Source organism: Anolis carolinensis, chromosome 1, assembly GCF_035594765.1.
Source record: "Anolis carolinensis isolate JA03-04 chromosome 1, rAnoCar3.1.pri, whole genome shotgun sequence".
NCBI classification, from domain to species: domain Eukaryota; kingdom Metazoa; phylum Chordata; class Lepidosauria; order Squamata; family Dactyloidae; genus Anolis; species Anolis carolinensis.
In genome coordinates this window covers 110020267-110123058 of record NC_085841.1, presented here as the reverse complement: position 1 = coordinate 110123058, position 102792 = coordinate 110020267, and the positions used below count along the sequence as shown (strand labels likewise).

The 102792-nt window shown below is 40.0% G+C and overlaps 1 protein-coding gene across 14 annotated transcripts; it reads left to right on the top strand.

Moving 5' to 3' along the window:
* Positions 1 to 37141: 37141 nt before the first annotated feature.
* manea (mannosidase endo-alpha) lies at positions 37142 to 96912 on the top strand. 14 transcript variants are annotated; one of them, XM_062980593.1, is made up of 7 exons: positions 37176 to 37413; positions 46473 to 47043; positions 48148 to 48257; positions 50052 to 50128; positions 54541 to 54584; positions 68937 to 69025; positions 96480 to 96912. In XM_062980593.1, exons 2-6 carry the CDS (start codon positions 46506 to 46508, stop codon positions 68978 to 68980), a joined length of 813 nt encoding a protein of 270 aa, XP_062836663.1. In that variant the 5' UTR covers positions 37176 to 37413; positions 46473 to 46505; the 3' UTR covers positions 68981 to 69025; positions 96480 to 96912. The 14 variants fall into 14 exon arrangements, 12 of the variants coding, with proteins under 12 accessions (XP_062836646.1, XP_062836626.1, XP_062836655.1 ...); XM_062980597.1 differs by lacking the exon at positions 96480 to 96912 and adding an exon at positions 83719 to 84370; XR_010006074.1 differs by lacking the exon at positions 68937 to 69025 and adding an exon at positions 56259 to 56316 and having other exon boundaries at positions 37180 to 37413.
* Positions 96913 to 102792: the final 5880 nt, after the last annotated feature.

Sequence of the window (102792 nt, the reverse complement as noted above, 5' to 3'; positions counted from 1 at the left end):
ATTACACAGCCCAACAAAAAAATTGGTGTCTTGGTTTTTAGGCCTGTTCCTGGGGTTATTTGTCAAACTGATTTTAAAAATCGCATTGGATAGACCACATCAGCTCCCGTTTCTTAGGTATGGTTAACGTGATTTTCTATGGGCGAGCAGATGGATACTGGTAGATGGCATATGTTCAGGGCTCACATTTGAGGCACCAAAATGTGTGTTGGGCAGTGTTATGGATAGTACAATGATGTTATCCCATGTCTGAGGCCCCTTCTACACAGCTGAATAAAATCCACATTATCTGCCTTGATATTGTGGATTATATGGCAGTGTAGAAGGGCCCTAAGCAATCCCTACATTGCTCATAATTTGTACTGAGAATTTGCACAACTACGTTTTTGTGAACACAGAAACAAAAATAAGAGACTGGAAAATCTTGAAGCCCCTTAATCAAGCACATTTTTACTGCTTCAGCATTTTCATGATAATGACTTTCCAGTTCTTCTCATGACTTTCTTACCCTTTGTTCATTTTAAATTACTTTGCCTCTCATTACTCAATTAGCTCTTTTATGGCAGGGATGTTTTTTGATGGCTTGAAGCCAGTAGAGCTGCATATTTGCATGCTATTTTACCTACAGCTGTCTAAGGCCCTTTCTACAGAGTCATACAAAATGCAGATTATCTGATTTGAACTGGATTATATGGCAGTGTACACTCATAGAATCCATATTATCTGCTTTGATAATCTGGATTATATGGTAGTGTAGATGGGGCCTAACCAACTAGGGCTAGCCCTAGGTAATTTTCAAGTGTAAGCAAACAGTATTTTGGTGCCCCCCTCCCAAACCAATCAGGTCCTAAGATGTATATATCAACCCTCAGTTACCAAGAGTAAAATAAATACAAATTAAACCTTTGGAAAACAAGAGTCAATACAAAGAAACACTAATGGGGGGGGGGGCAATTAATATTTTGAGAAAGCAGTGAATTTTTTGGATTGCTGTAGGTTTTTCGGGCTGTAGATTCTTCACCAGTCTCCAATAGACCTCAACCTCTGAGGATGCCTGCCATAGATGCGGGCGAAACGTCAGGAGAGAATGCCTCTGGAACATGGCTATACAGCCCGAAAAACCTACAGCAATCAGCCGCATACAGCCAGGAATCAAGGTTAGTTGATCAATGCAAACGGGGAGAATCGGGACCCCTCTATCTTGATTGCATGGAGGAGAGATCAAGTGCCCTTCCCTCCTCCCAATCTATGCTGATCCTTTACATGCAGCTTCCTACAAACTCCTGAGAATTCCAGCAAACTCCTTAATGCGGAAAAAAGGTTCTGATATTGGTCCAATTCCCTCCCCTTCCAGGCTACCAATTTGTTCCAGGATAGTTTGAAACTGGTTTGAAATTGCATAGAAATGTCAGTGTGGCTAGATTATTATGCCTTTAATCCTCCTGTATTAAGAGCCCCACTTTCCATCTGAACTTGCTCTAAACAGGGTGTCCCAAAAAAAGGTATACACACTTAAAAACAGATACCTTGAGGTCTGTTTTTCCCCATGTTAAACCCATTGGAATTAATAGTGGAAATCAGGCCCCTTCTATGCTGCCTTATGTCCCAGGATCTGTCCCAGGATCTCCACTGCCATATAATCTGGGATAAGATCCTGGGATATAGGGACAGTGTGGAAGGAGCTTCAGGCTGGAACTACACTGCCCTATATCCCAGCATCTGATCCCAGATTATTTTATCCTGGATTATCTGGCAGTATAGATTTATATAATCCAGTTTAAATCAGATAATCTGGAATCAGATCCTGTGATATAGCAGCAGTGTGGAAAGGGCCTCCAGCTGAATCTATACCCTAATTCCCAGGATCTGATCCTAGATTATCTTTTTATCTCAGATTATCTAGCAGTGTAGGCTCATATAATCCAGTTCAGAGCAGATAATCTCAGATCAGATCTTTGGGATATAGCAGCAATGTGGAAGGAGACTCAGGCTGGATCTAAATTGCCCTTATTCCCAGGATCTGATCCCAGATTATCTTCTTATCCCAGATAATCTGGCAGTTTGGACTCATATATTACAGTTCAAAGTAGATAATCTGGATCAGATTCTGGGATATAGGAGCAGTGTGGAAGAGGAATCAGGCTGAATTTACACTGCCCTATATCCCAGGATCTGATTCCAGATTATCTTTTTATCACAGATTATCTGGCAGTGTAGGGAATCAAACCCTGGGATAAAGGGGCGGTATGGAAGGGGCCTCATGATGAATCTACACTGCCCTATATTCCAGGATCTGATTCCAAATTATCTGATTTAAACAGCAAGGGTGTCCCTCTGGGCAGCTAAACCAGGAAATCCCAACTGGATGGCCCCCCATGAGGGACTGCCTCCAGGGGCAAACCAAGAATGGGCAACTTGGAAGTCCCTAAACAGACTGAGAAGCGGAGTGGGCAGATCAAAAGACAACCTGGCAAGGTGGCACTACCTGGAGGAATCTTCCACCTTGTGTGACTGTGGAGCAGAACAAACAATGCCCTGCCTCATGCACGGAGGAGGAGTTGTTTAAAGCTATGGACAATGCGATTGCTGTTGCCCGCTTTTGGTCCAAAACTATTTAGCTGTTTGTGATTCCTTTATTTTATCACTTTTAAACTTATTTATTATGCAATGCTTTTGACACAAAATAAATAAATTTAAACTGGATTATATAAGTCCCCAATGCCATATTATCTGGGATAAGAAGAAAATATGGGATTAGATCCTGGGATATAGGGCAGTGTAGATCCAGCCTCAGATTTAAGTTTTAAACAAAGGAAATTAATTTTAAAATGTGACTGGAAGTGTGAAAAGGTAGTTAAAGTCCAAAGAGAGTTGCTGAGGGAGTTTCAAGGAGACTTGCCATGAGTTCAATGATAATGTCCGGCCCTCCAAGGTCTGAGGGACAGTGAACTGGCCCCCTGTTGAAAAAGTTTGGGGACCCCTGGTGTATACAGACGGGGTTTGGGGGTGATTGCCCTGGGAATCTGGGAATTGTAATTCACTCTTATCCAGAGAACATTGAACTCAGCTGATAACGTATCTAGACCAAACTTCACATACAGACCCAACATGGCCAACTGTGCATACAGGCAGGGTTTGGGGGAGTGATTGCCCTGGAAATCTGGGAGTTGTAGTTCACTCTTATCCAGAGAACACTGAACCCAGATGACAATGTATCTGGACCAAACTTGGCACACAGACCCAACATGGCCAACTGTGTATACTGGCAGGCTTTGTGAGTGATTGACCTTGGCATCAGAGAATTATAGTTCCCCCGTATTTGAGAACACTGAACCCAGCAAGTGATGGATCTGGACCAAGCTTGGCACACAGACACAACTTGGCCAACTGTGAATCCTGGGGTAGTTTTGGGATGGTTGACACAAGATTTTTGGGAAATGTAGCTCACCCGCATCCTTATACATTTTCTCATGGGAGCATTCATAAAAAACAAAAGACTGTTTTTTTTTCTTCCCTAAGACATTGTGTAACATATATTACCTACCCTAACTTCCAAAAAACAAACAATACCCCTTTCAAATAACCCAAGAATTGCCAGTTTTTAACAAAATGGGAATAAGATGAGCTGGTGGGTGTTAGGACCCTGCTGACCTTGGCCAGGAAAGAGGGAGACACGCAGACACACTCCAAGGAACGAGGGAGTCAAAGGAGGGAAACTGGAGGAATTGCCTTTGCCGCAGAAGCAAAGGCGGGAGCAGCAAGGGACCCACAAGAGTCCTGCCTCTCTCTCTCTCGCCTGCCTTGCCTGCTCTGTGTATGTGAGAGGGCGTGTACTGGTTTTGCTCGCTCACCTCTCTTTCTCCCAGCACCGCCTCTCTCTCTCACCTGCCTTGCCTGCTGTGTGTGTGAGAGAGGGAGTGCATGCACCGGTTTTGCTGGCTCGCCTCTCTCTCTCTCTCTCTCTCTCTCTCTCTCTCTCTCTCTCTCTCTCTCAGCACTGCCTCTTTCTCGCCTGCCTTGCTTACCTTGTGTGTTGGAGAGGAAGTGCATATACCAATTTTGCTGGCTTGCCTCTCTCTCTCTCTCTCTCTCTCTCTCTCTCTCTCTCTCTCTCTCAGTACTGCCTCTCTCTCTCGCCTGCCATGCCTGTTGTGTGTGTGAGAGAGGGACTGCATGCACTGGTTTTGCTGGCTCGTGCCTCTCTCTCTCACCTGCCTTTGTGTGTGTGCGGGGGCGCCTCAAGAGTGCCCCTTGGGGATTCGTGTTATAAGCAAATGCATATCTTGCCTATTGCTTCAGCCACCCCTGGGCGTAACACTAAACAAAAGAAACTTTTCTACAATGCTAGATGTGTCTGTTGATGTGAGAGCTTCACTGTGAAATCTTTTGTCATTGACCAACACATGGAGCTTACCTTTAGGAGAAGGAAGGGTGTCTGGCCGTAGAGCAGCTATGAAGTTTGCAAGTAGTCTCAACTCAGTTGTCATAACTAGTCAGAATTCATTCCCTTCATATCATATGGGGGAAGTTAAAAGGCTTCAATTAATAAGACCTTGTTTCATAATGTGAATAGCATAATTCAAAAAAAAGTATTGCATTCTCTTGGCAATCTCTAACTACCAGGTGTCCAAAGCATGGACATTTTCAGAATCTCACCATTTCCTATTACTGATTCTGTATCAGTGACTGGACACTTAACTGGTATACCATTTGTTCAGAGATTGCATTCAGTTTCAGCTAAGTGGCTGTGGTTTCTAAAATGGTTGTATGAGAGTCAATACACACATGATGCCAGCTTACTATTACTACTATTATTACACCTCAGAATCCAAGTAGGGTTTAATGACTAATTATACCCTGACAACAAAGTCCACCTGTCAAGAACAGCAATTCCAGTGATTCCCTGATATAATAATTTACATTATTCAGGGAGCTCTTTCACCAAGAAGCAATGAAACATGCCATCCTCTACCTGCTTTCTGTAGTGCTAAGTTTGTAGGAAATTCTATTTCCTTTTCAAGGCTTTAATGCATGGATGAACTATGCCATGTATTTTTACTCAATGCATAAATAAAATGTTGTGGTTGCTGCTGTCACATGCTTTCAAGTCAACTCATGTCAGCCCTGCTGGAAGGGGGAGTACTCGGCCACATTTCTTCAGAGATTTGCCATTGCTTTCCTCTGAGAGTGTGTGACCTGATAAAGGTCACGCAGCAGGTTTCCATGACAGAGCAGGGATTCAATTCCAAGTCTCACAGAGTCCTAGTTAAATACTTAAATCGCTACACTAGATTGGCTCCGGAAACAGGACATTATTTATTTATTTACTGCATTTTTACCCCACTATCTCCACGCCAAAGAGGACCCAGAGTGGCTTCCAGTTTGGCATTAATTCAATGCCACATTGCGACATAGAAGCATAAAAAATACACAATACATTTATGTGTTTTGTTTTATGATTTTAATGCTCAATGTATTGTGTATTTTGTATGCCTTTATTTAAATTGTCACAGGATGAGCCATAATTTGGAGACTGAGTTGATCATCTTTATCCCAGCTACCTTGGAGAATAGTCAGTGATAATGGGAATTTTAATCCAAGATAGATGAGGAGCCTCAAGTTGGGGTGGGCACAGTTCATTGTAATCCGTTCTGGAGACCAGGGTTCAGTTCTCCACTTGGCCATAGAAACTCACTGGGTGAGCCCAGAAAACCCTGTAATAACTTTGCCTTAGAGTCACCATAGGTCAGAAACAATTTGAAAGCACACAATAACAACTTCCCATTAAAACATCCATCCTATAGAGGCTCTTATCAAATACTGGGAGAGAGCTATTTCCTGGCACTGACATGGCAACAGGTCAGCTGGTGGCATGGACAGTTGAAGGTTTAGATCCACCTGTGTATACCTCAAAGCTGTGGGATCACTCTGGCACTTTCAAGAAGCTCTGGAGTAAATCTCATACTTCACTGTCACATCTTAGCACCAGGATTCAGCAATTCCACTGTGAATCCAACCCTGTGATGTATGGACTCCTGCAACAGCTGACTGGTGAGCCCACATTATATTTTCTGTATAGGTATGGCCCCTAAAGAAGTTCATCATCATCATCATCATTTAATTACTTATTAATCGCCCTCCATCCACGATGCTCTAGGCAATTTACAAGATAAAATTGTAAAGGATAAAATACATACATACAAATATTGATAAAATTAACATAGATTAAAAGCTCTAGTAAAGAGCCAGGTCTTGAGTGTTGGGTAAAAGGCCCTAACTCATGCATGGCTCTCATATAGGGCGGCAAGGCATTCCATAAGGCAGGGGCAGAAATAGAAAAAGCTCTGCGTCTGGTCCTTTCCAAGTGCACTTCTCTAGGACCCGGTACATAAAGTAAGTCTCATTGGGATGGTCGTTGTGACCTCCGATGATGGGAGAAGGAGAGACGGTCCCTAAGGTATGATGGGCCCTGGCCGTAAAGAGTTTTAAAGGTCAGAACTAGCATCTTATATAGACCACGGTAATCAGTTGGAAGCCAATGCAGATGCTGCAGCACTGGTGTTATGTGGCATTTCATGGGTGTTCTTGTGAGTAGCCTGGCTGCCGCATTCTGAACAATACGGAGCTTTCGGGTCGTGGACATCGGAAGGCCAACATACAGGGCGTTGCAATAGTCCAGCCTAGACGTGACCGTGGCATGGATGACTGTTGCCAGAGCCTCATCAGATAGATAGGGTGCCAGTTGCCTCGCTTGTCATAGGTGGAAAAAGGCCTGTTTGCTGGCAGCAGAGACTTGAGCTTCCATTGTCAGCTGCGAATCTAAAACGACACTCAAGCTCTTTAACGGTAGGCGAAGGAGATAGGGCGGCACCATCGAAGGTGGGTAGCAAGTGGGTCAGATCAATTGAGCGGCCATGCCAGAGAATCTCAGTCTTCGCCAGGTTCACCTTCAGTCTACTAGCACATAGCCAGTTCGACAGAGCCTCCAGACATAAGGTGAAATTGTCTGGTATTGACGTTGCTCCAGGCTCCAAGCGCAGAAGGAGTTGGGTGTCGTCCGCATATTGATAGCAGTCTAGGCCGAAACTCCGAGCCAAACTAGCAAGGGGTCTAACGTAGATGTTGAAGAGAAGAGGGGAGAGAATTGCACCTTGGGGTACCCCACAAAGAAGGGGAGATCTGTCAGAGACTTGATCCATATACTCCACGCAGTGGCTCCGGTTTCGCAGAAATGAGTTGAACCAATTGAGGGCCTGGCCGCGAACTCCGGACATGGCGAGACGGTGAATCATTAGATCGTAGTCAACGGTGTCAAACGCTACAGTAAGGTCAAGAAGTACCAGTAGCGCTGATCCGCCGTTATCAGACTGGCGAAGAAGTTCATCTGTAATGGCAACCAGGACTGTCTCCGTCCCATGGACAGGGCGGAAGCCTGACTGGAAAGGGTCCAGGCTGGCTGTATCATCCAGAAATTGTTGCAATTGTCCCAGTACAGCCCGCTCTATCATCTTATCCAAGAATGGGAGGTTGGAGACAGGACGATAGTTGGCAAGGGTCATGGGATCCAAGCTAGGCTTCTTTAGTAAGGGACGAACCCTTGCCTCCTTTAGGTTGTCCGGGAAGACCCCCTGTTCAATAGAGCCATTGATTATATTACTCAACAGATCGAGTAGACCTTCCAGGCAGCTCTTCACCAGCCAGGAGGGACACGGATCAAGGGAACAGGTGGTTGGTTTTGCAACAGCCAGGATTCTAGCGACATCTTCCTTGTCAAGCGGAGTAAATCGGTCAAAGATAGGCCCACTAAGCGGCCACAAAGTCTCAAGCTCACTTAAGGTATCAACTGTAGGGGGCAGTTCCTGCCGAAGCACGGCGATTTTATCAGTGAAAAACTTCTGGAATGCCTCTGCTGTAAGAGCCGTGGTTGCTGGGTTTTGGACTAAGGGAGCCGGACTGGTCAAAGCACGAACGATTTTGAATACTTGAGCTGGGCGCGATCTAGCAGAGGCTATTAAGGAGGAATTGTAAGATTTTTTAGCATCCTTGACGGCTGATTCGTAGGACCTGCGAAAAGCCTTGAAAGCGGACAGGGACACCTCGTCGGGTTTCCGTCGCCACCAGAAATGTTGAAATGTATATAGTTAGAATGAACTCAATATGTGAGAAAATTCATATGTCGAGCAGGCCCAGCAGTGCCAGAAGGCATAGTGAAGCAAACCCCTTATACCAGAGATTTTGGGTTCTTTAATTTGTTGTTGATAATTTTATGTGCCATTATAACATTGCAAATTCTGGGTACTAGGAATGTTGACCTGAGCAAGTGAAGGATAGCATTTATCACTCTGATTCAAGCAACAAAAATGTCTTTGACATTTTGTTGTTTAGATTTCCAAGGACTTGACAACCATCGAGCACATAAAGCTGGAGGGGATACAAATAGCTCACATTGTGAAAGAGGCATTTTTAAGTTGTTTTCAATTTACAGCTTATATTTTTAAAATCTTCTCTGTCTATTTTCTCCTGCACAGCTCCCTTCCAGCCCTTTCAGAAAATTACTTACAGATAATATGAGAAGATCAATAAAGGATGGTGATCAGTGTTTGGCTCCTCCACTGCATGTGATAACAGATGATTCTTCAGATTTCAAAATAAACAAAACTCTCACTTGCTATTGTGTACATATGGCATTGCTGAGTTCTGAACGTTGGCCTGCCTGTTTGCCAATGAGATACACAATGGGCTCTCACACAATAATCAAGAGGTGCAAAGAGATGACTTTCAAGAATGGTGATTACATGAATAGATGGACATAGGTAATAACCACTGTATTTATCAATCCCACACTAACAGGATTTTTTGAACCTTAGAAGATGCAAGATTTTTCCTTGCATTTATTACTTTAATTAAAACAATACATCCTGTCCTGCATTCAAGGATCATGCTTCACCATACAATAAAATCAATTCAAGACAATAACAATAACTTAAAATAATTCTGCAGGTTGGATGAAATAAATGTTCAAGCTGGATAAAATACATCAGTCCCCAAAGACTTTAATAAAAAGCCATGTTTTGACTTGGTTTCCAATAATTGTGCCAACTGGGCCTTTGAGGAGAGTATATACCATAATTGCTACAACATGTCATGCTATATGAGACGAGAACCAACAGCACTACATTTGGAGACTGCAGGATGATGACCATATGGTAGGCCAAAGAAAAGATGGGTGGACATCATCAATAAAGACATTGTGCTGCCAACCTGATACCCGAGGATGCCCAAAACAAAGTCCTGTGAAAATGACAACCACAGTGCTAACCCCTCCATTTGAAAAATAGCTTAGAAAAAAGAAGGGATGCTACAACACAAAGTATTGGCTCAACCAGTAATAAACAGAGGACTTATCCAGAAGAGTTCAGTTCTCATATGGCCACAGGAGAGAGCGGCGTTCCCTCATGTATTGAAGTCCAAGCCATTTAATTTGCATATCTGTTAAACCTGTATACCTTCAACTTTGGAATTGTTCCTGTTTTAGTAGCATGAGTCATATCTGTACTTTGTGAAAGCTGTGTATTTGAAATGAAAACACACCCCCATTGTGACCAAGTGGACTTCTACCTATTGCTATGAAGCTCATATATATTGTTAATGCTGAATTAGGACTTTATCAGACAGTTTTCCTCCTCCATTATCACACACTTCAAAGACAGCTCAAAGATGGACTCCCACAAAGCCCATCAAATGGCATAGGACTACTTCCAGTGGTTGCTCATCTCCCCAGTTTGGGACATAATCTCTGCAGTGTGTAGAAATGGGAGGATTTCTAAGCCAGTAACAAATCGACTCCACTCCATTGCATGCTTGTAGAAACACCTAAACACAGGAATCTGCCTGTCGAATAGGACACTCCATTTTAAATCAAAAACCTTTATTACATTCATAGATCAGTATAAGGAGAGTGTGGAATAGTCTCATAAAACATTGTACATTAGAATCTAAAAGGCTAGAAAACAGAGGTATGTTGAAGGCTAACACACAAAAACTATTTAGAGACAGGAAAGGACTAGAAAAGGATGGAGGGAGAGGGAGTTGATGCCTCTCCATGATCCTTTTGTGCATTAGACACTGAAAGAAGTGTTTCAAAAAGGGTGCTTGTCTCCTCTAGAGTAAGAGGCTTGAGAGGCAAATGACCCATAGAAATGGTGTCTTAAGAACAATGCCTTGTATCTCCTCGAAGATGATGGTTGATTTAGAAGTGGGAGAAAGCAATCCTGTTTAATGGGTTTAAGTAAATTCTCCATCTTCTTTAAAGATGGTACCTCATGAAATGCCATGTAAAGATGATGATTCCAAATATAATAAAGACTATTCCAACTGCTTTCCTCTCTTTGTGAGATCATAGAATCATAGAGTTGGAAGTGACTTCACGGGACATCCAGTCCAACCCCCTGCCAAGAAGCAGGAAAATGACATTCAAAACACCCCCGACAGATGGCCATCCAGCCTCTGCTTAAAAGCCTTCAAAGTAGGAGCCTCAATCACACTCCGGGGCAGAGAAGTTCTTCCTAATGTTCAGGTGGAATCTCCTTTCCTGTAGTTTGAAGTCATTGTTCCGCGTCGTAGTCTCCAGAGCAGCAGAAAACAAGTCCTTATTACTAGTTGAGGCAATACTTTTTTTCGAAACTGGAAGTCTCTGCCCCGGAGTGTGGTTGAGGCTCCTTCTTTGAAGATGAAGTCCTTAGAGAGTTTCTTGGCTTTTCAGATTGTGAGCCATCTCTTAGGTAGCATAATGTCTGGGGTTTCTGGGGTTTGACATAAGTAAGGTGCATGAGGGTTGAAGAAATCATATCATATCAAATGGAAGGCACTTGCATAGGCTCTGTACTATGCTCTTAAAATAGTTTTGAAGAACTTTTTTCACATTAGATTTTCCCCACCCCCTACACACATATTTAGGGACACAGAGTCCCAAGAGCGTCCTTGTTTGCAAGTTGGCAACTTCACTCTGGCTGTATGAGATTCTAGACTATTTAGTAAGCCAAATCTACTTTTTCAAAGTCTAACAACAGAATGCCTATCTTTATGGCTGTGGATAGCATTCATAGGTAAGGTGACAAGTGGCGATGAGGACATAGTTCAGTACAGAAGTGCTTGCATTTTTATGATTCAGATTTTTCTCTATCATTGTTGGAATCACAGAAGCCTTAAAGGACCAGACTTAAAAGTGTCTTCAAAACAGAGTTTATTGAAACAAAAGGAAAAGGACGCAGGGATACTTAAATGCAGTTCCACTGGTCGAAAACTCAAAAAACCAAACCAGACCTGGTTCAAAAGGGTAAACAGAAATGTAATCCAGATCAACTGGATGCAAAAAGCAGCAAGTCAAACAAAGTGCTCTAAGGCAAAACAAAAGGCACAGTACACAAATGGTTAACAGAGGGAGTTGCAAGAAGAGAAGCGTCCAAGGTCAAAGCACGAGGAATCCAAAGCAGCATTGCTCCAATGTCTGCAGAAGCAGCATCTCCAACCAAACCAGTTCAGGTCCAAACTGCAGATCCAAACATGAAACAGGCAGCAGCAAGACCACAAGAAACTTTCCCAATACCCAGCACACGAACGCACATCAACACCTTGCCTTCTGCAAAGACCCCTTACCTCTGAACCCACTTTTATCTACAAACCATCATCAGGGGATGAACTGACCATCTTCCACAGCTGCTCCCAGCTCTTCACGTGAATTCCTTTGACTCTCCCTCCAATTCCTCCATCTCCTGTCAAGACTTAGATCCCCCCAAGAATCAGTTGGATCCCCTGATTGCCAGTCTTATCTCCCAGAGAACCCCATAAAGGTACTACTAGTTGTGGTAGCTTGCACTTCTCTTATCTTAGTCCAATCCTTCTTCTCCTTCAGTCATTGACCCATCATCCCCAGAGAATCCCTCAAACAACTCCTCATCTGTAGGTGCTGTAAGTATGTCCCGGATCCTCTTTCTCTGCTGCTCTTCATCAGATTCCTGCTCCCGAGTAACCCTTTTCCCCCTTCTGACACCCATACTACTGTTTGTAACGTTACTCACTGGCTCTACTACAACAATCATAGTGTGGCTTTGAACAGGTATGGGGAGAGGGAATACTAAACTGGCTTAAAACTACTTTTGTCAATTAAAATAGACAAACAGTCCTGACCTTTCCAGCAGACACTGTTTTTCTAGAGTGGAAATCAGAAGTGGCTGATGCCCACTGTATGGTGCAATTGAGAGAAGGATCTGCGGACAGAGCCTTGGGTCACCAGAGCTGAATGTTTGCCATTCTTCCTGCCATTTGGGAAGGGGGTTGGGAGTTAGGTGTGCAATGGCCTAGCTGCTCAAACAATACAACTCACCTTGGGAGCAAGAATGTGAATTTCACAGAATATTGCAAAACAGGACTTAAGACCAGCCAAATGAGGTAAACTGTGGAGATGCTGGTGAAGGAGAAAGAAGAAAGAAGAAAGGCAGGAGCAAGGAAAATGAGACAAAAATAATTTTGAGTGCTTTTGTTTGTTTTTGAAACAGAAACCATTGTTTTGTGTATTACATTATTCATACCACCCCAGTAAATTATACTAAGCATTGTGGAATGTACCAGTTCTGATAGCTTCGTGATGCCCTCATGACTTTCAGGTACTGATTTATTACCAGATTTTTTTTATAATTCAAGGACTTGATTTGGTTTTTTCTTCTTCTCTCCACTATTTAGTGGTGTAAAGTTTTTAGATATTTCTTATACTTTGTTTTGTGTCATCAATTTATTTACATCGCTGATGGAATGATGAACCCAGAAAGAGTTTATGCAGATGAGTCAATTTAAATGAATGTTGAAGCCACTTAGCCCAAATTGCATGGGCATCTGAGACCCATTTTCAATCATATTACATGGGGCTAGATGGGCTGAGGAACTCCTGCACATATTTAAGGTGGAATATGATTTTCTTGTGACATTCTGTCTCATTCATGCCCTTCTCTATGTAGCTGCTCAGCCGGGGTTCCCAGAGCAATAAAAAGGCTTAGATGAGGTCAGTGTTTCCTTGACACCACAGAAAGAAAGAGGAAAATGTGCCATTAAACATTTCCTGAACTGCCTGGTAAGATGTAAGCAGGTCTGATGATCAGCAAGGAGGTGGTAAATAACAAAGCCCATAGCCTGGAGAGATACTCAACTGGGGAGATGTTGCTGGGTTATCAAATTATGATGCTTAAATTCCAGAGCCTTCTAAGCGTCTCCACACCGGAGGGAAGGTCACAAGCCTGACAGCTGAGAGTGTGAAGGAAAAGCAGGTGATGGGGACCATTTGACAGGAGCATAGACAGGCTGCCACTGCCAGAGACTGCCAGTGGCATCTGTCTGATGAATGCCATTACAATATGTGGCACAAGATTCTTTGTATAGAGGCCACCAAAGGCTGATTAGAGAAATAACATTTACATACACTGGATTTTATAGCCTCATGACCTTTCACAAATGTGACTGCTTTACACCCAGGCTGCCTGTGTGGCTTGATACTCATTATTTATTGTTTGAACAGCAGGCAGATAGATAAATACATAGATATTTCTAGATGCATTTTAACAAAAGGGACTATCATTTTCTAGCAGAATCACATGGTATCATCAAGGACTTTGTGTGATAAAAAATGTATGCTTATTAAACATCAATATTAAGGACTGGGAGCATTCAAGGCTTTTAACCTTTAAAATCATTTTTTTGTAAAGAGAATTTGTTATGTTTCTTAACACCCATGAAATTTCATACCTTGGCACAAAACAAGTGTTGTCCTTGTCCCCCTCCAAAATGTCTGTTATACCATTTTTGTTTTGTGAAACAATTATATGCACAACCACAGAACAACTGGTGGATAGACTAAAATGTTATACAAAACCAACCTGATTTTCTAAACATGAAATGAGGTGGTAGCTATCATATATTAGCTAAGCAATTTTTACACAGAGTTTGCCATTTGTAGAAAGGTTTCTTGCAGCTTTGGAATCTCTCATGAACCTGACTGAAAATGGGTTGCTGTGACTCTTTTGGGCTGTATAGCTATGTTCCAGAAGCTTTCTCTCCTGACGTTTTACCCACATCCGTGGCAGGTATCCTCAGCAACCCTGTGATTCTGGCCATGAAAGCCTTCGACAATACACTAACTAAGAATGTCTTATAGGTGACAGGGTTCTTCATCCTTGCATGAGAGAATGAAGCAAGTGACAATTTACATCCCTAACTGCAACATATCCAATCATCCCCTCTGCTCCCTTCAAGGTCAGTGGATCCAGATTTTTGCTAGAACTCCCCTAAAGAACCACCTGGGACCACCGAATGATTTGGAGAGAGCTAAAGAATTCTCTTCATCCTCTCCCTGGTACTATGTACTTCAAAACTACCAAGGAGAGTTGTACATGCCAGGCGCTGAATACAGAATACAGAACAGGTAATGTTTTAAACACTTAATTTATTTATTTATCTATCTATCTATTTATTTATTTTATATACTACTCTTCTCCCCTAGGGGGACCCAGAGCGGTCTTACACAATGCCACATAGAATACAAAATATAGTAATTTTGTTTAACAATTTTTTCTATGACTGGTCAATATTCCAAGCAAGCAATTATCTGATAAATGGCAATAAAAAGGTTATAAAAGAATAGCATTATAATTATGCTCTCATTAAAATCCTCTTCTAACCCATTCCATGGCACAAGGTCAATAAATCATTCCATGTTAGACTCTCCTGCCCTTCCATTAATTCAATAGATGAACATTTTGGGATCAAAGACAAGTGGGATTCTAGACTCCCTGTGCCACTCATTTTGCTGCAAAAGAGACAGGACTGTTTCTCCTGAAAGTCTCTAGGCATGGTGTTTCAGGTTGCCCCATATACTGTTTGATATTGTTAAACATCCTATTCATCAAAATCAGAATTGAATTTCTTCACATTTCTAGTTTTACGTAGCTTTTTTCATAGGAGTGGTTTGGCAGTCTTTGAAGTCCCTGGAAATTTCCTAGGCAGAAATTTGGTCTTTAGACTTATACAATTGCCTATCCCTCCAGTAAAAAAAAAGTTTGGATTTTCAAATATTTATGAAATGAGTCTTAGGCTGGATCTACACTGCCATTTAATCTAGTATTTGATCCCAGAATATCTGCTTTGAATTGGATGGGTCTACACTGCCATATAATTACAATATATAATATCTGATTTGAACTGAATTACATGGCCATGTAGACTTATATAATCCAATTATCTGATTTGTTAATCTGGATTATATGGCAGTGTAGATCCAGCCTTAGTGTACCTTTAAGGCTGCTGCTCTCAGGGCCTTTAGACACAGATCCTAAAATCCATGATAGGTCACAGGTTTACCTGATGCATCCAAACGACACCTCGGGTAAACCCAGATTAATCATGAGTAAACTGGGATTTCCAGTTTGACCTGGGAGGGCATGTAGTCACACACACACACACACAGAGAGAGAGAGAGAGAGAGAGAGGGGGAGAGCGAGCTTGGGGTTTGGGGTGTGTGTGTGAATTAAATTCTGGGTGGGTTTGATGTGGGTGTGTGGATTAAATCCCAGTTCCTTCCATGTTTGGAAGGGCCCTCTCTTACATTCTAATGTCACCTGGATATGTGCCTTATTTTATTCTCTCTTTTGCAGAAACTTATGTATGCATATTGCTTGAGCAGTAATTGAAAATCCTTGATGACTCATGGTAATGTGAAGAAATAGTACTCAATTAGTTTTCTTGGATGTTAATTCAGAATCAGGAAATGATGATTATGCAGTATCAAAATGTCATAAAACTAAATTGATAAGCCATTAAAGCACATAGGTATATACAGTAATTGAATTTAGACAAGTTCTATCAATTATTTTTCTTATTTTTCAAGATCTACTTTTTGTCAGCAATGCTTATTTCATCGGCTCTTCAGCATGCACATCACAGAAGAAACAAGAACTCCCCCAAGCTAAACAGAGGCGGCCCTAGGTAATTTCGCCTTGTAGGTGAACCTACTGGCTGCCCCCCCCCGAAATTGCGCCCCCCAAGGCCCCGCACATACCTTCATCAGCGCGGGTACGGGGACCATTGGCTCCCTCCTCGCCGACATGGAAGGCCTCAACTGAGGCCTAGCTCTTCTCACGAGGTCTCACGAGGACTCGCGAGACCTCGCAAGAATAGCTAGGCCTCAGTTGAGGCCTTCCGCATTCGGTAAGGAGGGAGCCAATGGTCCCCGCCGCTGCCGCCACTGCAGGGCGCCTCGAAAGCGCCCCCAGGGACAATGCGCCACATGCGGGTACTTACATTGGCCTCTATGTTGGGCCTGCTCTGAAGCTAACTGACCAATAGCTTTGAGGGAAAATGGTCAAAAAAATTTGAAAAACAAAATTAAAATTATCATTAAACCTCAACAAGTAACGTTCTACACTGATAGTGCCTATAGACAGTGTATAAAACTACAGCTTTCCTCTTCAGTGTGATGACTTATGGGCCATGTAGTCCCGTTCCTAGTACTGTTGTGACAGATGAAGAGGAAAACTTGGGTTTCCCACCATTTCTGCCAGATTTGGAGCCCTTGCAGCTGCAGGATGTTTGTCCACAAGAAGTCAGCCAAACAAGCCTTGTGGAAAAATCTCCCCCATTTTCTCGCCGCCTTTATTATAATCAAGATAGGCACGCTCGGGAGGCGACTCGCCGAAGCGCCCGGATAGCTGCCAGACAATTAGATGATTAAGTCTATTTCCCTTGGGAAAGTTTAAGGAGTCTCGCATCTGGACAGTATAGGTTTCGGTTCTTGTTCCCCAGAGAAAGTGTGCTTTGGCGGGAAAACAAGATCCTATATAGATGTTGGCCACAAAGGATTCCTTGCGGAGTCAATTCGTCAGCTTCGGGAGTAGATTGTGTGTGGACTACGCTACTCCAGCTTCCAGGACCTTGCTCTCGTTCCAGCCCTGCCTTGTTCCCCGGACCTCGCCACGGATTTCGCCACGGACCCTGTTCTTGCTCCTCGCTTCTTGTTGCCTTGAATCAAGCCTTGTTTGCCAAGAATCTAGTTTGCTCCCCAGCCTTGCATCAAGCTCCGTGGACTAAAGGACCTTGTCATTTCCCCTCACTTTGCTTGGCAAAGTGTGTGTTTCGGTTATTGGATTACAACTTTGGACTTTAATATCTCATATTGGACATTCTTTTCCTGGACTATATTTGACCTTTCCTGAAAGGTCTTCTTCTGAACTATATTCTACACTTGGTTTTATTAACTTTACATATTCCCTCAATAAAGATATTAGATAGATTCTGGCCTCTGTGTATGGTTATTGGTGCTCTGCAGCCTGGGTCCTGACATTCAGGTACAAATATCTCTCACTACTGAATGGGATGAACAAAGCTAATGAACATCCAAGCCTTGCACAAGTGCTTATGCAGAAAAAGGAAATCCTTTACATTCTCCAAAAATGTCCAATAAGAACAAAGTATACTTAAAATCAAAAAGCCAAAATTCTAATCAATGGAAGAGATACTGAAGAAATAGAAATTAATAAGGGAACAAGACAAGGCTGTCCCTTGTCCCCCCTGATAGGGACAAGGTGCGAACACCTACAAGGTGCGAACATCCAAGGCGGAAGTTACAAAGTGAGAGCTTACGCAGATATCATCCGCATTATGGAAGAACCAACCAAAAAAGGGGGGAAATGGATGGAGGTCATTACAGAATACGGTGAATTGGCAGGACTAAAAATCTATACAAATAAAATGAAAGCCCTTACCAAAAACATTTCAAAGAAAAAACAACAACAAATAGAAAAATGCTTAGGAATCCAAATAACGACGAAAATCAGATATTTAGTAATAGTCATCTCAGCAAAGAACTCTTAATTGTTAAAGAACAATTATGAAAAAACATGGAAAGAAATTAAAAAGGATCTGGAGATATGGAAAACTCAAAAGTTATCATTATGGTGAAGAATATCATCTATCAAAATGTGCATCCTACCAAGGATGCTGTTTTTGTTCCAATGTATACCAATTCTAAGAACCCAAAGAAGCTTTAACGAATGGAACAAGGATCTAAGCAAATTCATATGGTTAGGGAAAAAACCCCCAATAAAAATGAAGAATCTAATTGATGATAAAAGAAGGGGAGGATTTGCGCTGCCAGATTTAAGAATATACTACGAGGCTGCCAACCTATCTTGGATAAAAGATTGGATCCAATTGAAAAATAAAGAAGTCTTGAATTTAGAAGGCTTTGATTTGCATGTAGGTTGGCATACATATCTATAGTATGAAAAAACAAGAAGCAAAAAAAATTTTGGCAACCACTTTCTTAGGTTCACACTCATAAAGACATGGAACAAATCCAAAAACAGAATGTATGATAAAACTCCGAGATGGCTCTCCCCATTAGAGGCAACACAAAGAAGACTGCTGGGATGGAAAATACGAAGAAATAATTAGGAAAAGAGAACAAAACTACGAAATTATAGACCTTATATGGTAATATGACCTGGCTACGATAAAGGCAACTTAAAGAACAATTTAATAAAGATAGAGAGTTAGGATTTATGGAAAAAGATAACTGATGGCATCGAATATTTTCTTTAGAAAAAAATTAGTCACTAAAATATACAAAATCCTTTTGGAATGGAACACAGAAACTGAATTAGTTAAAAAATAGTATGGTCAAATGGGCCAAATCCATTGGAATTATGTTGGAAGAGTGGAAAGCCTGCTGGAACAGAAAAATTAAATTTACATACCCATATGAATTAAAGGAAAATTGGATGAAGATGCTATATGCCCTGTTTCCCCGAAAATAAGACAGGGTCTTATATTAATTTTTGCTCCCAAGATGCACTAGGTCTTATTTTCAGGGGATGTCTTATTTTTCCATGAAGAAGAGCTCACATTTATTGTTGAACAACAAAATGAACATTTATTATATACTGTAAAGTAGTTGTCATCACAAACCAGCATAACCAGACAAACTATCAAGAATTTCTTGTTACTACCATTATTTACATGTACAACAATCTATGGTACCTCTTGTAGTTTAGGTTTCACAAAGTTTCCACGCTGATTTCTCTCTATTCTATTTCAATGTAGTCATGAATGATGAATAATATAATATACTATAATAATAATATAATAATAATATAATGATATACAATATATTAATGAGATAATATAATAATAGGATATAATAATAACAGAATATGATAATAATATGGTATGAATAGGATAATATAACAATGGGATATAATAACAGAATAGCATAATAATATAATAATAATAGGATAATAGAATAGAATAATAGAATGGAATAGAATGATATAAAATATATTAATAGGATAATATAAAATGGAATATAATAATAACAATAGACTATGCTAATAATAATAAAATAATAATATAATAATATAATAGAATAATAGTATAGAATATAATGATATAAAATATATTAATAGGATAATATAAAATGGAATATAATAATAACAGAATAATAATATAATATGAAAATATAATAGAATAATAATATAATGATATAATAATAATAGAAAAATATAATATAATGATATAAAATACATTAATAGGATAATATAATAATGGGATATAATAATAGTAACAGAATATGATGATAATAATAAGCTAATAGAATAATAGTACTTTCATGGCATAGGATAGGAATAAGGATGAGAGGAGAATCCCTATGCGTCCTGTACCTTTAAGAAGCTGAAGGAGCAGGACGAGTGGAAAGCCCTCTTCCTTCCCTCCCACCCTCCCTTGCCCTGGCTCCAGGAGCCAATCAGAAGCTTTGGGGGCGAAGGGAGCATGGCCAGGACGGAGACGAAGGAAGAAACGGCAGCGCATGTCACGCCCGGGGCAACGGAGCACTAAGAACCAAACACGGAGACCAAAAACAATCTAATATCTTTATTAAGGAAATATTAAAGTAGAATAAAAACAAGTAGAAAATGTAGTCCAGCAATAGACCTTTCAGGGAAGGTCAAATATAGTCCAGAAATATATTGTCCAATATATAATATTAGAGTTCAAAGTTGTAATCCCAAAACCGAAACACACTCTAACTTCCAAGCAGTAGAGTGGGGAAACTTCCAAAGCAATTACAAGTTCAAAATAAGTCCAAAGCAAGAACTGGAAACAAGGCTAGATACTTGAGACAAAATCCAAGGCTGGAAATGAGACTAGATAGTTCTTGAAAACTTGACAAGGCAAATCAAGGCACGGCAAGGCAAGGTAACTGGATTTGCAGACTTAACGCAGTCCACACTGGAAATGGAGCCGAAGTTACTCCTGAAGTTGATCAGTTGACTCCGCACGGATTTCCCTGTGTGGGTAACTTTTAAGAGCTTCAATCTTCCTGCAAAGCAGGTGTCCAAAGCTTCCTTTCCCAAGGGAAAGAGAAGCGAAACACATCTTCCTGCAGCTGCATTCCTCCCTGAAATTTCCCAAGAGAAACTTAGCTAATTAACGTCTTGTTTGGCTGCTAATCTGAGGCTTCTCCTTGTTATTTCTTTCTGGCCCCGACTCGCCGCAAAGGAATCTTTTTTCGAAAAGGGAGGAGAGTCACTGGGAGAAACCTGTTCAAGGTCCTTTTTAATTAAGTCCTGGGTAGATTCGTCAACAACAGGCATCTGGAAGAAATCCGTCTCCTGCTGAGACGGCAGAAAACCCATGTTTTTGTCATCATTATCCATGATGGCGCTAGGATCAGAACTCTGAGACCCATGAGACATCTCAGCGCAGCAGCAGCCATGGAAGGTTCTTCAAGCCACGGCTGGGGGACAGGCAAGGCAAGGCCAGCCAGGGAGGAAGGCACAGAAAGCAAGCACTTTCTCTCCCTCCCTCCGGTGTGTATGAGGAGTGCTGCTTTAGCCCTGCAGCCATGCTTCCCAATGGAACTCTGCTGCAGCCTTAGTTGCTAGGTCTTACTTTCAGGGGAGGCCTTATATTTGGCAATCCCCCCAAACCCCTACTAGGTCTTATTCTTTGGGGAGGTCTTATTTTAGGGGAAACATGGTAGATGACATACGAGCCCCCAAAATTAGGGATTATAAACAAATCTATGAACACTAAATGCTGGAAATGCACAGAAGAAGAAGGGACTTATCACCATATGTGGTGGTTATGTAAGAAAACAAGGGAATTCTGGAATTCGATATACGAGAATACTCAAAATTAGAAACCAAACTCACAAAATCACCAGAAATATACCTATTAGGAATCTCCAAAATACCCCCCGGCACTAATGAGGAAAAAATACTAACATATCTTACAAATGCTGCAAAAATAACATATGCAAGATAGTGGAAACAAGACAAAATCCCCTTACTAGAAGAATAGCTAATTAAGTTAACAGAAATAAAAAATATGGATAGACTGACCTATTTAATTGCAAAACAGCAGGGAAAACCAAGGAAAGAAACCGATTATAGCAAATTAGAAAAATACTTAAAACTAAGGAAAATTGGAGCGTAAGTTAAAGAGAAGAAGAAACATAGGTGATTGGAGAAGAATTAGTTATATTATTACTAAATTAAGAAGAAGTTAATGTATAGGACCCTGAAAAGAAATAAAGGATGTCAATGAGAAAGACTTTACGCAACAGTACAACACCCACAGAAGTTGACCCGGAAGCACACCCCTCCCCCCTTTTTTTCCTGCACACTCGTTACCCCAGTCTGTTTTCCCATCCCATACTCCCATCCCCTTCCCTATACCTCCCCTATCCCCAGCCCTACTCTTCCTGATGTTTTTAACACATGTATATATTAAAATGCAAAATAAACATTTTTTTAAAAAAAGAACAAAGTATACTCAGCAATAACTGGCCTAAATACACAAAAGGTATCATATCTCATCTGATATTGGAAGCTAAGAAGGATCAGCCTTGCTTAGCACTTAGATGGGAGATCACCAATGAATACCTGTTGCTGCAAGCCAAATTTTAGAGGAAACTGGCAAACACATATTTTACCCAAGAAAATCATATGAATTCCAAGGGTCCACTGTAAGTCAGCTTGAAGACACACATGCATTCACACAAAACAGGGAGACCAGGGTTCAAATACCTGCTTGGCCATGGAAACTCATTGGGTGACATTGGGGAAGTCATACTCTCAGTCTCAGAGGAAGGCAAAGGCAATCTTGTGAAGAAAAGTCTGTAATAGGTTTGCCTTAGGTCACCATATGTCAAAAATGACCTGAAGACACACCATAACACTCAAGAGGCAACCAGAGATCCCATGGTTCCAGCTGTCATTAGGAAGAGCTCCTACCGTTGACATTAAGTTTAGAAACATCACACATGAAAACAAAGAAAAGTTTTGCTTCTTTTGTATTAGCCACAAGCAGCAGGTAACCTGCTACTTATCTGCAGTTATTCATTTTAAAAAATATAAACAAAATAAAAATATTAAAATGGCTCAAAATGGTAACATTGATATTGCTTTCTATTAAAAGGTACAATGTTGTCCTTTTGTCGCTCAAATATTATGAACAATGTTCTTATTTTTCATATATTACTTTTGCACTCTATTTTGTCCTGTTTATTTTAAGCCAACTGTGATGCCTAGGGCACCTTTGGCCCCTGACCCTGTGGCCATTACTGTCCAGGACGAAGAAGACTTTGGTTTTCTCCCACGTCAGCAAGAATCAACTCCTTTCCAGATGCCTTCTGTTGACATCTCCGAGCCAGAGCCAATTAAGGATGCCCTTGAAACAGCGCTGGCTCTCCCAGATTCTCCTGAAGGTTTAGTGCAGGGGTCCACAAACTAAGGCCGTGGGCCAGATGCGGCCCTCCAAGGTCCCCTGTCCTAAACTTTAGACTTAGGGTCTCTTTGATTTAGACTTAGGGTCTCTTTGCTTACCTATGGTCTTATGAGATCATATAGATGGTCTTTGAAGGTCTCTTTGCTTAGGTACAGACTATGGGACCGTCTAGATGGCCTTTGAAGGTCCCTTTCCTTACCTATGGTTTTATGGGATTGTCTAGATGACCTTTGGGACCCCTTTCCTTAGCTATGGTCTTATGAAACCACCTAGATGGTGTTTGAGGGTCCCTTTCCTTACCTATGGTCTTATGAGACCATCTAGCCATCTAGCCTCTTTGGAGGTCTCTTTGCTTAGCTACAGCCTATGAGACCATCTAGATGGTTTTTGGAGGTCACTTTCCTTACCTATGATCCTATGGGACCGTCTAGATGGCCTTTGAAGGTCCCTTTCCTTACTTATGATTTTATGGGATTGTCTAGGTGACCTTTGGGGGCCCTTTCCTTACCTATGGTCTTATGAGACCATCTAGATGGCCTTTGAGGGTCCCTTTCCTTACCAATGGTCTTATGAGACCATCTAGATGGTCTTTGGAGGTCTCTTGGCTTACCTATGGTCATGTGAGATCATCTAGATCAGGGGTCCCCAAACTAAGGCTCATGGACCCTCCAAGGTCATTTACCTGGCCTCTGACCTAAGTCTGAAATGACTTGAAGGCACACAACAACAATCCTAATTTTGGACTATTTCATCATAATCCGGCCCCCCAACAGCCTGAGGGACTGTGAATCGGCCCTCGACTTAAAAAGTTTGAGGACCCCTGGTTTAGTGTTTGATCGTAGGGCCTTACTGAAAACAGACAGATCGCAGAGACAAAGTTTGAGGAGAAGCGCCAGATTAGCGGAGTGTGGTGACTATGGCTAAGCCCAGTTCTCTTGGGAAGAATTTGGGAGTCAGATACCTGGCATGGTGACATGACAAACTTAGTTCTCCTGGGAAGTGTTAGGGAGTCAGGCACCTGGTCTGGGGGAGCTTGTGAACTTCAATAAAAGTATTGCACTGGGAACTTTCCTGCGCGGTGTCAACTTTACTTCTGACTGAGAAGCATCATCGTCTCTAGCTCTTGGAATCCAAGTGGCCTAAAAGTGTGCTTACTCTTGAGTAGACCGGGCACCGGTCTACCTCCTTGCCCAAGTTTGGACTGCGTTTCAGCTCCTTGCACATCTAGTTCATGCCTTGCCCTGAAATCCTGCTTTTGGACATTTACTCCAGAGAACTCTTTCATGACACTTAGCTCTTTTTCCCCACTCAATACTCAAGCCGAGTTTGAGTGTGTTTCGGTTTCTGGACTTTGGACTTTAATATTGGACATAAGACTTTCACCTATTGGACTAATTTTTATCTTTCCTGAAAGGTCAATTGCTTATTCAACTTTGCTGCTTATTTCCTTTTGGAACTTTATTTGCTTCAATAAAGATATTATATTGTTATTGGCCTCTGTGTTGGTTTTCAGTGCTCTCACTGCCTAGGGGAGTAACACCAACTTTGGACAATAAAGAGCCATACACTTCTGCAAGCAATTTGATTCATCCTAGGCTCTAGCAAGCCAAACCAGAAGAAGCATTAACCCCAGGGTGATCTATACCAGCGTTTCTCAAGCTGGAGGTCGGGACTCCTGGGGGAGGGGTCATGAGGGGGTGTCCGAGGGGTCACCAAAGACCATCAGTAAGCACATATTTCTGATGGTCTTAGGAACCCCTTTGACAGAGAAGGCTATCACTTTGCCTGTCCCACTCTTCATTTTTGGAAACAGATGGCGAATCCTCCCATCGAAAGCCCAATTTGCCCAATTCTATCATTGGTGGGATTCAAGGGGCTCTTTGATTGCAGGTGAACTATAAATCCTAGCAATTACAACTCCCAAATGTCAAGGTCTATTTTCCCCAAATCCCACCAGTGTTCATATTTGTGCATATTGAATATTGGTGCCAAGTTTGGTCCAGATCTATCATTGTTTGAGTCCACAGTGCTCTCTGGATGTAGGTGAACTAAAGCTCCAAAACTCAAGGTCAATGCCCACCAAACCCTTCCAGTATTTTCTGTTGGTCATGGGAGTTCTTTGTGCCAAGTTTGGTTCAATTCTATCGTTGGTGGAGTTCAGAATGCTCTTTGATATTAGGTTAACTATAACTCCCAAATGACAAAATCAATCCCCCCCAACCCCATCAGTATTCAAATTTGGGTGTATTGGATATTTGTGCCGAATTTGGCCCAGTCAATGAAAATACATCCTGCCTATAAGATATTTTGTGTTATATCTTTTGTGTTAGCCACAAGCAGCAGGTAACCTGCTACTTATCTGCAGTTCTTGCTTTTTAAAAATATAAACAAAGTAATAAAATATTAACATGGCCCAAAATGGTAACATTGATATTGCTTTCTATTAAAAGGCACAATGTTGTTGATTAAATATTATGAACAATGTTTTTTATTTTTCATATCATATATTACTTTTGCACCCTACTTTTCCCATTTATTTAAAGCCAATTTTGCACAAATAAAGAGCCCTACACTTCTGCAAGAACTCTGATTCATCCTAGGCTCTAGCAAGCCAAACCATAAGGAATACTAACACCAGGGTGATCTATACTGTAACATTAATGCAGTTTGGCACAACTTTAACTGCCATGACTCAATGCTATGGAATCCTATAAGTTATAGTTTGGTAAGGCACCAGCAGTCTTTGGCAGAGAAGGCTAAAAACCCTGTAAACCTACAGCTCCAAGGATTCTATAGCATTGAGCCATATCAGTTAAAGTGGTACCAGACTACATTCATTCAACTTGTGATGATTTTAAATAATGGTTTTAATATGAAGATAACTGATTTTAGTGTTTATGTATATTTATGGTTTATTTTATGTTCCGGCATTGAATGGTGCCATATATACGTTACTAGCTGTGCCCGGCCATGCGTTGCTGTGGCTTAGTCTGGTGGTGTTGGTCAGTCTACATTAGGTTGTATTTATGCTGTGACCTCCACCCTTCTTTATACTCACATTAGTAGTAGTATTTGAAGTCTGTTACCTTCTTCAATTTTTGTGTTGATTGGTAATTGCTTGAGATCCCTGTTGTCTTTGGTTTGTTGTTAATCGTGATGTCTGATTCTGCTGAGTGCGGTTTACATCTTATTGTGGTACAATAGTCTTTTTTTTGTTTTGCCTGTGTAGGTGTTTATTATTGTTGTTGTTGTAGTGCTCATGAAGGCTGGATAAGTTAGATGCTACTGTATTGTTTTTTGGAGGCCCAGTGTAGCACTGACTGGCCTCTTAGCCTCAGTGCCTGGCTGCTGCTTGCCTGTGATGGTGTAGATTCTTATTGTTGTTGTTGTCATTGTTATTATTGTAATTGTTTTTTTGGAGGCCAAGTGTGAATGTAGGGATTGGAGAGGTGGATGAGCACTGAATGGTCTTGTAGACTCAGTGCATGGCTGATTCTTGCCTGTGTAGGTGTTTATTATTAGTGGGCGAGTGGATGGATAGATGAATGGATGGATGGATAGAGTGGGTGCTCTCCTTGTTTCCTTTATTCCTATGCTGTTCCCATTTTTCTGCTCCAATCCTGAGCTCGCTGATAAGAACACACTGGTCAGAAAGGACGGTAAATATAACCGGATCATTGGTCTTTCTCTCCCTTTTGCTCTTGGCCTTCCGGGCAGAAAGGGAGGGCTCTTGTCCTTGGCGTTCCTTCGCTTCCCTTCCCGCCCTCCTTCCTTCGTTCTATCCATCCCAGCTTTTCCTGCCTGCGGAGCCATGGAACTGGGTCAGTGGGTTGGATGGTGGGGAAAGGGAGAAGGAAGAGGCCTCTCAATGAAATGCATGGACTCCATGCCATGGGGTGCTGGGATTTGTAGTTTGCATCCAGTCCAACCCCTTTCTTTCTTTTTGTCATGGAGGAAGAACCCACCCAAACCTCTCAGACAGATGGCCATCCGGTTTAGTTGTGTTGTTATAGTCACAATGTGTTGTTGTGAGTTTTTTGAGTCCAGATTGTGGTTTTGTGGTGTGGTTGTGTTGTTACAACCGGGAAGGAAGGCTTTTGTGTTGTATTGTCAAGTTTCATATTTCTGGGGCGTTTAGTTGTGTTGTTATAGTCACAAAGCGTTGTTGTGAGTTTTCTGGGTCCGGATTGTGGTTTTGTGGTGTGGTTGTGTTCTTACAACCGGGAGGCAAGGCTTTTGCGTTGTGTTGTCAAATTTTGTATTTCTGGGGCATTTAGTTGTGTTGTTATAGTCACGATGCGTTGTTGTGAGTTTTGTGGGTCTGGATTGTGGTTTTGTGGTGTGATTGTGTTGTTACAACCAGGAGGCAAGGCTTTTGCGTTGTGTTGTCAAGTTTTGTATTTCTGGGTTATTTAGTTGTGTGCCAAGTTTCGTATTTCTGGGGCGTTTAGTTGTGTTGTTATAGTCCCAATGCATTGTTGTGAGTTTTATGGGTCCGGATTGTGGTTTTGTGGTGTGGTTGTGTTGTTACAACTGGGAGGGAAGGCTTTTGCATTGTGTCGCCAAGTTTCGGATTTCTGGGGTGTTTAGTTGTGTTGTTATAGTCATGATGCGTTGTTGTGAGTTTTGTTGGTCCAGTGTGGTTTTATGGTGTGATTGTGTTGTTACAACCGGGAGGCAAGGCTTTTGCGTTGTGCTGCCAAGTTTTGTATTTCTAGGGCGTTTAGTTGTGTTGCTATAGTCATGATGTGTTGTTGTGAGTTTTGTGGGTCCGGATTGTGGTTTTGTGGTGTGGTTGTGTTGTTGTAACCGGGAGGCAAGGCTTTTGCATTGTGTTGCCAAGTTTCGTATTTCTGGGATGTTTAGTTTTGTTGTTATAGTCACTGCGCCCGCAACTTTATCCTTTTATATATATAGACTAGCTGTGCCCGGCCACGCGTTGCTGTGGCTTAGTCTGGTGGTGTTGGTCAGTCTACATTAGGTTGTATTTATGCTGTGACCTCCACCCTTCTTTATACTCACATTAGTAGTAGTATTTGAAGTCTGTTACCGTCTTCAATTTTTGTGTTGATTGATAATTGCTTGAGATCCCTGTTGTCTTTGGTTTGTTGTTAATTGTAATGTCTGATTCTGCTGAGTGCGGTTTATATTTTTATTGTAGTACAATAGTCTTTTTTTTGTTTCGCCTGTGTAGGTGTTTATTATTGTTGTTGTTGTAGTGGTCATGAAGGTTGGATAAGTTAGAGGCTACTGTATTGTTTTTTGGAGGCCCAGTGTAGCACTGACTGGCCTCTCAGCCTCAGTGCCTGGCTGTTTCTTGCCTGTGATGGTGTTGATTCTTATTGTAGTTGTTGTTGTCATTGTTATTATTGTAATTGTTTTTTTTGGAGGCCAAGTGTGAATGTAGGGATTGGGGAGGAGGATGAGTTGTGTTGTCAAATTTTGTATTTGTTATAGTCACAATGCGTTGTTGTGAGTTTTGTGGGTCTGGATTGTGTTTTTGTGGTGTGGTTGTGTTGTTACAACTGAGAGGCAAGGCTTTTGTGTTGTGTTGCGAAGTTTTGTATTTCTGGGGCGTTTAATTGTGTTGTTATAGTAACGATGCATTGTTGTGAGTTTTGTGGGTCCGGATTGTGGTTTTGTGGTGTGGTTGTGTTGTTACAATTGGGAGGGAATGCTTTTGTGTTGTGTTGCCAAGTTTCGTATTTCTGGGGCGTTTAGTTGTGTTGTTATAGTCATGATGCGTTGTTGTGAGTTTTGTGGGTCCGGATTGTGGTTTTGTGTTGTGGTTGTGTTCTTACAACTGGGAGGCAAGGCTTTTGCGTTGTGTTGTCAAATTTTGTATTTCTGGGGCATTTAATTGTGTTATAGTCACGTTGTGACTATATTGTTGTGAGTTTTGTGGGTCCGGATTGTGGTTTTGTGGTGTAGTTGTGTTGTTACAACCTGGAGGGAAGGCTTTTGCATTGTGTTGCCAAGTTTCGTATTTCTGGGGCGTTTAGTTGTGTTGTTATAGTCACGATGCGTTGTTGTGAGTTTTGTGGGTCCTGTGTGGTTTTGTGGTGTGGTTGTGTTGTTACAACTGGGAGGCAAGGCTTTTGCATTGTGTTGCCAAGTTTTGTATTTCTGGGGCGTTTAGTTGTGTTGTTATCGCATGATGCGTTGTTGTGAGTTTTGTGGGTCTGGATTGTGGTTTTGTGGTGTGGTTGTGTTGTTGTAACCTGGAGGCAAGCCTTTTGCATTGTGTTGCCAAATTTCGTATTTCTGGGATGTTTAGTTTTGTTGTTATAGTCACTGCGCAAACAACTTTATCATTTTATATATATAGATACTAGCTTTGCCCGGCCACGCGTTGCTGTGGCTTTTCGTAATCTTTTGTTCGCCAGGTGGAATAGCACTGAATAGCCTTGCAGGCTGAAAGCCTGGCCGTTTTCTTTATATGGGAATCCTTGTTTGGTGAGCTGGAATACAATGAGTAGTCTTGTTGCAGCAAGTATGAATGCTGTTATTAGTCACCTTGATTAGATTTTAATGCCTTGTAATCTGAAAGGAGGTCTGCTTCCTGAGTGGGGTAATCATTTTTTGGGAGGTGTTAGCTGGCCCTAATTGTTTCCTGCCTTGTAGGTTCAAACCCTGGCTGATTCCTGCCTGGTGGAATCCTTTGTTGGCAGGTATTAGCTGGCCCTGATTGTTTCCTGCCTTGTAGCTTCAAGCCCTGGCTGATTCCTGCCTGGTGGAATCCTTTGTTGGGAGGTATTAGCTGGCCCTGATTGTTTCCTGCCTTGTAGCTTCAAGCCCTGGCTGATTCCTGCCTGGTGGAATCCTTTGTTGGGAGGTATTAGCTGGCCCTGATTGTTTCCTGCCTTGTAGCTTCAAACCATGGCTGATTCCTGCCTGGTGGAATCCTTTGTTGGGAGGTATTAGCTGGCCCTGATTGTTTCCTGCCTTGTAGCTTCAAGCCCTGGCTGATTCCTGCCTGGTGGAATCCTTTGTTGGGAAGCATTAACTGACCCTGATTGTTTCCTGCCTTGTAGCTTCAAGCCCTGGCTGATTCCTGCCTGGGGGAATCCTTTGTTGGGAGGTATTAGCTGGTCCTGATTGTTTCCTGCCTTGTAGCTTCAAACCATGGCTGATTCCTGCCTGGTGGAATCCTTTGTTGGGAGGTATTAGCTGGCCCTGATTGTTTCCTGCCTTGTAGCTTCAAGCCCTGGCTGATTCCTGCCTGGTGGAATCCTTTGTTGGGAGGTATTAGCTGGTCCTGATTGTTTCCTGCCTTGTAGCTTCAAACCATGGCTGATTCCTGCCTGGTGGAATCCTTTGTTGGGAGGTATTAGCTGACCCTGATTGTTTCCTGCCTTGTAGCTTCAAGCCCTGGCTGATTCCTGCCTGGTGGAATCCTTTGTTGGGAGGTATTAGCTGGTCCTGATTGTTTCCTGCCTTGTAGCTTCAAACCATGGCTGATTCCTGCCTGGTGGAATCCTTTGTTGGGAGGTATTAGCTGACCCTGATTGTTTCCTGCCTTGTAGCTTCAAGCCCTGGCTGATTCCTGCCTGGTGGAATCCTTTGTTGGGAGGTATTATCTGGTCCTGATTGTTTCCTGCCTTGTAGCTTCAAACCATGGCTGATTCCTGCCTGGTGGAATCCTTTGTTGGGTGGTATTAGCTGGCCCTGATTGTTTCCTGCCTTGTAGCTTCAAACCCTGGCTGATTCCTGCCTGGTGGAATCCTTTGTTGGGAGGTATTAGCTGACCCTGATTGTTTCCTGCCTTGTAGGTTTGAAGCCTGGGTGATTCCTGGCTGGGCTAATGCTGTGTTGGGAAGTGTGAGCGAGGCGGTGTGTGTCCTTTTTGCCCCCTCCCATCAAAAGGGCCAGGAGGCCCACAGTTTGGGTGGGCAGTTTGGTCTCCATCCGACTCCCCCTCTCCCCAGGGTGGTGAGGGGCGGCGCAGGAAGAGGGGTGCGAACTGCCGCTCTTTTCAGCACTGTGTTTTCTGAGGCCTCAGGCGGCCACCTGGCCCTTTTTCACTCCCCCCCCCCCCCCGGTCACTTGGGAGGCCACTTGGGTTTGTGGAGTAGTGTGGAGATTGCGGGAATAGCGACTCACCGGTGTGCCTGTGGGCTCTTAATCTCCGGGTGGTGTGGGGCATGCGCCTTCTCGGGGTTTGGAGGACGGGTGATGGCGGCGGTGAGGGAAGAAGTGACCGAGGAGCCCCGCGGCCTCCCCCCCTTGCATCCAGAGGGCCGGGAGGCCCAGAGTTTGACTATCCAGTTTGGTCTCCAGTCGGCTTCCCCCTCCCCCAGGGTGGTGAGGGGTGAGCCAGGAGAGGCAACTGGGAGGCTTGAGCCCATGTTGGGCCGGCACAGCGCCCTGCAGGCCTGTTGCCGCCGGCAGTGCGAGGGCTACCCCGGCGTCGAGGTCCAGGACCTCACCACCGGCTCGACTTGCTGTGAGTAGACCCACCCCTTTAGGCCTAAATGGAATTCCCAGGCTCGCCTAGGCAGAGCGGCCAGCCGTGGGGGCTGCCTTTTTCCTACTCCTGGCACGTGGTGGCTCGGGGCTGTTCGGCAAGATGGCAGCAGCAGCGTCGGGGGCAGGTGCGGCCGTTGAGAGGTGGGGTGGGGGTTGTTCTGTCCGCGCGCAGGTTCGCTTTTGGCGCAGGCGCAGATGGTTTGTTGCCTTTTTTTTTGGGTTTTTTAACTTCTTTTTAGGTTCCTGTTGTGTTTTTTTGTTGTATGAACCTGGAGGCAAGGCTTTTCCGTCGTGTTGTCAAGTTTGGTGGTTCTGGGGCGTATAGTTGTGTTGTTATAGTCACGGTGCCCACAACTTTATCCTTTTATATATATAGATATATAGATGAGTCCCCTTCGGGGTGAGAAGGGCAGAATATAAATGTTTTAAATAAATAAATAGATGCACCCCCAGTGACAAGCTGGCAGGTGTTGTTGTACATCCTTATGTCTCCCATTCCCTTCTCACATACCACATTTCATTCCAGTGCCTCCAATGTATGCATTCTGATATGCATGTAAAGATTAATGGCACAAGTTCAGACTTTATAAAGATCAGCATTAACAAAAATAACCCTCAAATCGAAAACCAGAATCATTCTACAAACGAATATCATGATCTCTCTGCTCCACAATAGCGCACCTGTTTTTTCCAATGTCACATGATAAGGAGCTTTTAAAGAAAAAGACTAAAAACAGATTCTTACACTCTAAAGATAGTATAGGAAATGCTGCCAATGTGCAATTCCAGATCAAGGAAATTAGCACACTTGAAGATTATTGTTGCTAGTAGAGCTGTGTTTTTTTTCCCCCTTTTAAGAAGGAATGGTCTTTTTTAAAAATTTGAATTTCACTAAAACAGAACAGAAGAGTCAATGTATGAACACAACCATACAACCTGGAAACCACACAACACCCCAATAATTTCGACCATGAAAGCCTTTGACAACACATAGTCATTGTATACTTTGGTGTTTTTTTTAAAGCCACGTTGCAAAATAATTTAACGAAAATCAGCTTAAAATTAACATGTGGTTAAAAAAAATGTTTTTTGTGCCTTCCAGTCTTGCATGCGTTTGGGGACTTGGGAGAAAAAAAGAGCATCTCTTTCTCTTTGCTCCTGTGGTGTGCTTTTCTTTAGAAATATTTGGGTGGCTTTGAGAGCCTTGAGTCACCCTTTAGCTTCTTCCCCCCTCCTCTCCTCCAGAAAATACTTCTAAAAGATAACGATAATAATTAAAACAAAAAGAAACCCTCATTCTCAGAAAACAACTACCTAGTAACCTACCACCTTCCTTTGCAAACTAGTTCTCTCTTTATATCTTTCTGTTCTGCTCATCTCTGCCACCTAAATTTTCTAATAAAATATAGTGTTAATAACTACCGTAAGTATTGGCTGACAGTTGCCACTTGCCAGTAGTACAAAGAACAACTACAACACTTAGTTGGGCTCAGTCTATGGAGAAACTTTGCCAGAGCCCATCGTCTCCCTTCCTCTCCCTCAGAAAACATTGCAATAATAATAATAATAATAATAATAATAATAATAATAATAATAATAATAATAATAATTAATACCAGCAGGCAAAAAGAAAACACTTATTCTAAAAAACTACTATGTAAAGTTACCTACTTACCTATAATTTCATTTCTTTGTAAACTAGTTCTCACTTTATATTTCTCTCTGTGCTGCTTGTCTCTGCCTTCTTAATTTCAAGCAATAATAATAATAATAGTAAGTATTCATAATAATCCTTTGGCTGTTGCTAGCAGACAGTGTATAGTTTTTTCCCACCCATGGGAAAAAAGGGGATAGAAATGAATAAACAACAACAACAATAAATAAATAAATAAATAATGTGGAAGTAAATATAGAACATTTGGCAGGAAGGAATGGTGCCCTCCTACTGCTCTTGGAGAAGTTACAGGGTGGGGCCAGTGGAGGGTGGGATATCTTTTGGGGAATTTTTTTAATGAGATTTTATTTCTAAAAAGAAAAGAATTCCTAAAAATCATGAGATGACCCAAACGTTATGAAATTTGGAGGGCTAACATTGGTTGATGTGTCCTCCAAGTGTGGCCATTTTCATCCTGATAGCCTTAAAATGATGGGAAGGGAAGCCCGTGACCCCCCCCCCCCTTCTACCATTGCTGCCAATGGGCTGGATCTAGTTGCATTTTTCAGCTGCGGACCAAATGGCTTTTGAAATGGTTCCCCTTTTTCAGGAGGTGTGCAAAAACAGATCTGCGGGTCCCCCAGAAATAGAAACAGGTCACGGTTTAACCAAAATGCACATGCCTAATACCTATACATAGATTATAGATGGTGTTTTAGTATCATATTATGGTGTAATCAGTATTTTATAATTATCATGCTTATATTATGTATGTGTTAATATTGCAATGGCTACTGATTTGACAGAGAACAGTGTGGATTGACTTTGTAAGAACAGAGTTCAAATCCTTGGTCAGCCATGGAAACCCAATGCATTATCTCAGGCAAGTCACACTGTCTCAGCTTCAGAGGAAGACAAAACCCCACTCTGAACAACTATTGCCCCCTCCGAAAAAACATGATTGTGTCATAAAGATTTGAAGACACACAACAACAGCAACAAACAATAAAGGGGGTTCCTTTTAATGATACAAATATTTTCCAGAACAAGTACATTTGGGTGGAAGTGTTCCTGATTTGCTATGCTTGAGCTACTCACAGGGCCGGCCCCACCATAGAGGCCAGTGACGCTGCCGCCTCGGGTGCAGGTCCCGGGGGGCGCCGTCAGGCTGGGTGGGAGGCGGGGCACCTCTCTGACGGTGCCCCGCCGCCCGACCAGTGCGCCCTGGCCTTGTGGCTCCCTCTTTCGCCGCCCGGGAAGGGGAGGAGGGATCCCCTCCTCCCATCCCCGGGCGGCGAAGCCTCCTTCTTTCGCCGCCCGGGAAGGGGAGGAGGGATCCCCTCCTCCCATCCCCGGGTGGCGAAGCCTCCTTCTTTTGCCGCCCGGGGAGGGGAGGAGGGATCCCCTCCTCTCCTCCCCGGGTGGCGAAGCCTCCTTCTTTCGCCGCCCGGGAAGGGGAGGAGGGATCCCCTCCTCTCCTCCCCGGGTGGCGGAGCCTCCTTCTTTCGCCGCCTGGGAAGGGGAGGAGGATCCCCTCCTCCCCTCCCCGGGCGGCGAAGCCTCCCTCTTTCCAACCCTGGCCGCGCCTCCCACGCTGCATAGGAGGCGGGGCCAGGGCAAATAGCATGGGAGGCGGGGCCAACCCTGGCCCCGCCTCCCACCCAGCGTGCCCTGGCCCCGCCTTCCACGCAGCGTGGGGGGCGGGGCCAGGGCACGCTGGATGGGAGGCGGGGCCAGGGCGCAGGAGGCAGGGCCGGCGGGGGGCGCTTTTCAGCACCCCCGCTTAATATTTAAATTTATCTCCGACCGGCCCTGGCTACTCTCAGAATTTGGTTTTCAGACCATTTCATTCTTTATCAGGTGACTTGCAGCTCTAAAGTGTTTATAAAAGCACATTTTGATGTAGTTCCATTATTGTCTTATTCAGTTCATTCAGTTCAATTGAAAATAAGTGACTCCTATTGGGATAATAAGATGATCTGTTAGGATCATAATCTATTGCGTAGCAGAGTTTCAGAGATGTTCCTTTAAATATCTTGTTTCTATTTGATGCTCTCAGCAGACAAAAATTCAGGTGGACCTCTTTTAAAATAACGTGTTTGATTTACTCATAACTTCATGTATTTAAAAATTCGTATACATTTCTTGTCAGGTTAAGCTTTAAAACGTTTCAGCTTGTATCTTTCACTTATAATCTTTAACAGTCTCTTCAAAAACTATATTGCTTTGCACAACTCTCTTTCATAACCGTCTACTTCCAAGGGACTCAAGCCTCAACTAACATCTAACACTGACTTCTACACTCTAACAGACTCAAGCCTCAACTGTCTTCTTCCTTTCAAAACTGAACATTCTCTAAACAGTCATTGAACCAGTCACATGGTCTGCAGCCCCTCCCACTGCTTTAAGTACATGGAGCTAAAAAAACCTGCAAACCAAAGAAGACATACACTTCAGGAAATAAAATGACACATTATAAGCAGGCAAACATGAACTAGAGAAGGCTTGAGAAGATTGCTATCTCCAACAACTCCTTACTGCTTTCTTATCCTGAAATACATTGCACAAGTAGACAAGAAGAAAGGGGAATATGGATTTGATTTTAAAGGTTTTCAATTTAAGCTTTTAAACTCTAATTTTAAAAATCTGTTAAATATGAAATGGTTATAATGTGAATTTCTTGGTATGTATTCAATTGTCTGTCTTTGTTATTTGTGTAAATGTAAAGTGGGTTTTATTTTTTTATGTTATTTTGTATTTTTACTACAGCATTGACATAAACCAAAAAATAAAACCCACTTTACATTTACACAAGTAACAAAGACAATCAGACAATTGAACACAGACCAACAAATTCACATTACAGTAGAGTCTCACTTATCCAACATAAAGGGGCGGCACAACGTTGGATAAGTGAATATGTTGGATAATAAGGAGAGATTAAGGAAAAGCCTATTAAACATCAAATTAATTATGATTTTGCAAATTAAGCACTAAAACATCATGATTTACAACAAATTTAACAGAAAAAGCAGTTCAATACACAGCAATGTTATGTAGTAATTACTGTACAGTATTTACAAATTTAGCACCAAAACATCCCAATGTATTGAAAAGATTGACTACAAAAACATTGACTACTAAAATGCAGACTGCGTTGGATAATCCAGAATGTTGGATAAGCGAATGTTGGATAAGTGGGACTCTAATGTATAACCATTTTTGGTTTATGGTATTTTGTATTTTTATACAGCATTGAGGAGCCCTCTATGCTACAGCAGTTTAAATCGCTGAGCTGTTGAACTTGCTGACTGAAAGGTTGGTGATTCAAATCCGGGGTTAGGGGTGAGCTCCTGCTGTTAGCCCCAGCTTCTGCCAACCTAGCAATTCGAAAACATGCAAATGCGAGTAGATCAATAGGTACTGCTCCGACAGGAAGGTAACAGCGCTCCATGCAGTCATGCAGGTCACATGACCTAGGAGGTGTCTACGGACAACGCCAGCTCTTGGGCTTAGAAATGGAGATGTGCATCAACCCCCAGAGCCTGACAGGACTAGACTTAACGTCAGGGGAAAACATTTACCTTTACCTATACAGCACTGAAAGGAGCCCCGGTGGCGAAGTGTGTTAAAGCACTGAGCTGCTGAACTTGCAGACCGAAAGGTCCCAGGTTCAAACCCCGGGAGCGGCGTGAGTGGCCGCTGTTAGCTCCAGCTTCTGCCAACCTAGCAGTTCGAAAACATGTCAATGTGAGTAGATGAATAGGTACCGCTCCGGCGGGAAGGTAACGGCGCTCCATGCAGCCATGCCGGCCACATGACCTTGGAGGTGTCTATGGACAACGCCGGCTCTTCGGCTTAGAAATGGAGATGAGCACCAACCCCCAGAGTCAGACATGACTGGACTTAACGTCAGGGGAAACCTTTACCTATACAGCACTGAATGTTTGCTTCTCTGTATGTTGTAAGGCGCCCGGAGTCCCCACTGGGATATAAGGCGAGATAGAAATAAAGTCTCAATCATTCATTCCTGTATAGAACACCCCGAGTTCTCTCAAATTACACTGCGCATGCGCATAGTCAGAAGCCTTCACGCAGCTTTATACTCTGCGGGTAGGTTGCACTACGCCGCAAGAGGACGATTGTGTTCAAACAACCCTGTTTGCTCTTCCTGACAGTCAGGGTATCTGCATGGCTTCACCTTTGGCTTGTACGCATGCGCAAAGCGAGGAGGGTCGCGCAAAGCTCAGTTACAACTAGGGGGAGCCCAAACCGCTACAGAGCGTGATTGGACTGTCCCTGTGCTCCTTTCTGACTGTTCCATTTTTGTCCACCCCCTTGGCTTTTCTCTCACTACACACTCCCTCCCTCCGACGTAGCTGCGCCTATTCCCACCAATACCCATCCGGGAAGTATTATTGTCTTCGTTATAGTTTGCCTAGCTTCGCATTCTGTGCAGACGGGTGAGTTTAAAACCGGGGAGGGAGGGAGGGGGGAGAGGACTTGGCAGTGCGCGCGACGGCAGTGGCGCCTCGTGCGCTCCACTGTGATGCAGTTCGCGAGGGTGACAGTTGCACAAACGGCCCTAAAGGGGGGCGGGGGGAGGGTCCGGGGAGGGTCTTCAGCGATGGGAGAAAGGCGGCGCATGCGCATTCGTGATCGCCCCTTGTATTGCCCCTCCCCCTCTCCATTGACCTTGGTGTGAAAGAGTCCTTTCAGGAGCCGTTCTGCCAATCAACTGATCTGGAGTCCGTCGCTCCCACACTTGAGTCCTCCAGGTGTTTTGAACTGCAGTTCCCAGAAGCCTCAGCTGCCTTAGCCAATGAGGTGGGATTCTGGGAGCTGAAGTCCAAAACTGGAAGGCCCTAACACTGGTGCAGTGGACTTTAAGCCAAGTGTTTGGATAACACAGCCCAGCGATGAAAAAGAAGAAGAAGAAAAACTCCCCCACTATTTTAACTATTGTTGATGTGTTTGGAGGTTGGGTTGCTGTGAGATTCTCGGGCTCCTGACGTTTCACCCACATCTATGGCAGGCATCCGCAGAGATTGTTAGGTCTGTTGGAAATTAGGCAAGTGGGTTTTATTTTATCTGTGGAAGATCCAGGCAAGTGTAAATGTTGCTATTGGCCAGCTTGATTTGCATTGACTAGCCTTGCAGCTTCAAAGCTTGGTTGCTTCCTGTCTGGAGGCATCCTTTGTTGGGAGGTATTAGCTGGCCCAGATTGTTTCCTGTCTGGAATTCCCCTGCCTTCTGAGTGTTGCTATTTATTTACTGTCCTGATTTTAAAGGTTTTTTAAAATACTGCATCAGATTTTGTTCATTTTCAGGATTTCCTCCATTATGAAATAGTCCACGTGCTTGTGGATTTCAATGGCTTCCCTGTGTAGCCTGACATGGTGGTTGTTAGAGTGGTCCAGCATTTCTGTGTTCTCAAATAATATGTTGTGTCCAGGTTGGTTCATCAAATACTCTGCTATGTCTGACTTTGAAGGTTGCTGAATTTGTAAAAATACAATTAAAACCCACCACAAATTTTAATACAAGTTGAGCACCCCTCATAAACCCAAATTATCCACAGGAGTGGCTAAGACAGTTACACCTTCACTTCCTGATATTTCAGTGTGCACAAACTTTATTTCAAGCAAAGACTTATTACAATTGTGTATGTAATTAGCTTCAGGCTATATTTATAAGGCATATGTGAAATATCAGTTATTTTCAAGTTTTAATATGAGTCCCATCTCAAAGATACCTCATCATGTACGTTAATGCAAATACAGGTGTCCAGAAATCCCAAATACTTCTGATCCCAAGCATTTTGGATAAAGGATAATCATTTCAGTCGGGCCCCTTCCACACAGCTGAATAAAATCCCACATTATCTGCTTTGAACTGGAATATATGTGGACCCAGTTCAAAGCAGATATTGTGGGATTTCTACCTTGATGGTCTGGGTTATATGACTGTGTGGAAGGGCTCACAGCTCCAACATAGAAGCATTAAAGACTGGCTCAATTTGAGACCACTGTTATTCTTCCTTAGAAGGTAGTTGTAAAAACAAAGTGGCCTCAATGGCAGTTGGAGCAAAGCAGTGGGATTTTTGTGGGAGATAAGGAAGAGCCAGTGTGGTGCAGTGATTTAAGGTCTGATGTACTCCGAAGATCAGAGTTTCAGTCTCTGCTCAGCCACTGGGTGACTTTAAACAAGTCACACTCTCTTAGCCTAAAGCAGTGGTTTATTTATTTATTTCATTTATATACTACTTTTTCACCCCTAGGGTGACTCAAAGTGGTTCACAACATAGTAAATGGCAAAGATTCAATGCCTCACATCCATATAAAACAGTGGTTCCCAACCTTTGGGCCTCCAGGTGTTTTGGACTTCACCTCCCAGAAATCCCAACCAGCTGTTAGTAATTGTGGGAGCTGAAGTCCAAAACACCTGGAGGCCCAAAGGTTGGGAACCACTGATATAAAAGAACATTACTAGTCTAAAAGCAATCACATATAACCATAAATCAAATCATTAAAAACTGTATAAACTATCAACATAACATCAAACATTAAGACATTTAGACATCAGTTCCCAACCTTTGGGCCTCCAGTTGTTTTGGACTTCAACTCCCAGAAATCCCAGCCAGCATACCAGCTGTTAGGAACTATGGGGGCTGAAGTCCAAAACACCCCGGAGGTCTACTTTTAATTTTTTGTAATAATATGTGACAAAGCAGCTGATAGGTGCAATGGATTCTTACCAGACTTTATTCCAAGAATGGGTGTTTATCAGTAAGAAGTTTCGTTTCTAAAAAAAAAAAAAATCTTATTTTTATCTGTTTGACATTACATTTTCTTTTCCCCACTTCCCTTCTGTCTGCGCGCGCGCGCACACACACACACACACACAAACTTTCTGGTCTGGTTTCCCGACCTCAATGGAATTAGCAGAGAATATTGTGCCCTCTGTGCCACATTGGTATGGGTGGATGTTAGGCCCTCCACTTTTGCTGGTTTGAGGGATGCAAAATCTCCAGGAAAGTTGGGGGGGGGGGGCTTTTTTCAATCTGAGAGAATCTTTTCCTAGGAAGCTCCACACCTTTCTGTGTGACTCTAGGGTCGACTTCTGCTGGAAGTTGACCAGAGAGCAGGTACCCTCCAACTATTTTGGCCTCCAACTCCCAGGAACCCTAACCAGCTTGTGCAATAGTCAGGAATTCTGGGAAATGGAGGCCCAAACATCTGGAAGGCGCAGTTTGAGAATGCCTACCACAAAGTCACCCTAGAAAAGCAAATTATTATAAATAACGTATTAATCAAATCATGAATAATCAAATCTGCAAAAGTTAAACTTGTAAAGGTGGATGGCTGTCTACTTGAATTCCACTCTATTTTCTGCAAGAATCAGATTATCTGGTCAATTCAGATTCTAAGGAAAGAGCCTGTTCATGTCCAAATCAGTCAAAGCCATGAAGAAATCTCCGACTTCCAGCAACCCATGCTGTTGGAAACTGATGAGCATTCTGCTTTGTCATAGAGAAAAAAATAGATTTGTATATGAATATACATTAAGGTCAAGACTGTTGTAGCCCTAATCTTGTAAAGATCTCATTATTTGGAAAGCAAAAGAGGCCTGAAGAGGTCATTCTTACTCCAAGTCCTTTTGAAACTGGGTGCAGGGTAGGGAACCAAAACTTGAACATGAAATGTAGCTTTTTTCTTAAACCTGCATTCCTCCCCTGCTTGTTTGTTTTAATAGCTAAAAACACATACTGAGATAGAGAACAGTCAATTTCTGTCTACTTAACCGGCTTTCTTTCAGGTCTTAATGGACAATAGATGGGCTTGCAAGTGATGGATTACTTGTGTCTTGTACTTCTCTATGTTGTCTGTCTCGTTGTCACAAGTTTCCCTGTGTCCTCAATGATAAAGGGCTATATTTAGAAGTCAGCCTAACATTTGTGATGCTTCTCATTCTGCACACAGAACAAATTGCTCTCTTCTTATCTCACCAGTCTGTTATCAAGTTTCACCCCTATAGACTTGCCTTCATTTGCCACACTTTATTTATTGTTGTTTTATCAGGGATGATGCTTAAAACAACATCACAAAATAAAGGGACACTTGGCATAATCAAACACTAATAATTTAAAAAATAAAAATGACTTCTGCTGCCAACTCCTTAGCTTAGTTGTTAGATTGATAAACCCTATTGCAACTGTAATTGTAAAAAAAATCTAGCTGGGGTTAAATAAAGTTTTTGTTCTCAGGCCTTCATTTAAACAAAAATAAAAATTCTGAACCAAATTGCAGTCCTGATCTCAGGAGGTGGCTAGGGAAAGGGTAGAGTCACCCTCTAAAATGAAGAACTTTAGATTTTTCAGCTGTACTCATGTGCTCACTGTGTTCCTCAACCAGACTTCTCTGAATGTAGGAGATGCCTGTAGTGGAGTTGTTGTGAATGCGCCTTCGGAGACTGTGAATGATAGTGGTGGGATCAGGAGAGGAAGGAAAAACCCTCACGAGGAGGGCTCGTTGGAGGATTTGTTTAGGAAAAGGGTCAGGGAGACTGATGGGGAGTCTTCTGAGGAGGATTCATGTGGGGATCCTGAGGTGGAAATGGATGCTGAGGAACAGGTGTTAACGGAGGAATTGGGCACAGACTGGGCACGGGCACCAGTCTGTTTGTTGAGCTATTTTTTGGACTGTTGCTTTAATAAACTCTATTTTGCTCTTTAATTGGCGACTGACTTTTGACAGGAGTCAATCCTATTTCCTTATATGTCCTTAGATACAGCTCCTCAGTTATACCAGTCTTGAGTATTATAGATAACCTGCCCCATCCAATTCAAATACAGGGGAGTTTTTTTTTAATCCTTTCTACATACCCAGCTGCCAGGTCTCTTGGAGTAGCAGACAACCTACAACTTGTGTGTCCCTTCTATGGACACAGTCAAGTTTGCTATCTTTCTGTTTTATCAGGTTGGCCTATAGCTGCAGAGGAAGGAACTAGCAAAACCACATCTGAGTATTCCTCCCCTTAAAACCTTATGAAATTCATGAGGTCACCATAAATTGAAAGACAACTTGAAGACCCACACACATTGGAAGGGGCAAGAGTTGTGATATCCTGTTCTCTAGATAGGGTGTAATTATATTTATGTTTATTCCAAAGCAATAATAAATGGTCCAGAAAAATTAAATGTATGTACAGGATTAGAGCTGGAGTTTGCCCTGGCTTTTTCTATTTAATGACACCTGCTATCTCCATCTTGTTTTGATAGCCCAAGGCTAAAGCTGTAGTCCTGCAGCATTTAGCCATGAGTAAGTCTCACTAAATACAGCATGACTTATGTATGAGTAGATATAAGATAGTGTATAAGACATTTTTCAAATAATGCTAAGATCAGGGATAAATTTTTTTGAAATATTTTTATTGAACATTTTGTGTTTAGGGTTAGAAAAGAAATATGAATTAGCAAGTAATCAAATTTTCACATGGAAAGTGGGAGAACACTGATTGTTTATAGGAAAGTAGGAAATGAAATATATATAAAAAAGAAAAAAAATATGAAAAATATATAGTAAAAAAGACAGAAAAAATAGAAAAAATAATAATAGTAAAATGGAAAAAAGAAAAAAATATATATGTTGACTTCCATCTAATTTTAACTGGTTCGTCATAGAGATATATATATATATATATATATATATATATATATATATATATATAAATAAAAATAACTAAATGTTCGTTAAAATTGTTAATTCACCACATCCCCCTCGTCCTCATCAATCTCTAAGATTGTATCTGATTCAGCAGATAGGGTCAAATTTCATTTGTTTTAAATAGTCCTTTACCAGGTCCCAGTTGGTTTGTTTCTTTGGTAAACCTTGGCTTGGAGATAACCAATATGTAAGTTTATCCATGTTCATCACCTCCATGACTTTATTTAACAATTCCTCCTTATTTGGAATCTCCTTTCATCTCCAAAGCCTGGCATATGTTATTCTCGCGGCGGTGACCAAAGAACTGAACAGGATCTCTTTATTTTTATCATGATCAATGTCTAACATTCCAAGTAAAAAATACTCAGGTTCTCTTTTAATTTTTATCTTTAAAATTGTTTGTATGGCTTCGTTTATGTCTTTCCAATAAAGTTGAGCTTTTGGACATGTCCACCATAAGTGCCCGTCTGTTGCTCGCACTTCCAGCATTTGTCAGATGTATTCTTATAGCATTTAGAAATCTTATAAGGGGTAATATACCACCTGTATTGCATTTTTAGCCAGTTCTCCTGCATGTCATATGCATAGGTATATCTAAGGCCCTGGTTCCAAACCTTCTCCCAACTTTTTAGTTGGATCTGGTGTCCCACATTCTGGGCCCATTTCACCATACACTCCTTTATCTGATCTTTTACTGTAGCCCACTCTAATAATTTTTTATATAGTTTTGTAATTAATTTTGATCACTCTTCATTATGTTGTCCCAGAAGCCATTTCTTTCTGCAAAACCTGTCTTCTTTATCTACCCTAAAGAGATCATACACCTGCCTATAGCTGAACCAGGAACACTTTGGAAACAAAAGCTTAACATCTTTTTCCTCTTTTAATTCGAATTTTCCCTTTTGTTTTATTAGCAGATTGTCATAGGAAGGCCAGGTTTGCCATCCCAGTTCTCTCCTTTGGAAGGAATAAATTTGGTATTAAATTTCTATTTTTTCTGTGTTTTATTGTGGAATTTACTCAGCAGCTAGACATATATTACACATATTATGGCAGTACTTAATATTGTTATCAAATGTGTGTGAATGGTTTTAACTGTGAATCTTTTAATATTTATTTTATTTACTACATTTATATTCTAACCTTCTCACCCCAAAAGGAGAACTCAGAGCAGCCTTACAAAAAGGCAGCAATTTGATGCCATACATATACATGCATACAGTAAAAATAAATATATACAGTGTTCCCTTGCTACTTCACAGATCACTTTTCACTCCCTCACTGTTCCGCAGGTTTTCAATTAATATTAATGTACACATTTATTGCGGTATTTTCGCTGTTTCGTGGGCTTTTGCAGTGTTCTAAGGGTTTTGGAAGGGGGGAAAGGGAGAAATAAAGGGAGGGGGAGGGTAGGGATGGGTTGGAAATTAAAAGGGGTTATTTAGCTTCCATTCTTCTTCTCTGCCGATGTATTGTATATTGTAACTGCTAAAATAAAGTACAGACTGAATTGTAGTAAGTGGTTTGTGGTTTGCTCTCTTCCACACATAGAATAAATATAGTGTCCCCACTTAGCAGATTATTTATATACCGCTCTATCTCCTGGATGGGACTCAGGGTAGTTTCCAATCATAAAAACAACACATACATTACATAGCAGCATAACAACACATTATTAAACAAGGTAAAACAATACAATTATATAGCAGTAAATAACACTTACACAATCTGATCAACCTGATCTGCTCCTATGTAGAGCAGATGCTTTGAATCAGTGAAATTTATATATGTGCTCAGCACTTTTTGGAATGGGTCTACACTAGTTGCGACTAATTGACAGACTGCTAATCAATGACTACTGCCATCCACTAAAAAGCATCAGGGCAGATGTTTATACATGCTGTTCTCTTTTAAGTATAGTATCCCAGAAATTTGCCTGATATATGCAGACGACAATATGCAGACAACACCCAACTCCTTCTGCGCTTGGAGCCTGGAGCAACGTCAATACCAGACAATTTCACCTTATGTCTGGAGGCTCTGTCAAACTGGCTACGTGCTAGTAGACTGAAGGTGAACCCGGCGAAGACTGAGATTCTTTGGCATGGCTGCTCGACTGGTCTGACCCATTTGCTACCCACCTTCGATGGTGCTGCCCTATCTCCTTCGCCTACCGTTAAGAGCCTGGGTGTCGTTTTAGATTCGCAGCTGATAATGGAAGCTCAGGTCGCTGCTGCCAGCAAACAGGCCTTTTTCCATCTACGACAAGCGAGGCAACTGGCACCCTATCTATCTGATGAGGCGCTGGCAACAGTCATCCATGCCATGGTCACGTCTAGGCTGGACTATTGCAACGCCCTGTATGTTGGCCTTCCGATGTCCACGACCCGAAAGCTCTGTATTGTTCAGAATGCGGCAGCCAGGCTACTCACAAGAACACCCATGAAATGCCACATAACACCAGTGCTGCAGCATCTGCATTGGCTTCCAACTGATTACCGTGGTCTATATAAGATGCTAGTTCTGACCTTTAAAACTCTTTACGGCCAGGGCCCATCGTACCTTAGGGACAGTCTCTCCTTCTCCCATCATCGGAGGTCGCAACGACCATCCCAACGAGACTTACTTTATGTACCGGGTCCTAGAGAAGTGCACTTGGAAAGGACCAGATGCAGAGCTTTTTCTATCTCTGCCCCTGCCTTATGGAATGCCTTGCCGCCCTATATGAGAGCCATGCGTGAGTTAGGGCCTTTTACCCTAGCACTCAAGACCTGGCTCTTTACTAGAGCTTTTAATCTATGTTAATTTTATTAATATTTTTATGTATGTATTTTTATCCTTTACAATTTTATCTTGTAAATCGCCTGGAGCATCGTGGATGGAGGGCGATTAATAAGTAATTACATGATGATGATGATGATGATGATGATGATGATGATGATGATGATGATGATGATGATATCCAGCGCACACTGACTTATGCTTAGAGTCAGAAAAATGTGTTTATAGTTTTAGTTTTTCATTCATTATTAACACTTATATACAACTTGTATCCAAGCATTTCAAGATAATGTGCACCAATTCTGATCTCCAGTATTAATGTTTTCAGAGGTTGACCACATGCATTATTTTTCAACTGGGTAAATGTTTCCTAAGCCACTGTAATAGAGAAAAACGTCTTGCATCTGTCATCTTTCCTTTTGTCTCTAGGTGGTAATCTATCTGGCAGACTACCTTCCCTAAAGGAGATAGAAAGGTCTGATATTCCATTCTCTTTCTATACCTTGTAACCTCTGAAACCAACAGAGGGAGTAGCAAAGTCTGTGTGAATTTTTCTTGAACATCCAATAGATCCATTGATTCCTGTCTTTCCCATCTTCAGGTATAAAAGAATTACCAACGTGATAAGCAAAATGGCATTCGGCTTCTTGGCAGGAGAACTTATAGCACAGCCAAAAGAGATACAGCCATTCCTGAAATTAATTATCTAAGGCTATGGGACTGATGGGAAATTTGTCTACTATTGACTTAGATAAAAAGGTCTGCCTCCCAACAAGAAAAAATCAAGAAATAAACTAACTGAGCTCTCTCCATTTAAGCTGCCCAGGTGCCTTTTTGCACATTCCTTCCCATTTTATTACTTTTTCAGTCATAATTATTATGCTACATTGTTATACCTGCAGCCTGTGAAGAGGAGCTTCCTTATCTCTTCCTACCTGTATAGTTCAAACATTTTTATATTTTCTTGTGAAGATGACTAAGTATTCATTTCTATTTTTTATTTTGCTTATTGACAGGTAGAAGCCTCCTACATGAACTAACATGACATCATGGCAAGATTTCGCCGGAGAACATGTGTCATTTTGTTGCTGTTTATTTTATTTATTTGCTCCATAATGATGGCCTTGAAAACTTTGAGACCTGAACGAGCAGGATTTGGAGATCCATTTGGCATTGGCCTTTTGCCAGATTTTCAGCAGCAAACAAAATATTTTAAAAATAAATTCAGTCTACAGAAGGAAGCCAAGGAAGATAGCTTCACACATGCCAAAAATGCACACTCACTGATTATGAATGACAAAATGCCAACAGGAAGAATAGATGAAGAGCTGCCATCTCCAAACTACAACTTTCATGTGTTTTACTATAGCTGGTTTGGGACTCCACAGTTTGATGGGAAATATATTCACTGGAACCATCCGTTGTTGACACACTGGGATCCCAAAATTGCAAGTGGTTATCCACAAGGAAGACACACTCCTCCAGAAGATATTGGATCTAGCTTCTATCCTGAACTTGGTCCATATAGCTCCAGAGATCCTTCTGTCATTGATGCTCACATGAGGCAGATACGCTCAGCCTCCATTGGTAAATAGGTATTTTTGAGATATTTTCAGTAATTCCTCTCTTTTCTCCAATATATTGCAGCTACAAGGGAAGGTTTTTTGATGCATTATTATTTCTGTATTAATTTTTCATCAGTTTGTTATATGATTCTTCATTAAATCACAACTGTCTCTTGTTCAGGGGCTGAGTAAAAAATGTCTTGTGGTAGCCATACAGAAGGTAACTTCATGAATTACATTAGTTACATTAGATTTGCCCTGTGATTTTAGCTAAACCATGGTTTGTGTGAACCCAAACTAACTTGCTAAGCATATTTTATTTGCACACTGACCATGCTTTGAAGCTGGTTTATCGCTCACAGCTTGCGTTAAGTGGAGTTTGTATTTTCATTCAAATTTGCAGATCCTAATTTGTTGTGACCCCTTTTGTCCTGTCTCACTCCACCACTCTGCTTAACAACAGACTTGTTTCCTATTCCCACTCTTTATTGTCTGTTCCTCGCTAGGCTGAATGCCCGTCTCCTAAACTGGCTTATGGAAAGGTTGGGAGGAAGGTAATAGACAAAAGGATTGCTTGTTGATGGTTTTCCAAGAATAAAAAGTACAGTACAGTGTTTCTACCTGCATCTTTGTAAATTCTTGCACTACACCCTTTTGTTTCCTTCCACTTCTAAGATGTAACAGTATACCCTGGCCTGCATGACAAAATCCCAACATTGCCTCTTGGCCCTACATACACATTTGGAAATGTGCATGCCAGTGACGGTAACATTTACCTACTCACTGACAAAAAAAAAGTGACTCTGGGAATTATTTTGTGTACTTGTCCCATTGTTTATCCACCTGGGGGTAAATTTCAGGATGAGGTTAATATGCTACAACATATATTTGTCAGTAAAAAGAAGTGTGGGGGCTTTTTTTCCTCTTCAAGAATTCCACTTTGGCATATCAGAAGATCTGTGCCTTCCAAATACTGAGGGAAGGGGGGCACTGCCAATGGTTTTCTACACAAGGCACTTTATGTACATGGAACAGGGCCATTATAGCTGCTGGATCCCATCCCCTGTCAATAGGCACCCAGTTGACCTGTAACATAGAAAAAATAAATACATATTTTGTTTGTTAGGAGTTCTGGCTCTTTCTTGGTATCCACCCAATATGGCTGATGAAAATGGAGAACCTACTGATGTTCTGGTGCCAACTATTTTGGATATTGCAGATAAGTACAAATTAAAGGTCAGTTTCATCTGATAAAACTGTAGATGAAATATGTATATTAAATTAACAGGATTTAGGCTCTGATCTTATATTAATTTATCCTGGATTTTTTGGGATGTGTGTTTTAAATATACAGTATATATAGGATTGTAGCTTGAAAGTTGTATCTTTTCATTTCAGCAAAGGCACTTTTAACTATGTAGTGCTGAATGTTTATGTCAGGGTTCCTCAAACTAAGGCCTGTGGGCCAGATACAGCCCTCCAAGGCCATTTATTCGGCCCTTGCCCTAAACTTTAGACTTAGGGCCGCCCTAACTCTGAAACAACTTGAAGGCAGACAGCAACAGCAATCCTAATTAACTTGTCTATCTCATCAGCCAAATGCACACCCACACTTCCCATTGAAATACTGGTAAGTTTATGTTGGTTAAAATAGTTATTCATTTTAAATATTGTATTGTTTTTTCATGGTTTTTTGCACCACAAATAAGATATGTGCAGTGCGCATAGGAATTAGTTCATGTTTTTTTTTTCCAAAATATAGTCCAGCCCCCTCAACAGCCTGAGGGACCATGAAGTGGCCATCTGCTTTAAAAGTTTGAAGATCCATGGTTTATGTTTTGTAAAGTCTGAATATCCTAAATGCACTAGACCTTTTTTGATCTTGGAAGCTAAGCAGGATCAATCCAAGTTTATATTTGGATGAGAACTACTGTATTTCAGAGAAACTGGCAAACACACCTCTTGAGTATACCTTGTCTAAGAAAACCCTGTCCAAATTCATGGGGTTGTAAATATGCAAAATGATTCCAAGGTGGTTCAGTCCATTTGGTCAAGTTTAATAGAGCACCTTGTACCTTTGAAACAAGAAAGCAATCTGCAATATAATCTATACATACCTAATCAGGGACAAGTCCCATTAGTCCCAGAAGAATTTACTCTAGTAAGTATTGTTATACACAGTTAGCTGTGCCATTGAGTTGTGTCTTTGAATTCAATGGTGCTTAGTTTCAAGTACATATCCTTCAGATTGTGCTATTAGCATATGGCAAATGAGATTTTTCCATGTCTTTTTTTGGTAACATACCATACCAGCATTATTATTTTTTTAGGGATGATCAAATTATCTCAGTTCTGTCCTTTAGTTTTTTTCAAGATGTTGCCACCCTCTCTTATATCCATTTGCAGTAGTGGTTTATTTGTAGTAAAAATAGATTTATTGCTTTCCCTGAATAGATGTATATTGGCTCATACTGTACATCAATACTTTAGCCAAAATCATACAGTATATCCAGTGTTGCATGAATGGACTTCAACTTCTCTTTGCTTTTGAGCGTTTACTCCAAAGTCTTTTTGAATTTCTATAAATTAGGATATGCTTTCGAAACTTGTAAGACCATATTTCCTGATTTTATAAGAGAGCAGTATGTCAGCGTGGTGGTCACTTTGGGCACCCGAAAGTAATACTTCATCACAATTGATCATTGGGACAGCTGTGTTGTGGGAGGCCCTGCTCTCTTCGTGTGAGGACAGCTTGAAACAGCAATTTAATCTATTTTGAATAGATTGTGAGAGAACAGAATGAGAATCCCTAAAAAAAATGGGGACAGTGTAAGAGGGCAGGGGTGCCATAGTTTCCCTAACCCCTCTGCCAACAATGACTTTTTTCAAGCCTCTAGATATTTCTGTTTGTGCTTGGATATAATTCACAGCCACCACTGAACCTCAAACAGAGAGAATAAAATGGGTAGTACTAATTTTATTGTGATATCCTATTTTTTAAAACAATCTATCACTGTTTTCATTTTTCAGATCACTTTCCATATTGAGCCATACAAAGACAGAGATGATCGCAATATGTACAGCAATATCAAATACATCATAGACAAGTAAGAACTTTCAGAAGTATGTGATGTTAGCTTAGGTAACTGGTGATGCCCAAGTTAGGGATTTTGTATTGATAAACATTAGATCTAGTGATTGTTGCATTTTAGATTTTATGAATGGTCCCAATAGGAAATACATAAAGATGTTGGTAACTACAACCCTCATCGTCAGAAGTTTAACTTGGTTATAATGGGTATGTGTGCCATGTTTGGTCAAGATCCATCAGTAATGGAGGGAAACTTTAACAAGCAACAATTTAAAAAGGCATAAAAAGGCATAAAACAATATCATCTTAGGAGTGCTCTGTTTTTGTCAGAGGGGGGAAATCGAGCTAGACTAGATATGAGATGTGAATTTCTAGTTAATATTGTAAGAAGACAAATATTGACAAGTCTAGTGCTCCAAGGAACAATGGAATGCACTGCTAAGCTTGTTTCTATTTCACAAGATCTTTGCATTTCAATCAGTCACAAGTCCAGGTAGTCAAGACAAAATATAGACTGTGCCAAAGGTTCACATACATCTTTTAGTTAGTGGAATGAAATATTCAGCTCCTTTCAATGACAGAGTTGCAGGGATTTGTGCTGCTGAATAAATACGTTTTCTGGAGGACATTTGGTTGCTGAATAATTGTGAATTGCAGCAATGTAAGGCAGACTTATAATTATGAACAGAATTTCAGCCATAGTATTCTTTCCATTTTTTAAAAAACAAATATAAAGGATCTATATAATATTCTCGTCATCGTCGTCATCTCACTCGTTCAGTTGTTTTCGATTCTTCGTGACCTCATGGACCAGTCCACGCCAGAGCTCCCTGTCGGCCGTCACCACCCCCAGTTCCTTCAAGGTCAAGCCAGTCACTTCAAGGATACAGTCCGTCCATCTCACCCTTGGTCGGCCTCTCTTCTTTTTTCCTTCCATTCTCCCCAGCATCCTGTTTTCTCATGATGTGGCCAAAATACTTCAACTTTGCCTCTAATATCCTTCCCTCCAGTGAGCAGTCGGGCATTATTTCCTGGAGGATGGACTGGTTGGATTTTCTTGCGGTCCAAGGCACTCTCAGGATTTTCCTCCAGCATCAGAGTTCAAAAGCGTCTATCTTCCTTCGCTCAGCCTTCCTTATGGTCCAGCTCTCGCAGCCATAGGTTACTATGGAGAATACCATTGCTTTCACTATGCGGACCTTCCTTGCCAGTGTGATGTCTCTGCTTTTCAGTATTTTATCGAGTTTGGCCATTGCTCTCCTCCCAAGAAGTAAACGTCTTCTGTTTTCCTGGCTGCAGTCTGCATCTGCAGTGATCTTTGCACCTAGAAATATAAAGTCTGTCACTACCTCCACGTTTTCTCCCTCTATTTGCCAGTTGTCAATCAGTCTGGTTGCCATGATCTTGGTTTTCTTGATGTTTAACTGCAGCCCGGCTTTTGCACTTTCTTCTTTCACCTTGGTGATAAGGCTCCTCAGCTCTTCCTCACTTTCAGCCATCAGAGTGGTATCATCTGCATACCTAAGATTGTTAATGTTTCTTCCCGAAATTTTAACTCCAGCCTTGGATTCGTCAAGCCCCGCACGTCGCATGATGTGCTTTGCGTACAAGTTGAATAGGTAGGGCGATAGTATACAGCCCTGCCGTACTCCTTTCCCAATCTTGAACCACTCTGTTGTTCCGTGGTCTGTTCTTACTGTGGCTACTTGGTCTTTATACAAATTTCTCAGGAGACAGACAAGGTGACTTGGTATCCCCATACCACCAAGCACATGCCACAGTTTGTTATGGTCCACACAGTCTAAGGCTTTAGAATAGTCAATAAAGCAGAAGTAGATGTTTTTCTGAAACTCCCTGGCTTCCTCCATTATCCAGCGGATATTGGCAATTTGCTCCTCTGCCTTTTCTAAACCCAGCTTGGACATTTGGCAGCTCTCGCTCCATGTATTGCTGAAGTCTGCCTTGCAGGATCTTGAGCATTACCTTACTGGCATGGGAAATAAGTGCCACTGTATGAAAGTTTGAACATTCTTTAGGATTTCCCTTTTTTGGTATGGGGATGTAAATTGATATTTTCCAATCTGATGGCCATTCTTGTGTTTTCCATATTTGCTGGCATATGGCATGCATCACCTTGACAGCATCATCTTTCAAGATTTTAACAGTTCAGCTGGGATCCCATCATCTCCTGCTGCCTTGTTGTTAGCAGTGCTTCTTAAGGCCCATTCAACCTCACTCCTCAGGATGTCTGGTTCTAATTCACTCACCACACCATCAAAGCTATCTTCTATATTTTTATCCCTCCTATACAGATCTTCTGTATATTCCCGCCACCTTTTCTTGATTTCTTCAGCTTCTGTTAGGTCCTTGCCATCTTTGTTTTTGATCATGCCCATTTTGCCTGAAATTTGCCTCCGATGTTTCTGATTTTCTGGAAGAGGTCTCTTGTCCTTCCTATTCTATTGTCTTCTTCCACTTCCATGCATTGCTTGTTTAAAAATAGTTCCTTGTCTCTCCTGGCTAACCTCTGGAATTGTGCATTTAGTTGGGCATATCTCCCCCTATCGCTGTTTCGCCTTCCTTCTTTCTTGGGCTACTTCCAGTGTCTCAGCAGACAGCCATTTTGCCTTCTTGGTTTTCTTTTTCTTTGGGACGTACTTTGTTGCTGCCTCCTGAACAATGCTGTGGACTTCTGTCCATAGTTCTTCTGGGACTCTATTTATCAAGTCTAGTCCCTGAAATCTATTCTTCACTTCCATTGCATATTCATTAGGAATATTTGTGAGATCATATCTAATTGGTCTGTGTATTTTCCCCATTCTCTTTAGTCTGATTCTAAATTTTGCAATAAGAAGTTCGTGGTCTGAACTACAGTCGGCTCCAGGTCTTGTTTTCACCGACTGGATGGATGTCCGCCACCTTTGGCTGCAGAGGATGTAGTCAATCTGATTTTGGTGTTGACCATCTGGTGAAGTACATGTGTAAAGCTGTCTTTTAGGTTGTTGGAAGAGAGTGTTTGTTATGCACAGAGAGTTTTCCTGGCAAAATTCTATCAGCCTACGTCCTGCTTCATTTGGTTGTCCCAGGCCATGCTTGCCTGTGATCCCGGTTGTCGTTTGACTGCCCACCTTAGCATTCCAATCTCCTGTAATGAGAATAATGTCTCTTTTTGGTGTGTTATCCAGTAGGTGCTGCAGATCCTCATAGAACTGATCTAATTCTGCTTCTTCAGCAGCTGTGGTTGGGGCATATATTTGAATCACTATGATGTTAAACGGCTTGCCTTGAACTTGAATTGAGATCATTCTATCATTTTTTGGGTTGTATCCAATCACTGCTTTCGCAACTTTATTATTAACTATGAAGGCTACTCCATTTCTTCGGTGTTCCTCTTGTCCGCAGTAGTAGATTTGGTGGTCATCTTTTGTGAAGTGGCCCATTCCAGTCCATTTCAGTTCACTGACTCCCAGAATGTCTATCTTTAATCTTGACATCTCACCAATAACCACATCCAGTTTGCCCTGGCTCATAGATCTTACATTCCAGGTTCCTATAGTGTGTTGATCTTTAGAACATCAGATTCGTCCTTCACCTCCAGCACTGTCGGCCGTTAGCCTTCCTTTCGGCTTTGAGCTAACTGCGTCATCACATCTGGGGCTACTTGAACTAGTCCTCTGCTCCTCCCCAGTAGCATTTTGACCATCTTTCGACCTGGTAGTCCTATATTTTGATGGTATACCGACATTTCTCTGGTTGTACTGATCCACTTAGTTTTCATGGCAAGAATACTGGGGTGGTTTGCCATTACCTTCCCCAGGGATCGTATTTAGTCTGATATAACCATGATATAACCATGATATTCTCATGGTTAATTACAAATATTCCAATGAAATAATTTCCACATAATGCTTTGAATGAGTTTGAAAGCAGTATTCAAACCAAATGTTTTAAACTAGATAATATTATTTAGACCATTGGAAAATTTTCTCGAAAACCTTCCAGTTCCCCTTTTTCCTGGAAAATCCATATCACTCATTGCCTGATCTTGTATTTTGTGTGTTTTTGCTTTTAGTGTGCTGTACATCAGACAAAAATATCACTTAAATCTTATTAACAACTGCTTGTTGAAAGCCAAGATATGGTACTTTTATTGTTGCATTTCTGTATCATCATCTTTCATGTTATCTGCCTTCCCTGATCTCTAGTGAGCCTGGAAAGATAATAACATGTGAATTAGAAGTAGAGTAACTTTGTTGTCATTATCTGAGGAAGACTAATTTAATTAGAATTTATTTTATATGACAGCATAAATTTTCTAATGCCAGTGATTATTTCACATTTCAGGTGGAAGAATGTGGGGTTTAAACACCAGCTTCTAGTACTTCAAAAGTAATATAAAATGTTTATTTCATCTTCTTTGCTTTGTAGATATGGGAGCCATCCAGCTTTTTACAGACACAAAGTCAGCACAGGTAGAACCCTTCCCATGTTTTATGTTTATGATTCTTACATAACAATTCCAGAAATATGGGGAAATCTGCTTACTATATCAGGATCCCAAAGTATCCGAAACACACCCTATGATAGCTTATTCATTGCCCTTCTTGTGGAAGAAAAACACAAGCATGAAATCTATAGAAGTGGCTTTGATGGGATTTATACATATTTTGCTACAAATGGATTCTCTTACGGCTCAAGCCATCACAACTGGCCTAGTCTGAAAGCTTTTTGTGACACCAAAAACTTAATGTTTATTCCAAGCGTGGGTCCAGGCTACATAGACACCAGCATCCGACCCTGGAACAACCACAATACGCGGAACCGTGTCAATGGCAAGTACTATGAGACAGCGTTCAGTGCAGCGCTTCTAGTGCGGCCTGAAATAATTTCCATCACCTCATTTAACGAATGGCATGAAGGGACGCAGATTGAAAAGGCCATTCCAAAGAAGAATGGAAAGACAGCTTATTTAGACTATCAGCCGCATAAACCAAATATTTATCTGGAGCTCACCCGAAAGTGGTCTGAAGAATATAGCAAGGAGAAGGAGCAGTGGCTTACATGAGATATGACTGTGTTTGACGATTCTACAATGAGCCCCTCCCTGTGTCTCACTGGTAAACTGAGAGCTTTGTAATTTGTGAGGGTGGCACCTGCACTATTGCTATAGCTTTGCTAAGACAGAACTAAAAGAGTAAAAGTGACAATAGCAAGCAATACTAACTCCTCGGTTTCTTATTTTATATGGAAAATATCTTGGCAGCAATACAATACTGTACATACTAATACTCTGCATATTTCAAGTACACCACAAGAATATGTGATTAACTGTTTTAGTGGAATGATACAGAACTTACTTCAACTTCATATCTTAGGTTTTTAACCCAGTTGGTTATGTAGGCTCTGCATGCAGCTAGGCTTCTGGGTGTTTTTCTAGAAAAAAATCCTCCAGTTGCTTCTCAGAGTTAAGCAAATTTAGAAGCAGCTTCCAATATAGTATGAATAGATGTAGCCGAACACTAAAACCTCAGTGTTCATCTAAAAGCCTTTTTGTGGCAACTAGTTAGATCAGGTTTCAGAACAAATGTGAAGAAAAAATGTACTTTCAGGTACTCTGTCAAGAATACTTGATTAGTTCTTGAAGACTAATGAGTATTCAGTACACAAAACAACTTTTATTTGATGGTAAAGAACAGAATGCAGTAAGAATGTCTCAAGAGCTACTTAAAACTCAACTTGGAGCCCTAGAAGAGCACAGCCTCTTTTTTCCTGTGCCAGCCCTGTTATTTTTTTGGTACAAACAGCCATAATTGGTGGTTGATATTCATGCTGTGTATTTTTAATATTTCCTAGGTGTCCAAAGTGTATATTTTACATAGCGGTTTAAAAGTGTTATCTTTAAGTTTGCTCTTGCTTTAGTAAAAATGAGTGATATGAAATTGTGATACTGATAATTACTAATAGTTTTAGTGTGGCTTCTATAAAGCAGATATTTGGCAATGTTGCATGCCTCATGTTAAAACTTGAAGCAAACAACCAGTTTTATGTAGTAGCTTTACTAACTAGCATAACTAGTACTAACAAATAGAGTGAAATCCGTTAGAAGAAATAATTAACTACCACTAAAATGTATCTTTTTAATTTAGGTTGACAACCTGCTTTCTTTCCTCCCTCTACACAAAAGAAGAAAGTGTTTCCTCACAGGTTAGCAACTCCTACTATGGCAGTTCCCTAGTTGTTGACAGGATGCCATTTTGAGGGCATTTGACACAGTATGTAGGCGAGGACTGAAATGGAAATGTTACAAGATGCCAGTGGAGCAACCATTAACAGATTTATTAGTCACTTGAATTATTTTCAGAGAAGAAGAACATGTTTTAGCAAGATTTGGCTTTTTAAAAAGCAGACTAAAAATTAATTTTGTGGAAAAATACAAAATTGTGGTCATGTGAAGTACAATGTGGTAAAATGACGATAGTTTGAATGCATGGAGAGTGACCAAGATTAAAACTACCAAAATCATATTAGAATAATACATACACGTTCTTCACTTACATTCTTTGTTGGCACAGATTTATTAAAAGAGATTGAAGCACCTTCACATTTATAAATGGAAGTTCAGTCTTCTCTTCTAGGAGTGTGCTATTTCAATATTTAGGGGGAAGATTGTTCACATGCAATTGCCTCATATCTGTACCCCATATACTCTTTACCATTGAATAATGTCTCAAAAGAGATTTATTAAAATAATGAAAATAATAAATATATTTAGCTTCATACACAGGAATTTAAAAACTGGGCCTCTTTTGATCCCAGTGAGAATTTCAGTTTACTGTGTAGTGTATAAATACCCCATGCCCAAAGGAGTGTTTTAAAATCAAACGTATTCCGTCCACACCCTCAGATGAGAAAGAGTTAGGCAGAATTAAAATAAAATAAAGCAAAACTATGCGCCTCTTATGTTGTGAAGTATATACTGTTAATTTCTTCAGAATGGGATTAGCCCACTAACAACTGCAGCACATGCCATCTGCTTCACTGTTATTACAATATACCTAGACACACACACACACACACATACACAGAGAGAGAGAGAGAGAGAGAGAGAGAGAGAGAGAGAGAGAGAGAGAGAGAGAGAGAGAGAGAGAGAGAGAGAGAGTGAGTTCATGGGACATACCCTTGTATGTTAGAACAGGTGTGCCGGGGTATCCAAAGGCAGAGATCAGTAGATTTGTTTGATCAATTTTAACAGGGTCTAAAATATCCCATTCTACTGCATGCTAATTGAAAAGTAACAAAAAAGAAGTCTTTGGAATTTAAAGTTTTGGGCTTGGACTTGACTTTCATATGTGAGCCAGTTTTTTTGGTTTAGGGTCCCACTCAAATACTGGTTTTCAGTTACAGAGGCTTGTTTCATAAGAGTATCTGTGCTTTTCAGTAACATACTATAGGATGTTGTGGTTTTTTAATGAGTGCCTTATGATGTCTAAGTTCAAAGTGCCTGTTCTCTGAGCTCCTTTGACACATAAAACTAATAGTAAACCCTCTAGCGTAATTCAGTGTATATTTCATGAGCTTGGTTTTGCAGTTTTCACAACTTTTCAGTTTATTACAACATATAGCATTGATTATGAAGGAGGGTTGGTGATTTTTTGATTTGGTTAGCAATTGGCAAAATTCCCTTCCCACCACATTATTTGGAACTGGGAATTGCAAACCAACAGTGTGGTATGGTGATTTGAGTGTTGAGTTTGAGTGTTGACTGCAGGATATCAATCAGTTTAAATCCCTGCTTGGTCATATAAATCTACATGTAAGTCACATTCCCTCAGCCTCAGAAACACAGCAGCAAACCTGTGAAAAGTCTTGTCAAGGAACCACTAGAGTGCAGTTGACAGAAATCTGAGTTGGCCTAAAAGCACATAACAAACTAAATTACTTTCTTTAGAAAGTTAACAGATAATCTGATTTATTCCAAACTCATTCTTAAATCCAGGTTCCAGTTACTGGTCTTTTGATGACCTTGTCAGAAACATAATAGGACCCAAACTTTTCTTCTTTGTAGCCTTTCCCCTTTTACCTGGACTGGTAGCTGCAAGTATGGCTACTCCAAGAATGGCTTGCTAGAGACTTCTCTTTTGCCCCCAGCATTTGTCGTTTTTAGGAAAGTATATGTCATCTGGAAGAGATTTACTGAGGCTGCTTTCTCCTCTTCCTCCTCTTCTTCTTGCTAGGCCAACTAAGTAGAAACAAGATGGGAGGGAGGATTCATGCTGCAAAACCTAGTGAGTTCTCCAAATTCCACCCTTCATTTTCTTTCAGCTACTGACAAATCCTTTAGGAGTTAATGCAGATGAAATCCATATTTTCTAGCTGCCCTAAAATAGAAATTAATCATATTCTGTGGTTAGTTTTTCTTACAAGAGATCTTGTCAGAAATTGACAGTAGAGGGTTTGTTTATTTTAAAAGTACAGATTGATGGGCATCAACCAAACTGAAGTGGGTTCATCACTGCCATTTTTAAAAAAAATAAGTGCAGAATTACATGGGTTGCTATATTCTGAATAGATTACATCTCTGCCTTCTAAGCCATGGTAAAAGATTCATGACATATTCTCTTAGATAGTTTTAAAAGGCTCAAATTACATTAATATTAATGATAAAACTTAAAGGGAGACACAAGAAAAACATAGGGATAAAAAATTGTCATAAGGCTGACATTTTAGAAATATCAGCCAAAATGGTTTCAATCCAAATGATTACATCAAGGTTTAAGCAAATTCACTGGACAAATTCTTCTACAAACAGGAGTCAAAATTGAAAAGGCTCTCTCCTCTCCCTTGTCACTACCCTTTAAGTCTCACACAGGTAGAAAATGTATGAAGCCCCTAGACACTAATTTCATGATTTAAGCAAAAATAGGGGGGAAAGGTCAAGATCAAGTACTGTGATCCCAGGCCATATGATGTTTTAAAGACTGAACCTAGTATAAATGGATATCATTAAATCCAAAAACAGTGTTGTGTATTTGCCTGCATTAAATGAAGGGGGAGGGATGAAGATTACATCACTGTTATCTAATTTTAAAAGCTGTAGCAAATCAAATGGATGGTGAGCTGAAACTCTGTAATGCACTCTATTAATTCAGAATTGACCCTATTTTTAAGCTAACAAATTGAGACAACAGTGCTAGGCTTTTAAATTAAATGTAAAACACACTGTTTTCACAGTTGATATCAAAGAGCCTTGCTAACATTCTTTGCTAGAAGTCAGGTTGATTATTATTTATTTTATCATTTACTAATTACTATGTAAATTGATTATAAGAACAGGCTATTGCAAGAGCCAGAAAATAATGAATCAGAGACTAAATACAGTAACTTGGAGTGTTTGCATATACATGATACAATTGATCAAATGAATCTGATTATATTACAGCCTAAGACCTAAATATCCTAAAAGCACCAGATCCTGTCTGATCTTGAAAGCCAAGTAAGGTCTCGGTTAATAAATTATCAGTGACCACCAAGCAATACCAGTTGCTGTAGACTGTGTTTCACATGAAGGAACTGGCATTGGAGTTTTCTTTGCCGAAGAAAATCCTTCAAAATGGTTGCCATAATCTGCATATGTTTTATGACCTAAAATAAGCCCCCATAACATCAGTGGAATTTCCTTCCTCCAGTGAATACTTCAGAGCTCTCAAATTAGTTTATAAATAGTTAAGGATTTGGGCCTAATCATGCTCTAAAACCAATGTTATTATTTTTTTGGTACTTTAAGTAATATATTTTATTTTGGCTTAGTTTAGTTTTTTAGTCACACCTTTCAAAATAGTAACCTAAGGTTTTTGTAAGATCTTTTCTTTCCCTTCACTTCTTCAGTTGTGCTCCTGCTCAGAGCTGGGATCAAACTGAGTTATGTACATGCTGCATCTGAAAAGTGGCAGGCTACATCTTAAAATGAGAAGTGGCTTGTATTTTCTGCCCAGTAGACAGGTATAGTTTGGACTTCAAAGAAACCTCCAGTTAAACAATCACAGTTCTCTACTGTACACTCTTGGCTTCGGGATGCTTCAAAATAGTTCTGGTGTCAGCTAGAAGAATTTGTCGCAATCCTTTTCCTTCAGAAGTTTGGGTTTTGAAAGCAGGGGTTGCTGAAGTAGCACTCTTTTAGTGACCTAGTTGCCCAGTGCCACAGTGGGTTAAACCCTTGTGCTGGCAGGATTGATGACTTGAAGGTTGGGTTGCTGACCTGAAGGTTGCCGGTTCAAATCTGACCTGGAGAGAGAGCAGATGATGAGTTCCCTCTATCAGCTCCAGCTCCATGCGGGGACATGAGAGAAGCCTCTCACAAGGATGGTAAAGATATCAAAAATATCCAGCCGTCCTCTGGGCAATGTCCTTGTAGACGGCCAATTCTCTCACACCAGAAGCGACTTGCAGTTTCTCACGGGAAAAAAATGACCTAGTTCTTCTGTCTTTGACTTTATTTGTAATCTCTGCTCCTGTGTAGCATAGAGTTTACATTAATTCTTAAAATAGCAGTATCTATGGGATTGTTTCAATTGCGTAGCAGAAGTAAGCAGCTTCAGAGGTTCCATATTTTCAATTCCCATCCACTCCAAATTTGCAGTTGGTTGCACTACTGCCATATGGCTGTGTTTCTGCAATAAAGGGGATTCTTAATTTTCCATTAAAGTTTGGTGGCAAGCCCCAAAAAAGTTTCACTTTTAAAACTATAAGATTTTGGTTCAGTCCCAATCTTCTGCCAGATTTGCTAGATGAAGTTTAGAAAGTTGGAGGACTACAGAGATTCCTGGGAAATAAATGTATGCTGTATACTTCTCCTTTATAGCATAGAAATTACAGCAGGTCTCAGCCTTATTCTCTTAATCAGAATTTTGAAATCTGAAATATTCCAAAATCGAATATTTTCCTCATGTGTGACTAAGAAGTTTGTTTATTTCGTGTCAAAAGCATTGCACAATAAGTAAGTTTAAAAGTGATGAAATAAAGGAAATCACAAGCAGCTAAATAGTTTTAGACCAGAAGCGGGCAACAGCGATCGCATTGTCCGTAGCTTTAAACAACTCCTCCTCCGTACATGAGGCAGGACATTTTGGGCAAGCATACATATGCAGAGTTGTTTGTTCTGCTCCACAGTCACACAAGGTGGAGGATTCCTCCAGGTAGTGCCATTTTGCCAGGTTGTCTTTTGATCTGCCCACTCTGCTTCTGAGTCTGTTTAGGGACTTCCAAGTTATCCATTCTTGGTTTGCCCCTGGAAAGAAGACCCTCATGGGGGGCCATCCAGTTAGAATTGCCTGGTTCAGCTGCCCAGAGGGACACCCTTGCTGTTGCTGGGGGAACATCAAGAGGAGTAGTGGTTCTCATGAAGCCCTTCCTTGATTTGAGTCTGGTGGGAGGAGGCTGATAGTCATGCAGTGGGTGGCTTTCACAATGTTCGACCTTATTACTCTCACAGTTAGCAGCAACTTCCCATCGCACGTCAGGAGGGGCAATGCCAGCTAGCTTGTAGAGTTTATCAACAGGTGTAGGTTTAAGGCATCCTGTGATTATTCTACATGTTTCGTTCAGTGCTTTGTCCACCTGCTTCACATGGGCAGACTTTTGCCAGACAGGACAGGCGTACTCAGCAGTTGAGAAAGACAAGGCCAGGGCTGATGTTCTTATTAATTGTAGGTCTGCACCCCATGCACTGCCAGTAAGTTTCCGCAAGATGTTGTTGCGTGCAGCTACTTTGTGCTTGGTGTTCATGCAGTGTTTCCTATATGTTAGTGTTCGATCTAAAGTGACACAAGGTATTTAGGATGGAAACGGTGTTCGAGCTCTTGGCCTTCCCAAGTAACTTTCAGTTTCCTGTTGGCTTCATGGTTACGTAGGTGGAAAGCACACACTTGTGTCTTGGAAGGGTTAAGCTTCAGGTGGTTCTCTTTGTAGTAGCTGGAGAGATCTTTCAAGGCATTAGTGAGTTGGTTTTCAACTGTTTCAAAATCTTTTTCTTGTGTTGTTAGGCCAAGGTCATCAGCATATATAAAACTCTGAGAAGTAAATCCTTTGCTTTCTAATAGTGCAGTGTACACAAACTTTGTTTCTTGAACAAAATCATCAAAAATAGTGTATAAAATTACATTTCAGCTATGTATATGAGGTGCCTGCAAAACAGAAACAAATTTCATGTTTAGACTTGAGTCCCATCTCCGAGATATTTCATTATGCACGTACAGTAGAGTCTCACTTATCCAACGTTCTGGATTATCCAACACATTTTTGTAGTCAATGTTTTCAATACATTGTGATATTTTGGTGCTAAATACGTAAATACAGTAATTACTACATATCATTACTGCCTATTGAACTACTTTTTCTGTCAAATTTGTTGTATAACATGATGTTTTGGTGCTTAATTTGTAAAATCATAACCTAATTTGATGTTTAATAGGCTTCCCCTTAATCTCTCCTTATTATCCAACATATTCGCTTATCCAGCGTTCTGCCAGCCCATTTATGTTGGATAAGTGAGACTCTACTGTATATGCAAATGCAGATATTCCAAAATCTGAAAAAAATTCCAGATCAAAAGCACTTTTGGTCCCAAGCATTTTGGATAAGGAATACTCAAGCTTTATAGCAACTACAACATAATAATAAGGACTCAATCTAAGCCACCCAAGCTTTCCTCCTTTTGCTGGATATGTGGTTAGTGTGCAATAAATGTTTGAATTTAGGATCAAGCATTGGAAAGCAGAGACCTCTGACACTTCCTTGCAGGAAATTCAGTGGGGGATAATGTACAGCATGCATTTTTATCCAGTGGAGACCAGTAGCTTCCATGTTAATGGAGTGGTAAACATGCTGCAGGTTTCAGTCCAAATTTTCTAGTATTCTTGAACACTAAAATATTTTCTAGTATTCTGAACCTTGTTCTCCAGATAGGTTCAGCAGCACTTGTGTCGTACAGTCTTATCTTAAGCAAAAAGCTAAATTCCCATGATAAATGAATTGAATTGTAAAGGGTACAGTAAGGTCTGGAAAGAAAATAAAACAAAATGCCCTTTGAGGATTTATTCATATAGCACCGATTAAGTCACCAACATTGTTCGATTTGTAACGGATTTTACAGACAGCTGTTCTGAGCAACATTGGTTAATATTCTTTGGAAAAGGTTAATATCAGTTATAAGTCTGACTCTAGCTTCACTCATCTTTTAAAAACCTGCAGTTTTTTACTAATACTTCTGGCTAGGAGCTAAGAAATAGACATCATTTTCTGAGTCATATAATAGTAAGCTGCTGTCACACAGTGACAACAAGATAGAAAAACCTAAGTTCCAGATTGGTTGATTCAGAGCTTAATGGCTCCGCTATAGGGTGACTGGTTTTTACAAATAGCAGATGAGCTTAAAATTTCAGTTCTCTTTCTTTATGAAGTAAGTATAGTTGTTTCAGTCAATTGTATGATAAAAGATTTGCAAAATACTATTCTTATTTACTTAAGAATAAAACTATTTGCATAATCCTGTTATATAAAATATTTTAAATGAATGTGCATAACATCAATAAATGGATATAATTCTGTACACCTTTAAACTGAAAAAGTGAAGTGGGCACAAAAATGCTTTATACAAGAAAAATGAATTCAGAAACACTGTTTTTGGAAGAAATTTTTGTTTCACAGTTATATAAGTATGTATATTTGTACATATTACTATTTAATATCCTTTCTTTGTAAATATCCTTTCTTTGTAACATGTTGAATATCTTAAGAGACATTTGATCCTTTTCCTTGTGAACTGTTTGCTCATGCTAATGCTGCTAAATTCAGTTTGTGAAGTTACACGTTTATTATTTCACATATTATTTTGATCACATTTTAAGAAGCTGAACTGTCAGAGCTATCTAAAGATGTTTTTGACTGTGCAATATTTCAGTAAGAAATGTGGTGTGTCTTGCAAATGAGTTTCTCTTTTTATGTAAAAATGGATAAAACTAATAGCTAGCTACAGTCACTTATTTGCCTTTCTTCCCCCCCCCCCAAGTAATAAGCTGAAAAACCTCCCCATTTAAAGATAACTTTGTAAATACATATATGTTAAGTTAGTTAATCCTGCTCTTAAAGTATTTGTAGATATTCACAAAGTCCGCTAAATTTTCTACTGTATGCTTTATGAGCCAACCAAGCACCACTTTCTTCTTGGGACTAATCTATTTAACTGTTGATCGATTAAGATATATTATGAAGAATATATTGCAAAGAAACATAACCAGTTTGAACACAACATTTTAACATCCAGCTTGATATTAACATGTACAGTTTACAAGATTGTGCAACAAGATCTTTCATGCGTTTATTACATTAGAAGTTGATACGTTGTAAAAGATCATGCAGTGGGGACAGGGCAATTGATTTTGTAGATATTTTCATATGTTGCTACCGACTGAGAAAGATATATGTAATCTGTATTTCTTTTCTTGTGCTTGGGATGAAGACACATAACTGTGTTCATAGAAAAAGTTCCAAATGACTGCAATTATCTTCTTATTTGTTGAAGTCATTAGTATTATTATGATTATTTCTTTCATAATATTTTATTTCCTTCTTTATATTTGTCTGCATATCCAGTATTTCAGAGCTGTAAAGTTAATCCACTGACGTTTAAATGGAAAGGTGTTGACAAAGTTGCTACATGTTGCCTTGTGCAGAAATAGCACTGAATTAACAGCTGAATGCAGATATTTGAATGCATAATTTTGTTCACAATAATGCTCATTATAGTAGTAGGTAGGCAGAATGTTACTGTATCATTTTAAGTAGCTGATAAATGGAAATTTACAAGCATGACCAATTTTTTAATTAGTTTTCCAATTAAAGCTCCAAGACAAAATGTAAAATTAGCCATCTTACATGACTGAACTTGTAGAACAATACTACAGTATTGTACTGAACTGTACTGCTTCAGATTGTAACTAAGTCAATGTTTTAAACAGCCTCGTACTTATTAAAAGCTGGAATTCAAAGGACAAACATGGACTGAAGCTCAACCTCATATAAAAAGTTTTGTAGGGAGTTGGGAGGGGGTAGTTATTTTTTGTGAGTGCATGCATATACCTGGTTTGCTAACTAGCAGTCTGAAATAGTGCTGTTCGATAGAAGAGACAGAGTTTGTCTTACAGAGAATAGTTTGCATTGTTGTTAATTTGAGTATTTCAGAATGTTTAAATTTGTATTTACAAAGCATTTTCCCTGTTAAGAAATCATTTCTCTTTCTTTCTCTCACACATATATAACTAGATGCTTGCCTATGTAATTAATAATTATAAATGTTTAATTTTCTTTGGATTGCCAATGCTCTTACCTTTGTGAAGTGGTATGTATCATTGAGTAAAAAGCCTACGCTAGTTGTACATCAACAGCAAATGGGCCAGACATGTTAAGATCACTTGTTTACTATAAAAGTGTCATGGACGAATATTAGGCCTCTTTTTCTGTTTAATATTACAAGGAATAATATGCACTAATCACATGTGCCAAACGTATATTTTATATTTGGGTACCTTTACCTGAATACACAATGTAAAGCATGAAAAGGTTGAACTTGAGTTTAATCTTATGTATTAACTGCTTTATTGACTTTCATAGTAGTATAGATTTATTTTGAAATCCTTTTTTATGTATTTTCTGTTCAGTTTAGGTGCCTTAAAAACAAAGGCAATGAGGTATAACAGTAACATTTCTTATATTACAGGATTTATAAGTTTAGTTGAATAAATCTCAATGTCTACGTTTCTGAATTCTCATTGGGGAACCAAAGAATGGTGTAAAATAAAAGCTACCTACCCTTTACCCTTGCATTTTTAAAGCTTCTCCCTGTTGTAGGACTTTCCCCATATAATGTTTTCTACTGCCTGCCAGGAATTAGCTTCTTCATGGACTTTATCAAGTAAAACTAAGACTAAACTTAATTTACATTTCTTAGTCTGTTATAGTAAATGCTTGTTCCTAAGTAATCATTAATAAGATTGTTTTGGCAGCTTTTAAATATAAGGCATTAAGAAAGAAAATAGAGTACTGACAAAGCTATTTGCTGGAGAAATTGCACCATTTAGAAATAATTCAGTGTTAGTAAATCCCTGAGAGATGGGAGTTTCATCAAACATTAAATAGAATTTAAGTTTAAGAATTGGGATCTCTGTATAAATAGTAAGGACTGATGATTTTAGTCTCGTTGGTAAACTATATTGTTGATGCTACTTTAAGAAATTTAATTCAAGACTAAATTAGATTTGATAATGCCTAAGATTTCCTGAGGGTTTTAAAAATGTTACACTACATACATGGTTTCCTAGGATTGCAAAATTCTAGACAACACATCTGACTTCATATACATGATGTTAACAAATAAAGTACAGTGTTCCCTCACTTATCGTAGGGGTTACGTTCTAGAACTACCCGTAATAAGTGAAAATCCACAAAGTAGGGATGCTGTATATTTATACATTATTTTAGTAGTTATACACTATTTTAAGTCTTTATCAACCAATCATGTGTTGGTTAATCATCTCCTTCTCCTCCCGTTGCCGCTTGAGCTCCTTTTCTCTCGGTTCAGCTTCTCATTCCTCCCTTCCTTAGGCTGCATATTGTAAATTTTTATGATTTATAATATTATTTTAGAATTGATTGAAAAACTGCAAAACAGCAAATCTGCAAAAAGCAAACTGCGAAGTAGTGAGGGAACACTATACATAAAATGCATATATGATTGTCATAGCCAATAATTTTCCTATATGTAAGAGTAGGAAATTTTAGAACATTTCCATGTAGCTCGCAGAAATCTAAATTTACAGATTTTATAATGAGATCATGAGGATTTGGTGGCTCCACGGAACTACCTGAATTGTTCTCAGCCTTTCAGTGATAACTAGAGAATATTTGAGGGGAAGATTATTCTTATGACTCTCAGCACAGTTACTGCTTTGAGGCTTGATGGTGTTCCTACCGCTCCCACAAGCTACTGAAACAAACTGTGTAGCCTTCACAGTTTTAGCAGTGTTCAATTAGAAGCATAACAAGTTCATCTTTTTTTTAAAAAAACTCTCCTTTTGGATATATTTCAACTTGTTTCTCTCTAATTTATAATTTGGTCTTCAAAAAGAAGAAAACAATGATTTCTTAGTTAATATTGGCTCTTATAAACGTATTTTAGAATTGTACATTATATTGTTCAAAGGATAAAATGTAAGTTGCATTTATTGTATCATTTTCCTGCAATGTTATCAATATTACAGAGCTAATATATTTTATGAGTTCTTCATTTTTTGTGCACCACTGATCATACTTACCACTGATACTGTATAATGTTTTGATATCTACAATTTGTGTTTAATTTATAGAATTCTAAAGCACTCTGCATGTCTCAGGAAACATAATTTACAAAAAATGCACTTAATGGTAAAAATCTTGCTTAAAAAACTTTGAATTGTAATCTCATAATGTATGTGTAATTACAGTGTAAACTTGAACTAAGGACTGCATCAATTCCAAGCTATATTTAATAAATAAAGTAGATGTGTTTCTATAATTGTGTGGCCTTGTAATATTCAGCTAAAGTAATTTCCAAGAAATGGGTGGATAAAGGAAAAAAATGAAAGTGGGAAAGGTATGAGGGAATGGAAGAAAGAAGAAAAAAGAAGGGAAGTGAAAGAAAGGCAAAACAAGGCAAAAGGGGAGAGGGATGAAAGAAAAAAGGAGGCAAAAAAAGGGGAGAGGTGTATGAGGGAAGGCAAGAGAAGAAGAAAAGGAAGGAAGAAAAGAACTAGCCACACAAAAATGCAAACTTGGGTAATGATGGATATACCATATATGCTAGTGAAATTATAAAGTATTGATTGTAGGTTAAAAAAACCTTGGAGTATAGTGGCAGGAGTCCCATAACCTGGAGAGGAAATACAAGTAATACATGTATAAGTGAAACTGCCTATGAAGATTGAAGCAACAGAAGTGACTATCACATTAGCTCTTTTAAAATTGGGCCTGTTTAATTTGGGTATTGGTGATTTCTTTCTTCAGACCATTAGAAAAGACTATTAGAATCCAGTTAAAATTGTTGCTTATTTATTTACTATATACCCCGTCCTTCTCACCCCGAAGGGGACTCGGAGCAGCTTACAAATTGGCAACAATTCAATGCCGTATGAGCAAACATATAAAAACAATAAGCATATACAGTAGAGTCTCACTTATCCAACATAAACGGGCCAGCAGAATGTTGTATAAGTGAATATGTTGGATAATAAGGAGAGATTAAGAAGAAGTCTATTAAACATCAAATTAGGTTATGATTTTACAAATTAAGCACCAAAACATCATGTTATATAACAAATTTGGCAGAAAAAGTAGTTCAATATGCAGTAATGCTACGTAGTAATTACTGTATTTACGAATTTTGTACCAAAATATCATGATATATTGAAAACAGAACGTTGGATAAGCGAATGTTGGATAAGTGAGACTCTACTGTACATTAAACTATAAAAGTTAGGGGGAAAATCTATACATTAAAACTAATGATTAAAACCACACAAATCCAAAGTCAAAAGTCCAGGAGCCATTCCAATCGTGATTGCACTTATTTCATATCCACTTATTACACTGAGTTACTCCGTGAAGGCTTGGTCCCATAGCCAAGTTTTTAATTTCTTTCTAAACGTCAGGAGGGAGGGAGCTGATCTGATTTCACTGGGAAGGGAGTTCCATAGCCAAGGGGCCATCACTGAGAAGGCCCTGTCTCTTGTCTTCACCAGTTGTGCCTGCGAAGGAGGTGGGACTAAGAGCAAGGCCTCCCTAGAAGATCTTAACAATGTGCTTCATACAAGGAGATACTTTCAGACAGGTAAGCTGGACCAGAACCGTTTAGGGCTTTATAGGCTAAAGCCAGCACTTTGAATTGTGCTTGGTAGCAGACTGGCAGTGCAAGGCTCGACAATTTTAATAAATGATATGCTATTTAGATGAAATAATTCACTGATATATCTGGAAGTTTGGTCTGACTTCACTAGCTGATAAATGGGGAGATTGAAGGGAGCTGGAGGTTGTCAGCTTGGCTTAATCAGGAAGAATGGATTTCAATGTGCCCAACCTTTGTTTGCCTCTGATGAAAGAGAAAAGCAGGTCTGCATATACCTGGGCACATTAAAATGACAGTGAATTATTGAATGAAGGTAAATAGCATTATATGTGAATCTAATATGTGAAATTAAAAAGAAAGCGTAGGCTGAATGTCAGGGAAAACTTCCTAATGGGTAATGCTATTATTGTGGGAGATAATTTCCCGAGGGACAACCTTCATACTTTGAAATCGTCCAACTAAATGAGATTGAATGTTTGCAACGGTAAGAAAGAAACTGCTCTGGCATGCTAAATAGAATAGCCTCCGTTTTTTAAATGCATTGACATTGAAAACAGCTCATTGCATCCCTTGGTCCCAGCATGGTGGATGGCAACTTGGTCATTTGTGTGTTAAACGGATTTGGCATCATGAAAGAATCTAAATGTGACTTACCGATATTTTAGTAGATATTAAACCCAACTTCTTTTTTTAACCATTCAAGCACTCCTTCAGCAAAGGTTAAGTACAGTCAGTCTTCTACATTTGTGATTTTGACTTTTGCAGATTGAATTAAAATTTTTTCTTTAGGAATTGTTTAAGTCCTCCATTGTCACACTAGAAGACCCAGAACTCCTCTCTAGGAATCTTTTCCATGATTATGTGGTCAATTTATGCAGACTTTTACCATAGACATAGAAAAAAACATGAATTACAAATGCTATTTTTTCCCTTTGAGAGCACCTCTCTGGTAATCTCTAGATCCTCCAGCATGAGAGGACCCAGAGATAGCTAAAGAGGTGCTCTCACAGGAAAAAAATAGCAATTTTAATTCATGGTTTTTTTCTGCTTTCATGGGATTCCTTAGGCAAGGAATACTCCGAGTTGGGTTTGCCAGTCCCTTCCTCTAAAAAATAGCCTACACCTGATATTTTTCCATGGCTGCCCACACAATGATAAAACATAGTTGTTCCTGCTTAGTTTCCAATATCAGATAGGACCTGCTGCCTTTGGGTATTAGACTAAATTAAACGTCCCATATTCTTTTTCATGGAAACATGTGCCTTTAGGTTGTTTCCAAGGTATGGTGACCCTAGGGTGACCGTATCACAGGGTTTTCTAGAACTCAGAGTGTGTAACTCATCCAAGGTTATCTAGTAGGAATTCACAATCAAGTGTGGAAACAAATCCTAGTCTCCAGATTGGTAGTTCAACATTCAAATCTTTGCTAAATAATGTGTGGTGTCTACCATAATGAGACTAGCAGTGCATAGCTCCCTTAGAAAATTGGTGGTACAGTAGAGTCTCACTTATCCAACATAAAAGGGCCGGCAGAATGTTGGATAAGCGAATATGTTGGATAATAAGGAGGCATTAAGGAAAAGCCTATTAAACATCAAATTAGGTTATGATTTTACAAATGAAGCACCAAAACATCATGTTAGACAACAAATTTGGCAGAAAAAGTAGTTCAATACGCAGTAATGCTATGTAGTAATTGCTGTATTTATGAATTTAGCACCAAAATATCACGATATATTGAAAACACTGACTACAAAAATGCGTTGGATAATCCAGAACGTTGGATAAGCGAGTGTTGGATAAGTGAGACTCTACTGTATTTCCAATTGACAAGCCAATCATCGGATTGGCATGATAATGTATAAGTAATGTCTAGAGGTGCATCTTTGTAGAATTAATTCAGTTTGACTCCACTTTAATTGCCATGGCTCAATGGTCTGCAATCATGGGATCTGTAGTTTTACAAGGTCTCTAGCTGTATCTGCCAAAGAGTGCTGGTGCCTTACCAAATTACAAATCTCAGGGTTCCATAGCATTGAGCTGTAGCAGTTAAAATGGAGTCAAACAGCATTAATTCTACATGGTAGGTGCACCCCCTAGTCCTCTCTAAAGCCTCTTCTACATTGCCATATAAAATCCAGATTATCTGCTTTGGATTATGTGGCAGTGTGGGCTCAAATAATAATTGAAATAATAGTTCAAATCAGATATTGGTGATAATCTGCCTTGATATTCTGGATTATATGGCTGTGTGGAAGGGCCCCTAGTAGGATCAGTCCTACCTCCTACCATAAAGCAGAGTAAAGCGTCAGGCTGAAAGGCTGAAAATGCTGTTGGATGGATAGCCAACCAATGTGTGGTTGCTGCACAGTCTGCTACATTGCAACTCTTAAGTTGAGAGTTTTCCTATTGCTCTTATATACAGCCAACTGATGTATGTATATTTCTGTGTGTGTGTGTGTGTGTGTATGTGAGAGAGCAGGGAAGGGGGGGGATGACGAGCACTGCATTGCTGACTGGGATATGGCCCTGCGAGCCATGCATCCAGACTCCAGCCATTGCTATGGAAACACAGCATGGCTTCTCAAATCTCTGGCTTCCTGACACAGCAGTGAGATGATTCAGAAAAAAAATAAAATTAACAAGCAAACAAATCAAGGGCTCCATTGCTCCAGGGGAAATATACAGCAAAATTAAAATGTTGCCCTATTGCGAGTATTAATAGTGCTCAGCTGGGAGAGTGTAAATGGAAGATTTTATTTGAATGCAGGGAGATGTCATCTACAATAGAGGCTTGGGTCAGACTTGCAAATGCAGGTATTTCCATGCTTCAGTGGTCTCTCTAAAAGTAAACATCTTTGCTATTTAGATATCTGTTAGGCTTAATAAAACCTCTGGTCTCACCGTCAGATATTTTATTCAGATCTAAAGGAAAAAGGGACGGAATGCCATAGACAAAAATGTTTTTAGCAAGTTTGATTTGATAACAGTGAAAATAATACCATAACCTCTCTTAATTCTGAGTTACATATCGAATCCCAAGGGCACCACCTTGACCACATTAAAAGTCAGTATTAAAGTCTTCTCACTGCTTCCCAAATATTGCTTCCATTATCATATCATGAGTAGTTTTGTTATGTCCAGAAATGTGAGTGGTTCACCCTTATATAGACTTGATGTAGAGCATTTTTCTTTAAAGGGCTCTTTTCCTGCTTGCATTTATATGCAGCAGTTAAAACAGCCATTCATATAGAGATAGGCAGAGTTAACCACAAACCAAAACTGAAAAAAAAATACTGAAATTAGAACTCTGGCCATTATATAATTTAAAATCTGGGCCGAGAAAGAGAGATAAGGACACAAAGCTGAGAATTCCATGTTTTACATTTGTTTCATTTCTTTGTTCCTATTTCAACCCTTTGCTCTATGAATTTGGCAGATGTAGGGTGTATCTACACTGTAAAAAATTTTTATGGATTGCCCCTGGTGACGTAATGGGTTAAACCCTTTTGCCAGCAGGACTGCTGACCTGAGGGTTGGGTTGCTGATTGCCGGTTTGAATCCAAGGAGAGCGCAGATGAGCTTCCTCTGTTAGCTCCAGCTCCCCATGCGGGGACATGAGAGAAGCCTCTGGGTGTCCCCTGGGCAACATCCTTGCAGACGGCCAATTTTCTCACATCAGAAGTGACTTGCAGTTTCTCAAGTTGCTCCTGACATAAAAAAACTCATGGCCCAATTCTACGGAATAACTGTAATGGTTGTTTGGTGACCCATCAACACTGGCAAACAAGGCTAAAACAGCACTTACATAATTCCATAACACTGAGCCATGATATTTAAAATGGTATCTGACTGCATTAATTCTTCAGTTTAGATGCATTGTTAGGCCCCATCTATACTGATCATCTAATGCAATTTCAAACCAGTATTGAAGAAACTGAGTTACATAGGAAGTTCTGGAACCAGTTTGACACCCAGAGAGCGATTGATTACACAAACCTCAGAACACTGAAGTATGTTAAGGGACTTTTTCACATGCTTTTATGAAAATTTGTTGTCTGGCCACCATAGTATGAAATGAGCTTTGAACTGCATTGAATGGCCAGTGTAAATGGGGCCTTGGCCGTATTAAATCTATTGAAATCCATAGCACTTAGGTGAGTCATGACAGAGCAGTGTCGTTTATTTCAGTGAGTTTGGTCTATATATGACAAAAAAATAGGTTAAACTCTAAACTACCAACAAATCTAGCACGGCATACTTCACCTAGGAAACAAAAAATGCCCCTTATTTTAGCTGTCCTAGAGCTTTTTTTCTATGAAACAAACAGAAACAAGGAAACACATTTCTATATCAAACCAAATCAGGGAAGGAGCCATAAATGGCTTCAGACATAATGTCTTCATTTGAAAATAACAGATTGCACTTTCTTATCTACATATATCATGTATGGCTCATCTATGTACAAATAGGAGATCCAGATTTGTGTAAAGTGGACAACAGGGTGACATGTCCCTGGGGGGACTCAAAGTGGTTTACAACATGTATTAACTTATCAAACAAAATTATTTGATTCAATTAATTTTTATGCAGCGATGGCACCAGTTATGTTGGCTTCATCCAACCAAGAGTCTTCCCGTGAGATCTGTAGAGATATGTATGTATGTATGTATGTATGTATTTATTTATTTATTTATTTATATACCGCTCTTCTCCCCCAGGGGGACCCAGAGCTGTCTTACATAATGGCAGAATTAAATGCCACATATAATACAACATGTAGAAAAACCAAACATAAAACACAAATAAAAGCCGGTATCCAAATCAAATTAAAACAATTAAAACCATGTGACCATTACAAAGGGGAAGTTTCAAGTCAAAGTCAAAGTCAGTCTGTGTTTAAATTAATCCATCAGGTTTTTTGTTTTTTTGTTTGTTTTTTTCATGTCAGGAGTGACTTGTACCAAGTCGCTTCTGGTGTGAGAGAATTGGCCGTCTGCAAGGACGTTGCCCAGGGGACAGCCAGATGTTTTGATGTTTTTATCATCCTCGTGGGAGGTTTCTCTCATGTCCCTGCATGGAGCTGGAGCTGATAGAGGGAGCTCATCTGCGCTCTCCCCGGGTGGGATTCAAACCTGGCAGCTTTCAGATCAGCAACCCAACCTTCAAGTCACAAGGCTTTAATCCACTACACCACCGGGGGCTCCTAATCCATCAGGTCATATCAGCTCATATCTTGGGCCAAATGCTTGATCCCACAGCCAGGTCTTCAGCTGCTTCCTGAAAGACATGAGTGAGGGGGCTTTCCTAATCTCCCTTGGCAAGGAGTTCCGCAGCCTCGGAGCCACCACCGAAAAAGCCCTGTCTCTTGTCCCCGCCAACTTCACCTGTGATAGCGGTGGGACCAAGAGCAGGGCTTCACTCAAAGATCTTAATCTGCGGGACGGCCCATAGGGGGAGATACAAGATATTGCTAGTTGTAAACCCGATACAGATATGGATTAGATATGCATCATTAACATTAATGATATGGATTCAGATATGTAACATTAATACTGATGTTAATGAGCATTAACATGAGCCTATGAGTTAAAGAGAGTTTATACTAAAATTTGTCCTCAGTGAAATTCAGTATTCTGGTGCCTGTTTTGAAGAAACAGATTAATATGGCATTTTGATTCATTCTTAAAAACCTGAGTCTATATGAACACAATTTGTTTCGCAGAGAAAATGAGTGTTACTATTTTTGTGATGAGACTGGACTATTTCATGTATACATACCGGCCCTGACCTTAAGTCCTATGGATCTTCTGACATCATAGCCAGTACTACCATTAAGGAGAGTCAGGCAATTGCCTCGGGTACCAGATATTGGGGGGCACTTGTAGTGGATTCCTTGATATTCCAACTAGATTCCTCTTTGCTGGAGAAACAGCTACAGCTACCATCAATATCTTATGGATCTCATAAATTAACCTACTCTCTCAAGTGTGGTGGGAAGACACTATTTCCACTGGCAGTATGGAAGATACAGTGTCCAGTCAGTTTTCTACTTATGTAATGCGGAGGTAAAACACCTTATCAACTGCCTCAGGCAGTAAAACATCTGGATTCATCTCTCTGTCGAATGTGTGAAAGACAAAATATATTTTGGAAAACAATAGATATGATGCATGAACTGATCCAGGAACCTTTGCTAAGCTTCTAAGGAATTGTATTGATTCTCCAGAACACATTCTGGGAACTACTGCCACAAAATCTTCAAAGTATTCATGAGTAGAATAAAGTGAAAATGAGGTGTATGGTGCAGAAAACAATAATATCCCAGCAAATGTACCCAAAATATGCAAACAAGGACACTAGTGCTATTAGTAAAATGTTATGAATTAGTATAGTGTGACTCCTATGCTTGTGCACTGCATTTGTAGTTGTGTGCCTTCAAGTTGCTTCTAATTTATGGTGAACATAAAACACATCTTTCATGGGGCTTTCTCAGCAAGATTTGTTCAGAGGAAGGTTGCCTTTGCCATCCTCTGAGGTTGAGAAAGTGTGGTGTGATAGTTTGAATCTTGGGCTATGGCCCTGGAGAACAGGGTTCAAATCCCTGCTCAGATATGGAAACCCATTGGGTGACCTTCTGCCAGTCATATTCTCTCATTTGCAGAGGAAGGCAAAGGTGCACTCCATTATACTTTTTAATATTAAAAAATTCGTTCAGCAATACAGGAGTGAAATTATACCAATTATCTGCAAGCGACCTGTATAGTTATCCAGAAATGATACCTTCCCCTTTTTCCTTCATTATGAATTCCTACTACATTCTGAGTGTGAGACCTAATTTGTATAATCAATCTATTGTTGCATCTCGGAATGGCGCTGTGAGCTTTCCAACTGCTCATCTCCCTTCTGCATTTGGAATGTTAAGGAGGACTTGGCCTCCTAAGATCCTGAGTTCTGTTGGAACGAAAATTATGAAATATAAATGAAAGAAAAGCAACCATCCTGAAAGAGAATCAAAGTAAGGCAAAGGTTTGAAATTCACTTAAGAAACCAATTCCCTCACCCCTCTTTAAAGAACCTGTCTTCTGCCTTCACACTAGGATCAAACATCAAGAAGGAGTGGGGGTCATTTTACAAAAGTAAAATAATCTGTTTGCATCATGGAAACTAAATATCTCCAATGTGATAGCTACCTAAAGTGGTAATTTGAGAGTCCTTGGCCCCTTCTACACTGCCAGATAATCCAGGTTATCAAAACAGAAAATCCACAACTGGATTATTTTAGTCTACACTGCCATATAATCCAATTCAAAGCAGATAATGTGGATCTTATACATCTATGTAGAGGGGATCTTAGTCTACTTGTACACATTGAGTTTTACAATAGATAAAACCAGTTATCACCAACAAATATGCCACTGGTCTTGAATCATGAATGTATTAAAAACCTTCCTTGCATGTTGCAATCCTGATGATAATTAAATCTATAATTCTATGATAAATTGCCTGAATCTACTATTTAAAGCAAAGATAATAATAATAATAATAATAATAATAATAATAATAATAATAATAATAATAACAACTTTATTTTTATACCCCGCCCCATCTCCCCGGAGGGACTCAGAGCGGCTTACATGGGGACAAAGCCCGACATATACAACAATAAAACAGTGAAGCGAATATTTCAACAATAAAACATCAACATCAATAAAACCATCATAAAAAACAACATACAGCATAAAATATTAAAAACAGAAGACTAAAACACGGATCTGGGCCAAGATAAACAACCTCTTTGCTTTAAATTCTCACTGGAGGGAAGGATATTAGAGGCAAAGATGAAATACTTTGGCCACATAATGAGAAGACAAGAAAGCTTGGAGAAGAGAATGATGCTGGGGAAAATGGAAGGAAAAAGAAAGAGGGGCCGACCAAGGGCAAGATGGATGGATGGTATCCTTTTTTGAAAATATATTTTTATTGGTGCTTTCCTAAAATTGTGATACACACATATAATGATGTGCAAACAGACAGGACTGCACATAAAGACAGCAATGTGATATGAACCTCGTGATACCCCCAATGGGACAAACAAGAGAGAAAAGAGGAAAAGAAAAGATATAATAATAATAATAATAATAATAATAATAATAATAATAATAATAATAATAATAATAATAGAATGACCACAAATAACACATGACAATATACACATATACGGCAATGTGTGAATATGTGTGTGTATATGTGTGTGTGTGTGTGTGTGTATGTATATATATATATATATATATATATATATATATATATATATATATATATATATATATCACCCTCTGCTCTTGCCCCCCGATTGCTCCATCTGATGCCTGATGTCATTACAACTTTGTGTCTTAAATGGTTAATTATCTTATTCTGTAAATCCAGCCTCAAGATTCCCCTCTCTTTGGTTTATATATTTTTGTATGTGTATTTTAAATCAGAATCTTAACATTCACATTCTTTAGATAGTTCTTGATTAACTCCCAGTTTCTTTGTTTTTTTGGTCTACCTTTATTTTTTGCTAATAAATATGTTAACCTATCCATATTCATAAGCTCGAATATTTTATTGTACCACCTGTTAATTTCCAGGGCTTCTTTATATTTCTTTTTTAAAAAATAGATTTTATTAGTTTTGTTAAAAGAAAGAACACTTAATGGCAACAAACAGGGGAAAGAAAAAACAAAAAACAAAACGAGATTACAGAGAATAAAAGGATGAGGGGCGGGGGGGGGGGGGGCGAAGAAACAACAATTGGGTTTCGGGAGGGCCGTAAGTCTAAAGGTGGAGAAAAAACTACATTTAAGTATTGTACTCCACTCCGTTATTAGATAATTGAATAAATTTTCTTTGTTTTTGTCTTTTTCTATATCGTATAGTCCTAGCAGGCAGTATTTGGGATCTAGATCAATTTTAATTTGTAGCATCTTTTGGGTTTTTTTGCTGTATTTCCTTCCAAAAGTTCCTAGCTTTCTCACACATCCACCAACAGTGGTAAAACATGCCTATTCTGGTCCATGTACCATGTCTGGCCGAAAGGAAGGTATAATCTTTTTCCCTGCCTTCTCCAGGAGTCTAATAGGTTCCAATCCTGCATCAGTTTAAGGAAATTTACTGGTAGTTTTCTGCATGTTGATCTTCTCTCTTTTTTAATTAAATTGTTCCCTTTTAAAAAAAATCTAATTCTGGATTTAACAATCCATTAAAATTGCCCAGTATTGTTAGCTCATCAAAGACTTGATTTGTGATTTTCCCCTTAATTTTTCTAAAAATGATGTTTTTGGCCCATTAGGGACGTATATATTACAGACAAGAATTGTCTGATTCCCTATCCTGATTTTAGCTCCTACCATCCTTCCGTCGTCGTCCTTAAATGATAGCTCTGAGTTTAATTTTGGACTGATGTATAAAACTATGACTCTCTTTTTTTTTCCATTGCTGAAGAAATGTAGATGTTACCTTAAAAAATTTGGTGCAGGTGTGCTATGTGTCTTTGGCAGATGTGAGTTTCCTGAAGAGTGATTAAATCAAGACTGGACTTTTATAATTTAGTGAATAATCTTTTTGTTTTATTGAGGGGTGTTGATTCCATTAATGTGGTTAGAATAGCATTTCATTTCCATAATTTATCCTTCTTCTACTTCTTTTAAGACTATTAGATCTATAGGTTTTGTTCCGTGAGAGGTAACGACTTTTTCTGGGGAGATGGTTCTTGCTCTCTTTCTTTCTCTGTCTGTGTGTTCCTCTATTGGGTCGGATCTGTCTTTATATTTCATTTATTCTTTTATAAAATTCCTTGGCCTTGTCTTCCGATGTTATCCAGTGTTTCTCCTGTTCGTATGTTGCCATTATTCCCTTTTTCCTTTCCCAGCAGAATTGGATTTCTCTTCTTTTGAGTTCTTCTCTGAGGAATAGATTTTTTTCCTTTTCTGCAGGGTGATTTTAAGTTATTCCTTCAAAATTGTCACTTTTTTCCTTTGAAGTGGACAGAATTCTTGTTGCTTTCACTCAGTACAACATCCCTTATTTTGGTCCTCTCAAAATGCACTATAATGTCTCTCAGAGTATTATTTTTCTTTGAGAAATTTGTGGTGACACAGTATGCTCTTTCTATACTGATATCCATTTCGTCCTCCATTACTTGAAGCAGGTCTGCAAGCAATTTAGTCACTATTGCTCTTATATTTTCTCAATATTTCTTAATCTCACTTGGAATTCTAATTCCCTCTTCTCCAGCCTCTCCTGTTGCTCTTCTAATTTAGCATTTTGACTCTCCAGTTTTTCTAATTTATTTTTAAATTTGTCTTGGGTCTTCTCCATTCTTTGTTTCTCTTCTTTAATATCTCTAATGTCCTTTTGGAGGTTTTGCATCTCTCTCTTCATTTCTCCAAATTCCTTTGTTAATTCTTTTCTCATTGTAGACATTTCACTTCTCATTGTTATCATTTCCATTTGAAACATTTTTGATTGTCAGTTATTTTTTGTAATTCCCTCATTACATCTTTTAAGCTTATCTCTTCTGAGATAGAGCTTCTTCTCCAAAGAGGTCTTTTGTCTTCTTTGTCCATCTTTGGTTTCACTGCCATCATCTTCAGAGGATCCGTCCACCAGTACCTGGGTAGAAGGTTATAGTGTTGTGCTTTATAGTGGCTTTCGGCCTGCAGCACTTTTTTCTATATATAAACCCCCTGTTCGAGTCTCCTTTCTATATAAACTTTTTGTTGTTAAGTGTGTTAAATAGGTGATAGGCTTATTGAAACAGTATGTGCATTTAACCCCCTGCTAAGTCAGATATCATTTACCCACAATTACAATTTTTCCCCTTTCCCCTGTCAACACGATGGGCATAACACAGTCTCTGTTCACCTCCCCCCCACAGCAAGGTCCTCAAATCAGCTGCTTCCGTTACTCCTCTTGCTTACATCTGCCTCTCGATCTCACTACGCAAGTCTACTTCTTCCCTCTGAAGCCTCTCCCCTCTCATGGCTGCTTCCCTTGTCTGCTTCTCATCCTGGTCTCCCGTCATTTCTGCCTGTCTCTCACTCTTGCGCAGGCTCTCTCTCTCTCTCTCTCTCTCTCTCTGTTGCTGTCCCATCTGGGTTCTGGCGGCTGGGTGCTGTGTCTCTCTTAGTATCTCTCTTAGTGCGGCTGCAGTACCTCTTCTCTTTGCAATTCTTCCTGGTCGCTCAAGTGCTTCTAAAATTGGGTATGGGCCCTCTTGAAAAGCCTCCTCCTCTGGTTCTGCCTCTTCTTCCACTTCTTGGTCCCTTCTTCCCTCCTCAGCACCCAAACTCTCCGATGTCACAGCACCACCAGACACAACAACTGTCCCTGAAGGTCAGCTTTTTTTCCTTCCCTGGGCTACTAGCTGTGTTCCAAGTCTCATCATTCACCAAATACCTTATATTGCCTTCTCTTGGATAGTTAAATTGTTTGAATTATTAATTGTTAATTGTAAAGTTATTAAATCATTCTCCTTTCCCAATCTTCCATCACTGTTCCTTCCCGCTTTCACTTCTCGGAGCTCTGAATTGTTAGTTTAAACATATTCTAACCCGATTAGGTTAACCGGGTACTTTTTCACTCCCGCCCAAAGAATGTTTTCAAATACATGTTGTTTGATTTTCTCTATTCTAGTTGGTAGTTTGACTACAAGCATAGATACCCTATTTCATTCTTTTCTTTTCTTCTTCTTCTTCTTGGTAGTTTGAAAGTGTGATACTGCAACTGCATAGGAACGGTGGGTTCCTTCGGCCACCTCTCATCCCGCTTCCCCCCAGCCCGCAAACTGAGGTTTCTTGGCTGGCCACCTTGAGGGCAACCCGCTCCTGAACCTCGGAGGGTTACTGGAAGGTTTGCCAAATGAGGTGAAAGCTCACATATTATTTGAATTGTATAGTTCTTGGTTATCTTAAACAAAGTTTTAGTATCACCTTTCATGAACTATATTTCCTGAACTGAGAAAGCCGGCACTTAACTCCCTATGAAAACTAAGAGAGTCATGGTCAGTGTCAAGAATATGTCAGAACTTTGAGTCTTGTCAATTTTATTTGAAACACATTATATAGGATTTATATATCTGCTCATTTATTTGCTTATGCTGCTGTTCATATGTATATGTTATATGCTATGCTTTTTAACTTGCTGTACTATCTGCTTTAGTAGAGGCTTGTAAGGCAACTTCTCATTAGATAGGAATACTTAGATTTCTCACATTTTTGAGACCCTCGTGGGGTTTTTCCTGTGTCAGAAATGGGAGACAGTATTATGATTAATAGGACAATGCGGGAAAACCAGCTAGCCCTGTATTCCTGGATCTGCTATAGGGCAGCTTCCTATCTTCCTATTTTTGGAAATGTATAATGTATATGATGGACAGAGCCCCTGATGGCGCAGCGGGTTAAACTGCTGAGCTGCTGAACTTGCTGACCTAAAGGTTGGTGGTTCGAGTCCTGGGAATGGGGTGAGCTCCAGCTTCTGCCAACCTAGCAGTTCAAAAACATACAAATGTGAATAGATCCATAGGTACTGCTTTCGTGGGATGGTGACAGTGCTCCATGCAGTCATGATGGCCACATAACTTTGGAAGTGTCTACGGACAATGCCGGCTCTTCGGCTTAGAAATGGAGATGAGCACCAACCCCCAGAGTCAGACATGACTAGATTTAATGTCAGGGGAAACCTTTAACCTTTATATGATGGACACCTACTCCTGCCAAGGAAGTGAATCATTTTGAAATTTATACTTGGGCCAACTAGAACCACATGCGAGTACATGCATTTCAAATGTGTATATTGATGCCACCATCCTTTTGGAGGATTTTATTTTCTTACACCATATACCCAATTAACATAAGCCCCCTTCTACGCTGCCCTATATCCCAGGATCTGATCCTAGATTATCTGCTTTAAACTGGATTATATGAGTCTCCATTGCCAGATAATCTGGGATAAACAGATAATCTGGGATCAGATCCTGGGATACAAGGGCAGTGTAGAAGAGGCCTAAGAAGAATAAGACAGTTTCGGCATGCCAAGAGCTTAAGCACCTAATCAGGCAGCTCCCTGAAGAATCCATTGCTAGACTGGGATGGTTTGGTAAACTTTTCTTATCATGGCTTTTGATTGTTTGCTGGCCCACCTGCTTCCACATTTGAACTCAACTATTTGCAAATGCAGTAAATCTAAGGATCCTTCTACACTGCCATATAAATCAAATTACCTACATGATCTGTTGTGGACTGGATATTTGAGTCTACACTGCTATATAATCCAGTTCAAAGCAGATAATCTGGATTTTTTATGGCAGTGTAGAAGGGGCCTAAACCACCAAAATATAGATGCTGAGGACATCTGACAGAATTTAGGAACCAAACCAGGGAAAACAATATGATATTTGGTTGTCCCAGCATATGATTATATGAAGCTACCTTCTATTAAGTTAGACCAGGCCTGCACAACCTGTGGCCCTCCAGGTGTTTTGGACTTCAGCTCCCAGAATTCCTGGCCATTGGAACAGCTGGCTAGGACTTCTGGGAGTTGGAGGTACAAACATCTACCCTGCCATCATCTCCCCAAAGGGACTCGGGGCGGCCAACAAAATACAGTGAAGTGCCGCATATAGATAATACATAAATTTGAAATGATAAAAACCACATAATTACAATCACATACATAATTACAATGTAAAACATTAAAATTCATAAAATGCAGTCATAGCTGTGGATAAAAACAAGTTGTTTCAATTGAGATAGCCCGGTGCCAATGTGATGCCCACAGCAAGTCCTCGGACTAATCCTTTAAAAGCTTTGTAAGATCAAAGGCTTGCTTAAAAAGCCATGTTTTTAAGCTGGAATGGAAGGCTTGAAGCGAAGGGGCTAGCTTTCTCTCTCTAGGGAGGGCATTCCAGAGCCGGGGCACCACCACCGAAAAGGCCCTCTCTCTCGTCTGCACCAATTTGAGACGGAGGTGGGACCAAGAGAAGTGTCTCCCCAGCAGATCTTAATGACCATGCTGGTTCATAGAAGGAGATGTGGTCTCATGTATATCAAATCGTCCCCATCTCCTGCTCTAATGTTCATATTTCATTCAAATTCATATCATAATATTTATATTGCTGAGGCAGTAAAGGAAACCTATACACTGAATTCCACCACTGAATTCCTGCCCAGCAAGATTATCAAGGTATGCTCATGATAAAAAGAAAGTGACGTGGTAAAGGTGAAGGTTTTCCCCTGACATTAAGTCTTGCACTGTCCGACTCTGACGGTTGGTGCTCATCTCCATTTCTAAGCCGAAGAGCCAGTGTTGCCTGTAGACACCTCCAAGATCATGTGGCCAGCATGACTACATGGAGTGCTGCTACCTTCCCGCTGGAGCGGTACCTATTGATCTACTCACATTACATGTTTACAAACTGCTAAGTTGGCAGAAGCTGTGGCTAACAGCAGGAGCTCACCCCGCTGCCCAGATTCAAACTACTGACCTTTCTGTCAGCAAGTTCAGCAGCTCAGCTGGTAAAACTCCTCAGATGACCTGATAGTATCCTTTGGATCGTCTGTAAAATGACATGACATCCTGGCCTTGCTCATGTGGCATGCACAAAGCATCTGTTGTTCATGTTTTCTTTATTCCAGCCTGACAGATCACAGATGTTGGGCCTGCTGGCACTAATCAGTGTTCCCATCACATAAATTCTACATTTTCCACCTGGATGTGAACATCTCAAAGGGGTTCCCGTCGTTTCCCAGTGTCTTTTTTCTTCTCTTTAACTCAATGCCTCCTTCAAATACCACTGACAGTCCAGGTGGTCCTTTCTATGCTGTTAAACAGACTTTATATGATGCAGTTCACTGTCACTGTCACCCTGCAATGGGACAGTGATTAATATGGGATGTGAGGGAAATTGGTTTTTAAGGTGAGTAGTTTGATTATATCCCCCCCCCCCCCCAGTCTCATGCTAGACTGTACTTTCTTAACTTAAGGACTTTTAGGGAGGGCATAGGAAAGTTTGAAAGGCAGATAGTGGAAGCCACTAAAAAGTGCAATATGATAAATTCTGAGTCAAAACTACCAACTCAAATTCTTAGCTATCATAGTGATTGAAAAATGACATTTCCTGAAGCCTAGATTAGAAAGGCTATTCCAAAAGGCCCCCGCTAAGGCAAACAAGAAATTACAGTCTACGAATTCCCTTTACTCTGTAGTTTTTTTTTGCTTAGATGTATCATAGATGGGGAAAAATACAAAATGTTCAATGCTAGGATCCAAATACATTTTAAAACTCTACTTGGACTCTTCACTGGATTTTGTCAGGGGTGGGGGGATGCAGGTTCTTATAGTACATATCTCCCTCCAAATTGTTTGACTATGGCACCCATCCCTCACTATTGCCTATGTTGACAATGGCAGATTAGACTTGGAAGGCTACGTGGGGGCCACCCAGATATAAGACATCTACCACTGTCTCATTTGCTCAGTACTCTGGTGTCCACCTCCCTTGCCATTCTCATATCTGCGCTGAGAACTGTACAGCCTTTCAGATATTGCTGTGCAGCAACACTAGACAGCATAATTACAGCCCAACAATATCCATATAATTCCAAGCCTTTCAACATATGAACAGTATACAATTTGTGGCAAGAAAAATGGGAGATTTCTTAAACCTTAGGTGAAAGTAACTTTCCGTGACAGATCCCCATGTGTAAGGTGTTCCAATTTTCAGGGAGCTTCCCATTCCTCACTCATAGCTTGGCCCATGCAGAAGAATTAACCTACCCTCTCTGTATGTAACATTTTAAGAGGGATGGAGAGACTCCTATGGGGAGGAAGAGGTGACAATACTGTTTCCTCTTCCTAGTTGCACACTGACTGTTGGATGGTTAATATAATTTGCAATAAGACCGTTGTGATCTGAGAGGTCAAATACTTACTTCTGAGTAGACAGCTAGAAGATTGCCCACCAGAAGATGATTTCTACTCAGAAGAAGACGCGGGTTTATTCTTAAATGCATAGATACAAGATTCTTGCTTCAGCGGACTTGGCTGTTTTAGGCTGAAATCCTGAATGTGCTTAGCTTACTTGGGAGTGGTGTCCCTTATATGCCATAGGATGTATTTTCAAGCCACCTACTTGCTCAGAGGTGCATCTCACATCCCAGTAAATATTCATGAGGACTTCTTTCCTATCAGATACACAGAGAGACATTGTGGGCATGCAAATGAAATCAGCTGAGTGTAAACAGACCCCTTAGCATATCTGATTCAACATGATATGGTTGTTTAATAAGTATATTTAGAAACATTCAAATCTTGTAAGCAATTGTATGTTTCACCCAAGCCCTTGAATGGTCAGAGATTTAGAAAATGACTGAAGGGGACTTCTGAATTCTGCTGGCCTTGGCATTCCCTTTCCCCCTCCCTTTACACCCTCAGATACACCAAAATCTTGTCTGCCGTAGAGAGTCAGGGATTGTCTCTGCTCTTTTCGCTCGTGCTCAGAGCCAGAGGCTGTTTCCAATGGGTTTTCTAGAGTGCAAAGACTGCTGTCTCAGGTACTGATTCCCAACGAAGCTTAGCTCTAAATATATCCCAGCAAGGGAACAACTCTATATTAAAGACTGTTCAGGAGCCTGGCTTCCTCTTTATTCGGAGAAATGTGGAGGACAGCTATGTCAGGCCTGTGTACATTTCAAATATACAAAGGCAGAATGCTCCAAGGAGTCCTGCAGAAAACCTTGCCCTGGGCCTCCGAATTTCTGTTACTCTGTCAGCACAAATTACTACCAGGACCAGAAAGCCACAATGTGATGCTATTGCTAATGGCACTATTCCACATTTGTTTAAATACAGTGCCGTATTCTACTGTTGTGTTTCTGAGAACAGTGTCGCCTTCAGGTGCATTTGCTTCAGAAATGTTGCCTAAGCCTTCAATATCCTCTTCCAGAAGAGAGCACAGGTATTTTACCCATGAAGAAGATCCCACTATGCATGTGTGGGATGGAACAAGAGATGGCAGGTGTCAATTATCTTTCCTATTCTCCCACCTCCCAGTTTAAATTCTTTATGTTGTGAGTTATATTTAGATCTCTATAATTTGTGGCTCTATTTTCTGCCTCTACCTCTAATCCTAGTTTAAAATGCACATCCTTGCCTCAGGGACATCTGCCTACGAACACCCACATTGGCTTCTCAGAAATTGTCCTGTTTCATTGCAATTTTGGAGCTAGTTTATTTCAATGGGGCATCTATTTCAACAGATCTTAAGCGTGAACTGTTTTGTCTAGAGATTGTATAGGAGTGTGAGTGAGTACTACAGAAACTGTTTCCTCAGCTATGAATAGCACTGGGTAACCTTGGGCCAGTTACCCTCGGTGGTTCAGCAGGCAAAACCACTGAGCTGCTGAACTTGCTAATCAAAAGGTCGGTGGTTCAAATCCAGGGAGAAAGGTGAGTTCCCGCTGTTAGCCCCAGCTTCTGAGAACCTAGCAGTTCAAAAACATGCAAATGTGAGTAGATCAATAGGTACCGCTCTGGCAGGAAGGTAACAGCGCTCCATGCAGTCATGCCAGCCACATGACCTTGGAGATGTCTATGGACAACACCGGCTCCAGCTTAGAAATGGAGATGAGCACCAATCCCCAGAGTCAAACATGACTAGACTTAATGTCAGGGAAAACCCTTTACCTAACCTTGGGCAAGGCAGTATCTTCAACCTTCAGGGTTGTTTTGAGAATAAGATAACATAAATCCATCCTGCTTTCAGTTTCAAAGAGTGAAGTGTGTGTATAAGAGAGAAGCAGAGAGGGAGAAGGAGGGAGGGAAAGACAAAGCAGACAGAGAGACAAATTTGCCATCAAGAAATGTACAGACCGATTGTGCGAACTTATAATTCTGCCCCTAGCATATAGAGAAAAAAACAGAATAATTCAGACAAAAGTGATTCTAAACTCCACAGTGGATCCAATGGTCGATGAACAGCTGGATATGAAATTACTTTGAATTTCAACTTTGGGGGAAATAAACCAATTTTTATTTGCTATTTTATTGCTAGGAGATTTAAATAAATCAATATAATATAGTACAGTACAGTTATTACCTCCAATACTTCCACTAAGGCATACACTGCCTGAAATAAAGGGGATTTTGGAGCTATTTCCTGGAAATCCAGGTACATGAAGAGAAATATCACATAAGGTGGGTCATTATAGTATAAATAAATCTCTCCCTGCCTTCCTTTCTGCCACCTTTTCTCATGGGGAACCTGTTGTTCCACGATTCTGATAGGGAAGAAATTATTAAAAACAATAAAATAAAAAGAGGATTATGTGATTTTCTATATTGGCCACTTGATAATAACATGTACATCACACACAGTTTATTTCCTGGTCTGTTCATAGGAGATTTTTTTTACCATGCATCACATTCTAGTGGTCAGTAAAATAGCAAAGTATCCCATAACACCAACACATACAGTGCCCAGCAAATTATTGTCCATAGTGCTCTTTGGCCTTGGCTGATATTTCACAGACTAATGCTCCAGTAGATGCACCAAACAAACAATACATTCTCCTTTTGTTTATCTGGAATTTGTATTAATTTCTCATGGGAATTCTTTTTCAGTTATTCTACACCACCAAACAAAATTAGGTTAAAAACTACCCTTAAGCCTTGACTTCTTTGTATAGGACCTCTAGAAAGTTTGTCAAAGTCTTGTAGCTGTGTGCTGAAAAGACATAGTGTTCGTGAATAATCAATTAAGACAATTCACTTTTTACCTGTGTTTTCTTCATCAAAAGCCTTAGTGACAAGCACTAAAACTTTTCCTGACATGGAGATAAATGATGGAAATTGAGCTGTAATAAAATTCAGTAGTCTTACTGATCTCTCTCCCAAAATACGAATTCCCATGCACTCCTAATTCCTATTCCCCAGTAAAGAAACTATTGTTCAGATAAGATCTATTTGACAGATGAATTACAAATTTCTAAAGTCCGAACATCCTGTATTCAGAATTCTGAAATACTCCAAAATTGTCCCCATTGGTAACTGAGATAGTGCCCGTCTCTATTTTTTGATGGTCCAGTATACACAAACTTTGTTTCATGCACAACATTTTCAAAGATTGAGTATAAAATTGGCTTCAGGCTATGTTATGTATCTGCAACACAGTATTTGACATGGATGAAAATGGATGGATACTGTACAGTACACATTCCCATATGCACATTTCCTGCTTATAAATGGAACAATGTGTAGAGCTCTATCAGTATTGGAAGTAAAAGCTGATTAGAAATGGGTATGATTTTAATTTATTTATTTCACTTGTGTGGCCACTCACAGAAGATATGAGCTGCTCTTAATAACATTTTATTAGCTGTTTTATTTTCAAAAACATTCTAAAAGTCCTAGGCTTAACTGTGTGAGCTGTTTTTTAATCCACTCTTTCTGTCGGAAAAAGCCAACTTTCTACACAATCAGCTCTTTTTTAAAAGTGCCCTTGATTAGGTGACAGAGAGGTAATTAGGTAGTAATTGCACTCAGGAAAGCAATAGAGATCAAAAGTGCTAATCATCTCAGATGACAGCAGCGGGTGATTAATAGCACTTCTAAGTTACCTCCAGTTTCAGTGTAAAATACCCATTCAGACTGCCATGGGACAAAAAGCCCTATTTTTTGCATTAGCCATCTCTTTTCAGTTCAGAAGTTCACACCTTATTCAACATAATTTTTTTTCTGATTGTGGTGCTACCAAACAACTTGGTGAATACGTGCCTTCAAGTTGCCTGTCAAATTATAGTGAATTTCACAAAGTTTTCTTAGGCAAGAAATACTCAGAGATGGTTTTACCAGTCCCTTCCTCTTAAACATAACGTACAGCATGTGGGATTTATTGGCAGTCACCCATCCAAGTATTAACAAGAGTTGACCCTGCTTAGCATCCAAGATCAGATAGGTTTTACTCATGCACAGTTTTGGGGGCAAGCCCTACTGAAGTCAATAGAATTTAACTCCTGGTAGATGTGTATAGTATGGCCTTGCATATTAAGTCACTCTGATAAACAAACCAACAGATGGTACATTATTGTCTGTTTTTATAACACCTCTCATCCATTATACCTTGAGATATATCTTTTTGTATCACTTGAAGGAATTAGAAGTACTACTCTCTTCTGCTTTGTTCACATCTCACCTCAAATCCTCTGTCCAATTCTGGGCAGCACAGTTCAAGCACAAACATACCCAAAGTAGGATGATCAAAATGGTAAAAGGTCTGAAAGCCAAGCACTATGATGAATAGCTTAGAAATTTGGGAATATTTAGCTTGAAGAAGATGAGAGGGAATGTGACAGTTATCTTTAAATATCTTGTAGCGTGTTATGTAGACGATAGAGCCACTTTGTTTTCTGCTGCCATAGAGATCAGAACATGAACCAGTGTATTAAAATTATAAGAAAAGAGATTCTATCTAAACATTAGGAAGAACTTTTTTCTGTAGGGGCTGTTGGATAGTGAAATAGTTGGCCTCTGAGGGTTGTGATCTCTCCATTTTTGGGATTCTTGAAAGAAAGGCTGGATGGCCATTTTTAAAAGGGGTTTAAATTGTGCATTTCTGCATAACAAGAAATACAACTTGGTGTTCCTTCCAACTCTGAAGATTCTGTAATTCTATTATTCCTGAGCCTGCGATATTCATAGTTATAACAGACATTGTAAGATAAGCATGTTGAAATATGTGAAAATACCTGACCCATCCAAATGAAGCTGCCACCTCAGGCAGAAATGCTGGGACACAGATGGTGAAGTAAGAAATTTTGAGGACAGAGTTTATCAAGTCTCCAAGAATATGGCTGTAGCTGTCTCATCCATTTTGCCTACAAGTACACGATGTGTAGCATGTTATCTACAGTGTGTCATCAATCTCAGAGGTGTGACTGACATGTTCATATAGCCATTGCTACAAAATCCATATTCCCCAGTGTAAATACTTTTCTGTAGCATCATTTGTGTGCTGTTTGCCAAATAATGCAAGATCACACATTTTCCACTTCAGACCTTCAGGTTTTCAACATTATTTTCAGTAATCTGTTGCTGTTAGTCAAACAAAGAGCTCCAAAGTACATGGCAAGAGATGCCTCATATATGTCTGCATATCTTTTTTTGATGTGAACACAGTTGACAAAATCAATGGCTTAGAGCCACAGTAAGCAATATTCCTTTGAGGCATTTCCCTTCTTGAAGCTAGATGGCATTATTTATAAAGATGTGTCATAGTTCGAGGTCCCCATAGCTTTAGTAATGTTCTGCAACTAATAGGATGCTGAGCTTTTGCATTCATCCTAAAAGATAGAAGGAGGGCTGTTATAAAAGGTTTAATCCATGCATGAAACATTCATTATAGTATACCATACAAAGCAGATCTTTTTCATAACTATAAAGAGCCATTTTGTGAATCAACATTGACAAACTCATTCAGGTTTTCTTATTTCAAATGTGTTGTCTCTTTCAATTCTGGTGACTGCTTAAAAATCAGCTTTCCTCAATGCACTACCTTCCAGATGTGCTAGACCCAGATTTTTATCATTTCCCCTGGAAAATATTAACATGCTATCTGAGCGCATGATTAGTGTCATAGTGTGTCATCTCTTCTGCAAAATCATCCATCTTGTCATTCTTTCCCTCTTTATTTATTTCGTATCAGAAGCATTGCATACATTAGTATAAAACTGACAAAAACCAGCGGCTAAATATCTTTTGGCCAAAAACGGGCAACAGTGACCGCATTGTCTGTAGCCCCAAACAATTATTCCTGTGTACATGAGGCAGGACATTGCAAACAAGCATACAGATGCGGAGTTGCTTTTCCTCTTAACTCGCACATTTCTTTATCTCTTCCTATATTTCTCCCATCATCCTTTGATCCACTCTTCCCCTTCTTGCTTTCTCCAATATTTCCTACAATGAAGCAATACATCATGGGCTTCCTTTTCCTAAGGTAAAGGTGAAGGTTTTCCCCTGATATTTAGTCATGTCAGACTCTGAGGGTTAGCGCTCATCTCCATTTCTAAGCTGAAGAGCCAGCATTGTCCGTAGACACCTCCAAAGTCATGTGGCCGACATGACTGCATGGAGCGCTGTTACCTTCCCGCTGGAGCGGTACCTATTGATCTACTCACATTTGCATGTTTTCGAACTGCTAGGTTGGCAGAAGCTGGGGCTAACAGCGGGTGCTCACTCCGCTCCCTGGATTCGAACCTGCGACCTTTTGGTTCATAAGTTCAGCAGCACACCACTTTAACATGCTGTGCCACCGGGGTTCCTTCCTTTTCTGAATAATTTCTTTTACCCTTCCTCATTCCTTCCTGTTTTTTGTGGCCATTACAAAGGTAATTAAATTGATTGAGTGTGCATTAGTACCTGACAGGAGATATAGAATCCTGTTTGATTTGTAACAATGCTAGGCAGGCCATTGATGCTTGCACAATGTAAGAGTAATTTTGAGAAGAATCATTTATTATTTTGTTACAGCACCATCTAAAACTCTAATAACTATTGGAATACCATTCTGTTTGGTGATGTCAATATTATAACAATATTATAACCCTAGCCGCTCTGAGTCCCCTCGGGGAGAAGGGCGGGGTATAAATGCATGTAATAAATAAATAAATAAATAAATAAATAAATAAATAAATAAATATAACTCTGTTGCAACACACTTTTGAGTACATTGTTAAACCTAGAGTTGGGAAAGATACTCATGTGGATTGGAAGTTGAAGACAAAGCCAACTTCTTTTTCAAACTCTACATCACAACGTATCATGGAGACAGGCTGTTGGTGCCTTAGAGGACTTCTTTTGAAGACTCCTATCATTCTCTTCTGCATGTACTCTTTCATACAAGGATGGATTATTCTGGCAAGCCCAGGAGTAGCTATGTAAAATTTCAGAAAATGTTGAAGCCATTAGGATTGTTCTCAGAATGTGTTTTTAAAAAATAAATTTTCAGGAAAAAAGTAAAATGTGTAATATTTACATCCTTCACAGATTGAAAATCACTTTGATATTTTAAAAATAAAAAATACATAATATGACATAATTATGCAACTTTGTTTGGCATAAAATGACTATGCTTAGTATATTAAAAGTACACTTCTATCAGACAGCAGTTATATATAGAGTTCCCTTTTTAATGTTTTATTTGTTTGTTTGTTTGTATATTTATTCTATAAATAGAGCTATAAGGTCCTGAACTATAAAATACCTATGTGGCTTTGCAACTTTATTAGAAGCTGGCAAAAAAGCTCAATAAAAACAGATGAAACCATCAACTTTGATAAAACACAGAAAATTATTTTGTCTCCTCTAATCTTCTATCATGTCACTCAGGCATAAAATATTCATCTCCACATAAAGAACTGAGAAAAGGATGCCAAAACCAGGAACTTTAATAATCAGATACTGTGTATTGTCTTCCAAAGAAAAATCTTCTTGTCATACAGCTTTTTGAAATAATACTGGGGGAGTAAATTTATGAGTAATTTGTCTTATACATTATTCCAATATTGTTAAATAGTTAAAAATCCTATTAGTTGGATTTTCTTCCTCAAAAGTTCAATTTTTCAGGAAAAGGAGGCTTCAGAAATAGAAAAAAAAATGGATGCAGCCCTCCACCACCTCACCTTTTTTCCAATTTGTTATCAATTTTTGCAATTAAAGCCCCATCTACACTCTCATATAATCTAGTTTCTGATCCTAGATTATCTGTTTGGAACTGTATTTATTGTGCCCCATGAAGACCCCATTTTTAGTTAGAGGGATTAATATTTTATGTACAGTTTCTGAGGAGTCAGTCTTGAAAGCCTCTTTGCATTTGAAGTCTTTGCTGCCCTGCCCATTAAAAATCCCCTTAAAGGTGGAGCCTCTGGTAAGGCACTTCTGGTTCTTGGAAGAGTCAGCCTTTTTATGACTGGAAGGTAAAGAGAGAGGAGGGCAGGAAAGTCTACAAAATAGCACGTCCAGCTGTATGAGCTGTATTCAAGTCTAGTAGGATCTGTATTCAAGTCCAATCAAAGTTAAATATTGAGACCATCTTGGAAACAGTTGAACACCATGCAAGAAAGAGAGAATAATAAGAAGAAGTAAAGATTCAAGAGCCTCAGTCCGGCCAGAACTGTGTCTATCTCTCAAAGACTTTACCTCTCCTCATAAGGACTTTGTAGTGAGACTCAGGAGGAGAGAAAGTCTAAAATTCTTATCAATTTATAAATTCTTGTTTGATTCCGATCTGTTCCCTGTGCAGCCAGTTCAACTTCCAAATAGGGTGGGGGGCAAAACAGTATTATAAGGCAGTGTAGAAGGAGGCTGAGTTTTTGGAGGAGAGAGTGCTCCTTGGGATTGAAAAGCAGCTTTTTCTCTCTCCTCCTTCCATCTCTCTCTCTCTTCCTCTCTTTGTTGTTTTAATGCAATGGTTTTGGTTAGTAATTTAAACTCTTTTTAGAAAATAACTTTCAGATATGATTCATCTTGGCTGATACAGTACTAGTTTCTTCTTATAAACATAAATTTAACTGGAAGTTGAATTATTGTAGGGAAGAAAAAAATCTAAGTCAACACAGAATTACATGTTTTGACTTCTCCAGCAAGCTAGTGCCCTAGGCTTTCGCCGTTTTAACATAGAAGCTTTCTAGAGTATCTTTAAAAAGAAAGCATGTTTTCTTTTGCATTTGAGAAGATAATTTCTGGTATTGTGCCTACCTATTTTTGCTTTTTGTGGGTTTATATGTATATGAGAATATACATATAAACCCACAAAAAGCAAAAATAGGTAGGCTGGCCAAAGGAAAACCTCAATATCCATACGAATGTATTGCCTTTTTCAGGCTAGATAAAAGAGCACCAAAATGTATAAAAAAGATTTTGTGATCTTCAGATCTCTGTTATCAGCCAAAATGTTACAAAAGATAGGAGTGAAGGAAAGAAGGGAAGGGTTTGGACAAACCAAGTCAGAGTACCTGCATGGTTTCAGTCTTCAGTTGAAATGAGTGGGGAAAGCTCTGCGTGCATTCCTATGAGACTCCAGCACTGAGGTCAGCAAAATCTGGATGCCTCAGCTTATATCAATTGTTGCAAAATGCTCTAAGTAAAAAAGTAGTTTCCACTGAATTTACTCAACAAGAGGGAACTGTTTCCCTGTAGGTTTAGGCAAAAGCAGACTGCTGTATGCTCTCCCAGTTTGTGTGTTTTTCCTGGTTAATATCTAATTTGAGTGTTGATTCACCATAATCACCTGTGCCCTGGCTTTCATCAGTGAAACATTGTAAAAGGTATTTTTACTGAAGAAAATCTACTTATAATGATAAAAATTAATAACATTTTGTAAAAAAAAAAAACCCTATAAACTACAAATACTGCACACACATTGTAAATATACATAAGCTAAAAAAAGATTGAAGAGGACATAGAAATTGTTAAGAAGCAGAAATGACAAAAATCACAACAGAAACACACACACACAATTTTCTTACGTGATATTAAATCCTATTTCATCCATTATCTGTAAAAATTGTGTGGCTAAGCTATGATAGTCACTTCCTTTGTCCAAAACTTTTAAATATTAGGGGCATCTAAATATTTTGATCCATCAATGAGCATTTCTGTCTTTGCTTTATTTCACAAAAAGAAATCCTGATCTTTTTGAGCGTTTTCAAGTTGTTTCAAATTTATGTCAAGCTTAAGATTAACCTATCACAGGGTTTTCTTGAAAATATTTGTTCAGAGGAGTTTTGCCATTGCTTTCTTCTGAGACTGAGAGAGTGTAAAATGGTACCCACTGAGACTGGTTTCCTCAGACAGTTCATCAATGCATCATGTTAGAATTAGAGGGTTTTTTTATGTAGCCAGTTTCAACTCATTTGATTAAGACCCACTGTCTTCAATCAAAGCTGGGTTGGGCCACGGTGGACTATAACTCTCAGTAGCCGTAGCCAGTGACAGAGGATCATGGGAGCTGACATCTGTTTGGAGGGCTAAAATTACCTTGAGTAAAGGCTAGTGTTTCCAGTTATGCAATTTTTATATTTAACAGAGCAATGAGATATTAATCTTCGTCAACACTCCTCCCTGTCTTCAAACAAGTGTCCAAGAAAAATCAGAATTGCAAGGCCAATTGACTGGCTTTATTACCACTGCTACCAGGCTTTGTGCTTCGTTACTTTCCTTTCTAAAAAGGACATCAATAACATAGGATTGGATTAACAGGGCAATTTGTATTTGTCCATTGGGGAACATGATATACAGCAGGTCAGAATATTTCCGGCACCTTGGGATTCTCTTGTCTAGCAATAACAGCTACACTTATTTGAAATAAGAGTGTTGTGGACTATACAGTTAGTATTACAATTCTCAAGATGACGGAACAGCAACAAGATTCTTCCAGAGCTCATATTTATCTGAACTACAATACAAGTTATTGTGCTCTATGAAGCTGATACATCCATGCTGAAGCTCCTATGGTTTTGTGGCTCTATGGCAGAAAAATACTATCCTGTTGGGTAGTGCTGGGAATATGAGACTCCAGATTTTGGGGTTGTTGTGTGTTTTCCTGGCAGTATGGCCATGTTCCAGAAGTATTCTCTCCTGCCGTTTCGTCCACATCTATGGTAGGCATCCTCAGAGGTTGTGAGGTATATACCTCACAATATACCTCACAACCTCTGAGGATGCCTGCCATAGATGTGGGCGAAACATCAGGAGAGAATACTTCTGGAACATGTGTTGCTACTAGAGGTTTACAATAGGCTTTTTCTAATTAAAAGGGAGGATCAGAACCTTTTCTGTTACAGCTGCCACAAGTTAATTGGGTGTGTTATCAATTTCTGCATAAAACAAGGCACTAAGTTTGTAAGCTTTGAGCTTTGCATTTTGGCTTAGCTTGATGGCTCGCTGAGAGCTGAAGAAGCTGCTGCTAGGAGCGGTTATGCAGCGTCCTGAGGCTGAAGATTGAAGCTGTTTGAAGTGCTGCTTATTTATGGCAAGATAACATTCTACTAATAACAAAGTAGGGAGACTATTGTTTGCATGTCGTCGTTTAAAGAAAACTCACCAAATTGGCTAAAAGTTATTCATAGGTGGTACCTGACGCCAAAAAAATTAGGATTAATGTATAAGAACACTAATAATAAGTGCTGGAGATGTAAAGGTCAGATAGGCTCCTATCACCATATGTGGTGGAGTTGTAGAAAATTTAAAAAATATTGGGCACTAATCTTAGAGGAAAGTAACAAAATACTACAAACAAATTTTGAGTTTAAACCCGAGCTTCTCCTGCTAGGACTATACGACCCTCAAATTATAATTAGTATTAATACAGACAAACTTTTTACTTTCTTTATTACGGCAGCAAGAATGGTGCTAGCGAAAAACTGGAAATCGGGAAAAGCCCCTATGAAAGAATCCTGAATAGATAAACTGTTGGAAATAAAGAACATGGACAAATTGACCTTTTTGATTAGAAGAAGTAACGACAGAGCATTGAAAGCGACAGACTGGACATGTTTCGAGGACTACTTGAAAAAAGCAAGATAAAGAAGTTAGAAATTGTTTTACCCAATTGTTGTTCCCTTCCCCCCCCCCCTACCCGCCCCCCCCCAACACACCCCTTAAAATTCACTGTATCCCTACAGCACCTAGCCAAAAACCCATTTTCCTTCCCTCCTATCCTTTCCACATCCCCCCCCCCCCCAGTTATTGGTTGTTTGTTTGTTAAGAAAATCTTTAATAAAATATTTTTTAAAAAATAAAGAAAGAAAACTCACCAGAGATATTGTTTGTTATATATTGGTGAGAGCAACTCTTCTGTTTTGCTTTATGGGTTTTTTTTGTTTTGTTTTTTGCTACAGTGAATAGAACTAAATTTTTCTTTTCTACTTTAAAGCAACAGACTCATGTGTATTTTTGAGTTTTTATCACACTAAAAGTAAAAGGGGCTGAGATATTCCGCGGGTTGCTATTGCTATCCTGACAACATGGCCATCCTGCCTGGAAAACACACAACAACCCTGTGATCCTGGCCATGAAAGCCTTCGACAACACATTCTCCAGACTTTGTTATGCTCTAATTCCCCATTAGTTCTAGATAACCAGAGCAATGATGAAGCATGATGGAAGAGGAGATCTATGACTGCTGGATGGATGTCTTTCTACATGTTCTGCAGGATGTCAGCTACCTCTTGAAGCAAATAATAGTTTCAGAGTTAAGGACAGATCTTTTGTTGAAACTATACGAATGAATGGCAGAGATGTAGTGATGGAGACCAAAATGAAGACATGTCCTTCCAAATAAGGATTTTATTCCTATGAAATGTTCCTTCATTCCCACATTTTTAGCATTAGAGAAACTTCAGTTTAGCATTTAAAAATACACTTTAGCCAACCAAAGATCCAAGAGCAGTGATGTTCCTCTAAAGCAGGGTGTAAGGTTTTTTAAAACGTAAAAAAAATGAATGTCTGTTTCTCCTTCTCTTTTTACGAGGCATCATAAAATCCCCATTTCTTTAGAGAAAGTTTCCTGGAAAGGCAAGACCAATCTCTGGCTCGATGTAGTGGATCACAATAAATAAATTACACTGAAATTATTCTCAATTCAAATCTGTTTAAGCGTGACTGATTTGAATGATGATTCATTTATGGAAGTCTGAGGTTTTACTACAATTTACTTATAGTCCCCCCGGTGGTGCAGCAGATTAAACTGCTGAGGTGCTGAACTTGCTGACCCAAAGGTCAACGGTTCAAATCCAGGGAGCGGGGTGAGCTCTCGCTGTCTGCCCCAGCTTCTGCCAGCCAAGAAGTTCGAAAACATGCAAATGTTAGTAGTTCAGTGGGTATCAATCTGGCAGGAAGGTAACGGCGCTCCATGCAGTCATGTTGGCCACATGACCTTGGAGGTGTCTATGGACAATACTAGCTCTTCAGCTTAGAAATGGAGATGAGCACCAACCCCCAGAGTCAGACATGAATAAACTTAATGTCCAGGGAAAACCTTTACCTGCTTGTTTTTTTTGGAGAATTTTATACTGTCATGGGTTTCAGGTTAGTATATAAATATTGTAAATAGTCACAATTACTAAATAAATGTAGACAACTATCCAAGATTTTCTGGGGAAGACATTCAACACTCAGCATTCCACCACTAAAAATATAATTTCTCCCATCTACTACACCGGAAAAAAATCCAGATAGGAAGGCTGTTCATATGATATAATTATAACACATTGGTTCCACTTTAATTGCCATGACTCTATCCTATGAATCCCTGCAAATTGTAGTTTGGTGAAGTACTAGAGCTCTCTGGCTGAGAATTCTCACTTCCCTCCCTCCATTGCAAATTCAAGGATTCCACAGGATACAGCCATGGCAGTTAAGGTGGAATCATAGTGCTATAACTTTGTTGTGTGAAAGGGACCCATGGGCAGGTGCAGGTGACAAGAGGCCTTCCATTTCCCTTCCCCCAAGCAACAAAAAGGTGTTAATGTTTCCAACCACCACGTTGATTTTGTCTCAGAAAAGGCTTATGAAATAGATTCGACATATGAGTTACAAATGAGGTTTTACATAGCCCTAATATCCATACTTCCCAGTCTCAATTAGTCTTTTAGCACTCAATATTTTGTTGTAACCGAAATGTTCAGGCTGTTTTCTAAAGTAGACCTTTCCAAAAATTTTTTTCAAAAACCACTTTAAGAAAAGTGTTCATTAATTGGATTCAGGTAATTAATGTCACATCTAATTTCACCCTGTGAGAACTGCAGGCTAGATAAAAAGTCTTGCCAACTCCCAAACACACAAGTAGGTGGCAAAGAACATTTAACTAATTTGAGACAGATGCATGAAGAGACCTCAAGCCATTACTTACAAAATGATCAGCTATTTCTGAATTCCTCTAGCATGCTGCTTCCCTGTGCAAATCAAGCTTGTCTGAACTAATATAAATGATCCTGTGTTGCTCACACCAGGAATCATATGATCCAAGGTCGTATCTATTGCCACAGGGCTTTTTTCCCCGCCATCCTCACAGGCTTCCTCTGTATCGAAACAAGATGGAAGTGATGGGGGACATCCGGCGGAAGGTTTGTTATTTAAAAAATAACTGTGCTGGACTGGATATGCAAATATCTAAGTATAAATATGAGCAGATTCACATAGGCACATATGAGGTTTAGCCCATAATTGAGTGATTTTTAAAACAACTACCAAATTTCTCTATTCCCCCAATTGTTTATTCAAGCTCTGTTTAATATTATAAAGTTTAAAATAAAGAGTTTCTGCAAGTTCTAATTGCTCTCAATTAGTGCTTCCTTTAAACCAGCTGTGTGTCCATTTCACAGCCCAATCAGCCCATGTCTACTCTGGAATTGGTGGTGGCGGCCCCATGCACTGCCTACCCTTCTGCTTTTCCTGCTCCTGGCCTCAGGATGGACCAAAGGAGGCCCCGTTGGAGGAGGATGTGGATGAGGGGGGCAAAGGCAGGAACCGGGACCTACCAAGTGTCTTGCTGCTGCTCAAAGCCTTAGCGGAGTGGGACAGTGGCCTCCTGCAGCCTTGCAGGCCCTTGAGCAGCAGCAACTCACTTGGGGGGTCCCGGTCCCTGCCCTTTCCCTCTTCTCCTCCGCCTCCACCTCCTCTTACTGTGGGGCCTCCTTCTGTTCATCCTGAAGCCAGGAGCAGGAAAAGCAAGGCAGGCAGTTCATGGGGACCCTACCGCCAGTTCCAGAGCAGACATGCCTTATCCTCTAGCATTTCTCTGCCTCCTGCGGGGAGAGAGAAGGGGAAGAGTACCACCCAAGTGTTAACTCCTCCAGCTGCACACCTGCGGCTCCTCTCTCCTCTAGAATTGTAAAGAAAGATTTGACAAATCACACTTACAACCCACAAATACCTTTTTTGCAAAGCCCTAGTATATAGGTATATAAAATAGGTACGCAAATCAAATATTTACTGATAATAAATCATGAAGAAATGTATTTTAAAACAATTCTTTGGTATACATATAATATTAACATTTATTAAAGATGAAGGCAAATTTGCAAATTAGTAAGATCTTGGTTGAGTCAAATATTATTGGTTGATTATTTGATATTGCAGGATGTAGAGCATCTTTAACATTTTTCTTACTATGCTGGCATCAAATAGCAGAATATACTCTGTTGGTGCTCCTTTTTCTCCTGGCTTCATGTAAATGTCTACAACAGCCACTAGGTGGCAAAATATGCAAATTTCTCATGACCCCCACATTCAGTTAGGGCAGTGCTTCTCAAACTATACTCCTACAGATGTTTTGGACTTCAGCTCCCAGAAATCCTAGCCATCCTATCAGCTGTTAGGAATTATGGGAGCTGACGTCTAAAACATCTGGAGGAGCAGTTTGAGAAACTCTGGGCCCTTCCAGGCAGTCTCCTATCAGACTTTTACTGGAGGCATCCAAACAGCACCTCTGGCAAAAGAGAATTAATTTGGGACAACCAGGTAAACCCTGCTTTGTTCCAAATTAATTTGATACCCCATTAGACCTGGGCCTTCCCAGGGGTCAGTCTACACAGCCCTCTAGGTTATTCAGGCTCCATGAGCCCAGAGACCTGAGAGGGCATGCACCCCCTTTCCCCAACCCCACCCCCAATTAGCTTTAAAAGTTTAAAAAACTTCCCGGCTAGCCCTTAAGCTTGTCTGGCAGGCCTCCTGGCATGTAGAACAGATGTGCCAGAAAGGGGGTGGGGTGGGGTGAAGAGGGAAATTGCTCCTCCCCCTTCCTCCTGGTGCATCATTTGTACACGCCAGGATGCCTGCTGGAAGAGGTTAATGGTGACCCAGTATTTTTTTAATTTTTAAAGTTAGTTTGGGGTGGTCTTCTAGGTGTCTAGACAACCCCCAGATAAAGCTCAGTTTTGAAGGAAGGGTGTGTGGCCCCAAATCTGTGCCAAAGGAGGTGTTTAACCTACTTTTGCACTGATTTGGTCCATGTCTGGAAGCACCCTCTGAGTTAAGGGATCCCAAATGGCATTGTACTAAAGCCTTGTACTAAAGCACAGTAAGACCCCTGTATCTATAGCAGATATGTTCCCAACCAAACTGCAGCTTTCTGAAACTGGAGATACAACTGAATGTCATTAAATCAGCTTACTTCTAGTGCTAGTATACCATAGAGTTATATTTCAGGAACTAGAGATTACTAGAGGGGTGTCTAGGAATCTGCTAGGTTCTCCAATGTAGCTCTATAGCAGTGATTCTCAATCTGGTTCTCATTTACCTGAGCCATTTTTCTCTGGCTCAGGTAAATGAAACCATAGATATGGGTTCCATACTTTCATGAGTCTTACTGTATTGTAACTAGTTTGAGGTTCCTCCTAGTAATAAGAAGCCCAAGCCAACTGTATTTTGTTCTGTTGCATTGTTATGGTATTATAGATTCAAATCACCATTAATTTTAGAGAACAAGTAAATAAATACACATTTTTCTCATAAGATAATTGAATAGCTTTTTTATAAATGTAAAAGAAGTGTTTTCTCCAGGAACATGTATCTGAGTCCAGCATTTCTAACAATGTAATGCTACAATGGTATCATATACTTTCCCAAGGTGCAATGGTATTCATCTTTAAACACTTCAGTGCATTTTTCTCTTAGATTACCTTAGTAGTTTTAATTTTTGATTTATTTCAGTGGCTTTTCTGTTCCTGAGGCAACTACTCTTGATTTTGTCTGAAAATACAAGATGTGAAAATAGAAAACAAAAGAAATCAGCACGTTTTTCTTAGCCGCATAGCAAAAAGTCAATTATCTTTTTTTTTAAAAAAAAAAAATCTTTTGCCAATAAACCACACCAGGAATATGTCACTATACATTGAACCACTGTGTAAAATGTAGTTTGCTTGATAAAAATCAATAGTACAGAATCTGGATATAGCTGTTCTGTTGGCTTGTTTGCTTTAATGACTACCATCTATTTGGTCATAATCATTGATAACTTAGCATGTCCATTTCTTGTAATTGATTTCAATTAACCAATGTCGCCTGTAACCAAGACTCTCTCACATTGTGGTATTCTGTTGTGGTGTCTCCTAGACACATTCATTTACCATCCCTTTCTTCCTGAGGTAATCAGAAGGGCACATTAATTATTCTAGCTTTCTGCTTTAGGTTTTAAACATTCAGCAATGCAGACTAATTAATGCAAAGGTATTTGCACATCATTAGATTTCATAAAGTTTTTATCTCTGTCCTCAAGCTACAGATAGATGGATTGTAAGATGTTTCCCATAGCCGGGCACCCAGCTACAATCTGTCCTTCTAATAAGTTACTGACAGCAAGGTTTAATGACAATTTCTAATGACTCAATCCTACTGGTAAGCTGAACTAGAGCATTTGTCAACTATATCAACACTGAAGCAACATTGTACAAGGTCCATCATAATATGCCATTAGCTTTTTTTAATCGAGGCATAGAATTAACTATTTAATAGTATCAAATTACTTGTAAATATTTATCTTTGCAGTTAAGCATAACCAAATGACATTGTAATTAGAATGCAAATGGGGTATAACTTCACTCCTTCTGTGATGCAGCTGTGACTATCGGCCCTTCTACCAATGCAGTAAAACCCAGAAGTAACCAGGATAAAAGAGGGGGGGGGGGGTGGGGTAAACAGGAGTTGGGGAATCA

Bases quoted from the DNA above. Each gene is read 5' to 3' on its own strand.
- manea (XM_062980556.1), top strand. From the start codon at position 46,506: ATGGCAAGATTTCGCCGGAGAACATGTGTCATTTTGTTGCTGTTTATT. The intron at 47,044-48,147 runs GTAAATAGGTAT...TTTGTTTGTTAG, and splicing joins GATACGCTCAGCCTCCATTG to GAGTTCTGGCTCTTTCTTGG. The intron at 48,258-50,051 runs GTCAGTTTCATC...TTCATTTTTCAG, and splicing joins CAGATAAGTACAAATTAAAG to ATCACTTTCCATATTGAGCC.